We start from the raw sequence: 103105 nt of genomic DNA on the forward strand, positions 1-103105 counted from the left end.
CGCCTGGGTCTTTAAATGACAAAAGTTTCAATTTACTATGGACAAAGCGTGTGCGGGAACAGCTGTATCTAGGGGGAAATGTCCTGGGACCTATTTTCCATATCCTTCACTACTTAACAGAGATGATTTAAAAAGATGATTATTTAATTATTATTTAAATAATGACAATTTTAGTCCAGCAACCATGAATTAAACCAGACATTTACTACGCCCACTACAGACTTAATCTTGTTTACATCACGCCAATCCGACCAAGTTGGCACTAGTATTACCATCTCCATTTTAAGGAAACAAGAGGGTGAGGATTAGTAACAGGCCCAGGTCTCTCGGAACCCACGTCTGTTGGACTAGAGTGCCACCTTGGCTCCCTTGGACTAAAGCGTTCTGGGGAGGAAAAGAAGGCAGATGTGAAAAAACACCTAGCAGGTAAATAATAGTTATTATGATATTAGTGTTAGACGATGATGACAACAGGAATGAAAAGAGGCGATTTCGGTGGTTTACCACGTATTCGAGACCTTAAAGCCAGATTCAGCGTCTGGAAGAGACAAAACTGATTTTATCATCAGTGAAGAGCTAACGGATCAATGCTCCACAAAGCACAGTTACAACACTGACCGGCTCCAGCGGCGGTGCCGCCCGCCGGGCCCAACGCGGGGGCGTGTCCTGGACCACGTGGTCCGGCGTTCGCGCGTCGCGCTTCCGGGTTGGCTGCGGCGGCGCAGAGGCTGGATCCGCGGCTCAGGAATCCCAGCTGCGGCCTGGCGGATAGAGGTCAGGGTGGCCAGGCCGCTAACAGGACCGCGCTGGGCGCGCCTAAGAGGTAGGTCCGCAGGGTACCCGCTGTCTGTGGGCTGGGGAACCCGCAGCCGCAGCGACCCTTCCCTCGGTCGTCGTCCTGGCGGGCCCGCGGGTTTGGGCCTGGAGGTGACGGCTGCAGCGTGCCGCCGCTCCCTGCACTGGAGGGCTGGGCTGGACGAGGGGAATGGAGCTGGGGTCTCCGTGCCGAGCGCCGTATGGCTCCTGCTGGGCCCTTCTATGCCGCGGTTCCGTGCGAGACCCATGTGACTTTACGTTGTTTTTACATTTTATCTTCTCCCAGATTCGTTTTGTACACGTAACAGTTTCTTCGCTTTTTTCATATTTCACGGATGAAAAATAGCTAATGTGCAAGATCGAGGCAGGTGTTGTTCTCACTCTGATATTTGGGCAGCCATAAAAGTTAGTGCGGGGAAGGATTTTACGCATCTTATTTCATCATTTTATCATTTCCAGAGGAGAAAACGGACTGTGAAAGGTTACAAGGATGTTGGAAATTCGCCTAGCTAGGTCAAGTGCAACAGAAATGAGAACCCAGGGCTGTTTTTAAGTAGACTTTAAAAAGTGGTAGTGGTAACTTGATTTTTTTTTTTTTTAAATAGAAGCTTTCTTGAGATAATTAATATACCATAAAATTTGCCCTTTTATTCACATCAGTGATACTTCATATATTCAGCGTTGTACAAACCTCAGTACACCACCCAAAACCCTCTGTATCCAGTAGTACTCCCATTTATCCACCCTAACCCTCAGACACTAATATATTTCTGTGGATTCCTGGCAGACCCTAATATATTTTTGTGGATTTTTCTATTCTGGACTGATTGTTTTTCACATTTTGATTAACATGGTATTTTGTTGTGGCAAATTGGTTCGTGCATATAACATAATTTGATCAATTGCACTCCCATTACTTCCCATTACCAGGGATTCCTCTCCCTCTTATCCCCTTCCTCTTATCTGAAATATGGGATATATATCTATATCTTCCCATCTGATGATTTTGGTGCGGTATTTTCTTAGTTGTAGGATTTGTATCTGTTTTTATATACTTTTCTGATGATTTTATGCTATGTATTGAGCATCAGTAACTGAATATGATAAAATGAAATCAGTTAATGAGATAATGATAAATAAGGATTATACATTTAACTGCAAAAAAAAGTAAAATTCATTTAACAATGTGAGGTTAAAAGCAGGTTCATATGAACAATTGTTAGACAATGCTTCCTTCTTATTAAACATTGTCTTCTTATTTTAAATTTAAGCCTTCTTGACTTCTAAAGAAAATGGCAGAAGCATCACCAGAGCCTTCTGAACAGCTTGTTGTTCACTCAGACACTCACAGTGACACTGTCCTGGCCAGTTTTGAGGATCAGCGGAAGAAAGGCTTTCTCTGTGACATTACTTTAATCGTGGAGAATGTGCATTTCCGGGCCCACAAAGCCTTACTTGCTGCTAGTAGCGAATATTTCTCAATGATGTTTGCAGAAGAAGGGGAAATTGGCCAGTCCATTTATATGCTGGAAGGCATGGTTGCAGACACCTTTGGCATCCTGCTCGAATTTATCTACACAGGTTATCTCCATGCTAGCGAGAAAAGTACAGAACAAATCCTGGCTACTGCTCAGTTCTTAAAAGTCTACGACCTGATAAAGGCTTACACAGACTTCCAGAATAATCATAGCTCCCCAAAGCCAAGGACTTTGAACAGAGCTGGTGCTCCAGTCGTTGTTATTTCTAATAAGAAAAATGATCCTCCAAAGCGGAAACGGGGAAGACCAAGAAAAGTCAATAGTTTGCAGGAGGGAAAATCAGAACAGGCTGCAGAGGAAGAAATCCAGCTAAGAGTGAACAATTCGGTTCAGAACAGACAAAATTTTGTGGTTAAAGAAGGAGACAATGGTGTACTGCATGAACAGATTGCAGTAAAAGAAAAGGAAGGATCTGACCCTGCTTGTGAGCCGGGTAGAGTGGAGGAGATGCCCACCGAAAAAGATGAAAACTGTGATCCCAAGATCCAGGATGGGCAGGACAACCAGAGTAGATGCAGCAAGCGGAGGATTCGGAGGTCTGTCAAACTTAAAGATTATAAACTTGTTGGGGATGAAGATGACCAGGCTTCAGCCAAGAGGATGTATGGAAGGAGAAAGCGCCCCAGTGGTCCTGAGGCCCGTTGTAAAGACTGTGGCAAAGTCTTTAAGTACAATCACTTTTTAGCAATCCATCAGCGGAGCCACACAGGTAATTAAACTTTTGCAGCTTATTGCAATACATTTTGGAATTTGGAATATAAATGATAATAATAGCTTTTATTTACTGTGTGTCTTACATGTGACAGGCATTTTAATACAGCCTTTGTACAAGTTTCTACATTTAATTCTCATAGTCCTGCAGCGTAGATGATAATATCCTTGTTCTACAGATGAAAAGACTGAAACCCAGAAAGCTTGAATAACTTGCCCAGAGTCACCAATTTTTTAAGAGAGCTGGTATATGAACCCTGTTAGTCTAATTCCAGAACCCTTCTTAATTGTAATAGTCAGTTCAAGGCTTTAGCCTCATTTAGTTATCAAACTTTGGCTCCACTCACTGTGCTTTGTGATTCTTTTTTTTTTTTTTTTTTTTTGTGGTGCTGAGAATTGAACCCAGGGCCTTGTGCTTGTGAGGCAGGCAGCAGGCATTCTACCAACTGAGCTATCTCCCCAGCCCTTGTGATTCTTGAACAGTCTTCATCTTGACTAAAACATTCTTTTGCTCAGTTCTGTGTTGGTAAATTTATAATTGAGCCCTCTAGCTGTAGATGCTTTCTCCTTTTTGGACCCTCTGGCCCAGTGCTGTTCATTAGACTCTTGTGATGATGGCATGTTCTCTATCTGCACTATCCAATATAGTGGCCGCTGGCCTCGGATGTATTTTGAACCCTCAAATTATGGCTAATGTGACTGAGAAACTGAACTTAATTTTTAGTTAATGAAAATTTGAATAGCCACTGTACTGAACAGTGTAGTGCTAGCCAGAAATCTCTTTCTCTTTTAAGCCCTCTCTCAGGTGCTTAACTCATTCTGCTTTGGGACAGGTTATAGTTGTTACTTAAAAATCCCTCAATTTAGTTATAAATTTAAATATAGGGGCTAGTACTAAGTCTTCTGTCATTTAGCAGCTTGCTGTCATGTGACCCAGCAGAATCTGATGCTATGATTTATAATGGGCACATTAGAATTGCCTGAGAACTTTTAAAATTACTTATGCCTGGCCCCCATCCCCCAGAACTTCCTGTTTGTCTAGAACCTTGATGTTTGAAAAGCTTCCCAGAAAGTTTACATACATATGAGGTGAAAACCCCACATCCTGATACTTTGAATAAAGTAGATGCTTGAAAATTTTTGAACCATAATATTCTATATGTTTGAAACAGGTTCTCTGTTGTCCTAGGTTGCATTTTCTTTTTTTATTCAAAGATACATATTGTGTAATTTAAAGAGTTAAGTCATTCTGTAAAACTTTTTAAGGAATAAACAGCATGTAGAATCTTCCCCTTTGCCCTCAGTATTCTGGAACTTTGCAATCAATCACTTTAATGTGGGTCCATTTTCTTCTATTTTGTTAGATACCAGGTAGATCCATATAATTCGGAAACTCAGTTCAGAAAACTTTCTTTAATCATTTCATAGATGATTTCCTCCCCTCTGTTTTCTCTGTTCTTTCTTTCCAGATATGTTGTTTGGATGTTGAACTTCCCGGACCTATCTTCTAACATTCTCATCTTTTTGCTCGTATTTTCCATCACTGTGTGCTGTGCCTTCTGGGAGAGTTCTACTTTATCTTTAAGCTCTTAGACGTTTTTCTAATTCTACTCTTCTAATTTTTTCACTGCTAGAACCTCACATTTTCAAATTTTTTAAAATTAGAATTCTTTCTTCATAATGTAATTATCTTCCATGAGAACATTAATGATAATATATACTTCTAGTTTTTTACTTTTTCTTCACTCTGGGCAGTCTTTGTTTTCTGCACATTGCTTTCTTTTTTTTTTTTTTTTTTTTTTCTTCTTTTCTGTCTTTACTACTAACGTCTTTCCTTGAATTCCTACTTGATCAAATGTAAATCACACTTCCATCATATGTTGGAGTAGGTTACAATGAAAGCAACCGTGCTGGTAATGGAAAGAGCCTGTAAAACAGTGGCCTTACTGGAAAGGTTGTGACTGGGCCCTACTTCCTTGCAGATGCCTGGGTTGGGCATCTGTATGTAACTCCCTTACCTCAAGCCAGTCACTTTCTAGGAAATAGGCTTTTACTCTCCTATCTGGAAGCACTAGGCCTCACTGCTATTGTCTGAGTAGTGTCTCTTTATCCCAAATGTACACTTTGACCTCCTCTCACCTGTGCCTGGCAACCCCTAATCCAGAAACATTTTCTTTTACCCTCTTCAAAAAATAATCTCCATCTTCTGTTGGGAGAGGGCAAGTGTCCTGTGTGGAATGGGAGACTGGGTTTGGTATCCAACTATCTTTGAAATTGACTGTTCTTCACCCTTCCTCACTCCTAGGTTTAGAGATGGCAGTTCTGGAACCTTTTGAAGGCTCTGTCTTAAAAATTAGGTTGTATCTTGTTGCTTTTCACTGATTGCTTCTGATTCATCTCTTTCAGCTTCCAAACTTTTGTAGCTGACATTGTGTCTCCTGTTCATTGGTCTTTGGATATATGCCTTTAAGAGAAATTTCTTTATTGTTGGGAGGGAACAGAAAGATGTGCACATTCTTGCTTACACCATGCTCTTGGGGCTCTTATTCCAGGGGAGCGACCCTTCAAATGTAATGAGTGTGGAAAAGGCTTTGCCCAGAAGCACTCCTTGCAGGTCCACACCAGGATGCACACAGGCGAGCGGCCGTATACCTGCACCGTGTGCAACAAGGCTCTGACCACCAAGCACTCACTGCTGGAGCACATGAGCCTGCACTCAGGTAGCTGGGCTTACTCCAGAGGGCCACCTACCACCAGATTCCCATTCCTTGGGGTGGACATTATTGGGATCTAAATGGTGTTTTCTCAGACTGATGTCATGTCCCATATGGTGTCACATAGTGCATTTCAGAGTTACAGAGCACTGAACCTTCAACTAGAGATATAAACTGGCTTCTGAGATTTCAGTGTGCAAACATTTATCCACCAGAATTTAGAATTAGCTTACTTTGAATGTCTGAGGAAAACTTGAAATCTCCAATTTTACATGAATCTCTACTACTCTTTATTGCCTTTATACACCTTTGCACATTTTAAGTTTCTGCAGTAAACTCTGAAGGCCTTTGGGTGTTTAGGAAACCATTTGTATCATTTGTAATTCATTTGTATCATTTGTAGAAAATGGGAACCTGACCTCACTGTGTTAGTTACCTTATTACCAAGTGAGCATTCTAGCTCTCTAGTTTCTTGCATGGTTTAAGTGTTTTATCTTTTATTTGGCAGGACAGAAGTCTTTCACCTGTGATCAGTGTGGAAAGTATTTCAGCCAGAAAAGACAACTAAAGAGTCATTACCGAGTTCATACAGGTACAGTGACATATAAAGTGAGAGGAAAATTTGGATTAGTGGAGGGAAAAAATGCAAAGATAAATGATCTGAAACATTAGGTTCGTATTATAAGAGGTAAATGGGTATTTATGGGAAAAGTCTTAAAAAGGCTATCTAAATTAGAAGTCATTGTGTTATTGCACACCACATGTAATTTAAATTTAATTTTGTACCATACTTTTGATGCCACATACAGAAACCTTACAGAATTGGTATCTTTCAAAAGTGCCACTTGCCCAAGAGGGCTTCAATTGATAGGTTGTTAGTGATGCCTAGAGAAATACCACCTATGGCAGTTAGTCCAGGCTTTCTCCCACCTGGTCTAGCCATTGTCCTTTTCTCTTTCCTGCCAGCTGATAAGAAATGAAGGAGGGGGTAAGAGCATCATGCAAGATCAACTGACCAGTCACTCTAGTGCTTTGAGGGAAAAAGATTACGCTTAGGAGGACTCGGAGGGTCCCAGCTCTCTCAGGGAAACAGTGAGTTGAGGTACACAGGGAAATATTAACTGTTACGAAATTAATAAAAAATATTTTTTGTTGTTAAAGTACCATATTTAAAGTGATTATTTTTCAGGGAAGTGCTTTAACACAAATCACTGAAGAAATGCAGGGAGAGCATATATGCACTGACACTTTTTTTATTGTTGCGACAAGGCCACTCATTACCGGAATGCACCCACTGTCATCGCAAATTCATGGATGTGTCTCAGCTAAAGAAACATCTACGAACGCACACAGGTAAGACGCCTTCTCATTCCTCCTCTTTAGTACATTTGATGTTTTCAGCAGATTGAGGAATAGAGTACCAAGTTCCCTCCTCAGCCTGTGTTTGGGAATGTCTGTGTCCATTGGGTGTGAGCTTTGTAAGTAGAACATTTGAAAACCCAAGGCAGAATATTGTCAGCACTGTTCTGTGAGGGACATATCTCTTTATAGTTAGAAAATGGAGATCACTTGATGGGCACTATGAAACTTCATTTAGTTCCACAGAATAATACAAGTCTATTTCTGTGCTTCACTCTTAATTTACTTCAGCATCGAAGATGTAAGATAATTTGTTTAGAAAAGGAAACAAAATAAAATAGATGCAAAGGTAACAAACACTGAGAATTCATCACTTTTACCTCTGGAACTAGCACTAAGCATTACCACCTCCACAAAAACCAGCTATGGGATTGAAGAGGAGGTAAATTGATTAAGTCAGGGTAGATTTTTTGCATTTAAGATTAAACTGTGATCCTCTTGTACCTTTTGGTAGGGAACACCTAATAAAAATAAGACTGTTAGATTTTCCAAGAAAAACTTGTCATTGTGGGTTGATAACATAATGATTCTTGTTAAATTGTCCATTGAAATTATATATTGAATAGGTTTATGGTGTTTTGGACTTTACTTTTTAAATGCAGGTTGAATATCTCTAATTCAGAATCCAAAATGCTCCAAAATCCAAAACTTTTTTAATATGGACTTGATACTACAAGTGGAAAATTCCTCACCCAACTGTGATAGATCACAGTCAGAATGTAGAGGCATTAGAAATACTGTGCAGATTACCTTCAGACTATGTGTATGAGGTTAATATGAAACATAAATGAATTTTGTGTTTAGATTTGGGTCCCATCCCCATAATATGTCATTATTATATATGCAAATATTCCAAAATCTGAAAAAAAAATCCAAAATTCAAAATACCCATGGCCCCAAGCATTTCTGAGTATAGTCAACCTTTATCAGTTTTTCTTAAAGTCAATAAATTATCTCATGGGGTATGAGTTTTAGGAAAATGGTGCCTCTACAGTCTTTTTACAGACATCATTAGTGGGTTCTGCAAAATTTATCTATTCAGCACATATTTACTGAGTAGTTACTGGGTACCAGGCACTGTTTAGGCCCTAAGGATACCTCAGTGAATGAGAGGAACAGTCCCTGCTGGTGAGGGGCTAAAATTCAGAGACAGAACAAGAGAATGTGTAACATGTATGTAATGGTGAGTGCCATGAAGAAGTAAATGCAGGGTAAGAAGCAGTGTGGAATTGCTCTTTTATGTAGGAATTGTTCTGGGAAGTTCTCACTGATAGGAGGCAGAGTGGATGGAGATCAGAATGTAGTGGAGAGCAAGCCAGTCATTGTGAATATCCAGGCAAGAATATCCTAGGTGGGGATGGGGACAGCTATAAAGCCTCAGACAGAAGCATTTCTGATATGATGTAGAAATGCCAAGAGGCAGGGGTGGCCCAGACTCCCTACTCAACTTTAGTTGCGTAGGGAGTCTGGGAATAGGAGAAAGTGGTATAGCTGAGCATTGGTACAGGGGTTCTCAGTTCAGCTACACACTTCAGTGACCTGAAAAGCTTTGAAAAAATGAAAAAGGCTGGTTCTAACCCCAGAGATTCTGATTGAGTTGCCCTGGGGTAGAGCCTCAGAAATGCCTCTCCATGATTCTCTGTGCTCACAGGCTTAAACTCTCAGAGACATAAAAGACTTGGAATTTTATTCTGAGTAAGATGACTTTATAATTCTATATTGTGAAATATAATTATAATAAAATAATTATAATAGTATTGATATTAGCTAATGCTAATACATATAATACATAAGCCGTGTATTGTTTTCCAACCATTTTTAAGGCACTTATGTCAGTTCCATTGAAATATTCTCAGAATTGGCAAGTGTTCTATACTGAGCTACGTCCCTAGCCCCACTAAAGATGGACATTTGATAGCACAAAAGGAAAATATAAAAAAGGAGGAAAAGGAGACTAGACTAAATCATCCAATCTCTTACATATATTTGCATCTAATTTTAGACTATTAATCTGCCATTGTTTTAGTTATCTATCCTGGTGCTATCATTTCACTCTTTATTGTAACTGTGATACATTAATGTCTGTCAGGGTAGGACTGACTTCATTATTTCTTCATATAGGTATATGATTTTAAAACTCAGCAAATACAAGAGAAGGAAACTTTCTTATTCTTGTAGTGTACCTAGCAAAAACCTGCAGCAAATTTTTTTTGTTTTGTTTTGGTTTTGTACCAGGGATTGAACCCAGGGGCACTTGGCCACTGAGCCATTGAAAACTGCAACTTAATGGGTTAATAGAAAAACTGCATCTACCATATGGGGTGAGGTAAGATTAGGCTGGAGGTGGAGACTGATTATAAGGCTGTTGGAATGATCAGGAGCTTGGCACAGTGTGGTAGTAGAGGAAATAGCAACTTCAAGGAATAGTCAACATGTTTTATTTGTGATTAGATTTGAGAATGAGATAAAAAGGAAGCAAAAGCAACTGGAAGGAACAAAATCTGGGGAAGACTGGGAGAAACAAAGTATTGAAGTTAGAGTTTTGTCATGTCAGGTCAGAGGTTTGACATCTGGTCACATGTGTGGAACAGGCAGTCAAATATATTGAGTATGGCGTTCAGGGAAGAGATGCCAGCAGAGTTATGAATGTGCATACTTAACACATATGCCTGTAGATAGTGTGTAAGGTTGCCATGGACTCCCCAGAGAAACCAGATGGAGCACGGCTGAGGTGACCCCAGTCCTGTTGAGTGTCAGAGAAGTTTTATCTCCTGAGGAAGAGGAGGATTGAGCCACTGTGAGTAGACAGAAGTACGAATGAAAGGAAGAGAAGGCCTTCGCCTATAATCCCAGTGAGTCCTTCACAGCCTGTCTACTTTGAGGAGAAGCAAAAGACTGGATGAGTCGGGAGAGTGGTGGTGGTTTGCTATGTGAAGTGTTTGGTGTGACCTAGAAACTAAGTGACTGAAAAATTTGGGACCCTCTAGTGGCTAGAACTATGAACCATCAGTCCCCAGCACAGAGATGCTGCTTGAGGTGGTGTCAAAAGGCACTGGTCAGCCTGTTACCTGAGCTGAGCCAGGGGGAGCAATACAGATCATGTCAGCAGAGCCATGCTCACTTGGAAAACCTAGACTGGCATTCATCTCTTAGATCTTCAAGGCAGACTCTCTCCGGGTTAGGCATTCTGCACTATGCACTAGACAAATCAGAGGCAAATCAGACATATTCTGTTCCCTAAGAGGGTATCCTTAGTGAGGGAGATGAACCTGTTTCAAAGGGATGCAGGGTGTCTGGCAGACGGGCAGTACTGATGGGACAGGCAAAGGGAGAGGATGCCTGGCTTAGGCTCTTGTGCTTGGATCTTGTCTCTGTACCTGAAGCTGGTCAGTCTTAACCTGGACCAATTAAAACCAAGCATACTCATAAGACTGGTAGGCACAAATGTATGAACAAAGGGACTACACCTTCCTGTTGCCCTCAGTACCTTCTGACATCACGGTACATAAAAACCATATTAGTGATCAAGAAATTCTTTGGTGAGCTGGAGGAAAGTCAAGGGAATTATCCCAGGCCATGGAGAAGCCTGGTGAGTCACCTCCAACCCCACAGTGCAGTCCTACCCCTCAAGCATCCTTGTCTCCTGGACGATGTTAGGTAAACCCTGGTTCTACACTGCAGGCTCCCACTTACTCGTGGATGGTCCTTCCTAGTCATCCATAATAAAGTTCATTTAAGTCACAGTTTCATTCAGAGTCTCATTTTCTTGGATTGGTTTTGAAACTTCCTCAACTCCTCAGTTATGTGTTGAGATGGTCCCTTAATGTTGCTTGTTCCTGTCTTCCTGAGATCTGGGGCTTATCAACACAGCAGGCTTTTACAGTGTCTACATGCTCTCAGTTAAGAATCTCAGGAGAGCTGGGTGTAGTGGCACACATCTGTAATGCAAGCTGCTGGGGAGGCTGAAGAAGAAGGATCACAAGTTTGACACCAGCCTAGGCAGCTTAGTGAGACCATGTCTCAAGAAAATTAAAGGGGCTGGGGATGTATTTCAGTGGTAGAGTGCCTCTGTGTTCACTCCCCAGTATACCCCACCTCCAAGGAAAAATAAGAATAATAATAATATCAGGACAGCACAGTACATGTCTGAGCACAGAGTCGGGGATGGGTCACATTCTTCAAAAGGTCTGGGAAAGCATCCAGAGGAGAAACCTAGATAAGGAAGCCAGAACACGTTCTGGGAACAGGAAGAGGCACCTGCAGATAGGGGCAGGAAATGCAAAACTTAAGGATATGAGAGCCCAACATCCAAGGGTAGTATCAGGGAGTTCTGCCATGCACAGGTGGGATGGGACTGCCAGACAGTGGAACAGACCATCATAATGGCAAGTGTGCGGTAGCTTTTAAGCAGGGAAGAGAGACATTTTTATTTGTCTTAAAAAGAACTCAGGCAGCCCCAGGAGGGTGGTCAGAGAGGGAAGGGTCTAGGGATGAGGTGGTTAGCAGACCCTTCAGGTCAAGAAAGAGTGGAATGAAGAGAGGTATTCAGGAGACTTTTAGTACCTGCGTATATGGTAAAGTGTTAATATACCAAATAAGAGAGAGTACCCTGATAAGAAACTGGGCAGGAGAAGTCCTTCAGGAAAGACAATGTAGAAATGGCAAGTAAACAACTCTAAAACCATGTTAACACTTTTAATCATCAAGAAAGAGGAATGTACATGGTTTTTGTCCATTAGATTAGCAAGTACGTGAGGTAATGGACATCTGTAGTACTGTTGGTGAAAATAAAATTTGGAGACCTTTTTTTAGATGTTGATAGACCTTTATTTTGTTCATTTATTTATATATGGTGCTGAGGATCAAACCCAGTGCCTCACACATGGTAGGCAAGTGCTCCACCACTGAGGCACAGTCCCAGCCCCTAAAATTTGGAGACTTTCTAGAAAGAAACTGGCAATATTTATCAAAGGTAAACTATCCAATTGTGAAAAGATGTTTGTATAAGGATATTGGTTACAAGCAAGATGAATTATAACATTCCAAACGTAAAAACAACCTAAATGTCCATCAGTAAAGAATTGAGTAAGCTGGGCACAGTGGCACTTGGCTGTAATCCCAGCGTCTTGGGAGGCTGAGGCAGGAGGATCACAAGTTCAAAACCAGCTTCATCAGTTTTTCGAGGTCCTAAGCAACTCACTGAGACCCTACCTCTGAATAGAATACTAAAAAGGGCTAGGATTGTGACTCAGTGATTGAGTGCCCCTGAGTTCAGTCTCTAGTACTAAAAACAAAAGGAATTAAGCAAATAAGTTTTGGATAATAGATCCAGAGAACCACAGCCTTTTAAAATGCTGATGTGGCTTTACTTGAAAGAATAGCTTTATACTGGGTGATTGCACAGTGTGAACTTTATATTCCATGTGCATATGCATCAACAGATTTGTATGTTAAGATGTTTACGATGGTGTAGATTGGTTTTTGAAGAGAATGTGGAGCACTTTATGCATTTTTTACTTCTGATTATTATTTGAGTATTTTACAGTGAACCTGAGTAATTTTTTAAAGAAAAAAATAAGACTGTGGTCCACAATGGGAAGCAGGATTCTTAGGAGTGAAAATGTATAGAACAGAATTACTAGTTAACATGGAAGCAAAAAGAACTGGGGGATGTCACTGTGATTATTCTGCCTGGCTGGGACAGGGATTGGGTGGTGTTGCCATTAACCAAGAAAAGTCATTCCAGGTTTATATTGATGGCAAGGGCAAATCCACTGATACTCAACAAACATCAAGTAGAAAAAAAGGTCTGTCTGGAGCCCAGGCCTGGGCTTATAAGTCACCCAGGTGGGTGCAGGGATGGTAGATGGTCAGCTAAGAGGAGGCTCTGGAAGGATACCCCGAGCTCCATCAGTTTCCTGGGGGATCCTTTAGTCATACTTAGGTCTCTGCCCTTAATTTTAATCAGTGTTGTCTAATTCTCCTGTAACAAACTTCCTTCTGGTCCCACTGCCTAAACTTAGGCCCTATCATCTCATTCTTTTGGCCCTCTCCATTTACCTCCTATCACCTCCCAGTCCAGGCCTCAGCACCTTATATGTAGAACTTAACAAGAAGGTTTGCTTCCAGCCCACCATCCAGCATTCCCAGACTTAATTTATTGTACTTTTGACATATCATCATTCTGCTAAAAACCTCCAGAGGTTCCAAGGATCCTCTGCCTAGAATTTATGGCTTCTTGTACATGGCCTCATCTTTTAGCTCTGTCACTCCTCAACGTGAATTCTCATCCTTCTTTATACCATATGACCATTTCCAACACAAGCATTTTGTTCATACCGTTTATACCAGTGCCGTAGTCAGGCTTCTCTCCAGTCTGACCTGATCCTACCTCTACCCACTTCCACTATCTTGTCTGCACTCAATATTGTTGATACTGCTCATTTCACCATTCAATCAAATACAGCCTTGCCTTGCTTATCTTCTCAAATAAACCGCACATCCCTTTTCTAGATAGTGATCATTCCCTTTGGGTTTGTTTGTTTGTTTTCTGTTTCTCAGCTCTGAACTTTGTTGATGGTCTATCGTTTCAGAAATTGATAAACTTAAAAAGGAATTGGTCACTTGTCAAAGGAGGCAGAGATGTATACAGGGAAATCAGGGAGTCAGAAGACTTTAATCATAACTGTGGATTGAATGTGTATTAGTCAGGGTTCTCTAGAGGAACAGAATCAACAGGAAGTGTGATTATAAAAAGGGGATTTATTAGATTGACTTACATGACCAGAAGCTAGATAGTCCGCAGTGGCCATCTGCAGCTGGAAAGCTGGAAGAACCAGTAGCTGTGCAGTCCAAGAGGCTGAAGCCTCAGAATAAGTGGGATCAACGGTGCTACCCTAGTAGACCAAAGGCTTCTGGAAACTCCCTGGAGAAATCACTGGCAGAGTCCACTTTGGAACAGTGAAGAAGCGAGAGTCTGATATCTTTTGCCAATTTTACCTGTTCAAGAAAAATCAAGCTTGCATCTACTACTACTTCCTTATTCTTCAAACTTTCATTTCATCCAAGCAACCATTCTGTTGGATGGTACTGCCCACATTTAGGGAAGGTCTCCAGTTCACCTGCCAGTCATTCTTTGACACACCCAGAAGCCTCTTAATCTTCAACATCTCTTAATCCAGTCAGGTTGGCAATTCAAATTGACCATTATAGGTCCACCCCTTAACTTGATATCCAAATATGACTCTTTACATCATACTTAATCTCCAAATAAACAATAACAAGGTCATAATTCCACCTAACATAACTACCCTTTGTACAATGAAAATGTACTAGTTCTTTTCCCAGAATAGAAGAAAAAAACAAAAACATTACTGATATTAAATCAGTCAATATTACATTACATGATGAATAATAGGAGAGTAATAAACATTTCCTCTTAGTACCTGTGGAAGTGTACACAAATGTATTCTTAATGGAATAGGGAAGAAATATCAATGTCAATTACAGTCCTCTTTTCTGTAAGTAGGTCACGTGGCTGTAGTTGGTATTTATGACTGCCTTCTTCTAGTATCCTTTCTGTATTCCCTCTACCTCCAGCAAGCACCTCAGGAGGTCTTGGCTCTTTTACTTGGAGTTGTGATCCACACCTTCATTCCTGAAGGGTCTGAGACATTTGTCATCTTGCCTGGATTGAGTTATTGTAGTTTCCCATTGACCTTAATAACATGACAGGGTAATACCAAGAGATGCCCTAAGGGATCTCCTGCACTCCAGGAGTATGCTTCCTTCTCTCCATTGGGGAGTAACAGTCCAGTGTCCCCCTTGTTAATCTGGATCACTCATCACTGCTGCACTGTAACTCCCTTTTAGCCTGTTGACTGAGAGGCATGAGGTGCCCAAAGTGGCCAGAGGGGAAATCTTAACTTCTCCTGGCAGAAGCATTTCTCTGAAACTAAGACTAATATCCAATCAAGTTGACGATTCAAATTGACCGTTACAGAATGTGTCCCCACATTCCCCAGAGTTCACGTGTTATAAACTTAATGCTGATCCAATCATTTTTAGAAGTGGGACCTTGTGAATTAATGCCATTGTCACAGGAGCAGATATCTGATAAAAAGCATGTTTTTAGCCCTTCCTTCTCTCAAGTGCTCTCTTGCTCTACCACTTTTTCTTTTTTCTTTTTTTTTGCAGTACTAGTGATTAAATCCAGGATCATACTACCTCCACTACTGAGCTACATCCCCAGCCCTTTTTTACTTGTAATTTTTTGATAGGGTCTTACTGAGTTGCTGAGGCTGACCTTGACCTTGATCCTTCTTCCTCAGCCTCCCAAGTTGCTGGGGTTACAGGCATGCACCACCTTTCCCATCCACTTTTCTACTTTCTGTTATGAGATAACACAGTTAGAAGGCCTTCACTAGATGCAAGTCCCTTGACCTTAAACTTTCCATCCTCCAGACTGTAAGAAATATATTTTTTATAAATCACCCAAATCTCAGGTGTTCTGTTAGAGCAACACAAAGTAAATTATGACATCCATATTCACGTTAGCTAGGAAAATTTTCTTATTACTGCCCTGCGTACTCCCTCAAAGAGCTGTAGCTGCAGAGTGATGTTTCTGGAAAGAATTCTCATTATTTCAAATGGTTTCTCATCCTTAAAAATAATATTTGCTGCATTGCAGTGGCACTTTTATGGTGGTGTATTGTTCGCCGATTGGTATGTGAGGGGTGACTGTGAGGAGGCCATTGTACCGCCCCCAAGACTCGCCTCCTTAGCAGAAGTGAGCAAAGGTGATCTCTTAGCAAAGATTGCGGACATCAAAGCCAAGATGTCTCAGACTCAAAAGAAGAAGGCAACAGCACACCACCTAGGGCTGCTTAAGACTTGCCTTGCTAAGCTTTGTAGGAAACTCATTACTCAAAGGCGGTGTGGTGGTGGGCACGGAGAAGGTTTTGTTGTGGCCAAGACTGGTGATGCTCAAATTGGTTTTGTGGGTTTTCCATCTGTGAGGAAGTCAACCCTACTGAGTAACCTTGCTAGAGTATGTTCTGAAGTGGTAGTCTATGAGTTCACTATTCTGACTACTGTGCCTGGTGTCATCAGAAACAAAGGTGCCAAAATAGAGCTTCTGGATTTCCCAGGTATCTTTGAAGGTGCCATGGATGGGAAAGGTAGAGGCTGTCAGGTTATTGCAGTGGCCGGAACATGCAGTTTGATCCTGATTGTTCTGGATGTCCTGAAGCCCTTAGGACATAAGAAGATAATTGAAAATGAATTGGAAGGCTTTGGTATTTGCTCGAATAGTAAACCTCCCAACATTGGCTTTAAGGAGAAAGATAAAGGAGGCATTAATCTCACAGCTACACACCCTCAGAGTGAGCTGGATGCTGCAACTCTGAAGAGCATTCTGGCTGAATACAGAATTCATAATGCTGATGTGACTTTGCATAGCAGTGCCACAACTGGTGACCTCATTGATGTGGTGGAAGGAAACAGGGTTTATATCCCCTGTATTTATGTATTAAATATAATTGATTAGATCTCCATTGGATATCATCTATAAAGTGCCTCACTCTGTACCCTTCTCTGTCCATCACTGCTGGAATTTCAGTGACCTGTTAGAAAAGATCTGGGACTATAAAACTAGTGAGAATTTGCACCAAACCCAAAGGCTAGTTACCAGATTAGACATGTCCAGTGGTGCTGCCTTTACTCCAGGACCACTGTGGAGGAGTTCTACATGAAGATGATCTTATAAAAGAATTTAAATATGCTCTAGTCTGGGGTCTCTCTGTGAAACACAATCCACAGAAAGTGGATAAAGACTATATTTTGGAGGACGAGGATGTCATTCAGATTGTGAAGAAACGAAACCTTTTCCTTTTCCCATCTGTGGGGGCCAACCACAGCAGCTTTCTCCATGATCAAGCACCCTACTTCACCCCTTCTGTCTTTGGCAGCCATTGGATCAGAACACAGGGGTGGGAGATGGAGGAACCCAAACTATAACTTCAGTTATTTTACTTTGGTATTGCCCTCTATGTTGAACTGCATAAAAGATCTCATAGCCCTGTTGACTTTGTGATAATAATAATAATAATAATGTTTGCCAGCAAACTTTCTGAGATAGAAACCCAGCTGGAATTGAAGGGTAAAATTAACATTGTTAGGTGTGTTTCTGTTACATGTGTTTCTGACACAGAACTTTACATTCACAAATAGAGCGGGTATTCAGTCTTTGAAAAGAATAAACATTGAGAAAAGGGGAAAACCACACAGGATTAGAGTAGACCCCAGCTCTGATTTAGAGTGGCCTGGTCATGGTGCAATTTGATATAGTGGTGCACCCCCATAATCCCAGCAACTCAGGAGACTGAGACAGGATTACAAGTGCGAGACCAGTGTCAGCAACTTAGGATGACCCTGTCTCAGAATAAAAAATCAAAAGGACTGGGAGAGTAGTTCAGTGGTAGAGCACCCCTGGGTTCAGTTCCCAGTATTGGGGGGAAAAACTAATGATGCAAAGATGCAAATTTATTCACTTAGTTACAGGTGTCCTCTGCCTAAATGCAACTTGGAGACATGTCAAGCCTGAAAGGGAAGCTCACAGACCATTCTCCACTTAAAATTGCACTTACCCTTGCTTTTCTTCAGTTGAAGTGGGATATTGTTGGCTTCCTTTTTTTGTTCACACACACACAAAAATATCATCTCCATTAGAAGCAGTTTTGTTTCCAGGAGGCACAGTGTGTCATTGAGTTAGTGCAAACTAACACTGAATAAACACTTGTTGATATTAATGAAACAGAGTGGGGTTTGAACAGTCACATTGTCTAATGTGGGCCTAGTTCACCCATGTAAAATTCATACATTCAGCAGGGATTTCTAAATATTGAGCCAGGCCAGATTCTAGGCACTGGGGTACTAGTAGATAAATTCAGAGATTTCCTTCCATAAGAAGGAAGGAGATAGGTATTAAGTACAGGGTACAGTATATGAGATGGTGGTAACATTGTAGAAAAACTAAATTGAGGAGTGGATTAAGGAGTGCTTGGTGGTGGTGGTGGTGAGAGGGGTGGGGTTTATGGTGATAAAACTTCACTGGTAAAGCAGCACATGAGCAGAGACTGAAGGAAGGTGAGGTGAATGAAATCCCTGGGACATATCCTGAAATGAGCTCAGGGAGATTTGGAGCAAGGGATATGTGTGGAGATGTACAGATCTGTGATTCCTTTGTAGGCCAACAGTTTTCTTGGCTATTTCCTTGGGATGGGGAGCCATTAGAGCATTTACAGCCCCAGCTTGGAGTGATCTCACTGTACCAGAAATCAGTCTGGCTGCTGCACTGACGGTGAACGGCAGAGAAACAAGAGGCCCTTTGGGAGGCTGCTTCAGTGATCCAGGAGGGTTGGTGGCAACACACATCCAGGGTAGCAGCTGAGGAAGTGATCCAGGAGGGATGATGTGGCACAGACAGGTTGCAGCAGAGGAAGTGGTCAGATTCTGGGTATATTTGGAAGGCTGACATGCATGTGAATAATATATAAATCACTGTAGTGCATAGGAGTCCAAAGAAATGGGCTACCTAACCAGCAGTAAGGTAGGAGTGTAGAGGCATTTTTAGACTAAGGGTGGAAAATACAGGAGTAAATATAGTGAGTTTCATTGTTTCCTATATATAAACATGACCTTCTTTTTCGATTTTAGGGTCTTTAAAGGAACGAAGCACCTCTGCTTGCTCTTGACACTCAATTCAGTGTGAGGTGCAGAGCATCTGCTTTGTTGTACTTCCTTCATGCTGATGGAGAGATTGCTTTTTGTTTTTTTCATATTGTGAAACCATGAAGGGGTTCAGAGTTTTTTAAAATGCCTAATATGTATTTTTCTATGTTTTCCCTTTTTTTAGGTGAAAAGCCATTTACTTGTGAAATCTGTGGCAAATCTTTCACAGCAAAGAGTTCTCTCCAGACCCACATCAGAATTCATCGGTAATGTTCTGCAGATATTTCTGTCGTGTGGCGTTCTGTGGGATGACATGTTATCTCTATAATCCTGTTCCCCAAATTGTTACTCTGGTAGTTTATTATTTTGTTTTATCTTTTCTTTCTTTCTTCCTTTATTTTTAAAATTTGCTTGTTTTATCTTTTCAATAATGAAATAAGTCATTTAGGCAAAATCAGCAATACTGATGCTGATCCATAAAAATTTACATTGTTGATCTCTTTTATTTGATTTTATTTTGAATTGGGGGCTAGTCCAAACCTTAAATCTTCTATTAAGAATAAGCATTAAAATTTAATTTTTTTCTGAATAAATGTTTTACTCACAAAAATCACAAAAAGGTTAGATTTGGATATATTTATTTCTAACAGCTTCTTAAATAATTAGCTGCTCACATTTTTCATATTGATATCAATCATATGTACCTATTTAGCCATTAGAGTCCAACAAATGGCTTTAAGAACTAAAACAAACTATGTGTAGTATGTAAGTATTTTTTTTTTAATATTTTTTAGTTGTCAGTGGACCTCTTATTTTATTTATATGTGGTGCTGAGGATTGAACCTAGTGCCTCACATGTGCTAGGCAAGTACTTTTCCACTGAGCCACAAGCCCTGTAAGTACTTTATCTGAAATTTGTACAGTGGCGTCATAAAATTTTATTTTATCTTGCCCAATCCCATCTGCCACTGTACCTCAAGCACCATACCCATCCCTTGTTTATTTTTTTCTTAACCCTTTTAAAAACTTTTTTCTGATTAGAAACTGAAGTCCAAGGAAATGTGACTTGCCCTGTATCCTTGTGGGAACCCATGACTTACATACAACTCACAGTCTGGGCAATTTTCCTAACTAGTGAGGAAGTAATAAATAGGTATTTCTGTTTTAAAATAAAATGTGTATTTTCTTGTAGAGGAGAAAAACCATACTCCTGTGGCATATGTGGCAAATCCTTCTCTGACTCCAGTGCCAAAAGGAGACATTGCATTCTGCACACAGGCAAAAAACCTTTCTCCTGCCCTGAGTGTAACTTGCAGTTTGCTCGCTTAGACAACTTGAAGGCTCACTTGAAAATCCACAGTAAAGAGAAGCATGCATCGGATGCCAGTAGTGTTTCTGGTAGTAGTAGTAATACAGAAGAGGTCAGGAATATTCTTCAGCTACAGCCATACCAACTCTCTACCTCCGGAGAGCAGGAGATTCAGCTTCTAGTAACTGATTCTGTACATAATATCAATTTCATGCCTGGTCCTAGTCAGGGAATCAGCATCATGACTGCTGAGAGTTCCCAGAACATAACTGCAGACCAGGCTGCTAATCTCACCCTGCTCACACAGCAGCCAGAGCAACTGCAGAATTTAATTCTTTCAGCTCAGCAGGAACAAACGGAACACATTGAAACGGAACACATTCAGAGCCTCAATATGATCGAAAGCCCGATGGAGCCTTCACAGACAGAGCCAGTGCATGTAATCACACTGTCCAAGGAAACCCTGGAACATCTTCATGCCCATCAAGAGCAAACAGAGGAGCTCCATTTAGCAGCAAGTACTTCAGATCCAGCTCAGCACCTGCACCTGACTCAGGAGCCTGCATCACCACCACCTACTCACCACGTGCCCCCGCCCACTCCACTTGTTCAGGAACAAAGCTGACCTGTGAACATGTTTGACTGCTCCAGCTATAACAGGATGGTAAATGCTTGAAGTCAGGCTCTCTAAGATGCCAACTTAGGTCCTTACAGAGATGTGATAGCCATACGATGTTTATAATGTGCCCTGTCTGGGCAGCTGTGTGTGTGTGTGTGTGTGTGTGTGTGTGATGTCTCATCTATAGTACCAGTTTGGGTTTAGCATTTCAATAATGATAAGTGGTTTTCATTTTCGTCTATAATTTCTTTTAAAGAATAGGGTAAATTTTTCTTTGGGGCATTGATTTAGACTTTTTTTAGTAAGTATTAAATGTTCACCAGCCATGGGTTATGACCTTCCAGCTGTATTCTTTATTTTTTAGAACAAAGAAAGTCAAATATAGACTGAATTGGGTAGAGCAGTTGCTTCTACTCCTTTATTTCTCTTAGGCAACACAGTTGCCAGTCCAAGATAAGTTAGGGTGAAATATGACAAATCACAACATTTAGAGAATTTGTCCTTTTAATAAAAATTTCTGATCCCCTAAGAGTAATTTGGTCCCCTAGGAGTAATTTTTATTTTTTTCTGTGCTGGGTATTGAACCCAGGGCGTCTCACAGGCTAGGTAAGTTCTCTACCACTGAGCTACATCCCTTTCCCCTTTTTTTCCTTATTTTGAGACAGCATCCTACTAACCTCAAACTTGCGGTTCTCCTGCATCAGCCTCTTGAATTGCTGGGACTACAGGCATGTAACCACCATCATGGGTAACAGAAAGTTGACATTTAATCTTTGTGCAGTACAGTGGGCTAACCATGCTTACAGTATATTCAGGCCCATATAACCTATATTCATAACTCAAAATTCATAACAAGAAAGCCAAAAGTAGCTGGCACAGTGGCACATGCCTGTAATGCCAGCCTCAGCAAAAGCAAGGCGCTAAGACCCTGTCTCTAAATAACATACAAAAAAGGGCTGGGGATTTGGCTCTGTGGCCAAGTGTCCCTGAGTTCAGTCCCCAGTACCCCCTATCCCCCCCCACACAAAAAAGCCCAAAGTATACTTTCTTTAAAATTCTGAATTCAAATTTTTAGAAAATAAGGACTTATGGATTTTAAAAAAGCAAGCTATTAAAATTTTAATTAAAATGTTAAATAAAATATAAATTTGAATTTTCATGATGTAGTTAAAGATTTTTTAGTTATCCTGAAACATAAAATTTTATTCAGTGTAATTTGTGTTAAATATACTGATTTCAGATTTATCTATGAAAGTACTGATCTGTGTGTTGTGTCTTAATAACTTTCTGGAGATGCAAACTTAAAATCTATTGCAGACTAGGTTAAGTCCCACAAAATGGACACATCACTTTTTAAAAGTAAATATCTTTTTCTAATCTTAAAAATAATTTGATTCCTCAGAGACTAACTAAGCCAGCTTTGTCTATAGTCATGTTATTTTAAATAATTTTTCAAAAGATAATATTATGTTTGGGTTAGGTTTTTAAGTTCAGTGTATTTAATCGAATTCCTCAACTGCTTTCTCTCACATAAACTGTTAGGGGATTTTTGAGAAAAGAAGGTGGGTTTTAGTGTATCTAAGTTAATATAATGGTGGAAGAAGATCCAAAATTAATAAGACTTCACGTCAGTTGTTTCCTTATTTATTTCCTCCTGAATCCAGAAAATTTTGGAGGTTAAAGTAATTGAGAATTCTTTGAGGTCTGAGAGATAATGAACATATTTTTGTTGCTTGTCAAAGTTATATTTTGTTATATGTAATTAATAAAAGTTCCAAAATGATATAATATGTATCAACCAAAATCATATTAGATTGGGCCTGACTGGAAAAAAATGTATAATTTTTACAAATACCTTAATTATTATTTCAGGTTCTTGATTTCTGTTTAATTTTTTTTTTTTTTTTTTTTTAATGTGGTGCTGGGGATCAAACCCAGTGCCTCATCCATAGTAGGCAAGTGCTCTACCACTGAGCCACAACCCCGCCCAAACTGTTTAGTTTTGTTTTTAAAGTTTTTAACCAATCAAAGCCTCCCAGTCCATGTTTTCTCCTGGAAATACATAGTATTAAAGTAAATGAATGTCTGTTTACTCTGGATAGTTATATAATTATTCAGAAAATATGGTTATGTAGCTGTTTATTATTCATTTATTTATTTGTCATTGGTGTTGAGAATTGAACCCATGCTTGAAAGTGCTAAGTATAAGCTCTACCATTTAGTTACACTCCAAGCCCAGAATTTATTTATTTTTTAAGATTTTTTTGTAGTGCTCAGGATATCACCCAAGACTTTGCACATACTAGGCATGTACTCCATCACTGTGCTACATACTCAACCCTTTTTGTTTGAAACATTTGTCTCACAGTTGCCTGGGCTAGTCTTGAACTCTTGGGCTCAAATGATATTCCTGCCTCAGCCTCTCAAGAAGCTGTGTGACTGTTTAGCCAAGTTCAGCTAGCTTTATAACAGTCTACTTCTATATTAAGAGAAATATAACTGAGCCACATGGGTGATTTTTAAATTTTCTAGTAGCCACAATTAAAAGTATACAAAGAAATAGGTGGAATTCATTTTAATAAAAGTTTACTTAATCCAGTATTTGCCAAATATTTCAATGTGTAATTAATATAAAAAGGTATTAGATATTTTGCATTCTCTTTTTCATACCAAGTCTTCAAATCTGATATTTTATACTTCCTGCACATCATGATTTGGATGCTAATGTTGACTGGATAGTACTTGATCTGCATTTAAATTTAATATGATTTACAGTGGAAATCCTAGGTTCACACGTCAAGTAGTTGGGGCGTACAATTTTTTCAATAACTGAAACAAGTGTCAGTTTTAAATTTTCTATTAAAATTAATTAAAGTTAAAATCGAGCTCTCGGTTTTAAGTGCTTGATAGCCACATGTAGCTAGTGGCTCCTATGATCGACAGTACAGGCCTGTTTCTAGCTTAAGATTCAGTCCCAGTCATAACTAGACTAAAAGTCAGGAAAATGAGAAAGTGATAGCTTTGTCAATCTGGCCTCCCTTTGTTTCCCAGATACTCATTCTGCCCTCTTGGATGAAATCCTTTTTTAAAATATAGTGATTTCCTTTGCTATGACCTGCACCAGTGTTCATTCAGAAACCAGGAAAAGGCTATGGGGGATTGAGAAAAGATAGGCATATAGAGAGAAAGTTGGGACCAGGTAGGACACTGTCCTCTGATGGAGGAACAATGACCCAGAGCTAGCTCAGCACGTTTATTATATAGGTTTTATCATCAAGAAGTTATTTGTGGGAAAGTTTCAGTAAAGCAGACAAACTTGAAGGTCACAGTGAAACTTGTGAGACATCAAGAATATCTTGTTATGCCCAGAATTTTCTCCCTGGCACTTGGTGCCTGAGCTCAAGGTCCAAATTGATATAACTCTGCACCTTTGCATGGAGCCTCCCCAGGCTGAGTGTCATCCTAGCAACTGGGCCATCTTGACCTGCACCTTTGCACATGAAGTTTCCAGCACAAATACAGTCACAAGGCAATCAGAGACAGTGGTTCAAGTCACCACTCTCCACACCTAAAGAAAATATACATGAAAATGCTTTTCATAAGTCCCTGAGTAATTTTTATGACTGGCATAATTTTTCACAATTCATTTTATATTAAGTGTGTATAATTTTTAGACAAGTACAGAAATATGGCATGCATTTCTTAGGAAAGAGCATGTGTTTAAGGGCTACTGAAAAGCGAAGTGAATCTTTGATTTTCTTTTAAGAGGGTTAGCATTGGAAAGACCCAAGCACTTACCATGAAAACAAATTAGTCATGTGCTTGCTTGTTGTTTCTCAAAACTTATTTCTACTTCTACTCCATGTATTTTCCACTGTTGATTCTTGTGTTGATGTGACCAACAGGTTAAATGATGCTGAGGAATTAAGGGAGATTTACGTTAAAGCTTACCTTTGGTTTTCATGAATTGGAGAACTATCTGCTACAGGTGGAATCCTTACTACAGGCCAGGAGTGAAGCCAGTTAGGTCTACAGCCTATTTTGGTGCTTCTCAAACCTTTTCCATGCAATGACACACAAAAAATAGGATTTATAAAGCACCCTGTCATTGAGGACTCCAGTCCCCTCTGGCCATGACTGATGTATTAGTTTTCTAGGGCTGCTACAAGAAGTACCACAGACTGAATAGCTTAAACAATAATTTATTTTCTTATAATTCTGTGGTTAAGAAATTTGAGATTAAGGGGTCAACAGGGTTGGTTTCTGTAAGGATTGATCTTATAAAAGGAAAAAATCTGGACACAGGCAGAAGGAAGACTATGTGAAGACATCAGTCCTGTTGGACCAGCCCATCCTAATGACCTACCTCATTTGTAACTTACCTCTGTAAAGGCTCTGTTTCCAAGTGTAGTACATTCTGAGGTTCTAGGGTTAGGGCTTCAGCATGAATTTTGGGCAGATAAAGGCAGAGATATAATTTAGACCTTATACCAGGTATGTGGGGTAAGGAAAGGAGCCATGACTAGGACACACCTATAACCCCTTAAAGCAGGTCTTAATCTTCATTCCATTCATGTGAAGTAAGTAGTATTGTTATTGTTATGCCCATTTTACAACATTGACAACATTGAGGCCCAAAGAGATGATGTCTGTTGCCCAAGGTCATATAGTAAGTGGTAGAGCTGGAACTGGGCCACAAGCCTGGCTGATCCTACTATCCTGCTTTGCCCAGTGGGTTTAGACCAAAAGTGAGGTTCTGTGTCTCAAATTTCATCATGCAATTAAATTTAGGTAAAACGTGAAAGTTACATTTTCCTACAGAAAGGGATCAACTACCATTTTAATAATAATCACATTAGTATTTCACTACTGTTGACTTAAAACTTAATCAAAATTTGCCAAGTGGGTGAAAGTTACTACCAAGGTGAAAACATCGTAACTAACACAAACCTCTATAAGTGAGCACTTCTTTCAAACTCAGGATATTTTAAGTTTAGGACAGATTTGTGAAGTAATAAGTTAGATTTTTATCCTCTTCCCAAACTTAGGTCCAAATCCTTATGAACTGAAAGAAAACCCTTTGTCTTTTGTAAAAAGGAATGAAGGAATGACCTCTAAAATATCCTACTTGCCTGCCTTTGGTACATGGCAGGTATGGATGTGTGACCTCTAAAGAAGCTGGGATTGTGATGGCTTATCTTGCTTTCTGGTTCTTTACACATAATTAAGCAGCAAAGATTAACTGTAATATTCATGTCATGGAAATGTATATTAGGAAAACACTAACGCTCTTTCAGTCATATTTTCAACATAAAATGTAGGAACGTCACCACATTTAGGTAACCTTTAGTAAGGTTGACTTTTAATCTTTTTTTAAGTTTTTTAAAGTTGGTCTGAAAATCAATACTATAGTCAATGTAAAGTGTGGGAAGAGGGAAAAATTTGAGCAGGAATCAGAAGCAGGGAGAGTCTTGGGTCCTGGGGGGGGTAGATTTATTGTTTATTTTGAATTCTTTAATATCCATAACATTTTTAATACAAATTTGAATATGATTTTCCAGAAGAATAGTTTGACTCTGGTTATAGTTCATTCATATTACTTTTTCCTTGTTAAATGAAAAACTGAAGCTTCCTTGGGCTTAATTAGAGTTAAAACCTTTTGTTTTTTAAATCCACCTCATAATTTTTATGTGATTGAGTTGTTTCTGGACATAGTTTTCCTTTATTAGTATTTGAAGGGCAAAAGCAGTTTCTTAACAAAACATGTGCAAATATTTAAACTGACCCCAAACCTGTCTTTTGACCCTTTGCAGCCTGTCAAGGTAAGGCCCTGTGTTATCTTGGAGTCATATGTTTTGTCTTTGAAAAAGACATTGAGTAAACAGCAGTATACAATACGGGATAAGGTTGGAGGGAAGAAGAGGAAAGTGAAGGACTCAAATTTGTAATTCATCCATCCTAAGCAGAGAGAGAGAGCTGGGAGTCACTGAGTCACTCTTGATGGTCCTCCCTCATCCCCCACCATAAATCCATCATCATCCAGTTCTGTTTTCCCTCAAAATGTCTTTTTTTCTGGGGGAGGGGGTTAATTGGGGATTGAACTCAGGGGCACTCATGCCCCAGCCCTATTTTATATTTTCTTTAGAGACAGGGTCTCACTGAGTTGCTTAGCACCTTGCTGTTGCTAAGGCAGGCTTTGAACTCAGTCCTCCTGCCTCAGCCTCCCAAGCTGCTAGGATCACAGGTTCACACCACCACACACGGCCTCAAAATACTTTTTGAATCCATCTGCTCCTGTCCTCATTGAACACCATGTCTCTTGTTTGTACTCTTCCCAAGGATCCTAATTCTTTTTTCCTCTATCTTCTACCCGCTTCTCTACTGGAATTGGTGGTCCATTGGAGCTCACCATTGTCCCCTTAACATCAAATAGGATGCCTTGCTAAAGGAATGGATGTGCATTATCTATTAAAGCAAATGTATCTTGTCCCTGCTCTGCTTAAAATCCTTCTGTGGTTTCTCACTGCATCTAGAATAAAATCCCCAACCCAGCTTCCTTCTGGGCCCCTCTTGCTCATTCTCAACTTCCACTGACTTCTCACTGACTTCCTAGCTGTTGCCCAACACATACCCAGCTCTTTCTTGCCTCAGGGCTTTGGGGCAAGTGGTTTCTCTGTCTTGAAAGTTTTCTGCACTTGCTGTCTGACTCATGACTCCTCATCTCAGAATTGGAGGAGGCCCTCCCTTACCCTCTAATCTTAAATCAAGCCACCCTATCATAATCTTTCATAGCACTCTCTATACTTCGAATTGAGTTTGTAATTATTTTTTACATCAGGAGCTGTGTTTCTCCAGGCTCGTACTGCTTCTGGGTGAGGACCCTTGGTTTGGTTGGAGGCACTGGACCTGCAGATCCAAGGCCATGTTATAGGGTGGCTTAGATATGTCACCTGCAGTGCTAGGAACCTAGTTCTAACTCTGTGAGAGGTTGGGAGCGATGGCACTGCAGGAAGACAGAACATGGTGTGGGACAAGTAAGCCAGTATTTCATCGTTGGGGCCAAAATACCTGACATGAACAACCTGAAGGAAGATTTATTTTGGCTCTTGGTTTCAGAGGTTTAAGTCTGTGGTTGGCTGGCTCCATTGCTTTGGGCCTGAGGTGAGGGAGTACTCCGCAGAAGGGCGTGGCAGCCAGGAAGCAGGGGTGGAGGGACTGGGAAGAAGAAAAGCCCTTCCAGGGCATTACCCCCCACCCCCACCCCTCTTCCCTCCCACACACATACTTGCTTCCTCCAACTAGGTCCTACCTCCCAGTAATTTATTCAGCCATCATTAGATTAATCCACTGATGAGGTCTGAGCCCTCATGAACAAATCAGTTCCCAAAAGCCCAACTGTGAACATATGATACTTTGGGGGGCTTTTCAGATCTAAATCAACAGAAATCCTATCTTTTTTAAACTGGTACATTATAATTATACATAAGAGGGGGCTTTGTTACATATTTGTTCATGCACATAGTTTGGTCAATTGGGATCTATTGTGACTCAGGTTTTTAATGTAGGCAATTGCTGGTGTAATTATTTGCAAAAATATCAGAATGGGATTCTCTTGAAATCCACTTCGTATTTGTTACTTATTTGATCCACTATGAACTGGCCATTGTGATTGTGCCAGTATTTTTAGTTCTATATAAACATACAATGCGAATCATGACTGCAATAAGACTCTAAAGAAGAGAATGCTTGTAGATAAATAAGTGCATTCTTTTACATTTAATAGAGACCTTTTTTCCTTTGAAGAAGCACTGTAAATAGATCTTGGTTTGGTTCTAGTCTACATTTCTTAGGTCCAGCAACACTGAATAGTAGGATTTCAGAATTGAAATGGGCTGAGGAAGTTGAGTCATTAAACTGCCTCCATTTAGAGATGAGAAGACTGAAACGTGGTTGGTGACTTTTACACTAGGCCTAGTGTGAAGCAAAGCTGGAAGCTGGCCAGACCTTCTGGATTCCAGACCAGTGTGTTCCCTGTGGCCTTACGCTCCAGTGTATGTCTTTAATTAGCATAAAGAAAGACTCTAGATCAGCAGGATTTTTAGCACTGATGAACACTTGTTTTGTGATCTTATTAAAAACAAATTTTACTATTTGTTGTTCAGAGAGCCACATAACCCTGTTTGACTGTAACTCAGTCAAGTCAGACCCTGTTAGGCCTTGTAAACAGTAAGTTGAAGAAGCTAGCTGCCATCTGCTAATAAAAGGGAAATGAGATGCTTCTAAAAGCCTGGTAACTCATTTATAGTGGACTTTAGAGTGTTTCTATGCTATGTATTTAAATGTGGGTGTGTCTAATGTCCTGTAAATTCATTTCAAGCCAAATCATGTGTCACACTCAGGAGTTAGAGTGGGCCCAGCTGGGAGGCACCCTAGTTTCCTGAGTGACCAAGCTGAATTGCCTAGCCTCCCCTGGCAGGGTGCAGGCATTTCCTCCTGCTTCCCTCCTACTTGCTTCTCAGGCTTGAGCTGGGACCAGTGAGTTGTTCAGGTCTAACTGGGTCTGAGGGTCTCCCATCTAAATGCGAAGTGAGAATAAAGAGGAAGAGCCATGTGGTTCCTAGCTCTTTCTGTTCCCTGGATCGCAAGGAGAGGGACTTTGCCATTTATTCCTGTTATGATAGTGTTTCTAGTGTAGCAGAGTCACTTCCTCTTATATGCCAACCTTTGATTTGTCACGTATCAACACTAACGATGTGGAGCCCAGAAAGACCTGATTGGACTGGATATCAGCTCTGCCACTTACTGTGTAACTTGTGCAGGTTATGGAACCTCTGTGACCTTCAGTTCCCTTTTCAGTGAAATGGGACTGTTGTGAACACTGAGATTAAGGTAATATTCATAGATTGTTGTGAACACTGAGATTAAGGTAATATTCATAGATTGATGTTCCCTAAATGAGAGTTGATGTTTTATTAATGGTAATTAGCTGCCTGGTTTTGGGTGCCGTTTCCTTATCCAGAAGATTCCATGTGTTTTTTCAGCACTGGCAGTTTTCTAAGGCATTCTTGAACGCTGGAGATCTAGCCTCTCTCCCATAGGCCCCTTTCACTGCTTTTCTTACAAGTGGTCAACGCCTCCCCCCCTTCCCCACCCCAAAGACCCCCTTGATTCCTGTACTTCTCGTGCCCACTCGGAAGCTGCAGATAGGCCCCAGGAAATTGAATTTGTGCATTTTGCCCCCGGCCCGTGCCTAAAGAGCCGATCCTAAAGATCCCAGGGGAAGTGGATTCCAAAATTAAATCCATTGTTGGGCGCCGGGATTGGGGGTCTTCTGGTGGGAAAGGTGAAGAAAGCGCAGACGTCCTGGTGCCACCCCGAAACCGCCAGCTTCAATAAACTTATTGCAGAGGCCGAGCACCCTCTCGGACCGGGCTTGGAGGCAGCCGGCGGAGTCGGTGCCGGAGGGGAGCGTGTGGTTCTCACCTCGCCTGGGTGGAAGGAAGGCCAAGACGGCCGGCGCTGATCAGGCGGGACTTGCTCCGAGGCCCGGGAGCAGAACCTGTGTTTGCAGAGCCACGCCCTTGGGCGCCACCCTGCAGACGTGGGCGGGCCGGGGCTGTCCCGAGTAGGGGGACCGCGGGGTAGGGAGATGCTAATGAGGAGCGGATAAAGCCTCTGCGGGGCGCTGCGCCGCGTGCCGCAGCCCACTCTGCGGGGGACTCCCGGGTCCCGCGCCCGAGGCATCCCGCGTTTGCCCTCCGCCCTTCTTCCGCCCCTTCCCTTAATCCACGCCCCGGGGCACAAGCGGGCAGGAAGCGGCCCCTCTTGGCTCCTGAGCCACCGGGTAAGTTGTCTAGCATCGCCAGCGGTGCGCCCCGCTGCCGGAGGTGGGGGTTGGGGGAGCGCTTCCGGCGAAATGCGGCCCCGGGCGCTGGGGAACCACGCCTGGCCGGTCCTGCGGGTCCCCCTGCCCGCCCTGTTCAGTCCCTCTCCAGACTTAACCGTCCAGAGAGTTGGTGAACCCTTCGCCCCTGTCGCCTGTGGTCCAGCTGTCCATCCCTTCAAACCGTTCCACCTCTCCCACATCCTTTGTCCCGGCGTTTCCATGCTGGGTCGCCCTTTCTTCCCCTTCTAGGAGGACCTCCTCCCCGCGATTCCCCACCCCCAAGAGGGATCTTTGCCCTTTCTGAGGTCCTGTCCACCTTCGTCCGGGTGACCCGTGATGAGCGACTTTAGTCTCTTCCTGCCTTGGCTAGCAAGGGAGAGGCAGCTGGGAGTGGGATCCGGGACCTGCCCCTACTGCTGCACCCTGTCCCCTCTCCCCCCAAACTCTTCTGTGAGCAACCCATGCCCTATGCCATCTGGTCCTTTTCTGCCTCAGCGTGAGAAAGCCCCGCCAACATCCCTCAAACTGCGTGTGGGCCGGAGCGAGGGAGGGGTACAAAGGGAGGCCTTGTCTCTGGAGATTCCTTGGAGAGCACAATGGGGCAGGGTGTCCATTGGGGTGGGAGGAACCTGGGTGGGAGAGGCGAATGTGGCAGCTGTTACCCCCGATCTCCCCATGGCTTACTGGAGCCGTGACAAGATCCAGATCACAGGGGGAAGTGTTTTGACCACAGTGAGTCAGAAATGGGTGCCTGTCGTAGTCAGTAGCAATATCCTCTAGTTGTTTGTGAAGGTAGTTTTGATTGTGGGAAGTGGAACCTAAGCAGGCAGAGGCTGTCTCTCCTTCTGTTATGAGGCAGTGCTGAGGAGGAGAACTTTGCCCTGGGCATGAGACACATCTCACACCCAGCATGTCACGGAGGCCGAGATGGGACAGTGTGGTGTCAAGCAGCTGCGGTTGTGGTATTAGGTCTGTCTCTGTCTACAGGAAGGGGAACCTTCTTCCTGGCAGCCTGCCATCTCCATGTCTGAGAAGTTCCCCCACACCCTGTTTCCAGTGCCTGGTTAGAAAGCAGGCCAACAGTTTCTGGTCCTAAGATTCCCAGGGATCTTGCATGACTTCAAGATCCCAGGACACAGAAACAGCTGGAAGCTGTATGGCTTCTCTGAGCCTTCTGTGCCCAAGACTGCTGATTTTTCATTTCCAAATTTGGCAAATTTCACTTGGAGTGGAGGATAGCCGCTGTCTCTGGAGCAGATCCTGGCAGGGGAGTGGGCTGGGAAGAGCAGAACCAATGGGGGTGGTGAACCCTTGGTTCCCTGGGGACACCAGTCTGCTCTTCCCTCCTCCCCTTCCTTTTTCCTTTCTCCCTTTTCCAGCCTCTCCTCTCTTCTCTTCCCTCTTTTTCTCCAGCAGCCACTCAGCTCTGCCCAGCTTCTCCCCTCCCCAAGAACCCCAGGGGGCTCCATGGCTTCACCTGTCTCTACCAATCCAGCACATGCCCACTTTGAGAGCTTCCTACAGGCCCAGCTGTGCCAGGATGTGCTGAGCAGCTTTCAGGGGCTCTGTGGGGCCCTGGGGGTGGAGCCTGGTGGCGGACTGCCCCAGTACCACAAGATCAAGGACCAGCTCAACTACTGGAGTGCCAAGTCTCTGTGGGCCAAGTTGGACAAGCGAGCAGGCCAGCCTATCTACCAGCAGGGTCAGGCTTGTGCCAGCACCAAGGTGAATACATGGAGGGGGACACAGTGGAGAGTCGGGGGCTGTCAGAAGAGGGAGGCCAGATGCCAAGCCTACCCTGCCCTTTGTGTTGGCAGTGCCTGGTGGTAGGTGCTGGGCCTTGTGGGCTGAGGGCTGCTGTGGAGCTGGCACTACTGGGAGCCCATGTGGTGCTGGTAGAAAAGCGCACCAAGTTCTCAAGACACAATGTGCTCCACCTCTGGCCCTTCACCATCCATGACCTGCGGGCACTTGGCGCCAAGAAGTTCTATGGGCGCTTCTGCACTGGCACCCTGGATCACATCAGTGAGTATGATGTAGTGGCCTAGAGGGGTGGGTGCACCTGGGCCTAGAGACAGGTCAGTGGTGATGGGGGGGCTGGGGGGGCTGCTGAGCCAGTAGAGAGGCAGAGTGCATAGGATCCAATTCAGATAGGTGACCTTGAAGACCTAGGTCATGCATCTGTAAAATGGACAGTTGGATGGAATGCTCTCTAATATCATTCTCGAGCTCTGACTAGGCACACACCAGTGCTTGGGGAGACTGAGTAGCCCCGAGTCCCTGTCCTGATGTCCTTTCCCTTCCAGGCATCAGGCAACTTCAGCTGCTTCTACTAAAGGTGGCATTACTCCTGGGGGTGGAAATTCACTGGGGCGTCACTTTCTCTGGCCTCCAGCCCCCTCCTAGAAAGGGTGAGTACTTCTGTGCTCCCAGAACCCCCACCACCAAGGAGATCTTGGACAGTGGATAGAAAAGGGTGGGGCTGGAAGTAAGCTGAGTCTCCTTTTCTAAGTGAGGCCTGGGCAAACTTCTCAGCCTCAGCTAGCCTTTGCAAAATGGGAACAGCATTTCCTTCCTACCTACCTTCCTTGCTGCTATCAAACTGTCATCTGAGAGTATGTCATCTGAGAGTATGTCACAGAGCTTTCTAAACCTTGGAGTCCCTTACAGATTTATTTTTGTTATTTCATGAGCTTAATAGTAGGGGCCCCTTCTTACTTCTTTGTGCTTCTTATATACTCTGCCCCAGGGAGTGGCTGGCGTGCCCAGCTCCAGCCCAATCCCCAGGCCCAGCTGGCTAACTATGAATTTAATGTCCTCATCTCAGCTGCAGGAGGTAAATTCGTCCCTGAAGGTGAGTGCTTCCTTCCCTCAGAATAGCCAGCATGTTTGGACTCCTCCTGAGTCTTTCTAGGCAGTTTTACTCTTGGTCCTCCTGCCATACCAGCCTACCCTCACTGCTAGGCTTCACTGTTCGAGAAATGCGTGGCAAACTGGCCATTGGCATCACAGCCAACTTTGTGAATGGGCGCACAGTGGAGGAGACACAGGTGCCTGAGATCAGTGGTGTGGCCCGAATCTACAATCAGAAATTCTTCCAGAGCCTGCTCAAGGCCACAGGTATGGGCCTGCTTTCGTTGTTTTTCCTTTGCCTTGCCTGACTGTGAGCTGCCTCCTGCCCTCTCCCTCTCAGACCTGTCCTTAATCCAAGGAAGCCCACACTTGTCCATCTTTTTGATATTGGCAGCAAAGGAGGAAGAACTGCCCCCTCAGGGCCCAAGCAGCCATAGCCCCACTTGTCCACCCAGCATAAAAAATCCTGGAAATTTCTCACAAAATATCTAAGTTTTGCTCTGTGCTCCTTTGTGCTTTAATATAAAAATGATATAAATTGAAAACAGAAGTGGCACTTGAAAAGGATGCCTATGTTTATTTTGGCTTCATACCACCATGTGGCCATGTGGGGCAGGTTTCCCATCTGCCACTCCATCCAAGTTTCCTTCTTTATCCCAAGCTTTCAGGCCCTCTGGGCCTGGGACAATGATCCTTTGTGCCACCAGGACTGTTGGGCTCTGCATGGAAGACTCACTGCAGCCTAAGCTGTGAGCCTGACTCTCAGAGCTCAGCCATGGTTGGGGTGTTTGGAGAGGTAACAAATAATCAGAAGGGGACTCATCTCCTGGCCCTGCCCTGTCTCTCTAGGCATTGATCTGGAGAACATTGTGTACTACAAGGATGACACCCACTACTTTGTGATGACAGCCAAGAAGCAGTGCCTGCTGCGACTAGGGGTGCTGCGTCAGGTGGGTCCCTAGGAGATTGAGGCCAGGGCTGGACACAGTCTACCCCGGAGTGTGGAGGCTCCCCATCCTCTACCCTGACATTAACTCCACCTCTACAAGCTCTGCTCCCCTTGGATTTATATGGCAACAGGAATCATATTCAGGGCTAAACCATTTACCAGCCATAGTATGACAAATGAGCTCCAGGAAGGTAGGGATTTTTGTCTCTTTGCTTCTAGCTTGCTGCTAATTTTCAGTGCTTAGAATGGTGCCTACCATGTGCTAAGTACTGTGTTGGGAGTATTTAATTTGCATTTTCTTATCTAATTTTCAGGAGTACCTTGTAAGTTAGGTATGTTGTCTTTAAAAGATGGGCAAATTGGCTCTGACAGGTTCAGGGCAAGCGTATGACTAATAATATTGGGCTACATGGGGAGAGCAGAGGCTTGGACCCCAGAAGCAGGATGAGTGACAGAAGGCAGGCATTGGAGTTCTAGTCCTACCTTACCTTTTCAGCTGTGTGGGGTCTGGGCAGCCCCTTCCTTCTCTGGGGTAAATGTACCTTCTACACCCAAGGGGACAGGGCTGGCCAAGTGACCCTTCTTTCAGAGGTCTCAGGTTCTGATCTATTGTCCATGTAGGACTGGCCGGAGACCGATCGGCTGCTGGGTAGTGCCAATGTGGTACCTGAGGCTCTGCAGCACTTTGCCCGGGCAGCTGCTGACTTCGCCACACATGGCAAGCTCGGGAAACTAGAGTTTGCCCGGGATGCTCATGGGCGGCCTGATGTCTCTGCCTTTGACTTCACAAGTATGATGCGGGCAGAGAGTTCTGCTCGTGTACAGGAGAAGCATGGTGCCCGCCTGCTACTGGGACTGGTGGGGGACTGCCTGGTGGAGGTGAGGACTTCCAGAGGCGCAGAATTCCCAGGTTGGGTGGGGAGGCTGCCTGATAGAGGGGATGGTAAAAGAATTGCATGCTGAAGGAAGAAGCTAAGGGCACAGTGGGTGAAAGTTGTCTGGTTTGGTAGGGCCCTCCTCCCACACTTTGACCTTGGGGCATATCTGGGCTTGGTATGCTCCTGCTGAATTCTCATTGAGCTGTTTCCTATTCCTCTGACTGTAGCCCTTCTGGCCCCTGGGCACTGGAGTGGCCCGGGGCTTCTTGGCAGCTTTTGATGCAGCCTGGATGGTCAAGCGGTGGGCAGAGGGTGCTGAGCCCCTAGAGGTGTTGGCTGAACGGTGAGGCCTGAGTTGGGGGAATAGTGCAGGCAGGGTGGAATAATGGAACAAGGTCAGGAAGAGGGGCAGGGGGGCACTGAGGGAACAGATGGGGGCATGGGAAAAAGGGACTATAAGAACAGTTGGCAGTTTCCAAGGCATGCATGCTGACAGGTGCCCTCCCCTTCGTGCTCCTACCCCCCAACCCTACTCTCACACCCTCAGTGAGAGCCTGTACCAGCTTCTGTCACAGACATCCCCGGAAAACATGCACCGCAATGTGGCCCAATATGGGCTGGACCCAGCCACCCGTTATCCCAACCTGAACCTTCGGGCTGTGATGCCCAATCAGGTCAGACTCCCCCAACACTCCCACCAGGCTTCCCAAGTCAGCTTCCTTCTCCCAAGCCAGGCCTTTCCTGCCCAGTCATTGCCCCTGCGGGTCAGTCCTACTCCAAGTGGGTCCTAACCTCATGGGCCGAGGGGCTGTGTGGTCAGCTTCCTTGAGACCTGGGTGGGGGGGCTGCCTTAGGTACGAGACCTGTATGATGTGGTGTCCAAGGAGCCTGTGCAGAAGAGTGACAAGACAGATGCAGGGAAACCACCCACTGGTGAGCAGGCCATCTCCCTGGGGGATGTCCAAAATATGTCCCATCCAGTGTGACACAGCAGCAATCTGAGTACTGCAGTCTTAGGACCTAGTAGTATGCTGGGATGCTCTGTTTGGTGGGGTAGTTTGGGGCCTCTGAAGAGTTAGATGGGCAGCGTAGCCCTGAGGAGCAGCTGTTTGCCAGTCATCTGGAAGTATTTCCATGTATTGTCAAGCTGTACTGCACTGCCCTTGGCTCTTCTGCCAGCCCCTCCCAGCCTTGCAAACCCCCAAACACCTTTACTGAGCCTCCAAGCCTCCAAGCTACCCCCTCAGCTTGCAGCTCTATGCCCTCTATGTGGCCAGTAAGGATGGAGGTGCTGCTGGCAGTGAGTGTTAGGCTGGTGCCCCTGGATGGGTGGGTGAGTCCCTGACTCTAGCCCCCACACAGATTGCCACACCCAGCATCTGGGCTGTGCACAGGTTTAGGCAGAGGGGGCCTTGAGCACAGCACAGTCTTCCCTCCCAGGGTCAACAGGCACCCAGGATGACCTGCTACACTGGTGCCAGGAGCAGACAGCTGGGTACCCCGGAGTCCATGTTACTGACTTGTCTTCCTCCTGGACGGATGGTCTAGCTCTGTGTGCCTTGGTGCACCGACTGTGCCCTGGCCTGCTGTGAGTTGGGAATTGGTATGGGGATCCCCAGCAGACAGTACTGCTAGCATGCCTTTGCCCCTCTGCCTCTTGGTAGGGAGATCATCATGCGGAGTTAGTACCCGAGCCGAGTCCCAGTTCCACATTTACACATAAGCACCCCCTACACATAGCTTGCCTCCCAGGAAATGGTATTCCTACCTGACCTGCCTGCCTGCCTGCCATGGAACCAAATGCATTCAGATAGGGGTGGGCCCCCAAGGCCCACAGTGGATGTCATTGTTGAGGGGCAAGGGCTTGAGGGAGGAAGTGGAGAGAAAAACCTTATGTGCCCTCACCTCCCTTATGGTTCCCCTAGCCCATGCCTGTCGTCCCTTGCCTCCTGCTGGCCTTAACTCCCCACCCTTCTCCACCAGCAGCGACAGATTCTTGTCTCCCATTGGCTTCTCTCTCTGGCATCCCACAGGGAACCCTCGGAGCTTCAAGGGGTCGGGGCTCTGGAAGCAACTGCCTGGGCACTGCAAGCAGCAGAGCATGAGCTGGGCATCACACCAGTGTTGTCTGCACAGGCAGTGGTGGCAGGCAGTGACCCACTGGGCCTCATTGCCTACCTCAGCCACTTTCACAGTGCCTTCAAAAGCATGCCCCACAACCCAAGTGAGCTGAAGGGAAGAGGGGGGGACAGGGATATGAGAGGGAGAGAGGAGGAGGTAACTTCTGAGGATCTATGTGGGTGGGAGAGAGACTGTTTGGAAGTGCAGTATTGACCCCTCATCAATCCTGACACCCAAATTCTGCCTGCAGGTCCTGTTAGCCAAGTCTCTCCAGGTACCTCCAGTGCTGTACTATTCCTTGGCAAACTCCAGAGGACCCTGCAAAGGACCCGGACCAAGGTGGAGAATGTGAGGCAGGGTTGGGGTTGGGTTGGGGGTGTCCAGTGAGGTCTCTGGGATAATGGAGAGGACATTCAGAATGGGGAAAGGGGAGACCTGGGACTCAGGGACTCATGTTTACAGCTATAGAATTTGTTGCAGGAAAATGGGGAAGATACTGGTGGCAAGAAGCCTCGCTTGGAGGTAAATGCAGGCAGGGGTTAGGATAGTTCCCTTCCCCATATCCTATTCCCCTTCCCTGACCTGTTCCCTCCATATCTTGCCCTCCACCCCAGGTCCTGTAGCCCCCATCCTATCTCCCTGACTAGTCTCAGTCCCTTCCCTTCCAGCCCCCCCCCCTTTTTTTTTTGGTGCTGGGGATCAAACCCAGGGCCTTGTGCTCACAAGGCAAGCACTCTACCGACTGAGCTATTTCCCCAGCCCCAACTATCTGCCCAGCCCCGCTTCCAGCCCTTTTTCATGTGCATACATCCCCTCCCCAGCCAATCCTGTCTGAGCACTTAACTCGATTAGGTAGAGGCTGAGACTCCAAGTACCGAGGAGCCACCTGTCCCTGAACCCAGTGTACCTCTGACACCCCCATCCCAACAGGAGGTAAGAGCCAGGGTGGTGTCTGCAGGCAGAGGCCTGGGGAGGGCAGGGAAGGAGTGTTGCAGGGAAAGGGAAGAACTTTGTAGCTAGTGTTGGCTCCACCTGACCTGTGTCCTGGTAATCTGTGCAGGCCAGTGCTGGAGACCTGTGTGCACTCTGTGGGGAACACCTTTACATTCTGGAACGCTTCTGTGTGGATGGCCATTTCTTCCACCGGAGCTGCTTCCGTTGCCATACTTGTGAGGCCACATTATGGCCAGGTGACTATGGGCAGCATCCAGGAGATGGTAAGTGACCTGGGAGACGGCTAGAACTTAGAGCCTGGTGGGGTGGGGGATGGGGATGCAGAAGAAGGAGCTTGAGGGTGGAGAGGAAAATGGATGCTGGGTATGAAGTGGGAACAGGCTCAGCATGGCACTTTCTTTCCCTGAGCTTGAAGTCTCTGTCCCCTCCAAAGCTCCAGATGTGGGGTTCTAGGGAATCAGGAGGCTGGCAGAATTTCGTCTGCAACTCCACTGTCCTGTGGCCTCCACCTTCCCTGATAAATTCTTGAACATCTGGCACTGAGCTCTTTATTCCTGATGTCTCTACTCTTCTCAGGACATTTCTACTGCCTCCAACATCTGCCCCAGCCAGGCCATAAAGAGGGTGACAGTGAAAGAGGATCTGAGAGCCTGGTAAAAACTGAATGTGTATGTGTGTGTGTGTGTTGAGGCATAGGAAGGAGGAAAGGGGATTTCAGCCCAGAAATCTGCTGGGGTTTAAATGAATGCTGTCCTCCACTGGACTGTAAGCTCCATGAAGGCAGGAATGTTTGTCTTATTTATTAGTTTTATTAGTGTTGTATTCCAGTATCCAAAGCACTACCTGACAATGTCTACTGGATGAAGATAAGCAAATGCCAGGGCCCACATTGGCTCAAAAGGGGTGGTTTCAACCTCCACACTGTTCAGATCCCTAACCAGACCACATGGTGGCTTTTCCAGGAGATTCTCAAACCAAAGGAGGATAGCCTGCCACTAGGCCCCTTGACTCCCACAGCCCCACAGGAGGAGGCCAGTCCTATTCCAAGCCCCAGCCAGTCTACCCGTCGACTGATCCGCCTCTCCAGCTTGGAACGCCAGCGGCTGTCCTCCCTTAACATTACCCCTGAACCAGAAACAGAGCCTCCACCCAAGCCCCCACGCAGCTGCTCGGTCTTGGCCCGCCAAGCCCTGGAGGGCAGCTTTGTGGGCTGGGGTGTGCCAGGCCAGAGTCCGCAAGGTGACTACTCTGTCCACAGATATGCCAGCCTGGGGTGTGGATGGGTTAGGAGTACTGGGATTCCTACAAGGGGATTCTTGGGAATGGAAAGGGAGGTCATGAGGATACTAGGCCATATCTCCCTCCATCTGCTTAGTTCTTAAGGCCATGGAGAAGGAGGAAGAGAGTCCTTCCTCCAGTGAAGAGGAAGAAGAGGAAGAGGAAGATGTGCCTTTGGACTCAGACTTGGAGCAGGTGATTGGCAGGAACGTGGCCACTCACTGTCCAAGCCAGCATACATACACCTAATACTCCCCACTCCCACCACAGGAGAAACCACAGCCCACTGCCTCCTCTTGGAATGTCCTCCCACCCTCTGACTTTTATGCCTCCAAGTCTCCATCTTGTCTACCAGAACTTAGCCCACTTCCAGCCTCTTTTCTCCCCTTCCAAACAGAGCTTCCCCTACTCTTATGCACTTCTACTCCTGACTGGCCCAACTCTCCCACAGGCTCTGCTAACACTGGCCAAGAACTCAGGCACCATGAACAAGTACCCTACATGGCGCCGGACTCTGCTGCGCCGGGCTAGGGAGGAGGAGATGAAGAGATTCTGCAAGGCTCAGGTGAGGCCAGGGGGTTGCTAGAAGTTCTCACAGGGTTGTAGTTCTGTGTCTGGATCAGAGCTCCTCCAGTACTGTTCTTGAGTAATCCGGTGACTGCTGTCTTGCACCCCTCAGACAATCCAGCGGCGACTAAATGAGATTGAGGCTGCTCTGAGGGAGCTAGAGGCTGAGGGCATGGAGCTGGAGCTTGCCTTAAGGAGCCAGAGCAGTGAGTGAAGCCAGGACACCCCTCTGCCTCCTAGAACTTTGTTTAGTCTCCAGGCTCTGGCCCAGCCACACAGCTCTACACATAGCCACAATAACTTTTTCTCATCACCCCTAATCCCACTCCTGTTTCCCTAGCTCGAGGTCTTGTGACCATCCCAACCCTTCTTCCTTCTTACTAGGTTCCCCAGAACAGCAAAAGAAACTCTGGTTAGAACAGCTGCTACATCTCGTGCAAAAGAAAAACAGCCTCGTGGCTGAGGAGGCTGAGCTCATGATCACGTAAGGCACAGCAATGGTGACAGTGGCACATGAGCCAGGCCCAGCCCTGTGGGCACCCAGTATAGCTTTGCTTCTTCAATCCCTGACCCCGCAGGGTGCAGGAGCTGGATCTAGAGGAGAAGCAGTGGCAGCTAGACCAGGAGCTAAGAGGGTACATCAACCGTGAAGGTAGGTGGGACCCCTCATGAACTTAGATATTGATCAAGCAACACAGTTCTCTAGTCCACATACCTCCGCAACAATCAGGAGAAAGCCAGATGGGACTTGGAAGCCCCCACACTCTTTCCAGTTCAATTAGGGCTGCACGGTTGGGTTTTTATACACAATTTCCTTCAAAAATGATGCTGCTGCTATTAACTAAAGCTAGAAAACCACTGGTGTAAAGAAACCTCCTCATTTTGCAGGCTAAGAAGCAAAGCTGAGTTGTAGAAATCACACAGGCCAGTTCCTTGTTCTGTAAGCTTCACCTTTTCCTTCAGAAACCCTAAAGACAGCAGCAGACCGGCAGGCTGAGGAGCAGGTCCTGAGGAAGCTGGTAGATGTGGTGAACCAGCGGGATGCCCTCATTCGTTTCCAGGAGGAACGCAGGCTCAGCGAGCTGGCCTCAGGGACTGGGGCCCAGGGCTAGAAAATGGTGGGCTACCTGCCTTCTACCCTACAAAGGAAACAACCTCATCCCAGGACAGTGCCACCACTGCTCATCTGGGCTGCTTGGGAGGGGACCTCACTGTTGACAATAAAAATGTTTCTGCTACAGATAGGGTTTAGGATGCGTGCTGATGGGAGTGCGGAGGTGTGCAGGGAAGGAAGACGTGTCAGAGCCCTAATGTTTACATTGTGACAATCACACTAATCCTTGGTTCTCATCACTGCCTCTATGAGGAAAAAGGCAGAGCCACTAGTATGTCAAGCTTTATTGATCCTCAGCTCTGTCTCCCATCCTGTCCCAGGAGCAGGGCCAGCTGAGCCTCTGAGCTCAGGTCCTGGGCCTCCCTTTCCCTTCCCAGCACATGCTGGAGCTCAGTCTGGACCCTACACAAGCCTTTGGCCTCCTGCATGTGGAAGAGGTAGACTGCACCTGCCCCCAGCACCAGTCCTACATTGGGGGTCCAGAGTAGTATGGCCACTTCCCTGGCCCCTTCTTCTGCTGCCAGGACACACAGCAACACCAGGAGAAGCAGCCCCACACCAATCACATTGCCAGCGAAGGCAGCCCACCAGCGAGCTTGAGCTATGCCTAGCCCCAGCTCGGTCCAGGCCTCTCTCAGCACACTGATCAATGGTAACCTCCCTGCTGGTCCTAGAACAAAGCAGGGCAGTGGGGTGAGAGAAGGTCAGTGAAGGGCTGCCTTGAGGTGGTGAAGAGCCCAGGGAAAGGGTGGGTGACTCACCATGGATAAAGCTGGGGTTTTGCTGGAGGGGACTATGTCTCACACACAGAGTTGCCATGAGGGCCTCATGATCAGAGAGGGGGGTGCCATTGTAGGGGCCGTGGCCTGTAGTAGATTTGAGAGTCTTACAGGAGATGTAGAATCCAGAAACTGCCTATGAAAAGCAAGGACCAGAGAGAAGCTTATATTGGAGGGCCTCCTCCCAGAGAACCAGCTCCCAGTATCCCATTTTCTAGCCATCAGTAATCTAAGACTAGACCACCGGAACAAAGGATAGAATAGACTGGTGACAGACAAGTAGACACAGTAAGGGAAGGCATGCTGTGGGAGAGCCTGACCTTGTAAAGCACATAGTCAATGCGGATGCCAGAGGGAAATGGCCCCAGGTCCTGCCGGCTGACATAGTAGTTCTCGGGTACCATGGTATAGCCTTCTTCAAAGCCCTAGGGAATAGCTGGTTCATGGTAGGATACGGGGCAGGAGAGAGAGAGAGAGAGAAACTGGGGGTGTAGATGAGAAAACAGGTAGTTTCTCACCTTAAAGTCCTGGGTCTCGAGGTAGGCATCATGCAGTCCTGTCCACTCCTTCAGCAGGCAGCAGCCCAGATCTTTTGGGTGCATGTTGAGGTCCCCACACAAAAGAACCACATCTGCCTTCTTGGATGTGTGACTGGTGGAGCCAGATCAGTGAGGAAGGAATTCTTCCCTCACCCCCATTGCCCTAATCCTGGCCACACCTCAACCCCTGGGTCCCAACCCACTTCCCCTGTCAAGCCTAGGCTCACACACTGGATGAACTGGGCCAGTTCCCAAGCTTGGGCCACACGATGTGCTAGGTAGATGTCCTTCTGTCGGCTGTACTCGGCATGGAGCTGAGTGAGATAGATGAGATTATAGCAGATAAGACTAAGGATCCCAGGGGCCTGTCTAAATCAAGTTTGTCTGTCACTTGTTAGGGTATTTGGTACACAATGGGTGAACCTTGCCCTATTGCTACTTTAGGAAACCCTAATCCCACACCTCCTCCCGAGGCAGCATAGCCAAAGAAGTCCCACCTCAGTCCCAGGACTAGAATACTGTCCTAGCTCTAAGCACTGCCAGCCTCACTTACATGGGTTATGTAGGCATTGAGTACAAGTCCACTTAGATGAAACACCAGAAGTCCTACAGCCTTCCCACAGAACCAATCACCATGATGGATCTGCAAGCAGGAGGAGACAGGAACTCAGAATACGGCCACCTTCCTTCTGCCCAGCCCCTGTGGCTCTAGGAAGGCTGCCTCCTCTACCTTATGTTAGTGGGGGTGAGGAGGGAGGCTTACCATGTAGGGGTAGCCATTGAGGGTGTAGACATGCTGGATGATTTCCTGGATTGGGTGTTTGGAGAAGACACAGAGGCCACTGCCAATGATTCCGCTGAAAGCCAAGCCCTGCTTAATAACCAGGAAAGCAGGAAAACACCCACCCCTTTTCTCACTCCTTGTCTCCCAGCTCTGATGAGCTCCTCTCTACCGCTGGGACCAGGCAACAGTCTTTTGCAGGGGGATAAAGGAACTGCTTGATAATAGTCTGAGATGGGCTGAAGAAAGAGATGTTCTCAGTTCACCCTCTCCTGCTCCTCCTATACCCAGAGGGAGGGGTAGGAAGGTGCAGGGAAAAGGAGGGGCTGGCAGGGTCAAGAACCTCCTGGTCTGAGAACAGGTTCAGACCTGCAGGCTTCTCACCTCCTGAAGTAGTGTGCATCTGGGTAGCTGAAAGACAGTTTCTGTCTCAGGAACTGGAAGTCCTGCTCACTCCACACCTGAGGGAAGGATGAGATTGCCTGCCTGGCCTTCCCCGCAGGAGGGTGTCTCCTCCTGCACCCCCCTTCCTGACCTCCTCCCACCCTGGAATCCACACCAGAGCCGCACAACCCCACCTCCTCCAGTAGGGCCAGGTCGAAGCTCTCCATATTCAGAAAGTCTCCCAGGCGCTTCATACGGTCACAACGGTGCTTGCTCAGGTAGGGAATGCCCCTAAGGAAGGGAAGGGAGAGGCGGGCCAGGGAAGGTGACTCCCAGTACCACTGGCGTTGAGGCCGAGAAGGCGCTCTGTCGGTTCGGCTTTCCCCTACACCCAAGATCCTGGGGGCAGGAGAGGGTCGTGATCCAGATGTCAGGAAGGGCTCCCTACTTCCTCTGGCTGTGCGGGTGCGAAAGGGAAGGTGGCCCCCAGGCTGCACTCCACCGGCGAACTCACCAGCAGTTGAGGTTGAAGACCCTCAGGCGCAGAGAGAAGTTGGGCTTCATGGCGGGGAGACAGTTTGCTTTCCCCGAGACGGCCCCGGCGGGGCGAGAGCAAGGGCGGGCGAGAGATGCCTTCTCCCCGGGCGACGCGGACCCCGTGCTCCCCAAGCCCACGCGGCTCCGGCCTCGGGCTGATTCCCGTGTTACCCCGACAACCGGCCGGCTGGCCTAGATAAGGCTGCGCGCCAACCCGGAAAAGAGATCTGAGAAACCCGGCGTGCGCGGGCTGGAGAAGGCTGCGCTCGAGGCCCCTGGGGGTCCCGAGAGGGCTCCCGGGCGGGCGGCTCCTGTTCCTTTGCCCGGAAGCTTGGTTCCCTGTAGCCGCTGCCCACGAACCCCTTGGTCGGCCCCTCCTCGGCCCGGGTCGCGGTTCACCAGCAACAGGCTACAAGTTGAGGAGAGGCCCCGCCCACGCCGCCCGCCCTCCGCCCCAGCCGTCCCGCCCCCTGCTGGCGTTAGGGGCGGGGGCCTAGCGGTTGCGGTGGCAACGCGCGGTGTTTATGCTCCTGGGTTAGTCTACGAGCTCCGCCATGGACTGCTTGCAGCGGTTGCGGCCCAGTCCGGTCCAATGTAGCTCTCAGATGCCGCCAGAGCGGCCGCTGCAGGTGAAAGCGGTGGGGCTCTTCAAAAGCTCCAGCTTTCAGGTTGCGAAGTCTACTGCTGAGGTACCGGGGAAGACCCCAAACGCGGCGACCCTCCCGGCTTCCCGACCTTGCGGCGTGGATTACGCGCCTCGCTGTCTGGTGCTAGCCGAGTGGATGTTCTACTGGAGGAAGGGCGGGCTGGCTGGGACCACCCCAGGTTTCCCCTACACCCCCGGAGCATACAGGGGACACATGCGGGTCAGGGGCGGGCGTTTGGCTTGGAGAAGTGCGACCTATAAAGGGAGATCCTAGCAAAGGAAGCATTCAGAACCTTTCTGGGGGAAATGGTAATTATCACTCCTACGTATTTACATATTTTATTCCACATTAATTTTTTAAATTGAATTACAAATTTTAAAAAATTCATGACAAAATAGATTAAGTTAAAATGTTACTCTCTAGTGGCTTTTTACAAACTCCCCAAGTGATTTTCGAAAACTATCTCTTGGTAAGTTTCTTTTTTAAAAAATTTCTATAACAATGACTGCATTCTGGCAGAATTAAATGCTTCACAGATATCTTAATAAATAGCCCACAAGTGCTTTGAACAATCCCAAAATTTCTTTGTAAACCTGCAAAATGGCATGAAAAGAAACCACTGAGGGCTGGGGATATAACTCAATAGGTAGAGTGCTTGTCTTACATGCACAAGAGTCTAGGTTCAATCCCCAGCACCAAAAAAGAAAGAAACTGAAGAATTTGGCCAGGTCAGTCATACTGCCAACGTATGAAATGTTGAAATGTAGCATTCCACTGGTCTTTGGGGTTTGCTCCTGAAATAATATATATGTCAAGTTTCTCTCCAAAGCCTCACTAGACCCCGCAACCACACCTTATTGGTGTTTTTATCTACCAAAGTATCCAGCTGGATATTGGATAACAAAATGTTTCCATACAGAATTTATCTTAAGGAATCCCTGCCTTCTTCCCTGCTCCAGAATCTACAGAGTAAGAGTTTGTAATTATATCAAATCAGAAAAATAATTTGCGAAATAGGTAAAGTTTACATCAAAGTGAAGAAAACAGTTGTGGGAATGTCTGTAACAATGATACATGGATCATCAAAAGAAGCAGAAATTATGAGCTGATGGGGCCAGTAATATTTCATATTCAAAGTTGTATTTAATAAGTTTAGAACATTCTTGTTTTTCTTAACTCCTGTTCTAAAGGCACACGTTTTCTATGCCTACTCCACACTGTAGAGAAAGGGCAATTTTTTTTTTTTCTGTGAAATCCAGGTAGTAAATATAAGTGGGTCATAGAGTCTCAGTCACAACTATTCAATTTTGTCCTGATGTTATAAAAGTATCCACAGATATATAAATGAATGATGGTGTTCCAACAAAGCTTTATTATGAACACTCAATTTTCACATGACATGAAATATGACTCATCTTTTGATTTTTTTCAATCATTTATAAATCTAAAAATTAATCTTGGCTTTCAGGCCTTTACAAAATAGGCAGTGGACCAACCCCTGCTACAGAAAACACTAAGAAAACAACATCTTTAATATATTGATAATGTAATTTCACCTTTCTTAAGTTTTTGTCTACTGTATGCTATCAAATATGAAAACATATCAGTGTAAATTCAGTTAGTTCTGTCTTAATAGAGATTATGTAAATATATTCCTGGTATGATCATTTCTGAGCAATCACGGATGGCTGATTCCACTGACAAAGATTTAGATTCATAAAAGGTAAGGATAAGTACATATATTTTAATTTGGACGTAGTTGATTCCAGACCAAATACTAAATTATGAAAAACTATGATGTGCTTAATTTGAGTATGACTAGGTTTGCTGGTTATTCCTCAGTTAGAAACAGCAGTCATCCTGTAGGATTGTGTCAAACAGAGCACAGCAACTGGAACTGAGAAACCAGACATGTCATTTTTGTTGGATACAGCGGTCTAGGAAGAAAATGGCCCTACCACTGTTTTCCTCTTTTGCTATCCTGAGTACCAAAGTAGGACACTCACGTCCTGGATTTCTTGCCCTTGGAATACTCGCCTCTGATGAAGTGTGCCAAGCTAGTGCCCTTACTTGACAAGGTGCCCACTCCAGCAGCTATTACTTTTTCCCTGTTGGCCCCACCACTTAGACCTGCTTGGAAAAGTGAGGCCTAATTGTTACTTGGTTCTGCTGCCTTCTCTTGCTTTAGAGGGGAGCACAGTGAAACTAATATCAAAAATAAAACTTTTTTTGACAGGAATTGCTAACCTGTAAGAATTTTCTGTAGCCTAACATATGTAAGGCTTTGGGTATTATCCCCAGTACCACCTAAATAAATAAATACATTTTTTTCTGTGATTCATACAATAAAGTATATGTTCAACCAAAACATACTTAATACTAAACCTACACTCTACACCTAAATTTATTTAGTATTTACTTTTTCCTAAGGGGTATAACCACAGTACCCTTTTTGATCTCCTTACATCAATGAATTATAGCAATGATATTTACTTTTCATTCAAGTAAAGTATCTAGATCCATTGAGGTTTAGCAGGATTTTAAGGAAAAATTAGTCCTGAAAGAAGATCACAGAACTATTGCCATAAACTCTTTTGTAATTCAGTTGTCATGAGTGAATGGTCCACCAGGTGCCAGATGTGATAGTAGATGGACATATAGAAGGCCAAGACAGTTCTCACCCTCAGGAGCTTATATCATAGAGGTCAGAGGTCAATAAGCTTGTGTCCTAGTGTGGACCAGGAATTGACTTGTAGGGACATCTGGGAGGAGGACAGGGCATCTCAGTCAGACTGTGGCCTATATGCTTCATAAAACTTCTGGAGACCCCATAAAAATTTGGACAAATGTTTTTGACTTTAAAAGAGAGCTCACTTTAAACTAATTATTGTATTTTGAAACCTAGAGTCTGAAGATTAATTATCCATCCAAATTTGAAGATCCTATAATGGTTCCTCTTCAAGAATTTGCGTGGGATCAATATCTGCAGGAGAAAAAAAGGGTAAAGGATATTGGGACGTGGGGGATATTAACAACAAGCAAAATTCAGCCTGAATTATCATTTTGGGAACAAAATGCAAGTTATTTTAATCAAATCTGATTTTATTTTTCTAAATAATGTGCTTTTCCTAAATTATTTCAATCATTTTACCAGATGGATTTTTTTAAAAACTAAAATATTTACCAGATTTTCCCATGGAGAGCATATGATAAAGGTGAGTTTAAAATTTTCAGTGGTGTTTTTTTTATCCCTGCTGATGGTTACCCCCTTTCTCTGTATATCACTTCCTGTGACACCCTGGCACTCAAGTTGCTGTCGCCTGGCTCTTACTCTGGAAGGAACAGGTGTTGTACATCATACAGATAGCAAAGGGTTTGTGTGGTGTTGTTGCCCAGAGGTACTTTTGTTTTTTGTTTTATCTATCTATCTATCTATCTATCTATCTATCTATCTATCTATCTATCTATCTATCTATCTTTCTATCTATCTATTCTAATTATTTATTCTAATTCTACATGACAATAGAATGCATTTTGACACATCATACATAAATGGAGCATAACTTCTCATTTGTCTGGTTGTACATGATGTAGAGTCACACAGGTCATGTAATCACATATGCACATAGGGTAATAATGTCTGATTCATTCTACTATCATTCCTACTCCCATTCCCCCTCTCCTCCCTTCACTCCCCTCTGTCTAGTCCAAAATACCTCTATTCCCCCCACACACACTTATTGTGAATTAGCATCCACATATCGGAGTAAACATTTGGCCTTCTGTTCTTTGGGATTGGCTCCCAGAGGCACCTTTATGACAGTTACCCAGTTCTCCCAGGACACCCTATCTCGGTTGGTGCTTCTTTCTCCCCATTCTCCCTTCTGCAATTACTCTTGGAGAACCCCAGTCTTCAGGGCTAATGGAACTTTTCCAGGAATATAGAGATAGATTTCCTCTTGGGTGCCACCCTGGTCTGTTGGTAGTTGCTGCCTGGAACATGTGATAAAGAGAAAAGAAGGTGGCAACCTGGCTCAGCAATCTCTCATGTTGGGGAGTGTGGAAAGGGTTCTACTTCCTGCTTGTTGTTCCTGGTCTAATCCTGTAGAGAATCCCAGTGCTGGTTTCCATTCCCCACCCTGTCTCTCCAGTGGATGATGAAATTTCCATTTCCCACTCAGAGCAGTTTCAATTGTTCAGTGCTTGGTTGCACAAGGATATCCTGTGATCCTGTAATTAAGTACCATATAAGTAGTGTTGCTTTATAAAACCACTTCACTCTCCCTTCAGTCACATGAATGGTACAAGACTGAGTCAAGAATAGGCGGGGTGCAGTGGTGCACACCTGTAATCACAGCGGTTTGAGAGGCTGAGGCAGGAGGATTGTGAGTTCAAAGCCATCCTCAGCAACTTAGTGAGGCCCTAAGCAACCCAGTAAGACCCTGTCTCTAAATAAAATATAAAAAATGGCTGGAGATGTGACTCAGTGGTTAAGTACCTCTGGGTTCATTCCCCGGTACCAAAAAAAAAAAAGAATAGTATTTGTTAAGTCTCATCATACTTTCATAGCCATTTTCATAAGAATTCACAAGAACACTTACACACACACACACACACACACACACACACACATACACATTCCTTACACAACTAGGGTTATCAGAGGTCCTAGTTTGCCTGGGATAGAGATTTCTTAAAATGTAGGACAGTCACAGGCAAACTGGAACAGTTCATTACCCTGAGAATACATTTTTAAGCAATACATTTTTTAAACTTTTTATTATCAAACATGATACTGCCTTCCAGCCTCATGCTTCTGCCTATAGGAAAACTGTGATCTCAGGGTCTGGATTGCACCTGCTCCTCTTGTACATTCCCACTGTTCTCTAAAGACCAGTTAAACAGGCATAGTGGCACATGCCTATAATCCCAATGACTTGAGGGGGCTGAGGCAGGAGGATCACAAGTTCAACCTGGGCAACTTAGTGAGACCCTGTCTTAAAATTAAAAAATAATTTTTTTAAAAAAGAGGATTGAGGATGTCCTCAGTTGTCAAGCACCCCTGGATTCCATCCCATCCCCAGTACTCTAGTACTGCCAAAAACACAAACAAACTTCTCTCCCTCTCCATTTTGGGCTACCTGGAGGTGATTTGTACTCTTCTCCTCCTGCCTTTCTCATGGGTCCAGAATGAGGCTTCCTTCCTAGTTAATCATTGGTGTTCTTGTCTCCTATACTTCATTCCTTATCCCTCCTTTCTTTCCTCTCCCACATTCATCCTCTGGATATCTGTCACTTTAACCTTCCTTTTCAGGTCAGTCTGTTGGTCCTTTTTTAATGAAAGCTTTGTGTCTTGTGTTATATTACTGCATCTTAGTACATCTGGTCATCAATTCATTGGGCCAATTGGCCTTATGCTTGAGCAGAATATAATGCCCCTCTCAGGGGATGGCTTCAGATCTTTGGAAGGGCCTCTCTCTCCCCTTTAAAAAAGGCAGCATCATAGGTCTTGGATAAAAAGACCTAGAAAACACCAGGTCCAGCCTGCCTCTTAAGGCAAGCAAAGAGTCTCCTTATGTACAGAAGAGACAGAGACAAGACATTTACATCTTCTGCCTCCAAATAAAATGTACCATTGATTGCATTTCTCCCATAAGGCAAACTAAAATGTCCATAATTAGATTTTTGTCTCCCTTTTTGGGTTTTGGGTCTGGTAAATTGAATATTCCAGAAACTATTGACACATAGTTTCTATCAGTGATTTATGGTAGAGCATGAAGTTTATTCTCTGCCAGGAAGCAGGTTTTGAGAGGAGCATGGGAAACAAGCAGCAGGATATTAAATCTTCTGAGAGAAGCTGGGAATGGCCAAGTTGGCAAGTTGGAGGCAAACTGTTCCCTCAAACTCTTATTTTTCTAAGTATGATTTCCAGACCAGCAGCATCAGCATCCCCTGGGATGTTTAGAAATGCAAATTCTCAGGTCCCATCCCACAGTTAGATAGTCAGGTGGGCCTTAGGAATCTGTGATTCCAAAGCCTGCTACAGTTTGAGAATGGCTGTACCAAGTTATTCATGGTTTTCTAGGGCTGGCACTGGGTAATGATAAAGCAGATCTCAGAGAGGATGTAACTCAGTGGCCATGCACTGAGGATCAGAAGGTTGACCAGCAGCGTTGTGTGGATGAAAACACTTAACACACTTCATTTTGAGGGTCCTCTTCACTGTCTGATTGGGTTCTGGAAATCCCTGCTGGCCTCTCAGGAGGTATTTTCCTAAAGGTGAGTCCTCCACCTCCGTACCAAAAAAATCATCTTAATTCTTTACATTGAAAATCATACCTTAGCTGGGCATGGTGGTGCATGCCTAAAATCCCAGGGGCTCAGGAGGCAAAGCAGGAGGATTGCAAGTTCAAAGCCAGCCTCAGCAACTTCGTGAGGCCCTAAGCAACTTAGCAAGACCGTCTCAAAATAAAAAAGTAAAAAGTGCTGGGAATGTGGCTCAGTGGTTAAAGTGCCCCTGGGTTCAATCTCTGGTACAGAAAAAGAAAGAAAGAAATATAATCATCCCTTTCCCAGAATCACTAACCTTCCCAAGCAGGCACGCAGTAAAATGTTTGGTAAATGAAGATGTCAACTGCTGTTTTCTTCCCCCCCCCCCATGATATTGGAGATTAAAACCAGGGGCATTCTACTCCTGTGGTTCTACCACTGAGCTACATACATCTGTACACCTTTATTTTAGGACAACGTCTCACTAAATTGCCAAGACCACCCTCAAACTTGTGATCTCCTGCCTTAGCCTCCAAAGTTGCTGTGATCACAGGTGTATGCCACAGTGCCTGGCCAGAGTTGCATTTTGTTTATGAGTTAACATAATAAGTATACTCAGCATATAATGACTTTTATTACCAGAATTACTGTCTATCTTCTATGATTATAACCTTTTTAAGATTACTTTTTAAAATCATTCTGTACTTTCATGATGTTTGATTCTTTAAAATGTTCTTAAATTCTCTTTCACAGCCGACCTCTGAAAGATGATAAAAGAATATTTTTTAAAAATATTCAATCCTAGAGTTGACAAATTCAGTCCTAGAGTTGATCCCAAGCTCTGGCTTATGGATAGCAAGTTTTCATTTGTTTTCTTTCCTTTATTGCTCTTTTTTTTTTTTTTTTTTCTTTTCCTGTAGGAACTCAAGGATGAAACATGGGAATATTCTTCCAATGTGATGTGTTTTATTAATGATAAATTCCTGGGTGATGCATCTGATCTGCAGAAATGGGCTCACAAAGTGTGGGATATAGTTGATGTTAAGCCCCCTGCACTTTATGAGGCACTTACTATGGATTATTCCACAAAATTCTTAAGAGACACCAAGGCAAGTTACATTGTTTTTTTTTTTTTTACAAAGTAAAATAGTGGAATTTTTTTTATCATTTATGTTGTAATTTTGCTCTGAAACCTTGTTAGAGTAACAACTGTCACCACTTGGAAGTCATTTCAAGCCTATGGTGGCCTGTGTACACAGGGAGACACATTGCTAGGATCTGAGCTGTGCAAAGGCAAAGACCTTATTTTATGGATCCTCATTTAACTGCTACCTTGAACAGAAATGAAACATAGTGGGTGCTCAGTGAATGTTGGGTTGAATAAGCAGTGCAGTTTGAGAATGCTAGAAACTGGTATGTGTGGAGGAATTTAATGTTCAAGGGACAGGAATTTGAAAGTGTGTGGTAAATTCTGGGAATGACAGGGGACAACAAGGAAGCCATAATTAGTAGGAAATGAAGCAAGGAAGTGAGAATATCAACAGCACCAAGCTACTTAAGGAGAAAAGATGTATTGAAATGATGTTGGTCATCTGCCAGTTGACAGGAAAGCTGGAGAACCTGCTTTGAAAAACAGGTGGGAACCAAGGAAAGCCAGATAGATAAAAACATGGCCAGAGTTATGTGGCAGGAATGTGTGGCCAGGATGTTGCTGCAGGCAGATGCTGCTGGCCTTGAGTTCACAGAGCCACCTTCATTGAAACCTGGACTGCCCTTTTATCTCCGCACCACTCCTTGGAGCTTAAAGGCCCCAGGCAGGAGGACTTGTCTGGCAAGCTCAGGTCATATGCCCACAACCTGGTTGTCACAGGGTGGGAGAGAGGGAGAATTTGACCCCTTTAGGTTCTAGTGAGGACAGTGGAACCCTAGAGGGAGCTCCCCACTAGAAAGTGTGTTCAGATGTTAAGAACAGGGGGAAAAAAACAATAGATCCTAAAGATAGGCTAAGTCCAGATTGATTTACTGTCCATTCTGAACCAAGAAGTCAGATTTTATCCAGAAGGAAACCAAGGCAACAGAATTTTTCATAAAGAAAATGACATATATCCTCTTCGCTGTTTTGGAAAAAATTTTAGTACTGTGCCAAAGCAGACTGGTAGCAGAGTAGTCTTTTGGAAAGTTGCTGTAGTGGCATGGACTGGGAATAATGAAAGCCTGGATTAATTGGTGGCAGTGAGGATGGAGGTCCTTGATTCCAGAGAAAAGCCTGAGATGTTTTGTAGAGGATAGACTTTTCTTGCTGAGTCAAACCCAGGGACTTGTTTACTTCCAGGTTAGAACCATAAGCTAGACAAGAATGTTTATGTGTTTGGTTGCTGGTGTGTTGCATTTATTAGATCTCTTCATCAGCATTTTCAGAATTATGTACTCTTGACAACCACCTAAAGATAATCTATTGATAAACAGGGACATTCAGTCATGCCTGAATGAACCTGTTCATTTTCTCAATCAACTTTGATTTTCAGTATAACCTCTTTTTCCTCTTAAGTCTGTGAGGTTTACTATATTATGTCTCCCATTCATCAGTTATAATATTCTCTTTTATAATTAAGAACTTGTCCAGAAACCGAGAGACTCTAACAAATTAATTATAATTAGTGTTAATGTAATACTTCATGGCTGGATGCCAGATAGCACAGTATATTATTTCAGTCTTTCAATTTAAAAAAAGGTTAGAGTGACATAAATAATATGACATATTTTAAGGTGATATCATTTATGTTTCCCAGATTCTTAAGAAAGAGGTCAGGCCAAGTTATTCACCTCATTAAATAGGGGGACAGTTTGGTATATTTGAGTATGGTGTCCAAGATTTAGAACACTCCACTGGCTGTGCTGTGGCCCCCTGACTGAATTCTATAGTAATGAAGACTTGTATTTTCAGTTTGGAGGCTTCTTTAATGGGCTGGACAAAGTCTCATAAGTGGTCGTTTCTACTGGAAAAGGATACCAAGTGAAAACAAAAGCTGGAGGCATCTGTGCATGTAAGAGAATTATTGAGGATGACTCAGAAGCTCAGCCTCCTTCTCTTCCCTACCCCTAGTGTCATACCTCCTGTAGATATAGAGGCCTCATTTTTCCACTTGGAAAGCTAATCTGTGCTGTGAATGGCTCTAGCTAACTAATCTGTGCTCTGAAAATCAGAACATCTGATAACCAAATCCATAGCACTCAGGATGAATGTTTTCTCAGAACTATTCAGGAAAGAAAATAGAAGTAGAAAAGAATTCCCATCTGTTTCTTTTCCCAAAGGAACTGACCAAATCTCCCTTTCCTCATGGAATCTGTGATGTAGTGGACAGCTAGGCTTCGTGTTCTCATCTTGTGTGATCAGTTAACATTTTTCAAAGTGTCATTACTGAAGGGTTTTAAAAATGTATAATGAAAAACAAAACTTTTAAAAATATGTCATGTGGATTGTTAAGACTTAGTAAAGAAAATAAAATGACTTTTTCATTCATTTGATTTTGCGGTTGTTATTCATTGATAATGCCATTGAAGTTTTATCACTGAAAACATGTCTGCTATGTTTTTGGTCATTTCTATAACTTTCTTACAGGATATTGACCTGCATTATCTTTTTCTCTCTAATTTTAATAGCATGTTTTTGTATTCTTGGACATTAACATTAATTTTTATCCAATTGGACGCTTGATTTTTGAGGTAAGAGGATGTTGCCTTTTTAAAAAAATAATTTGGGAGGCATCTGTGATTGTTGAAAAGTTAAAACACCTAATCTTTGAAATTTTCATCTTTATTATGTAGCTATATTGTGATGCATGTCCCAAAACGTGTAAAAATTTTCAGTTCCTGTGCACAGGAAAAGCAGGATTTTCTCAAAGTGGCATAAGATTGCATTACAAAGGTTCAATTTTTCATCGAGTGGTACAGAATGGTTGGATACAAGGAGGAGGTGAGTTTAAATTCTTACATACAACTTAATTGCAAATCCAGAATTTTATTTAGCTACTTTTATAAAATGCATATAGAATTTGATATTCTTTTATTTATTAGTGTGTATATAAAATAGTGGGTTTCCGGGATCATAGCCATATGTGCATATACAAATAATGATAATAGGTATGTGCATATAAAAGAATTTGGTTAATATTACTCTCTAATAATTAGATAGTCTTAATATTAAATTTGTATTTAAAGGATGTTTATATTGCCAAATGATAAAGATATTTGTATACTTTTATATAGATCACTAATTATTTTTTTAAAAAACTTACATTAACAGGAATATTCTAAATTAAAAAGTATGGTAACTTTTTTTAAATGCTCAACTAAATACATGAAAGTACCTAGAAACACAGAACTTTTAAGAAGCATGCTAAGAGTAGAAATTTGAAAATAGAATAAATGGGAAATTGTTCATTTCTTTTTGTTGTTATTGTTGTTCAAGAATTTTTTTTTTTTTTGGAAAGGGAATAATGAGCATGCCAGGCAAATGGCAACTGGGAGCAGGCTAACATCTCAAAGAACTCCCAGCACCTGAATTTTGGAAATACAGAGTTTATAAAGGCAAAAACCACAAGAACAATTGAGGCACATGTAGGTCAGAAAGACCCTGTTGAGACAGATATTTTGAAGAGAATTGTTCTGATTACACATTTCAGAGTCATTTTGTTATACATCCGGGTCATAGTCAGGGACCAGGGACGTGCGAAGGTCCTACTGTACTGTCAACATAGATACAGCTATCAAGAGGCTGAAAAGAAAACATTGTAAGCAAGCATACAGTGGAGTCAGGTCAGAACAAAATGATGTACTTTGGGTCTTTTCCATCTCACTTTTAATTTTAAACATTCTAATGAGTCTGTAGTATACTTCATTATGGATTTAACCTGTATTTCCCTAAAGAATAATCATTTGTATTGTGCTTTCATGTGCATATTACCTCTTCATGTATTTTCAGGGAGTATTGAGATTTTTTGGCTGTATTTGAAAAAAATTGTTCATTTCTTACCAAAAACATTACCTTGTTATCAGTAAAAAGTACTATCTGAAGGATTTGGTCTTCATTTGTGTTTCTTTTCAGGTCAATCCTTCAGCTTTCCTCAGACTAGGTGCCTGATTAACAGCACAAAATTAAATTTTGGAGGGCATTTTGGAAGATATTCCATAGGGAGAAATCAGACAGCAATTTAAAAATAATTGATTTAGTGTGGAAGGAGATTTGCTTGAACTTAATGACATATGCAGAAGCTGAAACTGGTGTTTAATTTTTTAGTATGATCTGTAACATTTTGAGGCTGATGAGGGGAGTTTATTTCAAGATTTATTCCAAGCCTTTTGCATGTAATGCAGCTATTCTTTCCTCATTCTCTGCAAAATGAGATCATATCTCAAATACTGTTATCTAATCTTAATGTTTTTTTCCACTTCACATGTGGAGTTTATCTTCCCAAAGAACATAAACACAGAAAATTTTTGGAGTCTTCCTAGTCTTTTATAATATTGTTAAATGGTTTTAATTCCCCATTGGTAAACATTTTGATTATTTTCAGTTTTTTGTTTGTTAGTGTGAGACAATCCTTAAGGGAACCAATATCAGGGCTCCTAATTTTTTGAGGGGAGGGGCAGGTACCAGGGTTTGAACCCAGGAGTGCTTTACCACTGAGGGCTCCTGGTTCTGAGCCTGGCAGTGACTCTCCCAGACCAGGATCTCAGATGCTACATTTTGTTTTCTTTTTTATTAAATTCCCGCAGAGCAAGACTTGGGAAAAGTAGGTCATATTATTTGTTTGGGGTTTTTGTTTGTTTATTTATTTGCAGTAAAATTTCCAAATAGTAAAGTACATACATTTTGAGAGTGAGGCAGCCATGTTAAGAAGAGTTTGAAGAATGAGTTTGGGAGGGTTCCCTCCGCTTCTATTTCATGGAATACTTTGAGGAGTATTGGAATAAGCTCTTCTTTAAAGGTTTTGTAGAACTTGGCTGAGAACCCATCTGGTCCCGGACTTTTCTTTGTTTGTAGGCTTTTGATGATCTCTTCTATTTCATTGCTTGAAAGTGATTTATTTAAGTTGTGTATGTCCTCCTCGTTCAGTTTAGGTAATTCATATGTCTCTAGAAACTTGTTGATGTCTTCGAGGTTTTCTGTTTTGTTGGAGTATAGATTTTCAAAATAGCTTCTAATTATGTTTTGTATTTCACTCGTGTCTGTTGTGATATTTCCTTGTTCATTCCAAATTTTAGTAATTTGAGTTTTCTCCCTCTTTGTTAGTGTGGCTAAGGTTTATCAATTTTCTTTATGTTTTCAAAGAACCAACTATTTATTTTGTTAATTTTTCCGATTGTTTCTTTTGTTTCAATTTCGTTGATTTCGGCTCTGATTTTAACTATTTCCTGTCTTCTACTACTTTTGGTGTTGGTCTGCTCTTCTTTTTCTAGGGCTTTGAGCTGTAGTGTTAAGTCGTTTATTTGTTGATTTCTACTTCTTTTGTTGAATGCACCCCATGAAATAAATCTTCCTCTAAGTACTGCTTTCATAGTGTCCCAGAGATTTTGATATGATGTGTCTTTGTTCTCGTTTACTTCTAAAAATTTTTTTATTTCCCTCCTGATGTCTTCTGTTATCCATTCATCATATAATAGTGTATTATATAATCTCCAGGTATTGGAGAAGTTTTTCTTTTTTATTCTGTCATTTATTTCTAATTTCAATCCATTATGATCTGATAGAGTACAAGGTAGTATCTCTATCTTCTTATATTTGCTAACAGTAGCTTTGTGGCATAAAACATGGTCTATTTTAGAGAAGGATCCATGTGCTGCTGAGAAGAAAGTGTATTCGTTCTTTGTTGGATGGTATATTCTATATAAGTCGGTTAAGTCTAATTGTTGATTGTGTTATTGAGATCTATGGTTTCTTTATTCAATTTTTGTTTGGACAATCTATCCAGTGGTGAGAGAGGTGTGTTAAAATCGCCTAGTATTATTGTGTTGTGGTCTATTTGATTTCTGGAATTGAGAAGGATTTGTTTGACGTACATGGATGAGCCAATGTTCGGGGCATAGATGTTTATGATCGTTATGTCTTGCTGATTTATGCTTCCCTTAAGCAGTATGTAATGTCCTTCTTTATCCCTTCTGACTAGTTTTGGCTTGAAGTCCACATTATCTGAAATGAGGATGGATACTCCAGCTTTTTTGCTGTGTCCATGTGCATGATATGTTTTTTCCCATCTTTTCACCTTTAGTCTATGGGTATCTCTTTCTATGAGATGAGTCTCTTGCAGGCAGCAAATTGTTGGATTTTTCTTTTTAATCCATTCTGCCAGTCTATGTCTTTTGATTGATGAGTTCAGGCCATTAACATTCAGGGTTATTATTGTGATATGATTTGTATTCCCAGTCATTTGACTCATTTTTGACATGATTTGGTTTCCCCTTTATTTGGCTATTCCTTTAGGCTCGTTCATCCTGTTGCTGATTTGCATCGTTGTTTTTCATCTCTTCCTCATGGAATATTTTGCTGAGAATGTTCTGCAATGCTGGCTTTCTTTTGTTTATCATGGAAGGATCTTATTTCATCATCAAATCTGAAAGTTAAGTTTTGCTGGGTATAAGATTCTTGGTTGGCATCCATTTTCTTTCAGGGCTTGGTAAATGTTGTTCCAGGCCCTTCTAGCTTTTAGGGTCTGGATTGAAAAATCTGCTGATATTCTTATTGGTTTTCCCCTGAATGTAATCTGATTCTTTTCTCTCGCGGCCTTTAAAATTCTGTCTTTATTTTGTATGTTAGGTATTTTCATAATAATGTGCCTTGGTGTGGGTCTGTTGTAATTTTGTATATTTGGAGTCCTATAAGCCTCTTGTACTTGGTTTTCCATTTCATTCTTCAGATTTGGGAAATTTTCTGATATTATTTCATTGAATAGATTGTTCATTCCTTTGGTTTTTTTCTCTAAGCCTTCCTCAATCCCAATAATTCTTAAATTTGGCCTTTTCGTGATATCCCATAATTCTTGTAGATTCTGTTCATGATTTCTTACCATCTTTTCTGTTTGGTCAACTTTGTTTTCAAGATTAAATATTTTGTCTTCAATATCTGAGGTTCTGTCTTCCAGGTGTTCTATCCTATTGGTATGCTTTCTATGGAGTTTTTAACTTGGTTTATTGTTTCTTTCGTTTCAAGGATTTCTGTTTGTTTGTTTTTCAGTATCTCTAACTCTTTATTGAAATGATCTCTTGCTTCCCGTATTTGCTCCTTTAGCCAATATCACCCTGATACCTAAACCAGACAGAGACACATCAAGGAAAGAAAATTTCAGACCAATATCCTTAATGAACATCAATGCAAAAATTCTCAACAAAATTTTAGCAAATTGCATATGAAAATATATTAAAAAGATAGTGCACCACGATCAAGTGGGTTTTATCCCAGGGATGCAAGGTTGGTTCAACATCTGGAAATCAATAAATGTCATTCACCATATCAAAAGACTAAAAGTTAAGAATCACATGATTATTTCAATAGATGCAGAAAAAGCATTTGATAAAATACAGCATCTCTTCATGCTCAAAACACTAGAAAAAAATTGGGGTAGTGGGAACATTCCTTAACATTGTAAAGACCATCTACGCTAAGCCCATGGCCAATATCATTCTAAATGGTGAAAAACTGAAAGCATTTCCCCTAAAAACTGGAACAAGGCAGGGATGCCCTCTTTCACCACTTCTATTCAATATCATTCTTGAGACTCTAGCCAGAGCAATTAGACAAACCAAAGAAATTAAAGGGATACGAATTGGAAAAGAGGAACTCAAACTATCCCTGTTCGCTGATGACATGATTATATATTTAGAGGAACCTGGAAATTCCACCAGAAAACTCTTAGAACTCATAAGTGAATTCAGTAAAGTAGCAGGATATAAGATCAATGCACATAAATCCAATGCATTTTTATACATAAGTGATGAATCTTCAGAAAGAGAAATTAGGAAAACTACCCCATTCACAATAGCATCGAAAAAAATAAAATACTTGGGAATCAATCTCACAAAAGAGGTGAAAGACCTCTACAATGAGAACTACAGAACACTAAAGAAAGAAATTAAAGAAAACCTTAGAAGATGGAAAGATCTCCCATGTTCTTGGATAGGCAGAATTGATATTGTCAAAATGGCCATACTACCAAAAGTGCTATACAGATTCAATGCAATTCCAATTAAAATCCCAATGATGTACCTTACAGAAATAGAGCAAGCAATTATGAAATTCATCTGGAAGAATAAGAAACCCAGAATAGCTAAAGCAATCCTCAGTAGAAAGAGCGAAGCAGGGGGTATCGCAATACCAGATCTTCAACTCTACTACAAAGCAATAGTAACAAAAACGGCATGGTATTGGTACCGAAATAGACAGGTAGATCAATGGTACAGAATAGAGGACATGGACACAAACCCAAATAAATACAATTTTCTCATACTATACAAAGGTGCCAAAAATATGCAATGGAGAAAAGATAGCCTCTTCAACAAATGGTGCTGGGAAAACTGGAAATCCATATGCAACAGAATGAAACTAAATCCCTATCTCTCACCCTGCACAAAACTCAACTCAAAATGGATCAAGGACCTTGAAATCAGACCAGAGACCTTGCATCTTATAGAAGAAAAAGTAGGTCCAAACCTTCAACTTGTTGGCTTAGGATCAGACTTCCTTAACAGGACTCCTATAGCCCAAGAAATAAAAGCAAGAATCAACAACTGGGATAGATTCAAACTAAAAAGCTTTCTCTCAGCAAAGGAAACTATCAGTAATGTGAAGAGAGAGCCGACAGAGTGGGAGAATATCTTTGCCACTCATACTTCAGATAGAGCGCTAATTTCCAGAATCTATAAAGAACTCAAAAAACTCTACACCAAGAATACAAATATCCAGTCAACAAATGGGCTAAGGAAATGAACAGACACTTCACAGAAGAAGATGTACAAGCAATCATCAGATATATGAAAAAATGTTCAACCTCTCTAGTAATAAGAGAAATGCAAATCAAAACTACCCTAAGATTTCATCTCACCCCAATTAGAATGGCGATTATCAAGAATACAAGCAACAATAGGTGTTGGCGAGGATGTGGGGAAAAAGGTACACTCATACATTGCTGGTGGGGCTGCAAATTAGTGTAGCCACTCTGGAAAGCAGTATGGAGATTCCTCAGAAAGCTTGGAATGGAACCACCATTTGACCAGCTATCCCACTCCTTGGCCTATACCCAAAGGACTTAAAATCAGCATACTACAGAGATATAGCCACATCAATGTTCATAGCTGCTCAATTCACAATAGCCAGATTGTGGAACCAACCTAGATGCCCTTCAGTTGATGAATGGATAAAGAAACTGTGGCATATATATACAATGGAATATTACTCCGCCATGAAGAATGATAAAATTATGGCATTTGCAGGAAAATGGATGAAATTGTAGGATATCATGCTAAGTGAGATAAGCCAATCTCAAAAAACCAAAGGACGAATGATCTCGCTGATAAGCGGATTAGGAGATATAAGGGGGGGTAGGAAGGTTTAGCGTTAGGGTTAGGGTTAGGTTTAGGTGGTAAGAATGGAGGAAGGAAGGACTGTATAGAGGGAAAAGAGGGGTGGGAGGGGTGGGGGGGAAGGGGAAAAATAACAGAATGAATCAAACAACATTGCCCTATGTAAATTTATGATTTTTAATTAAAATAAATTTTAAAAAAAGAATAGTTTGAAGAAAATGAGATTGCTAGAGTCACATCTAAACTTTGATATACATGTAAGTTGTACCACCTTAGATATGCACTTGGCATCTCTGAATCAATGGGGATAATTATAATAATATTACAGGTAGTGGTAAGAATTCAGTAACATGGTGAATTGAAAGTGCCAAGCTGTGTAACAGTGAATCCCACTATTACATATAATTATAATGCCCAATAAAAAAATGTGGGAAAACAAAAGTGCCAAACTCTGGAAATGGGTTCCTTCAGATGTTGCCTCTGGGGCAATAGAATTAGGGAGCATAGGAGCTAAATGTGGTTTTGTGTCATGCCTTAGGATGCTTCTAGGCACTGTTACATACTCTTCAGGACCAACAGGCCCTACATGATCCACACTGCCCACCTCCCCACCTCCATCTTACTATCTTTTGACATCTCCCTCTTGCTCGCTGTGCTTCACATACGAGCTCCTCTGCTGTTCCTTAAGCACATCAAGCACAAGTGGGCCTTGAGGTCTTTTGTTTTGACACACTCCATCCAGTTGTACCTGCAGATATATCCCTTTGTTCACCAGCTTATCTGAGTTTTGCCCAGAGTGCATCTCAGCACCCTATTTAAAACTGCCACTTTATGGGGCTGGGGTTGTGGCTTAGTGGTAAAGCACTTGCCTAGCATGTGTGAAACTTTGGGTTCGATCCTCAGCATGACATAAAAATAAATAAAATGAAGTTATTGCGTCATGTATAGCTAAAAATATTCAAAAAACCCTGCCACTTTCTTCTCCACATACCTGTCCTCACCCCTTCCTTTTCACTTTCCTAAACCTTTCCTCTGCTTTATCTTTCTTCATAGTGTTTTTCACCATTGAACATTATAATAGTATGTACAACATTTCTTAGACATGCAATTATATGAACTTACTATTATAAGACATTTGTTTAATATCTGTTTCTCTTCCCTAGAATATACATTCGATGAGGGTAGAGATTTTTATCTACTTAGTTCACTCTTGCATTTTGTGTTCTAGCTAGAATAGTACCTAGCATATTCTAGGTAGTTAACATTTGTTGAAAGAATGAATGAAGAAATGAAGAAATACTTGAACAGGAAACACATTCTCTTCATTTCGAAAGTACCAAGTTACAGAAAATACCAAGTCATTGTATCACTTTGGTAAAATTCCCCTCTGTGATTCCCATGAGGCCTACTGCCTTCAGAAGGGTCTCAAGATGTAATTTAATACATTTTATTATTATCACCATCGTGTTGAACATTATGAAGATGATGATGGTAAATGGATGCATTCTATATTCATGGAATTCTGTACTGTAGTGGCAGTTACTGGTTAATGAGCTTGCCACCCTACATCATTTCATTTAAACCTCAGAGCCACCTGTGAGGCAGTAACCAGTACCTCATTTATACAGGTGAGGAAAGAGGCTTGGAGAAAGTAACTAATGTCAAGATTTCAGCCATAAACATCTGACTTCAAATTTACTTTTAGCCATTATTTGGCATCTCTAAATTTGTTGTCAGAGGTATAGAAATAATATCAAATATACAAGACTGAATTCAAGTGGTGGGTTACAGCCCCCCAAAATAATAGCAAGTACTGATTGAAATGGTGTCAACATAAAACACTCACCTGGGAGACAAGAGGAACTTTGGGGAGTGTAGGGTAGATGAGGCAAGGGAATTAGGTACTGACTGATGTTAGGTAAGTTAGAGGGGGAAAGGAATCCCTGGGCAGATTTTGCCTTAACAAAGCAAACTAGGATCCAAAGGATTGGAGATAGGGAACCTTAACTTCCCCATTTCCAGATTTAGACTTCAGCCATTACACATCCATTTGGAACTTTAAATCGAGTAGGGTTTTAGACTTATCAGTTAACCTCTGTATAACTTAAATACTACATTCCCTTTTCCAAATAAATTCTCTCCACATGCTTGCTGTTGTATCAGATTTCTTTAAAATATAGCATGGATTGATCTTACTTGGCTAAAATAGTCCTTCAAAAAAGGTTCGTTTAACATTATTAAAAGAAGGGGGTGGATCAGAATACTGAATGAATACTGATGGGGAGGCTGGGAAGAAAAGACATGCCTCCCTTTCAACTGTGGACAGATATAAAATAACTTGTGCCTGGAGTCTTTTTGTAATGGGAGCATTGCCTAAGCCAAAATATGCATGTCATATAAATACCTAAGAGAACTTCATTACATTATAAGTTTTTTTTTTATTTCTAAAATACTAGGGAAAACAAAGAAGTTATCATTACAAGGTAACTATAGGAATGAAAATTTGAACATGTATTCTTTTTAGAGCACTTATTTTTATTCGTACTATAAAAAGAACTTACTCTTCCTATTTCATCCTCCTACTTTAATCTCCCTGTTTCTCTGTAAAGCAAGGCAGCCTATGGAATAACTCATAAAGTAAGAAGAATTTATGTGAACAATTTCTTTAAATCATGAGCACAATGATAACAATACTTCATTATGTCAAAGGTTTTACATTGTAGTTTAAGCTACCTCAGAGAGTTAGTATAAGAACAAAATGGAATTCTGAAATTAAAAATGATTTAAAAATACACTTGAAGTTATTATGGTAAAATTTTTAATTAAACAGGTGACTTACTCTAGACATTGGTAAAAGCATAATCATAATTTGAAGCATCTTTTCCCCACCTGTCATTACTGTACCTAACCTTTTTTAACCTCAAAGTTCTGTTTACTTCCTGTTATTTCTTAGACATAGTAGCGGGAAGAGGAGATAATGGAGAGTCTATTTATGGACCAACATTTGAAGGTATGTGTCTTAAACATCTAGTTCTCTTAAATTTGAATAATCAACTAATACTTGACTGACAAATTTAAAGACACATAGACTAGATTTTTTAAAACTCCATATAAGATAGTGTTGGGAATATATATATATATATCAGGATATATAAATATATGTAAATATGTATATATCATAAATATTAATGTAACATTAATATATGATGTACATATACATATATTATTTTATATACATATAATATTATATACATACAGTTAAAAATTATAAGGAGAAGGCTGGTCCAGAACAGCTTTGAAAACATATTTTATTTTACTTGCCTAATTATATTATTTCTTTATCCAGGATAAATCCCAGTGTATTAGCTACCTCATGTTCTAACAATGACGAGAATGCTATGAAAGGTTACTAGGGTCATGGCAAAAGGCCTCAGAAGTCAATTTGAAGAGGCTCTCACTAACCAAAGATGGAGTAATTTGAGCTTCAAAAAGAATAGTAATAGCAATTGATCAAAACCCATCAAGTATTTTAATCCATGAGTTTGTAATGATAATAAATTATTAAATAAAGCCTAATTGGTTACCTTTGGGAGAATGATTGGAAAAGAATTCATTATCCTGAAAACTTCTAAAAACAGAAAAAAATCAATTATTTTTCCTGCCTTTCCTATATGAACTGTACCAAATTGCAAATAAGGGAAAACATCTCTTTTTAAAAGTATTCCAATTAATAAATGAATAGCACCACTTTTGCTGCCCACAGTGATAATGTGTGTAGGCATTTGCCACATCAATATCTCTTAATGTCCCAAATCAGAGATAAACAAATCAGCGACACTCTGTTCCTTCTGTTGAAAGAACACACTACCAAAGGGACAGAACATGAACCTGATTCTCTGGACCCAGCCAATGTTCCAGAAATACAATCAGTTCCATTATAATGTGACATATATTCCAAAGAAATCTTTGCACCATGCAACACCATGCAGTAAACCATAGATAAAAATTTATGGGAAAAATGAAGTCACAAAAACCAAACAGTAACCTTTAAAAAAAAAAGGAACATTCTTTTTCATGTATTAAATGATCAAGAAACATAAATATTATTAAAAATTTAGGATTTGACCTTGAAAAAGACCTGAATTTTGTAGAGGTGGGTGTGGGAAAAGGTGATGCTTTTGAGTAATTTGGTCAGAGTGGAAGGAGGGTTTTTGGAGATCAGAAAACCAGAAGTGGGTGGGTGGGTGGGTGTTGGGACCACAGCCCAGTTGTGGTAGGATAGTGGGATAAGTTGCCGAGAGACCAGAGAAAATAACCTGGAAATGGCATATAAAACATCAGGTTTATTGGAAAATGTTTATGCAGAAGGTCCAGTGGTAACAGGCTGGACCCTAGCACCTCTGTCCCTCACAGTGCTTCACCAAATAGAGCCTTCATCCCTCACAAAACTATTCCAGAAAGTTTACTGTGATAGACTGAACCGAGTACCTCTATCCTTCGTGGTACTGTGCCAAACAGCACCTCTGTCCCTAGTAACACCTTATTCAGTGTCAGTGGGCTGGATGAGTAGTACTTATCCTCTCCACAGTGCCCTCAGTTCTAAACCAGTTACCTCAGGGAGAGGGATTTTTTAAGTTAGGCTACAGAAACAGTGACATCATTAGTTTGCTTTGTTCCTTGTGTAACCAACATTCCAAGGAGCAGTTGTCCTGGGATACATGCAAGAAAGCCATTCCTACAGATAACACTAATTTACCCTATTTGCAATATACATGAGAAAGAGTCATTGTCCTTCAAGATAGTATTTATCTGGATGTTCCAGTTCAGGCCCACTTATATTGCTTTCCTTACTTGGTTAGGTTATTGGGAATGGAAAGGGGCATTTCAGGGACATGAGGCTTTACTGTTTACTGTTTACTTTTAAGGATGACACAGTGGGGCTCATAACTCCCCCTGAATTCGCTAGTAAATGACTGAAATGTGTTATGTTCCTATGTGGCTCCGCCCAGCTGGGTACAGTTTTTATTCACCTTGTGTTTCTCAAGGAGGAAGCACAGTAAACAGGTGAAATTCATGGTGCTAACATATCCATCAAGTTGAAACAATTTTGCATTTTAAAACAAGTGTTATAGCAGAGCTGATAGGACAGGACAGAGAAACACTCATCTTTCCATCACTATGACAGAATATCTGAGATAATCAACTTAAAAGGAGGAAAAGTTTAGTTGGCTCCTGGTTTCAAAGGTTTCTAGTCCATGGTTGGAGGGACCCATTGCTTTGGGGCCTATGACAAGGCAATACATCATGGTAGGAGCATATGGTGGCTCAAAGCTGCTCACCTCATGGCAGCTGGGAAATGTGTATGTGTACGTGAGAGAGAGAAAAATAGATATTGGACCTAAGGTCCCATATTCCTCTCAAAGCCATGCCTTCATATCTCCAGTGATCTAAATTTCTTCAACTAGATTCAGAGATTCCACCAGCACACAGAGGTGAATATTCATGAGGGACATTTGAGGTCCAAACTATAGTAATGGAAATTGTACCACGTGTGTGAAATCAGAAAACTAAAGACTCGGAGACATTCTAGGGGTTACATAGCTCAGGTTCTTTAATAAAGTATAGAGAAATGACAGGGATTGAGGTAGAACCTGAAGATTAAAAGAGGTTTAAGAGGCATACCAAGTCTTTATTTCAGTGCTGGGGATCAAACCTTGAGTTTTGTGCATGTTAGATAAATACTCTGTCCCAAGCTACATCCCCAGCTTAACAAGTCTTTTAAAATGGGAAAGACCAAACTTTAGTGCACAGGGATGCACACTTGGATGATAAAACTGCTATATAAGGAAACATTATGGGCTGGGGATGTAGCTCAGTGGTAGAGTGCTTGCCTAGCATGTGTAAGACCCTGGGTTTGATCCCCAGCACTTAAAAAAAAAAAAAAAGTGTTGAGGGGCGGACACTATGTTCATGATTTTATAAAAGTCCAGGGAATGGTTATTTTAGGTGAGAGAGGGGTTTGACAAGGAACTTTGGGGGAGGCTAGTAAACTTCCTTTCTCAGTCAGAGTGGTAGTTAAAAGGATGTTTGCTTTATACTTGCTCTAACTAAACATCAGTTTTCTTTGAGTTTTGTGTTTGTATTTTAATAATGAAAAGGCTTTTTACAAATCTCAATGGCCACATTACAAGGGAAAAGTAATAGCTTATTTTTTTTAATTGGTTCGAAGACACCTTTATGAAATAAAAACATGCAAGAAACACCATTTATATATTCACAAAATGTTCGACTCCTAGGCTGGTGCCTGCATGGTGCTAGGATCTGAGAAAACAAAGTCCATATGACCAAGTTCCTTCCTTGAAGAATGTCTGTGTTTTCATGTAGACAGATGCTTAAACAGATACAGATGCCACCCCCAGTTGCTATTATGGAGGAAAGAACTGAATTCTGTGAGAAAAGAAAGAATAACTACTGGGGACTATTGGAGGTGGCAGCACAGGGAAGCTGGTGGGATGGGTCTTAAAATAAGACACTACAGATGGGAAAGGACTCTTCTGGAAGCTTTCCTGGCCTCCTTCATCCTTGATGAGAATCCACCAAACCTCCCAACACCATGCCACAATCAGATCACCCAAACTCTATGTGCTCAGTGGTGCAGCCTCAGAACATGGGCCTCCTGCTCCATGGGGGATTGGTCTCTGACAATATTCTATTGATTGTCCCCAGCTTCCATTCTTAGACTATTTGGTATGCGGTCAGCCAGTGGAGGCCTTGCTATCTTGCTGGCAGCCATGGAGGTCCAGTGTGTTCAGCAAAGCCTTTGTAGCTCTACTTGGTCTGGCGGCACAAAATTAGAAAAAGTTCAGTAAGCAACCAAGTGAAAGGGAGCGATGTTCCAGAGGGAAAGATGAATGTCTGTGAAAAAAAGAGCAAGGCTAATCCTGGAAACAGCTAAAGCTGAGTTCCCTCTCCTTTCACCTGCCTGGGGAATGTTAATATGGTGGATAGCCAGGCTTTCCATTGCTTTTCTCTCATTGAACCCTCTTTCCAAAACATGCAGAATTAAAGTCCAGGACTTGTTAAAAGAATCACAACCACAAAACTTAACTTTTTTTAAGCATAAAATGATGAATTTTAAAAGAATTGAATAATATTATATAATTTTAGTTAGATGATTGTTGTATAAACCGGTTAATCTTTTTTTGTTTGTTTGTTTGTTTTTTTGTTTTTGTGTGTGTTTTTTTCTTTTTTTAACTTGGAGAGTCTGTTTTGCTTCATTTGGGGGATTTTTTGCCTTTTGTGGTGCTGGGGATTGAACCCAGGTCCTTGAGTATGCTAGGTTCTACCACTGAGCTGCATCCCCTGCTCTGTTTTACTTTATTTTAAAACAAAACTTTAAAAATGCTAAATAAGTAGCTTCTCTTTTTACTTAGGCAAATTTCATCTGTTGGGTTGTCTCTGATTGTTCCATGCTTGCTTTATCCTTGGCATACACACTCAGGGAGAATAGACTCAATTCAAACCTGTCTACAGGAGAGTGGTCTGATACCTTACCAAATAGAAAGTAAAAATCCCTCTTCTTGGACTGCTGCCTTATTTTGGTAAGCCAAAAGAGATTCAGCCCCCTCAGCAGTGCCACTGATTGCCATAGGGTTCATTTTTTCTGTCTCTGCAGTATAAAGCAATTTCATTAACTGAATTAGGAAAAAACCCAGGAACTTTACATTAATAAATATTTTTTTTTTTAAATGTGTGAATTTCAAAGCTTAGAGGTTCACAGGAACTTGTAGAGAATTGTAAGGAGGCTGAAGGAAAGAAGAGTGCTTGGTAAAATTGAAATATACAAAGAGAAAAAAATGAAAAATAAAAATAAAAACAAAGGAAAAAAAGAATTATAGAGAGTTGGGCAAATGAGAACCATTTAGAGACATGGCAAAACAAAACTGATCTTTGCATTGTAATATTTTAGGTCTGTAAAGCTATTTAGAGTGAATAGAAGTCTTACACATAATTTCATTAGGAAAAAAAAAACTTTTTTAAACATTTGTTTTTCTTTTTTTGAGACAGAGTCCTGCTATGTTGTCCAGGGTGGTCTTAAACTCATGGGATCCTCCTGCCTCAGCTTCCCAAATAACTGGGACTGTAGACATGCATTACCACACCTGATCCTCACACATAATTTCATTTGATTTAGTCACAGTAATACAGAGTAGACCTGACTATGGCATGACCCTAGCTGTAGCATGATCACTGGGCACCACTGGGCAGTTCCCCTTGGCCCCACTGTCACTGCCTGTGTGGAAACAGCATAGCTTTAAGTTCCTAAGATTCACAACAACATTCTGTATTTATCCTTCGTCTTTTTTTTTTTTTTTTTTTTTTGGGTGGTGCTGAGGATTGAACCCAGGTCCTTGTGCTTGTACATGTGAGGCAAGCACTCTTATCAACTGAGCTATATACCCAGCCCCAGAATTTTGCTATTTATACAATCCATAAAATAGTCATTTAGTTTCTCACTTATTTTTTTAGGTCTGTGTATTTTAGCTTTGTAAATCAGGAATTTCCCACATCTTTATGAACATACTCTTTTGTCTTTTTATAGCAATGGTTTTCAAATTATCCTCTAAGGAGTTCCACAGGGTCCTGAGCAAGTGTCTTCAGGCAGTCAGAGGGCTCTAGTGGCTCTTTTCTAAAAAAAAAAAAAAAAAAAAATCTGTTTTATACATGGGCTTCCACACAAGTAGCATTTTTTAAAAAAAATATTATGATTTACTGCTTTAAAAGTTCCCCATAATCATATAATTTTTGGTAAAGTGTTACATCTCTATAAATTTTCTCTCCTGGTACTTACAGAATATAAGAAAAATTAATCATAATATCTAAGAGCAAATGATAAATACCAGTTTTTACAAAACACTCTGAATCTTTGCATTGGACAGATTTTCCATTCCACATGATTTTCTATTAATGGATTATTTTTTTCCATTGAAATGATGATGGGGCATTAATATGATTATATAGACTCATTTGTACCAAAAGGTCTTATTTGCATTTCATAAAATTTCAGAAATCGTTATCCAGTTTAAAATTTAAGAAACTAAAAGAGCCACCGCCAACATGGCTGCTTTACTTAGTCTGCTTTGTTTGGAACTTAAAAATAATAACAGCAAATGCAGTTTAATAAAATCTTACTGACAGTTAATATTCATATCCCTCAATTATTCTCAGAACTCTATATAGTTATTGAGTGAAAACGCTTATTGAATTTATCATGTTATGTCTTTTGGTATATTTGAGCTTGGAGGCAAAGCGGGGCATGGTTCTTCCTGAAAATGGTAGCCTGAAAACACTGTACATTCTTTTTACTTGTTAACATTCCACTAAAAATCCCCCATCACTTTCCACAAAATCTTGATCAACCCATGTAAAGATTGAGATTAAAATTTATTGGAAGAAAAGTAAAAATAAGCCTAAATTAATTTCTTCATCATCAACATTTAGGGCTGGTTAATGTGCTAGGGTCCTATAACAAAAGCTAAAATGAGACAAGGGCCCCTGGCTTCCCACAGAAGAGAGGAAACACCTGTCAACCAATGACCAGTGACTACGCAGAGTATGTGTAGGATGCTATGTGGGAAGGGATAGGCCCAGGAGAGACTTCTCAGAAGTGATGTTTTTAACAACCACATTGGTCATCTGAATGAAATACTGCTGAGAAAACAATACAAGAAAGTGTGTTGACCTGTATTTGTAAGCAAATATGCTTCCTTTTACTTTATTAATTTTCTTAGCATACTTGTTTTTAGCCATGGTAAAGTTTGAGTAGAACTAAATATTTTGTGTGTGTGTGTGTGTGTGTGGTGCTAGGGATTGAACACAGGGTCTTGTGCATGCGAGACAAGCACTCTACCAACTAAACTATATCCCCAGCCCAAGAACTAAATACTCAAATAGTTTTAGTAAGATTTTACAGCTCAACTTTCTTACCAGTCATTTGCATGTTTGAAAGGAACATGAGGGGCTAGGGAGATAGCTCAGTTGGTAGAGTGCTTGCCTTGTAAGCACAAGGCCCTGGGTTTGATCCCCAGCACCCCCACAAAAAAAGAAAGGAACATGAAACACATAGAAAACCTACAATTAAGATCCTCACCAAGGTTCTATTTATACCTTACATATTACAGTCAATTGAAATAATAGAAGTATTTTAATGACTTATTATTTTCTTTCCTAGATGAAAACTTTTCAATTCCTCATAATAAAAGAGGAGTTCTTGGAATGGTCAACCAAGGCCATCACACCAATGGGTCACAATTCTATATCACCCTACAAGCAACTCCCTATTTGGATAGAAAATACGTGGCTTTTGGGTATGTACATTATAGATCTGTCTATATATTTCACAGATGTAAAAATGTCATTCAAAAAATTTTGATGAGGGCTGGGGATATAGCTCAGTTGGTAGAGTGCCTGCCTCGCAAGCACAAAGTCCCGGGTTCAATCCCCAGCACTGCAAAAAAAAAAATTTTTTTTTGACGAGTATTATACACAATCTTTGCATACCTAAGACAGGGCTTAAAAGTAATACAAAGATAGATAAGCATGTTTAAATAAATAATAAATAAATATTTGAAAGAAGCTTCTAGCCATAAAAACATAGAAATCATTTAGACAAGTCATGGTAATACTCTCTTTGTATACATGTGTATGTCTATCTCTCTTTCTCTCTCTCTCTTTCTTTTTTGCAGTACTGGGGGGCTGAACCCAGAAGCATTCTGCCTCTGAGCTATATCCCAGCCCTTTTTTATTTTTTATTTTGGGACAGGGTTTTGCTAAGTTGCTGAGGTGGGTCTTCTACTTGCAATCCTCCTCCTTGTCTTAGCCTCCTAAGTCACTGGGATTGCCACACCCAGCTTCGTGCTTTGTTTTTCTCTTTCTCCATACATCCATCTAACCCTCCATCTACCTACCTATCTGCCATTTTCAATCTCAAGGATATTGTCAATTCTTAATTACTATGAACTATACCACAGTGCTTAATAATGTAGGTCTATTTATATACAGAGTGAGGAGGTAAAGTCATTTTACTTATTGTCCATGAGCACTGCAAAGAGATTGATGAAAGCTATCAGTGTTACTTGTAACATTTTTTTTTTACTGGACATTTTTAAATATGAAAAAAACTCAGATAATAGTTATAGTCATGTGGACCTAAAATGGGTGATAGACATGCTTTTCACCACCAGTGTCTTACATTTGTTTAATTACTGTAGTAAATATGAGGAAGAGCTTATTTTGTCTTCCTTGAAGTGATGTAAATGTTAGAATTTTTCTGATTATCTACTAGATTATTTAGGCCACTTCATAGGGTAATTATTGACTCTACAGCTAATGAAGGAGTTTCATACCACTGTTAATTTTAACCACAATAATTCCTTTAGGCAATTCTTCTAGGTTGAAAAAGTAGGAAGTGTATTCTTAACCAAAAGTTATCTTTAAAGAGATGATTTTACATTCATAGATGCATAGCCTAAAATAATGAATTGTCCTCAGTTTTCCTTCATACTAAATAAACTTTAGTCTGATTTTGAAAACACATTCTTGAATTAGTTTTGATCCAAATAATACTCACTTTTTCTTGGACCATTGAAATCTCTCTGTCATCTTGCTGACACTCCCTACCCCTTCTACCAACTGCTTGGCAATCTTTTGTCTCTTATTAAAGTTACCTTTCTCAAACACAAACTGGACTGCTCTAAATCTTTTAATGCCTCCATCACCACCCCCTCCTCAAATCCTTATTACCCACAGTCTAGCTTAGCATTCCATGTCCCTCCATCTCTGGCTCTAAGCCTTTATTTCAGTCCTTACTTCTGCTAGCTTCCTGAATCTTTCAACCAGAATTTTATTAGGCCCCTGTAATTTGCCAGTCCTGATGATCAGTGCTGAGCAGAGTGACAAGGCACAGTCCTGCTGTTTAAGGATCTGCTTTTGCTCTTATTACAGGAGTGGGGTGATGTCTCACTCCTGCCTCAAACGTTGAAAGAGTGTTGTTTTGTTTTCAAGGATTCCTGGTCTTCATGATTGACCTTTCTTTTGGGGACATCTCTAATTTTGTTGTCATCACCACTCTGGCCTCAGGGAGGCACTGCATCCCTTTTATTGTTCTAGCCTAAATCTGTTCTCAATGTATCCCTTACATCTCTGAACCACAGTTAAAGCTGGGCTGGAATATTTAAACGACAACTTACAGAACACGAAGGGACATGCAGAAAGATAATGATACAATAGGCAAACAGGTAATCCAGTTAAACTAGATGAAATATGACTCTGGGACAACTTCCTTCCAAGTTGCAGGAATATCTCTTAACCTCTGGGTTATGCCTCAGTTCCTGAAGTCCAGATGTAATTAGCAAGGTTTGGAGAGACACAGAAGTTTCTTCTCTATCAGAGACAGATCTTTCCAAGTTCTAGTTTCTTTTCTTTTCCTTTTTTTTTTTTTTAGTAGCAGGGATTGAACCCAGGGGCACTTAACCATTGAGCTACATCCCCAGCCCCTCCCCCCCTTTTTTTTTCATTTTGAGACAGGGTCTCACTAAGTTGCTCAGGGCCTTTCTAAGTTTTTGAGGCTCTTTAGGCTTCACCAAGTTGCTGAGACTGGCTTTGAATTCCAGATCCTCCTTCCTCAGCCTCCCAAGCTGCTCAGATTACAGGCCCAGCTCCAAGTTCTAGTTTCTGGTACATGAACCTGCTCCTTCTGCAGATGGATGACACTGAGAATACCCTTCAGGAGACACTGCCACACTCCATAGAGTATGACCTTGCCCAGTGACCTCACAGGGAAAGGATAGCAAATGCAAGATTGTAAGAACTCCATTCATGCATACCCTTGGAAGAAGGGGGATATTTTGGGGGGATAGTGGTAGGGGGAATTAATTTCATTTTAGGAGGGCATCAAGATGGGAGGTGGTCATGGAAAACTATATGAGAAGGTAAGCTGAGAAGGGAAAGTAAAGTAATAGTCAGAAAAGGATGGAAATCACAATGAGTCAAATCAGTTTTAGGAAAAATGAAGGAACCAGGCATGGTGGTACATGCCTATAATCCAAGTAGCTCAGGAGGCTGAGGCAGGAGGATCACAAGTTCAAAGCCAGCCTCAGTAGCTTAGAGAGGCCTTAAGCAACTCAGTGAGACCTGTCTCCAAATAAAATATATAAAAGGGCTGGAGATGTGGTTCAATGGTTAAATGTCTCTGAATTTATTCTCTGGCATAAAAAAGGAAGGAAGGAAGGAAGGAAAAAAGGAAAGAAGGAAGGAAGGGAGGGAGAGAGGGAGGGAGGGAGGGAGGAAGGAAGGAAGATGAAGGAAGGAAGGAAGGAAGATAGATGAAGGAGCCCTTGCAGAGACCCTAAGAAGTAAGAAGAGCATTTTGCCTACAAGTTATCTGGTCTACCTGGAGCTTCTTGCCCAGGAGAGAATGGAGAGGGCAGAGACTAGAGAAGAGGGATAGCCAGGTCACAGGGCCCAAGGCCACAGATACTGTGCTGCTGAGTGTGGGCTTCTCCCAGAGGTGAGGGGGAATATAGAAGAATTTAAACTTGAGCAGCTGCTCATTTTGAAAAGATCTCTTTAGAAGAAGTGAACAATTAATTGGCAGATGAAGGAGAGAAACCAGTTAAGAAGCTCTGGTTATAGCAGACCATAAATGAATTCCTGACTGGTGTAAGGCACTGGCGTACAGATGAGCAAGAGTAAGTAAAATCTAGGCAAGACTGAGGAGTTAGATTCATAGGTCCTGAGGACTGTTAGATGTTGAGGATAAGGACCTGGCAGGAGTGCAGATCAGTGCTGGCCAATGGAACTTTCTGTGGTGATGGAAATAGCTTGCAATCTGCACTTCCCAGTCTGTCAGCTACCTTGAAGTGTGGCACATGCAACTAAGTTACCATATTTTATTTGATTCTAAATAAGTGTAAATAGTCACACATGGTTAGAGTCTACCATACTGGGCAGTGCAGGTCTATAGCACTCTTAGGATTTGGAAGTAGTGGATGGTTAGTACCATTCACTGAGATAGAGTATATGGGGAGGAGGATTTGGGAGAGAAGATCAGGAATTCAGGCTGGACAAGTTGTGTTTCAGATCAAGATTCCTATAGGACAACATCACAGAGGTAGACAGTCAAGTGGGGTCAGGGCTGAAGATGTGTATTTGGAAGCAATTCATAGATTGGCAACTAAGCTACAGCCAGACCATAATACCATCAATCCTGCAACAGATTTTAAACTTCACTCATCTTATCCCTTTCTGTTCCCCTTTAATCTTCCAAAATTCTTGTCAAGGCTTAGGTCAGAAACCTCCCTGATTACCAACAGCAGATGTCTTCTTTGTCCTCCCTGGCACACTGTGAACAACTTAAAGCAGAGACCAGGTCTCACTCTTATCCTACCCTAACAATTGTCACACTGGTGGGGTACACATAGTAAGTGCTCACTTAATAATTGTAAAAAACCTACTTGAAAAATAGGCTTCATGCCCTCTTTGGCCAGGTGAATCTGTCCATTTATCCTCTGCTCTCAACTTCAGAATATACCTTGTGTTGCCAGATTATAGATCAATTTTCTGTTGCTGTAATGGTACACCAAAGACTAGATAATTTATAAACAGTAGATGTTTATTTGGAGACTGGGAAGTCCAAAAGAACGGCATCAGCATCTGCTGAGGGCCTTCGCTCTATGTCATAGCATCCCATAGCAATACTTAGAAAGCACGTGAGAGAGCAAGAATAAGCTGGGGAGAGCAAGGGGCAGAACTCATCTTTTTATCAGGAGTTTACTCCAGAGATAATTAACTCACTCCTGTTCATTCATGAGGGCAGAGCCCTGGTGACCTAATCACCTCCTAAAGGTTCCACCTCTTAATACCATCACAATGGCAATTAAATTCCAGCATGAGCTTTGAAAAGGGTATTCAAACCATAGCATAAACGCTGCTGTGGTATCTGATTGGAATGACAAAAATAGAGCCCAGAGGCAGACTGAGAGAGGACTGGAACATGATCCAGTAAAGGATCATGAAATGAAAATTGCTCCCTTTCCCTCAGCCACTGTTCCAGCCCAAGCACTGGCAGAAGGCACTGGTCCTATGTCTAGGCCTTTCTGCTTCATACTGCTCTGTTTTAATTGAAAAAAAAAAAAAAAAAAAAAAAACATTAAAAGTCTAGGTCTGCTCCTCATGGAGTCTTAGGTCACGATCAGCAAGTATCTACAGAGGTCAAAGTAGCATGACTTTAAGCTTTTATTCATGCACTTGATCTTGGTTAGGGGTTTAGAATGTGCCAGGCTTTGTGCTGGGCACTGAGCACTGAGTGAAAGTGTCATTCTTGCCCTTGTGGGAGGAATCAGAAGTTAACCAAACAGGATACAAGTCAATAAATGTAGTATTTCACCCTGGGAACTCCTCCAAAGGTGAGGGGGAATTTGACCTAAGCAGGGAGACCTGGGAAACTTCCCCAAGGAAGTGAGGACTGAAGTGATCTGATAGAAGGTCAGGAAGTGACCAGGTAAGGGAATGAGGAAGACAGTTGTAGAAGGAAGGAAACATGGGGCTCTCGCAGTAGTGGAAGCCAGTTTGCTTGGAGCAGAGAGCAAGGGAGAGCCTTCAGCAAGACATCCTTGAGGGGTAGTGGGAGGTAGGCCACACAGACCTGGTAGGCATGGTGGGAATTTTTGGTCTTTATCATAGGATAATGGGAAATTATTGAAGTGTTTTAAGCAGACTTGTATTTATGAAAGATCCCTGTGACTGCAGTGAGAAGGATGGGAGAGGTGCCAGAACAGATGCAGGGAAGCCAGCTAGGAGCCTCTGCAGCAGGGCAGCGTACACTCAGCAGGTGACTGCAGCCTGGAGGATGGTGCTGGGTGTAGATGTGGCAAGGTGGACACATCTAAAGCCACTTAAGATATTTATGACTGAAGTTCATTTAATTTGTAGGAAATAGCCTTAGCTATTGTCGGGTAGACTCCATTTGGCAATGTAAGCTAAATGTGGAAATTTATAACTGACTACATTTTTTTTTCCTCCTACATTTTTTTCTCCTACATAGGCAATTGATTGAAGGAACAGACGTTCTTCAGCAACTAGAATTAGTTCCAACAGAGAATGAAAGACCAATATATATATGTAATATTTCTGACAGCGGAGATCTTTACATCTGATTTCCATGTCATTATTTTCTATGATCATTATTACTTTCCATCTAATCAGCTGTTTTAAGGCTAAATTAAACAGTGCTGGATAACATTTAACTTAAAAGTTGTGGCAGACACTGTAAGTTGGCTCATCTAACACCCTATCTCTTCCCTTTTTTCCTTTCTTATCTCTATCATATAGACTGTAAAAGAGTCAGTTTCCCAGTCTCCTTGTTGTCAGAAGTGGCCATGAGATAGCATTCTAGCTACTGAGACAGGGGTAGAATGCCAGTGGTCCAGTCCCCTTCATCCAGTCTTGAATGCATACAGGCTGGAGCTATCATCTTGTGGCCACAAAGCAAAGACAAGAGAACTGCTGAGATGTTGGCTCCAACTTTCTGAGCTGTGGGACCAATACCAGTAACCATCTACCTACCTTTGAACTTGTTACTATATGAGACAAATAGACCTCCATGTTCTTTATGTTATTGATGGTTATGTTGTTACTTGTAGACAAAAACATTCTTAATTTGAATCCTAAAACATTTGTAATAGAATTACATTGTGGTTTATATGTACATTTCTACAATGAAAAATGTGGTCAATAACTAAATAGGAATGATGCAATAGAAAAAGCAATTCAGTGTAACACTTCTTTGTTTCTAAATAGCAAGGTATGTGTACTTTGGATGTTCTTATATGATGTTGGCGTAACCCATGGCTCTTTGAGCCATACCAACCATATGAAAATCAAGGGTTTGGGTGACGGTCCCCATGGTAGTTGACCCACATGATGTTACTGGAGATCCACTTTATGGGCTGCTTCTTAATCTTAACATTGTCAAACCCAAGTCACCTGAGGAGCTTTTTAAATACAAACTGTCTTTGACCTACTGAGTCAGAGTCTCTAGGTATGAGGGTCTCTAAATGTGGAATAGGGATTCTGTGTTCTTTAGCTCTTTCCCTAGTGGTTCTTTCTTGGACAGCAAGGCCAGTAGTTCATTTGGGAATCACAACAAGATAGAAGTTTCTGGTTTTAGCTCCTTTGGTATAGTCAACAAAGGACTTCACTTTGTAATTGGTCACCTTGCTCAACTCCTGTTACAACATCTACCCTTGTGCCCCTGCTCTGCCCAGAGCCCTTGCACATTGTTTGTCCTAAACAGAAGGTGGTCTCTCAAGAATGATATTTGATATTTCTTTAAATCAATCTTTTTCTTTTCTTTTTGGTACTGGGGATTGAACTCAGAGGCACTTTACCTCTGAGCTACATATCCCCATCCATTTTTTTTTTTTTTTTTTTTTTTTGAGGGTCTCACTAAGTTGCTGATGGTCTCACTAAATTGCTGAGGCTGGCCCCAAACTTGAGATCCTCCTGCTTCAGCCCCCTGAGTTTCTGGGATTACAGTTGTGGGCCACCATGCCCAGCTCTTTAAGCCAATCTTAAAGAAGATAGGCCTTTAACTGATTGGGGGGTTGCCAAAGATAGGCATATGTTTTTATTTTATTTTTAAGTAATTACAGATTTACAGGAAATTACAAAAGTAATACAGTGCAGTCCTATGTACCCCTCTACCCAGTTCCCCAAGTGCTTCCATTTCACACAACTATAGTCCAAAATCAAAACAAGGCAACTAACACTGGTACAGATGTGTATGATGCTGTTTTATCATGTGAAGATTTGTGTAACCAACACACAATGAAAACAGAGCTTTTCCAGCACCACAGAGACTTCCCCGTGCTACCCCTTAGTTTCACCCATGCCCTGTCCCCAAGCTCCTTAAATCCTGACACCTGGCATGTGCTCCTTATGCACATGTATGGGGGGGTGCAGCTTTACTGCTATGTGCCATACGCTTTATACCAAGATAGGAGGTAGATAAGGAGAGAACATACTGTCCATCCCATTTTCAACTGATCCAGAAGCAGAAAGTGTTAGGCATGTGTTTTAGATCCAGACCGCCTGCATGAACTGCAGAGCTTCTTTGGACCTGTTTTTGTCAGCTTTTTAACTGCTGTGGCCAAAAGACCTGACAAAAACAGAGGATAAAAAATTTTGGGGGGACTCACAGTTTCAGAGATCTCAGTCCATAGACAGCTGGCTCCATTCCTTGGGACTCAAGGTAAGGCAGATTATCATGGCTGAAGTGGGTGGCAGAAGAAAGCAGCAGGGGACATGGCCACCAAAGAGCAGAGAGCTCTGCTCCACAAGGACAAAATCTATACTCCAAAGGCATGCCCTCAGGGACCTACGGCTCCCAGCCACACTCTATCTGCCTACAGTTACCATTCAGTTAGTCCCTATCAGTAAATTAACATGCTGATTAGGTTAGTACTTTGATAACCCAATCATTTTACCTGTAAGCTTTCTTACATTGTCTCACACATGAGCTTTTGGGGGTTACCACATATTTAAACTGTACGAGTGCCTCATCTGTAAAACAGTAGTACCTACCTCAGGGTGGTTTTGATAGTTTGGTGAATTAATAATTTGATAGACTTGAAGAGGTGTGCCAGGCCTGGTGGTATACACCTGTAATCCCAGCAACTTGGGAGGTTGAGGCAGGATTGCAAGTTCAAGAACAGCCCTCAGCAATTTACCGAGGCCCTAAGCAACTTAGTGAGACTCTGTCTCAAAACTAAAATTAAAAAAGGACTTAGTGGTTAAATGCCCTTGGGTTCAGTCCCCCGTACCAAAACCAAAACACCAAACCTAGAAAGGGGCCTAGTGTGCTGTAAGTGTTCAATAGATACATATTCAGTAAATTAAAAATTACTGATGTATAACCTTTAGGGCGGGGCCTTAGAACCTGTACCCTTTTTTGGGGGGTGGGGATTGGGGATTGAATTCAGGGACACTAGACCACTGAGTCACATCCAGCCCTATTTTGTGTTCTATTTAGAGACAGGGTCTCACTGAGTTGTTTAGCACTTCGCTTTTGCTGAGGCTGGCTTTGAACTCTACATCCTCCTGTCTCGGCCTCCGGTGCTGCTAGGAGAACCTGTACCTTTTAAAAACTACAGTGACATATACATAGAGTTCTGGGCAACCTCAGAACTCAGGCCACTATATGAAGCCTCCAGATCTTTTCTCTGGGCCTTTGACCAGTTCTGAGGTCACACTGAGAACATCTCAAACAAAAGGGAGCTGGGCTTGCCACTGAGACTCAACAACTACTAAAGTAATCGGTGAATGAAAACCAATACTTTGCAGGGATCCTGATGAAAACACTTTATAATCTTTGGCCATGTGGTAACAAGAAGCAGAGCAATTCTTATGGGTGATGAAGCTGTATATTAATGGCCTTAAACATTGTATCTGATGTTGTGAAAGAACTAGGATGTTTGCATGGGTCTAAGAAACTGGCTCCAGCTCCCTTGGTCTGTTTAGCACCAATGTAGAACTCTGTGAGTCTTCTCAAGGATGCCAAGTTCATGGTTTAGAAATAGGAGAGCAAAGGCTTTTTGGATAATTTATAGCAAATGTGAATTATGTGACAACCCTTGTCCTAATTGCTGATAGGAAAGTACATATTCTTTTATCTTACATTGGATCATCTGAATAAGGGAGTGTGGTTTCTAAATATTTTTCTTCTTTTGGGAGATCTGAGGTAAACATTTAAAATTCTGTCTAAGGAAGTTGTTTGCCCTGACTGCATACAGTGCCATTTATTTGTTAATAAATGGATAGTCTACCATCATTAGGATTCCAGACTCTTGAGTTTTTATACTTTGCATATTTTAAGTTAAGCATATTTGTTTTAGAATCATCTATCCAGCAATGTAATGGCTAAATCACTTAACCTGTGTCACTGTCCTCATTTGTAAACTAATAAATTCTTAGCTATCTACAGCCTCCAAAACTTTAGTGATTCTCTGAGTAAATTTATAAAATACATTATAACACTATCATTTGCTTTTGAACTTCAATTTCATTAGTAAAATAAGAGCATATTCTCTCATAGTGTTTTTAGGGGTGAGATGGCAGGTGAAGACATTTCTCTTTTTTTTTTTTTTTTTTTTTTTTTTTTTTACCAGGGATGAACTCAGGGGCACTAGACCACTTAGCCACATCCCCAGCCCTATTTTGTATACAAAATAGAGAGAGGGTCTCACTGAGTTGCTTGACACCTCATTTTTGCTGAAGCTGGTTTTGAACTCAGGATTCTCCTGCCTCAGTCTCCCGAGCCTCTGGGATTACAGGCATGAGACACCAAGCCCAGCTAGGTGAAGACATTTCTAACGACTCCTGGCACATAGCAGTTGCCCAGTGAAAAATCTCCCTTCTGAAATGCCTCCCCATGAAAATCAATCCAACTGCCACTGACAGATCATTTTGAGAAATATCAAGTCCCTATTAGGTTCAGTATTAGCTGTCCTCACTAACACCATTTGAACTTTCAATTGACTGAACTAATTCAAAGATATATCCCTAATGTTAAAATGAGTCTCTGCTACACTCAGCAATACTCTCGCCCTTATGGGAACTCACCCACATCTGGCTCTGAATTAATCTGACCAGACCCAAAGCTAAGAGGGTCTGTGTTCAGGGGAAATAATTTTTTATTTTCTGTTCAAAAAATTAGAGGAAGCTTGTACTACTAGCAGATTCACAAGTCATGCACTTCCTCTCACTGCTTTCAAGAAAAGAAACTGTAAGGAGGAGGCTCTAACAAATCAATAATTCAACTGTAGCCAAAGTGTAAAGAGGAAATAACCTGGGTGATTGACTTTGCAAACAGAACCCTCTAGACAATGGTTCTCAACTGGGGATGATTTTACTCCAATATTATCAGGTGTTTCTGGTTGTCACAACTGATGGGTTGGCGCTTCAGTTATTTACTGAGTTGAGGTCAGCAGCATCACAGGCCACTGAACAGGCAAGTTTGCCAGCCTAACATCTCAATAGTGCCAACACTGAGAAGTACAATAAAGCCTACTCCTTCAGGAACTGAAAATAAAGTTTTCTTCCAGAATAGTGATTACTTTGGGCTGGGTGCGGTTGCGGATGCCAGTAATCCCAGCAGTTTGGGAGGCTGAGGGAAAAGAGGATCAGCAGTTCAAAGCCAGCCACAGCAACCTAGCAAGGCCTAAGCAACTTAGTGAGATTCTGTCTTAAAATATAAAGGGCTGGGGATATGGCTCAGTGGTTGAAGCACCCTAGGTTCAACCCCTGGTACAAAAATAAAAAATAAAGTACTTTGGAATTCTTTCTTGATCTAGTTCTACAGATGCCATGTAAAATAAGCCATCAGTTTTCTAGTCTTAAAAAAAGTGTGAAATGTCCCCATATTAGAACTAATGGAAATCTGAGAAAGTAGAATTGAACATCTAGATGACAAATTGTTAACCAATGGCTTCTACAGTGGGGCATGTTCACCCTAGGTGAAGCAAGATAATCCACTGGGGTATGAAGAGAAAACAGGGATTTTATATTTTTAATCATGGTGAAAAAAGTTGCTTAATGCTTTAGTATTGGGTGTCAGACGTGTGAATCCGGGAGTAGGACGTTTGTTTGGAAGGCCTGATGGTTAGACCTCTTTATCTTAACTGCATTCTAACTCTTCTGGCTGGGGCATAGGTTGGATCAGTCAAAAATCATCAGTTTTTTGTTTACATCTGAGAAAATCCCCAACTAGTGTAAATGATGGAAGTTCACAGTCACGAGGGCACACAAGGGCTACACTGATTTACATTGCAGGCAGGAAAAAAACTTCTAACCTTAGGGAAAGAAAAAAAAGGGTGAAGTACTTCTCTGCCATCATCGTTCTGGGTGCAAAACAGACCTCATAAAAACAAAATATTTGAATATACGTAATTAAAATTACGCGCGGAAACAGCGGCAATAAACACAGCTTTGAAAGTCTAACTTTTTACCACTTGATTATAAGCCTTTCAAGTACTGCATTTTCTGAGATTGGGCATCAGATGGCGCTCACCCTTACTAAAAGCCTGAGCAGCTTCAGAACACTAACTGGTACTGCAAAATCCACCTCTGGTACCAGGCAACTCTATGTTCAGGCACTGCAAAATCCACTTCTGATGCCAGGCGATTCCTAAGTTTCAATTTCCTCACCCGTGATTTTCGGGTGGAAACCGACCCAATGGCCTTTCAATTCAGACGCCTATGATTCTGACGACAGCGGTGAAGTTGAGCCAGACTGGCCACTGCGCTTACTGACACAGCAATTCCGAAGCCAGGCTGGGAAAATGCGACATAGGTGGTCAGGAGACACTATTCGTAGCAAAGCAGCTCAAACTATGTGGGCGACAGATCAAAAACTCTTAACCACGTGGTGCCTTCATCACCGCGGAGAGTCCCCAAACTGCTGGGGTCTTCCAGCAAAATCAATTTAAGAAAAAAGTGCGGGTTCCTACTGAGGACAGACGTTAGACTCTGGTGACCCGGCAGCCCAACAATAAGACAAACTTATCCAAGTTCCACGTGCATCGGACAAACAACTTCCGCCGGGTAGATTCGGTCCGGGAGGTAAGGTCTTGCGGGTCACGTGGGGCCGCGGAATGACGCCCTCGCAGGACGTTCAGGTGGGACGCTGCTGCCACGTCACGTGGGTTGTTCCATCCAGGTCAGAGTGGGGGACTTCCATATGAGGAAAGACCAATTGCATACTTGTGTGGTAATGTGAAGGTAAGAAGACGATTTTATGCGCATGGACCGTTTTCTCGCTCTAGTACGGTCTCACCGAAGTTTCCCACTGGGACAGCCCAGCTCTCTCCCCTTAGAATTCCCGTTGGTCTCGCCCCTGCTCGCCGCGGTCTGGAGCTTCCCACGTGACCCCCGCGCGCTCCCGTAGGGGCCGAAGTCTTGGAGGCGGTGCCGCAGGGGACTTGAGGGACCGCCGAGCGTTTTATGCTGCAGCTTCTCCAGGACGCCACCGTTGAAGACACAATGTCCGGCTTCTCCCGCCGTCTGCTTTGGGCAGCCACCTGCCTAGCCGTGGTCTGCGTGCTGTCTGCGGATTCGAACTCATCCGTGACTCCGACAGAGGCTGAGCTACACCCTTCGGCAACCACGAAGGTAGCCCCGACGCCGACGCCGTCTGCCTCGCTGGTCACCCACTCCAGCACCAGGTGAGCGCCGGCCCAACAGGATTCCTGCGTTCGTCTGGCCCGCAGAGCCTCACTCCCTCACCGGGACGCGTGGAGCCAGGGCCGGCGGGCCGCGCTTTCGGGGGGCGGCGGCGGCGACTTCGGCAACATGGCGGCCCGCCCGGGTCCGGGCGGCGGTGTGGCCAGGCGGGGTAGGGAACGCCCGGCGGAAGGGGACAGGAGGGCCCCTGCGGCCGTGGGCTGCTTGACTTCCAAGCGTTGCAGCAGAGGTGCCTTTAAAAGTGCCTTGTAATCCCCAGCCTTACCGTAGGCTCGGAAGAGGGGACGTGGCTTCCTTGCGCGGTGGCAACTCTGGGCTTATGATGATGGGGGCGAAGAGCAACGCGCCTCCGAAGTTGGCTGGGAGACCGAACTTCCCTCTCCCTGGGACTAATCGTTTGCTTCCTCGCCCCCCCGGCCCCCCACACACACCAGGGTCACTCCCGGTAGAGAGGTTTCCCCAGAAATTGGTGAAAGAGAGAAGAGAAACTCAAAGGTTAATGAGCGTTCACGTCACAGACTTGGATCGGCGAAATTGAAATTTCATCACCTTGATTTTGCGGATAGGTAGGAGACGTAGCTGAGATCTAAGCGTGTAAGTAATGAAAAGTTCACATTCCATACAATATGCAAAGGAAGAAAAGAACCCCAAGAGTATTTCGTGCTTCGCATGTATATCTTTTAGTACTGAAGGCGAAGCTGGAAGATGGGTAGTGATACCCAGGTAGATGGAGAAATCAAGATACAGGTCCTTTCCCGGGACCGTATGTTTGATGGGTTGTGTAGTTGGATTGGAACCCAGTTCTGTAGATTGTCTGAAACCCGATCAAGGAACAGTTTTTGTTGAACTCTGCTGTGGGGTAGGATTATTTAAGGCATTCCCAGATTTTAAAGCTGAAGTTGGCGTATGCTGTGACAACACAAAAGAAAGAGGGAAGACAAATTTGAGGTAAACAAGGTGAAAAAATATTAGATGTTTAAAATCTGCAGTCTACTATGATTGGTTATTCCTGTTAATAGGGGGAAATAGGTAACTTGGCTTCCTAACCGAAGGATTGCTGGAAGCGTAATGACTTACTATGACACTTTTCTTATGCTGATCATATTGTTCTACACTGTCTTCCCTAATTGTAGTATTTTATAAATTTTAATATAATGAAATATGTGAGATAGTCTCACATCTTATTGTTAAAGTTAGAAAGATGTTATGGTAAATAAAGTTTTTAAATGAGGAAAGTAAATAGTCATGCAGTACTGACAATTCTAACAGCATTATGTTTGAGATGATAAAGCAAAATATTTTTTGTTCTGCTTATTTTTCAGTTTCACAACTAGTGTGGTTTTTTTTTTTTTTTTAACTTCGAAATAAGTTAATTGCCTTTGTGTGATTGAGATACATGCAGAGGAGATAATTTGTGTTTTCTGGAAATCATAGTTGGATGAGCTATAGTAGTCTGAAAGATAGCACATTCACTTCATTATGTAAATAGCATTCACTCTGCTACTCCAAGCATCAAGCATAAAGATTTTTAAACAGCTAGCATAAGTTGTGAAGAACTTATTTTTACTTTACGAACACCCTGCCCCTAGAGCACCATACACATCCCAGTTTTCAATAAATGCTAATAATGTATTAAAAGGCAATGCCTCTGCAGAGCTATTTTTTAGACAAGGGGGAAAGAAAAGGAGATTGGTGGCATCTAGTTTCTAGATATAAAGTCCAGTTCTATAATCCATTTGTTTATCCAGTCATTGATTATAATTACCCTTGGAATTTGTTTCTGGACCGTTGGACTTAAACTGTTGGCAGACACCTTTTCTAACTCCTTGAGCTATATACATAAATGATGTTGATTTAGACATTTCCAGTTGTGAAGAACCCTGTGAAGAGTGAATCATTTATGAATTGTGAATCTCTGGGAAATTGTTTTCAGAATGGGCACCAACAGTTTCAGTTCAATCTGTAATAAATCATTATTTCTGTTAAAAATTCCTGTGTCATTCGATGTTTCAGGGCAGCAATTTCCTTGTTTCCTTGACGTTGGTCTTACAGCCTTTCCCCCAATTACTTTTGTCTTTTAAGAACTTTTTAAAATGCCTCAAGAAACCCTGAGTAAATGTGGGTATGTTTTAAATAGTTGCCCTGTGAGAAAGGATTGTTTGATAGGTACCTCAAGGTACTGAGCAGGCCCAATAAGTTGTGCTTCTTTTGAGTTAACTTAAGGCTTCCTTGATGTAATTGAAATTTCTGAGTATGTCAGTTTAAAAAGTTTTACCATTTCTCTGAATTATTAATTTATGGTACTGTATATACTTCTCACTGGTTAAAAAAAAAAAAAAAAAAAAAAAAAAGATAAGAAACTCAAATGAGATACCAGTTCACTGATTTCATACATTTTTTCTTCTTCTTTCCCCCACCGCCAGAAACCTGTGAAAGCCACAACAGCTGTGCTTCCTGTTTAACTGTTAACGTTAGTAATACTGCCTGCTTTTGGATAGAATGTAAAGAAGGTAAGAAATTTGGGGGGTTGCTGTAATTTGAGAATGCAGAATTGTTTTTGTTGCATTTTTTTAAAACACTACAGTGTATTCTTGAACATTTGAAGATTCTTTAGACCATTTATGACAGGGTGCACTATTTGTTTAGCAAATCCAATACTTTAAAATGCCAGTTGCTTTAACACTCCCTCTGAAGAATCTTGTTTCCCATACCCACCCCCCTTAGATTTCTTAGACTTGATAATTAAAGCTCAACAACTTTTAAAGGAAGAGAGATTTTAGGTCTTTGTATGTGGTACCCATTTATGCTGGAATCAGCTGTGAAAGTTCTGTAATTTTCTTTGAAACTTGAGACATATTTGTGTATATCCTGCAAGGTAACTATAAAGAGATCTTATGAAACTTTGTTGGATGCTTAGCTATGAAGGAGTAATAGAGAGTTGATTGTTTCCTGTGCTCTTATGTTAACTTTAGGAACATTTGTGGGATAAAGAGCTAGATAGCAGTACATTGAAATGTGGATACGATTTTTCCTAGAATCATCCATTTATCACATTAATAATTTTCTTTTTTCTTTTCTTTTTTTTTTTTTTGTATAAAAGTTGTTGCCTTTGGTGGAGGGTACCTGGGATTGAACTAAGAGCCACGTGACCACTGAGCCACATCCCCAGCCCTATTTTGTATTTTATTTAGAAACAGTCTCACTGAGTTGCTTAGCACTGCGCTTTTGCTGAGACTAACTTTGAACTCTCCATCCTCCTGCTTTAGCCTCCTTAGCTGCTGGGATTATAGGCATGCAGTGTGCTACCTCACCCAGCTTATGTTTTTCTCACCAACAAAACAGTTATCTATTTTTTAAATAAAAGGTCACATGTTATATTCCTTTATTCTTCAGTGGAAATGTACTAGTTGTAGAAATTATTTCACATGAAGTTCAGAAAGCTTTTTAAAATCAAGGTATTGATTTGGGTCTATGTTAACTTTTTTGTTACATAAATCACTTTAGATCATAAGATGAAATTTAAGCCTGCACCTTTACCACCATATATGGCTCTGTGTGTGTGTGTGTGTGTGTGTGTGAGAGAGAGAGAGAGAGAGAGAGAGAGAGAGAGAGAGAGAGAGATACTGGGAATTGAACCCAGGGCTTAGTGCATACTAAACAAGTGCTCTGTCACTGAGCTATATCCCCACCATTTTTTTAAAAAAGTCTATTTTGAAACAGGATCTGGTTAAGTTGCTAAAGCTGGTCTCTGGCTTACAGTCTTTCTGCATCAGCCTCCCAAGTAGCTGGGCTTGTAAGCCCCTGTTGCTCCAAGTCTGACTGTATAGGGAAGCTATGTTAGAAGTATAGAAGGGGCTGGAGATGTAATTCAGTGATAGAGCACTTGCCTAGCTTATTCAAGGCCCTGGTTTTAATCCCCAGTACCACCCCTCAAAAAAGAAAAAGAATTAGACATTTTAAAGGAATAAAGCTGGGAGACCTGGGACTGAGGTTCTCTTGCTGTTGTGGGGCACCTCCTCTGTTACTTGAGCCTTTATTAAAAGACCTTAACCACTTCTTACCAACTCCACCCTCATGTAGATTTCTGACTGCCTTCATTGGTTGTATAGTAGTCTGTATCACAAATCTGAGTCTGATTGTTTCAGATTTATCTGTATTTGTAAGGACATACTGAAGGGGTGAAATTTGGAGGGAACCTTTATCATGTCTCTAAAAGAATGAGAAGAGGAGGGTAACATTTAGTCTGTGGACTTCTAAAGTATTTATGTTGGGTGTTTGGATTTGTTTTGGAGCTTAGTAGCAAAATCAAAGATGTGAGTAACTGGTGCTGTTTGTCTCTTTTTTTCCATAGCAGATAAGAGCTACTGTTCAAATAACTCAGCAGTTAGTAATTGTAGTGTGCTGAACAACACGGTTTTCTGTTCTGGTAAGTCTTCACATTGTTTTCTGGGGAAAATGACCGCAGAGGGATAAATAATTGCTTCAAAGCCTTATTTCTGTGTTTTGTTAGCATTGCTGTGTTTCTAATATTAGAAATTTGGGTATAAATAACATTCATATTGATTGATAAAATATTTTGAAGCTTGGTTTTAATGACGTAGCTATAGTGTGAAATGATATGTGTGTAGATATTTCACTCCTTTTTCTTTCTTTTGTCCCTGCCCCCCAGGAATTCACTGAAGTTCAGCATTTTATAGGCTCTAGTAATGTCACGTTTTAGTGTCCAGTGTAGTTTGTGTTATGAATAAACCTTTGTGATCATCTATTTATTGTTTTAGTTTGAAGAAGAACTCAATTATTCTTTGCTGAGGGGCAAATCATTAAAATTCCTAGTTGAAACAACTGTGGTTTTTTGTGTGTGTGTGTGCACAAGGAATTGAACTCAAGGGCACTCAGCCACTGAGCCATATCCCCAACCCTATTTTATGTTTTATTTATGAATTGCTTAGCACCTTGCTTTTTGCTGTGGCTGACTTTGAACTCAAGATTCTCCTGCCTCAGCCTCCTGGTCTGCTAGGATTATAGGTGTACACCACCAGCACCCAGCTGAAATAGCTGTTGTTTTAAAAAGAGAATATAAATTAATGGGAAAGTTAGATTCCTGATTTGGCACATAGATAATGAATTTTGTAGAGTGTGTTAGTAACCTTCACGGACTATCTTTGACGGAATTTTCCCATCGCAGCATGAACTTTGTAACTAGGACTTTTATTGGTATTAGGTAAATTTTACTCTATGTAAAATGTAGGTTAGGTGGCATGCAAAAAATTTTAAATTACTTTAATGTATGTTAGAAAAATCTAATAACTGTCAGACCTTTGATTCCATGAATTGCTCAGAGACAGGATTACATAAAAATTGTTTTTAAACAATCAATTTAAGAAAAATTGAAAAGGTAATGCTGCTTAATTGATAACATACTAGTTTTATTTGATAATGTACTGTGTTTTGCTATCAGGGACAATAACCACCACCAAATAATAGTGGTTTTAGCAGGGACAAATTTATTTCTCTGATGTAAAGAAAGTCTGGACTAGAGTGCAGCTAAAGGTCTAGAGTGACAGCTCGACAGCTGTTAAGGACCCACATTCATTTTAGGTTTTCACTCTGTCATTCCTCAAGGTCAGTGTTCATGTTCTAGCTGTTAAATTAATTTTTCCTGCCACCAGGAAAGGGGAAGGAAAATGAGAGACCTGTATATGTCTACCTTAATAAAGGTGCGTGGTAGAAGTTACACTTGGCTACTTAGTGGCAAGAGAGGCTAAGAAATGTTATCCACTTCTAAAGAGGATACTGGTATCGGGTGAGGGAAATGGTCATTCTTTTCTAAGTGTAGTACTTATATTGTAAAAATATATTCGAATGACTACTGGTTGTGAAATAGTGTTAAAATTGTAATTTTTTAAAAAAAATATTTCATTTATTCCTCTTGAGACTATTTGTACATTTTATGCATTTATATGCTCAATTTTGAAAACAAAAATCAATATAGATATAGGTTTAGACAGGTTTGTTGCATGCTGAACAATTTTTGTGATAAGGAAATGTCCACAAATGGAACATAATGACCAATTTCACATATGCTTTATTAACATTAAGATATATGTTCACATTACATATTTTTTAATTTAGCATATTGGCCCATGAATCTGACTTTGCAATTTATATAACAACAAACAATGGTGATTGGAAAAAAATTAAATTTATCAGCAGAAATAATCATTTCATGTAATCACTATTTCTTTCCACCAAGAGCTGGTCATAACATTGTAATGAACGTATCCTGGTGTCTGCATAATTTCTAGGTCTTTATTGAGTACCTAATGAACATCTCATTGATCTTTATTTAAGAAGTAACATGCATTTTTTAACTTTATTGTTCAGGTGGAAAACTTAATAGTTAAGGATTATAATATTTTAGACAACTTTGATGTATATAGTTTTTTTTTTGTTTTTTTTTTTAATAGGGCCTACAACTCCAGTGCCAACTAATTCTACAGGTAATTCAAGATAATTGATCTTTTCTGACTTCATATTTCAGGATTTTTAAACTCTCTTGTTGGGTGACTTTTTAGTAACTAAATACTTAAAAGTTGTTACTATAGTTTTAAAGTGTTATTTAGTGTTAGATTATAATAATTAGATAAATATGTACCGTTTGTGACAGTGACATATTGTTCCAGTGTTCCACATTCAGTGAATCTTACTAGATTTGCTATAACTTTGTTCATTTTGTGGATGTTGAAGAAATCTTGAGAAATACAGGAATGCAAAGGAAATTTAAATCTCCACAATCATCCAGAGGTACACCAGAATGTTTTCAGTGATTAATTTCTTCTGGGCTTTTCTGTGTGTTTATGTAAATATTACTTGTTATGAAGTGGATGGTATACTCGTACACTTGGTATTGTTTTCCCTCTTAAAATTGTGGTGCACTATTCCTTGTGCTTTTGGTTGGACAGTTAGGTCATCTCAGTATCCATGTAGTAAATACCTTATGGAGAATATTTGCTGTGTGATGGGATTGAGTCAAACAATTCCTAGGGCAGAGGGCATGATTAAGATTCAGTACTTAATTGCTTTTCAGGAATATTTGTGATTTTCATTTCCATTAATAACTGAACATTTTCTACCACATCCTCAGTCTGATTTGATAGGAAGAGTAAATACTATATTTTGCAAATATTAAATGTATCTATTCCAGAACAAGTACTAAGCTATAATAAAATAAGGCCGAAGTAAGGTAGCATTTTGTCTCCTATAGGAATGATGAACAAGGTCAGTAAGCACAGTGTGTTGGGGAATTTGTAGGAAGGTGATATGTGTGTTGGGTGGCACAGCAGATAACAGCTTGTGGGAGATGTTGACTGACTGACTGATGCTGATAAAATATGGGGCAAGTTTTCCAGACAGAGCAGGGTGGTCAGCATATATTAAGAATATGTGAGTATAGTGAGCCTTATGAGTGTCTGGTACAAGATGACAGTAAGCTGGACAGTCAGAAATGGGATTGGGAAATGCCTTTATATGCATTGCTGTTAGATTGAGATGTTATCTTGAAAGATTTCAATCATGTAGGTCATATAATCAGACTTGCTTTTTATTTAAAAAAATTTTTTATTAGTTGTAGGTAGACACAATACCTTTATTTTTTTTAATGTGGTGCTGAGGATTGAACCCAGTGCCTCATGCTTTCCAGGTGAGTGCTCTACTGCTGAGCCACAACCCCAGCCCCCAGACTTGCATTTTATAAAAGGACTTACTCTGGCTTGTAGAGAGTAATAGAAGATGACTAAAGTGGATTCATGGAAATTCAGTACTCAGTTACGGTGATTCTAGAATACCAACAGAGGAAGAGCTGTAGATGCATGCAGAAAGGCTGAGAAAGTGGTTAAGACTTGATATCTGAGGTGTGGGAAGTGGAATGGAAAAGGAGTTATTTTCACCAAAGCAAGCAAGAAAGAGGAAGCACAGCAGATTGGGGCTGTCTTGGGATTTTTTTTGTGGTACCAAGCCTGAAGAGAGCGCTTGGCTAAAATTACAAATAAATCAGTCATTATAGACAGTAGTAGAGGCTGCTGGAAGAATACATGGAGGATTGGGTTTAAGGATCAAACTCTGAGGGACAATACTGTCTACGGGATGGCAAGAGGACCTAGGCTTGGGTTTGCTTGCAGATAATGGCCATCAGTTGGTGCTTTCTAATTGAAAAACCTTAGGAAGTCTCTTTCCATGGGCTTTGTGTATATTGCTCCTGCTAAAGGGAGCAGGAGGTAAATTATGAGATAGTTAAGGAAACAGCACTACAAAGAGAACTTGATTTTCCGTGGAAAGTGTACAGTTGGGTTAATTATAATAACCCTCCCCCAGTACAAATAATATATCTTAACAATGGAATGACCAAATTATGTTGGAATATAGCTTCATTGTATTTTCTAAATTCTCTTTATCACCACTTATGAAGTTTTTGTGTGGTGGTGTTCCCCACCCCAACCCCGTATCCCAGGTACTGGGAAATAAACCCAGGGGAGCCCCTACCACTGAGCTATATATCAAGCCCTTACTTTTTTATTTTGAGACAGGATATCACTGAGTTGCCTAGAATGATGTAGAACTTGCTATCCTCCTGCCTCAGCCTCCTGAGTTGCTGAAATTACAGGCATGTGCCACTGTGCTCAGCTTTTGTTGTTTTTAAGAACATAAAGTAGATCAATGGGTGTGTATTCCCTAAGTAGTGCCTTACTTTGCCAATATTGTCAACATAGTACTGTTCTAAAAATTTTAAATGTATAAATGTTTTGCTTACCGTGTTCTGAGAGCAGATCATAAAAATCAAATAGCAAATTTGCCGAATTTTTTTCCTGAACATCGTCAAACAAAATTAGTAATGGTGTCTTAAGATTGAAAAGAAGTTGATATGCCTTTAATTTGTAAAGTTTTTTATTCATTTCTTTATACAAAAGATGTTCTTTTGTACAAAAGATGTTATATAAAAGATGTACTTATACAAATTTAACAAAAGCTTAAAGGATATAATAATTAGCCTTAAAATGACTATACCCTCTAATCTAGAAGTCCTATATAAGTATCAGTTCTGTCAGAGATGAGACCAGATATTTCCTTATAAGATGTTCACAGTCCAGAGGAGGCTGAGTCAGAAGGATAGCAAGTTCAAAGCCAGACTCAGCATCTTAGACTCTCAACAATTTAGTGAGACCCTGTCTCAAAATAAAAAGGGCTGGGAATGTAGCCTAGTGTTAAGCACCCCTGGGTTCAACATCCCCAGTACCATCAAAAAAAAAAAAAAAAAAAGATGTTCACAGGATGGAGAAATGAGAGAATTCAGTCAAGAGCAGACTGGAAAAAGTGTATGCAGCAGTGCTCCAAGCAGGAAGGGGAAAGCTACAAATGTGTATGAACATGTCCATTAGTATTATTAGCAATCATCTACCAGTTTCTTTTAGCAAAGAAACCTGACTGGAGCATTCAGAAACATTAATTAAACACCCTTGTAAAAATTAGAACAACTTAATCTCCTGGGATCCTGTTAACCTTGGGATATGAAAAATCTGCCTGTATGACAGACCTGATCTCTCTACCTCTCCTCTGTACTTTTTAGTGATATTCCTTGTTTTGAAGCTGTCAAGCCCACTCTTGGTTTATAATTAGAGTTTCCTCTTGTATGGGTGGAATTTGGGGGATAATTATTCCTATTGAAATTTTTGATTGTTTTAAAAAGACAATATAATACAACAAAAGATTGCTTCATTCTTGTTTCTTCAATATTTATTTGACATTCTTTTATGGATTAAGCATATCACTTTGAAGCCTATTCAGTTAATGTTCTTTTTTAAAAAAAAATTTTTAACTGACGTGTAATATACATATTGTGGGGTATAGTGTAAAATTTCAGTGATCAGATTATGATACCCAAACACTTGGCAAAGAAATGTAAATGTTGCTAACAGGATACAGTCTTTATGCCCTGCGAGTCTTAAGTGAGGATCATACATTCTTAGTACCAAAACCAGTTTGGGAATTTATGAACTTTATCCTCCGAGAGAGAGAGGGACACATGAATAAAAGATAAGAAAATTCCAAGCTGCTATACATCCCAGTTGTGTACTTTAAAAGTGAGCATTTGTTGTCAAATTTTCTTGAGCTGTGAAACCCTTTTCTGAAACAGTACAAAAACTATATAGCACCTTACATTTTTAAAAAAATATATGCCTCATGTAATTGATCTTCCTCATCTGTCCTCCAGATCATCCTTAGCTGCCCTGCATGTAAGCAAATCTTCATCTTGAAGCCCCTCTTATCATGAAGCCTGACTAATATTATTTCCTGAGATGTGATAAGGAGCTGTTATTCCTGAAGCCCTTGCCTAAAGTATAGCTTCTTTTCAAAAAGAAAAGAAAAAAAAAAAAAAAATGAAATTGAACCCTAACTTTTTTTAAGGACAGCTTTTATTTATTTACTTATTTATTTTATTTCTTAATTTTTTGGTACTAACTTGGACCCAGGGGCACTAAGTTGCCCAGACTGGCCCCAAACTTATGATCCTCCTGTCCCCGTCTCATGAGTTGCCGGAATTTCAAGCAGGCACCACTGTGCCTGGAACAGCTTCCTTTTTGGGAAATCATCTTAATGTTTCCTATGCTAGTTATTAACTCCTGTACTCAGGCGAGCCTCTGCCTCAGTCTCCTGAGTAGTTTGGACTACAGGTGTGCAACAAACACCATTCTCACCCTAAGGATGACTTCTTAAGGAAACCATTCACAAGTGGTCCAGTAAGCTTTGAAAACATAGGGGCTCTTGAGTTATTTGACTCTTAAGAAAATGTTAATTTTTATTAATTATCTTCAGTCTTGTCTTTGTAGTACTGGGATGTGCCCCCCTTTTTTGGGGGGGGGGGTGCTGGGGATCGAACCCAGGCCCTGTGCTTACAAGGCAATCACTCTACTGACTGAGCTATCTCCCCAGCCCCTGGTATGTGCACCTTTATAGATGATACTTGGTATCGGCATTAGTAGTTTGAAGTTCCCTTTAGGGTGCTTCAGTTCCTAAAATAATTTTATATCTCAACTAATTGAGTACATTCTCAGTACGTTTTGGTAGGGGGGAAGGTACTAGGGATTGAACTCAGGAGCACTTGATCACTGAGCCACATCTCCACCCCTATTTTGTATTTTATTTAGAGACAGGGTCTCACTGAGTTGCTTAGTGCCTTGCTTTTGCTGAGGCTGGCTTTGAACTTGCAATCCTCCTGCCCCAGCCTCCTAAGTCGTGGGGATTACAGGCGCGTGCACACCCCGGCTCAGTACATTTTTTTAGGGACGTTATCAGGTAGTGTTTTGGCCTCATGCAGTGTGATAGAGCAGAGCTTACCTTTGAGCTCTTTTCTAAATTGTTTCAACTTAGGCACCTGTTCGTACAAATACAGTTTTATTGAACTCCAACCATGCTCATTGATTTGCATGTTGTCTTAGGCAGTTTTGTGTTAAACAGTACACAAAGGCTCAAATATTTGCTATCTGCTCCTTAAGTTAGCAAACCCCTAAAGTGAAAAAGATCAAAGTGGCACATCTTGATACCTACATAAGAAATAGTATGTTGCAGTTGTTTCTTACCATGACTAAGTTAATGATTTTTGTCTTAGAAACAAGATTATTTACAAAGAGCCTCTTAATTCCTTCTAAGTATTCTTACCATTCTGTCCTTTTGCAAATTTGATCCAGATATATTGTATACTCATATATAGGTTTTAACTTAAATACAACTTTATGATTACTGGATGTTTTAAAATTCATTTAAACGCTAGTTTTCTTAGATGGGAAGATAAGTTAGTGAACCTTTAACTGAAAGTAGGCTTCTATTGTCAAAAAATCGAAAGCAGGTTGAAATTGATAGCATTACTTATAAAAGGTAAATGTTAAGCAACTGGGAATTTAGAAACAAGTTTTTTTGGTTTTGGTGTTCTTTCTAAAAATATGTTTTGTTTTCCTTCCAGCTAAAGTCACAACTCTGCCTTCCTCTTCTACATATTCCACCACAGTTACCACATCAGGTAATTGAGCCTTTTAAAACTAACAGTGATGTAGGGTGTGTATACAATGTTGCCTTTTACTATTTTTGCCATCAGGTTCATTTTATGGACTGAAACTCAGCTCAACATTTAAAGTGCCACAGTAGTTAGCTATTTAACACTGATAACTCTACTGAGAGTCCTCTTGTTTCTAAGTGAATAATCACATTTGGCCTGACATTGTAAGAATTAAGTAATGTTTTCCAAAATTTTCAGTACAACTTAAAAAGTTGTGAAATCTGATTTGTAGCTCCCAGTTATTTGAAGGGATTGTTATGTACCTGTTATTCTTACCATCTTTTAAACTGCTGTTTTAGACTTTTTTGTTGTTGTTGTTCTGGGAATTGAACCCAGAAGGCACTTTATCACTGAGCCATATCCACAGCCCATTTTTTTTTTTTTTTTTTTTTTTTTTTTGAGGCACTATCTCACTAAGTTACTTAGGGCCTCAGAATCCCTAGTTGCTGGGATTATAGGCATGCACCAGTGCACCTGGCCTAAGCTTCTGTTGTGATGCGGAGAAGTCTTACCTACTTTTTGTGATTCCTGAGGCTTAATGCTTATACTACCTTTCAGTTTCAGTGAGGGCATTCCCAAGAAAAAAATACCTGTAATTACTTTTGGGTTGTTTTGTTTTGTTTTGGTGCTGGGGATTGAATCCAGGGTCTTGTGTATGGTAGGTAAGTATCACTGAGCTATGTTCCCAGTTGTGATTAATTTTGAAGGTGGCCAACTTATTTAACCACAAAATCATTCGATATTCTATTTAAGAAAAAACTGAAATTTGTTTTAAGTGTGAAATTCTTTTAATGGATGCTACTTTTTTAGTCAGTTTCCTCCTGAAACATTTTGTTCCCTGAAAAAAAATTCTAATTTTCATGTACTTTTTCCTATGACTTGGTAATGCTTATATTGCAAAATTAACTAAATATTATTCATGATGCTTGTAATCATGAATTATTTTTCTTGTTGAAATTATAAACTGGAACTATTTATAACTTGAAAAATTGCATCTGAATTTTTATTTACCTATGTAACATGTAGTAAAACTCAAATACCATGAATTATTAACATAAACATTAGTTTATGTTAACTCAAGCAATTAGCTAAAAATTTTGTCTAACAATCGTTGCATGTTTTAAAAGTGCTTAAAATTCCCAGGGCACAATTAATGTACCAGAAAAAGAAATTATTTTGTTTTTTCATATTTGAAGCATTATATAGCAGCATAACCACTTGATATCTGTGGTCAGAATGAATGGAATTAAAAACTAGTCTTCCTCAGCTAGGGATAAGTTCTGTAAAGATTTGACTTAGGAGGAAATGCTTTATGGAATTTGACATGGCAAAATAGAAGCTCAGGTGGGTCTTGTAATTATGTTAGAGGATCATGAGACTTGCTAAGGATTGTTATTTCCTTTATCATATCAGGTGCAACAAATACCACTTTGGCTCCAACCTCACAACCTGCACGGAAGTCTACCTTTGATGCAGCTAGTTTCATAGGAGGAATTGTCCTTGTTTTGGGTGTGCAGGCTGTAATTTTCTTTCTCTATAAGTTCTGCAAATCTAAAGAACGAAATTATCATACTTTGTAAGCAGACCCATTAAATTAACAAGGACTGGCAGTTCATTTGTGTAACTCACTGAAACCAAAATACTATCTTACAAGAAGTCCCACATGGAAGACACTATTCCAGGATCTTTAAATTTCCAAAGGATGCATATAGGATATTTTGGAACATCATCCTTGAAGAAAAATCAGTTAGTGTTTTACTTACAGGAATATTTAAAAAATATTCTGCATGAATCCTTGTGGCTGTCGTCTTTTATTTTCAATGGCTGCTGCTGTGGGATTATGTTTCTGTTCTTGACATGCCAAATGTAACTTTCTATAAGTGATGGAAAATGTTGTCTGGTACAGACAACCTCCTGACTCCTGGCAATTTAAGTTTAGTTATCTTAAAGCCTGAAAATTGCATTATTTTTATGCTAATTCCAGAAGTGATTTAGTGGCTAGAATTGAGAAGGTGTGCCAAATGAGCATCAAATCCGGTGGATTTTTGGCTATCATTTCAAAGGTGGAATAAATTTATTAATTTAGTAGTACTAAACTGTATCCATAGAGTAAAATTTTGTGCTTGATAAGTTATTTTTTTCTACATTAGAAATAACATGCTACATGGGGAATTACATTCCAGATTTAAAGAAATGAATGGAAAGGATACAGACCATTAATGTTTAACAGGATATTATTCATATTTGCAAAAGCACCTTATATCATTGAGAAAATAAAGAACAGTGCCTTAAAAGACAGACTGAAAGGTAGGCTGTAACTTAAAATCTGTGTGATTTGTTCTTTGATATTAAAGAAGGTAAAAGTTGGTTTGAGATTGTAACTGTTGATGTAAGTGGTAGTAACCTGCTTCTAGATACCATACTGTTAATATTTAAATTAAAAGCATATCTTTTTTTTTTTTTTCCAGAGCAGAGAAACTTGGGCTAATTACTATTTAAGTTTAAAGGCCTTCACATACTGAATTTTGCAACATTTTTCTTTGGGCTGTTGAAAGCAATTGAAATAAAATTATATATTTCCTTTGTGCTCAAAAAAATCTTAACACTATGAACCTTGAAAGGATTTATACCAAGCTTACCTGAAAAGTAACTACTTTCATGAGGTTAAAAAGAAAGTTTTAGAATCATTTATTAGCTCTATTTTAAATAAGACAATCATTTTGTTTTCAGATGGCAGATGTGACCAGTATAATTTCAGAAAATCTAAGGATTTTTTTAATCAGATTACTATAGATTTTTAATGATGATTGCCCTGGATGAGTAGACTGTACTTCCACTTTTCCCAATTCCTTTTCTTTTTTCTTTCTTCCTTTGTTTCAACTCCCTTAATATAATAAGCATTCATATTTTTGTTTCTACAGTTTCTTCTAAAGCACTAGTTTTCTTAGTTTTAGAAGGTTGCTTCTCCCTTTCCTTTGAAACATTGGATTAGTTTAGTTTAAAATGAGCTTTTGCTTTTTTTAGGTCATTAAAAGTATTTTTGCTTTTAGGTTCTTCAGCCTGTAATGGCTGAGTTTAGCACTTGGGTTTTCGATATTTTATAGGGAAATGGCAAATGCCTTTGTTCATTTCACAAACCAAAACTTGTATTTAGGTCATTATATTAAACGTTCTTAAAGTGAAGAGTTACTGGTTTTTTTTTTTTTGGTTTGTTTTTTGGTCACTTGTTGGTACAGCTGAAGTTTGTTTTACTTGCACATTTGTACATATACCTAATATTTTCAAGTGCCTTAATTGTTTAAAATCTCTGGCTTCAAAGGTTTTTTGGAAAAAGGTAGATTTACCTCACCTTTTTGTGTTTCCATTAGTAGTAATATTTTAGGTACCTCACAAAATTTATTATGGTGCCATGGCTATTAGGTTTTAGTGAGTGCTGTAAGATTCATTTGAAAATTTACAGAAATCCATTCCTCACAAGGTGGCAAAAATTAGATACAGTGGTATAATCGTCATTTGCCTGGATATGAATTCCTTGCCACACGTTAATGTCAGCATATGTAGCAAACTTTGTGAAAATGTGACTTAATTTGAAGCTTTTATAATTTTGAGCACTCCTCTAACAACAGAAGCATAATATTAGATTTCGCAAGTCTACAGATGAGCTTTAGGAACAGAACTCGGCCTTTTCTGACTTTCCTCCTTCCTTTAGCAATGTAGTATCTTGAGCCATTAATAATTTTTGGGTTTTTTTTAATCCAGAAGGTATATTATAGAAATCTTTTCAGATTTTTCATCTGATTTGTTCATGCAGATGTAGTTCTATCAAATACCTTATTTTACTTTATAGATATTTGTTGCACAGGCAGACACTGCTGTATTTAGAAATTTTTATTTCAGTTCATTTTAAACTGCAAAACCAATCTGTATCATGTACCAAACTGATTTAAAATAAATCTACATGTTTATTGAATTTGTCTCCCCTTTTTATTGAGTGAAGTGTGTTTGTTGGATTTTGATTATGAAATTTAATGCTCAATTAATTGAATTCATGTAATTTAATTTAATGCTGTTGGAGATGGTTTGTCTAGTTTGTATTGCTGCTTCTCTAGGACAACAGATAGTAACTAAAATGTGAAAATAATCATTGGTGGGCAGAGCTTTAGAGATTATAGTTGGAGGATGGGAGTGACAGGTGAGTTGATCTTATACAAGTAATAGAAATGAAGCCCAAGTTTACTGAGAATTTGTAACAAGAATAACATTGCGTTTTTAAATCCTGAAAGCTTTGTTTGTGTCATTTTGCTTTTTCTTTCTCTTTTTCTTTTTTTTGTTCAGGATGCATGTAAAGTATTGACCATTTTGTAGGCAAAGTTATATTCTTCTTAAATTTGAAGTTGATCCATAGACAACTGATCACTGTTTTGGTTTTCTTTTCTCTGTTTTTGTTTGTTAGTTTTAGATCAATTCTATTGCTCTCTTTAAGTTCACTAATAACTTTCTTCTATGTCTAATTTATTGTTAATCTCATAGGATGTTTTTCATTTCAGATATTATCTTCATTTATGGTTCAATTGATATAATTTTAAATAATGGATTGTTCTAGAGTTTATAAAAGATGTCCGTAACAACTTTTAATATCTGTATTTGCTAATAGTCACATTTGGATCAGTTTCTATTGATTGATTTTTCTGCACAGAATGGGTCATTATTTCCTGCTGCTTTGCATACTTGGTAATTTTTTATTGGATGCCACATGTGAATTTGGGTGCTGGATATTTTTGTATTCCTATAAATATCCTTGAACATTGTTCTGTGACATAAATAGCTGAAGACAGTTTGGGTCTTTCATGTTTGAGGTGAGAACAGAACAGAATTTGTTCTAGAAGTGATTGTTATGGTCCTGTGGAAAGACTTCTGAATATCCAGTGAATATCTAGATTTTGAGTGTGGACTGGTAGGAACGGGCTCTGATCCCAACCTCGTTGAGCCCTGGTTACCAAACTCTCAACCTTTTTCTTGGGTAGTTCCTTGTGGATATGATGATTACTACTTGAGAGGCCCTCTCTGCATATTTCTGGTGTCTCTGCAACTCCCATTTGGCCTTTTGCCATGGGAACCGCCGCTGACTCTTTGCGGTACAAAATCCGTGGATATTTGTCACCGCTTGCAGCAACAACTTGCATGGGTCTTATGGGTGGTGGAGTGGAAACTGAGGCACTTCTTTCTCTTTAGTGCACTGCTTTCTTGCATGTTCATAGAGGATAGAGGAAATGAGGTTTACTTGCTTTGAGAGGAGAGAGAGAGAGAGAGAGACTTTGCTTATCAGAGAGAGAGACCTTGCTTAAGAGAGATTTTGAGAGAAGGACAGGCTTTGCTTAGAGCTTAGAGGAAGAGGCTTGCTACACCTTAAAGTCCTGCATCCTGTGAACTAAGGGTACGTCTACCTAAGGTGCCCTAGTGATGCGTCTCAGTTCTCCGTTCTGCGATCTGCCTTCCGCCGCTGCCCCTACTCGCTGCTGTGTTCTTTCTTCTGGCTTTTCTGCTAATGGCTGCTGTTGCGTATGTCCCTACTAGCTACTGCCGCGTGTTTTTCCCTCTGGCTTCTGCCACACCCGCGTGTCTTCTGCTACTGCTTTTCTGCTAATGGCTGCTGTGCGTGTTTTTCCCTCTGGCTGCTTCTATGGCTGCTGTGTCTCTGTCCCGCTTCGCCTACGCTTATATCACCTCCAGGACGCGGAG

General features: G+C 41.3%; 5 protein-coding genes and 1 pseudogene across 16 annotated transcripts; 5 read left to right on the forward strand and 1 right to left on the reverse strand.

The window, feature by feature from the left end:
- The first annotated feature begins 706 nt into the window (after positions 1–706).
- ZBTB24 (zinc finger and BTB domain containing 24) lies at positions 707–25742 on the forward strand. Of its 3 annotated transcripts, XM_079149124.1 has the most exons (8): positions 707–823; positions 2088–3063; positions 5618–5785; positions 6288–6371; positions 7049–7132; positions 19113–19194; positions 20121–20418; positions 20579–20770. In XM_079149124.1, exons 2-8 carry the CDS (start codon positions 2109–2111, stop codon positions 20633–20635), a joined length of 1728 nt encoding a protein of 575 aa, XP_079005250.1. In that variant the 5' UTR covers positions 707–823; positions 2088–2108; the 3' UTR covers positions 20636–20770. The 3 variants fall into 3 exon arrangements, with proteins under 3 accessions (XP_079005250.1, XP_079005248.1, XP_079005249.1); XM_079149122.1 differs by having other exon boundaries at positions 20121–25742; XM_079149123.1 differs by lacking the exon at positions 5618–5785 and having other exon boundaries at positions 20121–25742.
- LOC306666861 (developmentally-regulated GTP-binding protein 1-like) lies at positions 13028–17890 on the forward strand (annotated as a pseudogene). The gene has a single exon. The product of its transcript is annotated as a developmentally-regulated GTP-binding protein 1-like (transcript).
- Positions 25743–30475: 4733 nt separating the features above from the next.
- Positions 30476–41584, forward strand: MICAL1 (microtubule associated monooxygenase, calponin and LIM domain containing 1). 3 transcript variants are annotated; one of them, XM_079149113.1, is made up of 25 exons: positions 30476–30700; positions 30992–32467; positions 32560–32767; positions 33049–33153; positions 33492–33596; positions 33707–33862; positions 34445–34545; positions 35166–35423; positions 35650–35765; positions 35970–36096; positions 36277–36355; positions 36863–37010; positions 37456–37646; positions 37794–37882; positions 38024–38065; positions 38396–38476; positions 38604–38760; positions 39074–39150; positions 39460–39736; positions 39873–39970; positions 40227–40340; positions 40455–40548; positions 40727–40826; positions 40921–40994; positions 41306–41584. In XM_079149113.1, exons 2-25 carry the CDS (start codon positions 32210–32212, stop codon positions 41452–41454), a joined length of 3204 nt encoding a protein of 1067 aa, XP_079005239.1. In that variant the 5' UTR covers positions 30476–30700; positions 30992–32209; the 3' UTR covers positions 41455–41584. The 3 variants fall into 3 exon arrangements, with proteins under 3 accessions (XP_079005239.1, XP_079005240.1, XP_079005241.1); XM_079149114.1 differs by having other exon boundaries at positions 32156–32467; XM_079149115.1 differs by having other exon boundaries at positions 32159–32467.
- A 141-nt stretch (positions 41585–41725) lies between these two features.
- SMPD2 (sphingomyelin phosphodiesterase 2) lies at positions 41726–44855 on the reverse strand. The gene is given in 11 exon segments (XM_079149162.1): positions 41726–41764; positions 41766–42126; positions 42218–42371; positions 42556–42660; positions 42754–42886; positions 43006–43088; positions 43328–43417; positions 43538–43631; positions 43940–44016; positions 44134–44230; positions 44454–44855. Coding segments are annotated over 11 exon segments (1269 nt in total). The 5' UTR covers positions 44504–44855; the 3' UTR covers positions 41726–41739.
- Positions 44856–44914: 59 nt separating this feature from the next.
- Positions 44915–79049, forward strand: PPIL6 (peptidylprolyl isomerase like 6). 7 transcript variants are annotated; one of them, XM_079149165.1, is made up of 8 exons: positions 44915–45165; positions 48029–48124; positions 52314–52502; positions 55054–55116; positions 55219–55366; positions 64919–64975; positions 72197–72332; positions 78068–79049. In XM_079149165.1, the coding sequence occupies exons 1-8, from the start codon at positions 45031–45033 to the stop codon at positions 78177–78179; spliced, it is 936 nt and encodes a 311-aa protein (XP_079005291.1). In that variant the 5' UTR covers positions 44915–45030; the 3' UTR covers positions 78180–79049. The 7 variants fall into 7 exon arrangements, with proteins under 7 accessions (XP_079005291.1, XP_079005292.1, XP_079005293.1 ...); XM_079149166.1 differs by having other exon boundaries at positions 55261–55366; XM_079149169.1 differs by lacking the exon at positions 44915–45165 and adding an exon at positions 45310–45431.
- Positions 79050–84938: 5889 nt separating this feature from the next.
- Positions 84939–101336, forward strand: CD164 (CD164 molecule). Its single transcript, XM_079147366.1, has 7 exons — positions 84939–85244; positions 85290–85492; positions 87621–87773; positions 89615–89689; positions 91731–91763; positions 97274–97330; positions 98780–101336. The coding sequence occupies exons 1-7, from the start codon at positions 85024–85026 to the stop codon at positions 98944–98946; spliced, it is 909 nt and encodes a 302-aa protein (XP_079003492.1). The 5' UTR covers positions 84939–85023; the 3' UTR covers positions 98947–101336.
- Positions 101337–103105: the final 1769 nt, after the last annotated feature.

The sequence above is a fragment of the Sciurus vulgaris genome (genome assembly GCF_902686455.1).
Source record: "Sciurus vulgaris genome assembly, chromosome: 7".
Taxonomy (NCBI): domain Eukaryota; kingdom Metazoa; phylum Chordata; class Mammalia; order Rodentia; family Sciuridae; genus Sciurus; species Sciurus vulgaris.

What these genes read in the sequence shown, in the direction of transcription:
- ZBTB24 (XM_079149122.1), top strand. Translation starts at nt 2,109, where the DNA reads ATGGCAGAAGCATCACCAGAGCCTTCTGAACAGCTTGTTGTTCACTCA. An exon ending in CCATCAGCGGAGCCACACAG is followed by an intron (nt 3,064 to 5,617) that starts GTAATTAAACTT and finishes CTCTTATTCCAG; the next exon opens with GGGAGCGACCCTTCAAATGT. An exon ending in ACATCTACGAACGCACACAG is followed by an intron (nt 7,133 to 19,112) that starts GTAAGACGCCTT and finishes CCCTTTTTTTAG; the next exon opens with GTGAAAAGCCATTTACTTGT.
- MICAL1 (XM_079149113.1), top strand. Translation starts at nt 32,210, where the DNA reads ATGGCTTCACCTGTCTCTACCAATCCAGCACATGCCCACTTTGAGAGC. An exon ending in TGGGGGACTGCCTGGTGGAG is followed by an intron (nt 35,424 to 35,649) that starts GTGAGGACTTCC and finishes CTCTGACTGTAG; the next exon opens with CCCTTCTGGCCCCTGGGCAC. An exon ending in AAAGAGGATCTGAGAGCCTG is followed by an intron (nt 39,151 to 39,459) that starts GTAAAAACTGAA and finishes TGGCTTTTCCAG; the next exon opens with GAGATTCTCAAACCAAAGGA.
- PPIL6 (XM_079149165.1), top strand. Translation starts at nt 45,031, where the DNA reads ATGGACTGCTTGCAGCGGTTGCGGCCCAGTCCGGTCCAATGTAGCTCT. An exon ending in TTATGGACCAACATTTGAAG is followed by an intron (nt 64,976 to 72,196) that starts GTATGTGTCTTA and finishes TTTCTTTCCTAG; the next exon opens with ATGAAAACTTTTCAATTCCT. An exon ending in AGAAAATACGTGGCTTTTGG is followed by an intron (nt 72,333 to 78,067) that starts GTATGTACATTA and finishes TCTCCTACATAG; the next exon opens with GCAATTGATTGAAGGAACAG.
- CD164 (XM_079147366.1), top strand. Translation starts at nt 85,024, where the DNA reads ATGCTGCAGCTTCTCCAGGACGCCACCGTTGAAGACACAATGTCCGGC. An exon ending in TTCCAAGCGTTGCAGCAGAG is followed by an intron (nt 85,493 to 87,620) that starts GTGCCTTTAAAA and finishes AAAAAAGATAAG; the next exon opens with AAACTCAAATGAGATACCAG. An exon ending in AGTGCCAACTAATTCTACAG is followed by an intron (nt 91,764 to 97,273) that starts GTAATTCAAGAT and finishes TTTTCCTTCCAG; the next exon opens with CTAAAGTCACAACTCTGCCT.